Raw genomic sequence first — 144,179 nt, forward strand, 5'->3', positions numbered from 1 at the left:
CCTTGATGGGAGATTGGAGACAGATTCAGAGGCTGGTTTGATGCACTCTGCTTCACCTAGGGTCAGAATATCCTCCAGCAAGGCGATCCCAAGGAGTAAGATACAGGGTTGCCCCGCCTCCCAATGCTCTTCGCAATCTACTTGAAACCAGTGGTGCAAAAGATAAGAAAATAAGAGCGAATTAATAGGCTTATTTTCTGCCAAGAAATAATGAAAGTCTCAGCCTTTGAAAATTATATCTTACTGTTGCTCACTATACCAAGACAATCCCTAAGAGAATTGATCGACTTGCTAGAAGGACATCACTCATAGGCAGATCTCCAGATTAATTTTTGGAAATCTGAAGAGTAAATATTGACAGGGGGCATAAGCTGGCTTCATATTACAGGAAACGATACAATTCAGATGGACATTAATAGGGTTAAACGAATGTATGATGGAACAAGGTATGCAGGAACCACGTATGCCTGAACAACGCGGTCGGAACAACAACAGCATTGTTACCATGAATGCCTTTACCATGCATGCCTTTACAACGATTTTTCGTTGTAAAAGCATGCTTAGTAAAGGCATGTGTGAAAACGGCATGCGTGGTTCTAGCATACAACCCCCCACATGTCCTAAGGCCCTAAAGTACCCCATCCCTTATACTAAAACTACCCTGAGCCCTCACCCCTAAATCAAAACTACCCCGGATACCTCCCACCCACCCTGAGCCCTATACCCTTCCCCGACCTCATCCACCCTAAAAACAACCAACTCCCCACCCTACCCCTAAAAAACAAAAAATCCCGATCCCCCACCCCGAAAAACCAAACTACCTGACCCCCCACCTCCAAAAAACAAACTAGCCTGATCCCCCACCCCCAAAAGCCAAACTATCCCAACCCCCACCCCCAAAAGCAAAACTACCCCGATCACCCCAACCCCAAAAAACAAACCACCCGACCCCCACCCCCAAAATCTAACTACTCCGATCCCCCACCCCCAGGAAACAAACTACCCCAATTCCCCACTGCACCCCCAAAATCAAAAGGGCCCTGACCCCTCCCACCCACCAAAACTACCCTGACCCCCCCACCCCACCCCTAAAAACCGAACTTCCCCGATCCCCACCCCTAAAAAACAGAACTACCCTGATCCCCCCACCCTGCCCCGAAAAAAACAAACTACCCCGACCTCCCCCCCAAGCCTTAATCCACCCCACCCCTAAAAACTACCCCCAACCCTGCCCCAGCCCCACGTACCTGACCGCGTCCTCTCCGGATGCACTCTCCCTTTTTCTGTGCCTTAACCACGCATGTGCGTTGTTCAGCATATGCGTGGTTAAGGCAGAGAAAAAGGAAGTTGTTGTTAATGCAAGCGTGTGTGCTTTTTCCTCACAGACTAGTGGTGCAAGGGTAGGTGAATAAATACATGAACTAGCCAATGGTATAGCTTGAGATTGTGTTTTGTGTGTTATGAGCAGAGCAAACCAACAAATGGGTATCACATATGGGCCCTGTAGAAGGGTAAAATTAGGGTGGCGAATGGAGGGGAAGAGGGATGAATGAAATTTAGGGATACAGACAGAGAGGCAAGGATATTTATTTAATTTATTTATTTTGCTTTTTTTTATACAGTGTGAACATTACCCAAAAGTGCTATAGTGTTACATGGATAGTTACTAGGGGGTCATGAATTACTAAATGTTCCAAATATAGGCCCTCATTATGACCCTGGTGGTCTTGGAGGTCCCACTGCCGACGGGCTGGCGGTGAATACCGCCATCATTATGAGTGTGGCGGGTTGGCCTCTGCCTACCCGCCACATCCCCGCCTGTACTGCCAGGGCGGTTGGACAGCTGGGCCGGAGATTAGCATCTCCGACCCGGCAGTCCAATGAAGACCGCCGGCGGTATTAAGAGTTGGCTTCCCACCAGGGTTTCCTTGGCGATAGCACCGCCATGAAAACCCTGGCAGACAGGCTGCCGGTGACAGGAAATTTCTTTCCTGTCACTGGCAGAAGACTCCCCCAACCCCCTTCCCCCACCATACCAGAACCCTCACCCCCCCTTCCAGAACAGAACCCCTCCCCCACTCCCCTTCCAGTACATCACCTCCCTCCCCCACCCCCCTCTTTCAGCACAGCACCCCTCTCCTCCACCCCCTTTCAGTACAGCACCCCCCCCCTACCCTACCCCCTCTAGAACAGAAACCCCTAATCCCCCCTCCCCGCATACACGCACACACACACCCATACGCACCGGCATACACTCATTTACCAACACACATCCATACACGCATTCACTCACAAGCATTCATACACTCATTCACTCACACGCATCCATACACACATTCACACAAACATTCCAACATGCACTCACTTCAACAATCATACATGCATTCACACACCCATACACACACGCATTCAAACACCCATACACACACGCATTCAAACACCCATACACTCACGCATACACACACGCATTCAAACACCCATACACACATGCATTCAAACACCCATACACACACGCATACACACTTACATTCACACTTGCAGACAACACCCACTCACACACGCACTCACAACACCCCTCACCCTCCCACCCCCCCCCCTCCACTGTCAAACGATCGACTTACCTTGTCTGGAGACGAGGTCGTCCGGCAGAGTACAGGAACAGGCACTTTGACCGCCAGCAGCGCCCCACCGTCAGGACACCGCCAGGCCGTATTACAGGTCGTTATACAGCTGGCGGAGTCCTTTGGGCAGGGCCAGTGGTGGAACCACCTCTGCGCCTCCGACCGTGAGCACGTCTACTGGAGGATTTCTGCCCAAACTGTGGCAGAAATCCTTCAGTACTGGTAATATGGTTGTCCGAAGACTGTGGCTTCGGCGGTTTTGTGAAAAGACCACTGAATCATATTGAGGGCCATAGTTACATAACTTTTAAAATTACAAAATAGTACATCAGAAAAAAAGGAAACAAGTTATACAGTAGGTTTATACAGCAGTGAAGTACCTCATGAAGTGAAGACATTGTAGTTCTGTGCCAGAGGTGATTGAATTTGTCCTCAAAGGAGAAGCTTATTAGCGATGACTTCACTAAAGTATTGTTGAAAGAGGAGGGCTTTCAAAATTATGGCAGAGAAAAGAATAAAGAACAGGAAAAAGAAATAAGGCAAAGGGAGGGAAAGGAGAAGCGATTAAAAACAGATGGAGGGAATAAAAGAAAGAAAAATAAATGGTGATAGAATAAGTCGAAGTGGAAGAAGAAGGGCGAGTGATCTAGAGTGGGACTTTCGGAAGTGAGGAGACCAGGAATGCAAATGGAGTAAGGGGTAAGATAAAGAAATGGGGGTTAGAAAGGCAATTGATGGGAAGGGATTTAGCAGGCGGCAGTATAACAGTGATCAGTCAATGTGATGCAGTTCACTGCTTTATAAGTGTCAAAGCTGCCCAATGCTCAGAGTGCGCCGTGGGCGACCACCAAATTTAGTTTCCCCTTCCACTCACCCTTTTTAATAGTGTATGTAGTGAAAATTTTGGAGGAGTGGGAGAAAAGTGATGGGAGCAATATTAAGGAAGGCTGTGAAAAGAGAAATAAGGAGCACACAAGTGTCCGGCAGCCTTCTTAAAAACTGTTTAAATACACTTTTCTTTGGACCTAAGTCGTAGGGAGACTACTGCAGGGAGCTCCGAAGCCCCTCTGGAGGTCGGCGTCCTTGGGGTAGGCCCAGCTCGCATTAGTTAAGGGCCGGCCCTAGATGTAAATGTAGACGTTCAGGTACTCCATACCCAGAATACCAATTTGCTACTAAGAAGCGCTGGTACTCTCCATTAAACGTATTGCACAGGTGCTGAGAATGCTGATACTTGCCCATTCAAATGATAGAAGGGCATGGTCTAGTACGTGACCATTTACGTCGGTGATGTACCCAAGGAAGGGAAGGAGGTGAGAGGAGGCGAGTATGTCGAGTGAGTAAGCAGTTGGGCGCGGCTCCAATTGCCTGTATCTAATCTGCGCGCTTGCCTGTCACGCAGACAGCCACCCTCTCTCTCTCCTCCATGCTTTACATCCACATGTACTAACATGGATCCTCCGAGGCGAGGCCGGGCTCTCCTCGTCGTTGTGAGCGAGTTCCACACGAGGCCTGGGGCCCGGCGGGACCCGCTGCCCCCGAGGAGGGGCGCGAAGAGGGACGCGGACCTGCTTTTCCAGGTGCTCTCCGGCCTCAACTACCAGGTGCGGCTGCACTACGACCTCACGGCTGAGGAGACCTACGCGCTCTACGAGCAAGGTAAGGCCAAGTGGGAGGGGCTTCACTGCTGCAGGTTATCTAGGAAGAGTCCTCCAATGCTCTATTTACGTGGTATTTCGCGTGGTAATGCCACCTCCTGCAGCCAGGAGTGTGCGCTGTTTACCGGCTGAGGTATTCGCTCCACTTCCTTGAGTTCCGCACTTCAGAATGTGGGATAAAGTGGTAATACAACACAATATACCAGGATTAAGACATTCTCAGGATTATAACAAGGCAACGCTATGTTGACCAGCAACATCTCTCTAACTAACGAGATATTAATAGGTTTCACAGAAGCACCTCAATCCTGATTTGCATCATGCACTAGTGCAGTGGTTCCCAACCTTTAGTCTGGGGACCCCTGGGGGTCCATGACTGCTCAGAAAATGAAATAATATTAACAGATTAGGCCCCCAGCTTTCAGTAATGACTCAGTGGGGGGTCCCAGGATTCCAATAATGGTTTGGCGTGGGTCCCTGGGTTCCAGTAATGATAAAGTGGGGGTCCACAGAAGCCAAAAGGTTGGGAACCTCTGCAATAGTGTTTAAGTACTGAGACACCTACAGTGTCTTGCTGCACACTGTTCATTGTTGCACCAGGAACTCATCTTCAAGATCATAACTATCCAAACACTTCTTACAAATTACTCCTGTCGTGCTCTGGGGTATTATTATTTTTTTGTGTGTGTGTGTGTGTGTGTGTGTGTATATATATATATATATATATATATATATATATATATATATATATAATGGGACATAGACAGAGTTTTCATACTGCTCCTAGTCTGTGACTTGCAGTGCACCCTTATACAGTGTACTGCAGCATCCACAAAGCACTTGAATGCATCTCCAACACGAAGTGCCGCCATCCCAGTATTCGGTATGCTCTGTTATCCCACTCCCATAACTCCCATAATGCACTCCTTGCTCTATTTACACTATGCACTGTATATTGTGTCATCTTCTTTACCCCAGGGTTCAGTGCTTTCAGCCCTGTAGAGATCCAACTCAGATGTTCACCCTTTCAAAGTTTATAAAGTGAGCACCACCGAGTTAAGTTAATCTAGCACCTGGCATAAATTGTTTCAAAATAATTCTCATTGAATGAATAATTCAAAGTCTATACAGTCATCATAACTCAGGTTCTTATATAAACGACTGAGCAGCAGGTGATGCAGAGCTGCCCATCGCACCTAACCAAACACGGAGGTGGTGGTGTTTGTTATCAAACAAACACCCAAGCATACACTACTAATACCTCGGTGAATTTGTGTTGAATAGATTATTAGATTAATTCACCCACCATGGACATCTTTCTGCGGTGGCAAGCTTGTGCTTTCTAGTGCTAGTAGCATATCAAAAGTGGTTTATGCTCCTGCTGCTGGGGGTTATTTCTAGCTTGCAGGTAGCCAATTCAGTCTCAGTGAGGTAGTTCAGAGTTAATTTGCTTGCTGCAAGATATGCTTGGTTATAGATTGCAGGTTATACATTGTAATCCCGAAGGATAGGGCCCGAGTGTTTAATGTGCCGATTCCATGAATCAATATGGAACGTGACGATCTCCGATTCCATTAGGGAATTCAGTGGCTTACGCTGCTGCACAGATATGTGTGTAACCGACAGCTCACTTCTTTAAATTAAACTACGATCGACTCTGCCTGTCATCCTTCTAAATTTGACAAAAATGTGTACATTTAACTATGACAGTAACAGATAATAATAAGCGTTTACTGCATTACTTGGATAAGGCAGAGTTTTAACGCTTTCTAGATAAATAAATATTAATATTTGTTGCCCACAAATGTCCTCTTTTTCAGTTTTCTCAGATCGAAATCGCGGGGTTGAAATCAGGCACCTGCAAATATTTAATTTACATCAACCCTGGCAACAGAAAAACAAAACCCATTGGCATATAACCTATAGGCCTCGCCTTTGTGACCTTTGGGCTTTGCAACTGCATCATTTTGTAGATAAGCACATGTGCATATCTACATAATGACACGAACATCTTTTTTTCTTTTTAATTACAGATCTGACGTGGATTGATAAAAAAAACATAATTTGCGTGAAAGCATTTTTTTTTTGGGTGGGGGGGTCGGTTGGTGTTTAAGCGAGTGGACATCGTATCAACACAGAGGTTAGACATTGAAGCACTGCAGAGGGTGAGCGTGCGGAGAAGGAAGCGAGGGGGAACAAAATTGAGAACTGGGCAAAAGGAGAAGCACAAAGGCGAGTGAACAACAAAAGAGTGGGGGTAGTGATGAGCATGGGCAGGAGACAGCGACACTGATGAGAGAGAGGACGAGTGCGAAAGGAGAAAATAAACACACAGACAAGACAGAGCAACGTGGAGTACAGGGGAAAAGAGACACTTGAGCGTCAGAGCAATACAGAACCTTGGGGGGGATGAAGGAGAGAAGCACAAAAGGGAGCCATCTGCTAACCAGGTACAATCATATGAAGTGCGTAAGATAAAAGAAAGTAATCGTTTGCTAAAAGTGTGCAGTGAAAGGTATAAAAGCCAGTCAATCAGGGATGGTAAAGAGTCTATGCTCCAAGGGATAGACAAACACAAGAGTGACATGCTGCAACACTGAAAGCAATCCAATAAGTTGCAAGAAAATGAGACAATAAAGCCACCAAATGCTGAGCCATGGGTGCACTCTATGCTCAGGTAAGCTACCAGTAAGCCCATTATAGGTCTTTAGCAAACATACAACTGCACTGCCTGGTAGGTTCGACCTAAAAATGTGCTTTCCAACATACCTGAGTTATAAGACGGGATGTGTGGTAATAAAAAGTTATAAGGCAACTTGATCAAAACAATCATTTTCAAAAGATTTCAGTTGTACTGTGGTGTCTTCCTAAGGTAATGTTTAGGGACATTTAAAAAATATATATCTTTAACTTAAAAACAAATATTAAAAATATTGTATACTAAACAATAATATGCATTCATTGTATATATATATATTTTTAAATAGAACAGAGTAAACAAATGCTACAATGGTATTACCTTCATTTTGAATTAAATATTTTACATTAAATTAATATTTTTTTATTTGAAGTTGAAATTAAAAATGACATTTCCACCAAAAAATATATAATTTTACTCTGTATTAATAATTATTAAAAGTGATGAATATCATTAATTAATGTGAATTTAGTTGTGTTTAAATAAAATATTGTCACATTAATTTAAAATGTACAGTAGTGTATTAAATATTTGTAAATTAAATAATAAATTGTACCACTTGTATATGCTTTTAACTTTACATGGTATTTTATAATTTTTACAATTTTAAATAATTTAATTTCAATTAGCATTATTTAGATGGAGTTTTATTTTATTTCCCTACATCCATTACTTTCCATGGAAGGCTGCTGCCGTACCAGTGAACAGCCATCTGTGATGCTGGACTTATTACTTTTAGTAGTAACTTACACTCAGGTTTTGTGAATTAGCAAAAAAGTAGTAAACTTACTCAAAAGTGTAAATTACCTCTGTGAATTAGGCCCAAGGTGATCCCATTATGTTTTTTTTATGTTCTTGTGTTTTTATTGACATTTCAACTGACAAAATAGTAACAACCACACCACTTTGAGCTAAACCCCTAACAACTCACATATTTAAATTAAACTACAATCAACTCTGCCAGTCATCCTTCTAAATTTGCAAAAAACACAAAGGCCCTCATTATGAGTGTGGCAGTCTTAAGACCACCACACTTGTGGTGGCAATCGGACCGCTGCCAAAGTGGCGGTCCGACCTCCACATTACGACCATGGCAAAAGTGCCACGGTCAGACCGCTTGCACTGCCACTTTTAGGTCGTCTGACAGCCTGGCGGTGCAGATGGTCTTAATCTGCCAGGGCAGCACTGCAAGCAGCGCTGCCTAGTGGATTACGACTCCCGTGTCTGCCAGCTTTTGCATGGCGGTGCCACCACCATGCATAGACTGGCGGGGATGAGGTGCCGAGGGCCCGTGGGGGCCCCTGCACTTGGCATGAGCAGTGCTGGCCCCCCCATGGACAGCCCGTCACGTTTTCTGGGCCTGATTTACAGGCAGTGAAAAGTGTGATGGGTGCTGTTGCACCCGACGCACCGCAACATTGCCGCCAGGTCGATTATGAGTCAGTGTCAATGTTGTGGTGGGTTTCCTGCTAGGCCAGCGGGCGTAAATGCTGTTTCCGCCTGCTGGCCCAACGGGAAACTCGTAATAGGGCCAGTGGGAGGAAGACTGGAGTGGCTGTCTTCCGACCCAAAGAGTTTGGCGGGCGGCTGAACTCATAATGAGGCCCAAAATGTCTATATTTAAGTATGACAATCACAGATAATAACAGAACTTTTACTGCTTTACTTCAACAAGGCTGAGTTTCACTTTCTAGAAAAATAAATATTAATGCTGATAAAGAAAAGGTCATAGTAAGTTCACAGAGTATCCTTACTAGACGGTCATCTGTTCTTGGTCAGTGGAAGAAGGAGTCCATCGGCTACTTTAGCATCCCTCCCATATACCACCCATTCGCACCCCCAATTTAAGATACAGGGAAAAAAAGAAATTACAATGTAGGGGGTCCACATTATGTTAAATATGTATTGAGAAATCTAAATTCACAATGTGAAGAACTTCCAGCAGTATCTATTTGCCTTGGTCTTCCAGGTGAACCAAATTCAATGAACCTCAACATGGACAAAACTGAGATTCTGGTGGTCGGTAAAAAAAACCTTCCCACTGGACCTCTGATTTCCAGCCTTCACAGTGTAACTTAGCCCCCAACACCTGTGACCATTTTGCGCATCCTGTGCTTCGATTTTGATGATGATCTCTCTTTGGTGGTTCAGATTAATACATTTTGCTCCAGTTGTTTCCTGCAGATATGTCTTCTCTGGAGAATCGTGCCATTTATCGCTTGAGCCTCCTGTCACTCTGCAGTTTAGGATGCCTTCCTCAGCCAGACACACTATTGCAATTACTTGTTTCTCTGGTTGCTCCCTTGAATGCTACACAACTTTGAACACTTTCACCATGCTGCAGCAAAACACATTTTCAGGCTGCCATACCATTCCTATATTTCTGCTCATGTACACTCCTTGTGTTGGCTACCTGTGCCTAAAAGCTTCATTCTGAAATCAATGTTTGTTTTTACAACAAACCTTTCATATTATAGGTCAGATCAATCCTCGTTCTGAATTCACCATCTTCTAGCTTGTCCCTTCTTTGTGTTCTTCAGCTTCCAAGTTATTAAGAATTCCTCAGTTTCCCTGCTTGCATATGGGTGGTCATATCTTTTCTGCTCTGGCAGCCAAATACTGGAATTCTCTGCCCCATAATCTCTGTACACTAGATCAGATCTTTCTACTTTCCATACCAAAAGCCTTAAAAACCTGGCTTTTCAAAGTATCTTCCTATTTTTAAATGTATTAATGAATGTTTTTTTCCCCTCATGCTCACTTCCCAATACTAATGCCCTCACCTTTTTTGGGCCTGTTAAAACTATTTTAGACCCACAAACACATTACAACCAGCATTACGATCACCCGGGATGCTTACTCTATACTTGTCAAAGTGGTAAGAGACACAACTCAAACTTTCCATTAAAATGTATCAACTAGGCCTGTTGAACATAAGGTGCCTTATTATGAGATACACTGTAATAATGAGGGGATATAATGGGAGCAGGGTTAACATTTCCCACTGGTCTCTCTCTCTCTCTCTCTCTCACGCTCCCCCCGCCCCCACTAGGCATCACAACAGAGGAAAACATGCAGAATCCAGAATTATTGTGTCCTCTTTTCTTTGTCTTCCATGGCCCCAGGCCTGTTTACATGCAGATTTGGTTTTACCAGGTACAGTCCAGAAAAACCTGTAATCAGCTGTGCAGGATACCCCCAGAGGATTACTTCTTTACAAGACTTGTAATGGGGCCACTAGTAAGGAAGCTGGGATGTTTCTAACCTAACAAAAAACACAGCTAAATTAAGATTTAGAGATATGAAAGAATGTTGCACAAGTACTGCCGTGCTCTTTCCTAACATAGTCTCTCTGACACAGTCAAATGGACTATTAGTACACATTGCTGTGCCAGGGGTCTGTGTTACTCACACATCTAATCCCTCACTCTGGCTCCACCTCTAACTGGTTACTGGCATCAAACGGAGTCTTTAGGCTGGAGGAAGTCATACGCTGGGCAGACAAGCCTTCAAGAAGGGGAGCTGCTGTATTGAGGCGCAGATAGTTAAGAGAAGGCGATAGTAGAGCATGCAAGATGAAAGACAAAAGAAGAACAGGAGTATGAGTGAGAGAGTAAGATGCAACTAGATATGGACACATCCTTGATGTCATTTTTGCAAACCCAGAACTAGTTACCGTTCAGAGCATCACACCAGTCACATGGTGAGACCACCATTTAGTAACTTTCCAACATAAAACACCACAAACCAACACACCCAAGACCACCTTACATACATACATCTATCGACCATTGAACAAACTCAGTTTTGAAGACTTAGAAACACAACTAACTGCCAGCACAAATCTAGACACAATAAATTCTGTTCCAAAACTTTTATGAGTGGCTGCAGGAAGCTTTTGATATCCTATTGCTAAAAAACTAAACAGGACAAAAGAAAACCAACACCTTGGAGAAATACAGAACTAAAAATGATAAATACCAAATCAGAAGGCTGCACCAAACTAGTTGAAAACCTAAATCCATGGAAGAAACTCATCAAGAATTCACAGACAAACTGGCAAATCATTACACAACTAAGGCAGATACATTGGACTCCTATTTAACACAAAGGAAAACCACCAGCATCAACCTGTTTCCTAAAATCCCCTCCAAGAGTAAGACGACCCAGCATCTGCACTCCTTCAAACAAATATCACAGTGAATTTATGGATTTGATCAAAGCAAGCAGGCCTTCCAGCAGCCCTTCCGACCCTCGTCCATAACACATCTTCAAAAACATTCTATCTATTTCTGCTGCCACACCTGTAAGAAGAATCATTAATAATTCTTTAACTACGGGAACCTTTCCTCAAGACCTTAAAAAGGCATACATACGCCCATTATTAAAGAAACAAACCTGGACCCACAGGACCCCAACAACTACCGACCGATTACAAATGAGCCTTTCCTGGACAAACTGATAGAAAGAGCAGTAGTCAGCCAGATACAGTTCATTAAAGATAACTCCATACTTTCAGACTACCAAACTGGATTCCACCCAGGAAGAGGCATTGAATCTGCACTCATCGCAATCTGGGATGATCTTAAAAACACATTCGACCCCAATGGAGTTGGTGACATACTTCTCTTGGACCTCTCAGCTTCCTTTGACACTGTTGACCATGATACCCCAAGTCAAAAACTCCACAAAGCCAGCATAGAGGGAACTGCTCTTGACTGGATCACATCCTACTTTCAAAACAGAACAAATGTAATCTATTTTCCCCCTTTCTCATCCAAACCCTACTTCACAAAAGCAGGGGCCCCTCAAGGATCAATCATCTCACTTAGGCTTTTTAAGATCTACATGATATCGTTAGCAGAATTGATCTATGAATTTCAACTCACATGCTACAACTATGCAGATGACACACAAATACTCCTTAAATTGGAATTCCATGAAGACTTTGGAAACTCACAAATCTCCAGTTGCCTCAGAGTTGTTGGTCAGTGGATGACTTGGAGCCATCTCAAACTGAATGCTTCCAAAACCGAAATACATGTGGCGACTGGAAAATTTTTGACCCACTGTGCGCCTGGCCTGACGAGATGGGACCACCTCCTCAGGTATCTAAGAAAGTTAAAAACCTTGGAATTACCATGGACTCCAAGTTAACAATGAATGTGCAAATGGAAAAATTAGCACAATCAAGTTTCATCATCTTGAAAACTCTGCAACGCATTTTCCCCACCTCGGATTTCCACACAATGTCCGGGCTACTATCTCTCTTGTTCTATCTAAGCTAGATAACACCAATGGCCTCTTCCATGGATCATCTCAATCTACTATCTCAATCTACTATGAAAAAACTACAACACATTCAGAACTCGGCTGCCAGACTACTACTACATGTAAAGCCACAAGCCCACATCTCCCCTGCCTTGAAGGCACTACATTGGTTACAGGTTGCCAAAAGGTCCACCTTCAAGCTGCTTTTTATCACCTACAAAGCAATACATGGAACAGGACCGGTTTTCATCAGGAATAAAATCACCAAATATATTCAACAAAGAAACCTCCACTCAAGATTGGCACCCCACTTAAAGCACCACCATATAAGAAAAAGACTATAGGTGGTACATCCTTCTCTGTTCAAGTGGCTAAACTATGGAGTTCATTACCTCCACATATGAGATCCACGGATAACTATCTTGTCCTCAGGAGACTACTCAAGAGTTGGCTCTTTTCTTCATAACCACCATATTCAAACAGCAATGGACTGCATATGCCTGTGTTGGTAAACATTTATAATCTGACTATGTGTATATATCTAGATATGTGTATTTCCTTTAAGAAATATGGATAATTACTAGTTGATAATAATAAAATATGTACATACTCTTTAAGCCTGTTTTAACAAATGTATATTTACTCATGGTTACATGTATATACAAGTATGTATACAATGTATGTGTATATGTGTGTGTGTATACATGTATATGTGTATATTATCCTATGCTTAACATGTTCATAGGTCATTGCATAGTTCCTAGATAAATTGTTTCATTTTAGGTATCACAATGAGCAAATGTTAGCTTAACTATTTTGTCAGCAAGCATTTCGCTATTGAAAATTGAGGAAAGATAAAATAATGTTATAAAAGTACACTCATAAATTAACCTCAAATATTGCTAATCTTGGAGGTCTGTGTTTATACAACACAACTTTAAATCTCAAAATATTATATCCATTATTATATTCCTTACACATATATTCCCTTACATGTATTTACGTATCCATTTATTATGTTAGTCCTACTGTAGAAGAGGAAGAAAAGAAAATCTCTCTCATGAGCTTTACTCTGTCTCCCCATGACCCATTACCACTGTCAATCACCCTGCCTAAGCTTTTCACTCCTCTACCGCTCCTAGCTCACCCCAAACCCCAGTTTACTTCTATGATCTCCCAAACAACCCTGCTAAATTCTCCCTCACTTATCTCACCTTTGACTCATCCAAAACCCCTTCTACTACTATGATCTCCCTAACCCTTTGCTCCTCCATCTCTCTGTTACTCACCCCAAGCTTCATCCTATCACTATAAACTCCCAATTAACACTTCTGGATTCTTCCTTCCTCTAGGAGCGCAAACTGGTGGGTCATATGAGAAGCTATCTTGGCATTAGCTGGATGCGTGAATAGATGACACTGTTGGGCAGTGTGAGAAGCTGGCATTTCATCTCTTACTTTAATCACACTTTGAATTTCAACAAAAATAGAAAAATGCGTGAAATGCCATTTTTAATTCCCAACTATTTCCCAATTTGATGCCACTCAACCGTAACGCTATAAGACGCATTCCTCTTCTGCTGAGCGCAATAGTCCTCATGAAGACTTTGTTAAACATAAGGGGTTGAAACAGTCATCACCATTGATTGCTGTATCTTCAGTCACTTATTTAATTACTGGGACTGCTTCCTGTTCACACAGTGTGAAATCCCTTTTACTTGAGTTATTTCATAATTTTTCGTCTTTTTCAGCTCAGCTCATCTATGTCTTTCATGTGAAAATTGTGTTTGCGAGTTGTATCAAGATTCACTGTCAGTGAGTCATCGAATTACACCATTGCTTGAACTGTACTCAACTATGTATTTCTAAATGTGATCACCACTTGTAAATATCCTGTGACTTCCTTTATGTGTGTGTGGTATTCTTTGGGCTTTCGAATATCATGTCATCTGGACTGCATTTCAGCTAAAGAAGTAGATATGAAATATAGTTAACTGTCGGTAGCACCATCTGTTATGTATAATTGTACCTATTCCCAAAACAGTGCATGAATTTTCTGGGCCCTCAGTTTTAATGACATGCGTCTCTGGCCTGCTGCCAGTCTATGGGCCCTCGGTATTAATGACACGCGGCTTCGGCCTGCTGCCAGTCTGTGGAACCTATGTATTAATAAATGCGGGTAGGCCCTCGGATTTATGACCTGCGGCTCTGACGTGCTGCCAGTCTTTGGGCCCTCAGTACTAGTGGCACGGGGCTCTGAACCGCTGCTAGTGTCTGGATCCCTCCGTTTCAAATACAGTGGGGATTGAACCCGCGGTTGTTGTCTGGCACCCTCAGTTTTGACAGGTGAGGTTCTGTCAGTTACCATTGTGGGCGGGGAGGGCAGGGGGCACTTGGAATGGGCTCCACAGAGGGGAACAGTCTAAGGCTTGGGTTCCTCTTAAACACCGGTGAGGCAGGGGTGTGTGGTACTCTGCTCCCGTAAAGAAAACCAGAGGATGTCTTGATAGGCCTGAGTCAATGAAGGTTGGTAGAGTTGTGACCTGATCTAACATGAAACATTGTCTCATAGATTCCCCACTAAGGGCCAGATGTAGCAACTTCCCAAATTGTGACTTGCAATTTGCGAGTCCCTGCGACTCGCAAATTGCAAGTCGCAATTTGGGATGCAGAAAGGTGTCTCAGACACCTTCTGGGAGTCGCTATGGGGTCGCAAAGACCCACCTCATTAAAATTAATGAGGTGGGTCGCAATTTGCGACCCCATAGCAACTCAGGGCACTCACGGGGATGGAGGCCTGCTGTAGTTTAAATAAAGCAGTTTTTTTTTTCAAAGTGCAACCCGTTTTCCTTAAAGGAAAACGAGCTGCACTTTGAAAAATAAACCGAAACCTTTTGTTTCGGAATTTTTCAGGGCAGGTAGTGGTCCGTTGGACCACTGCCTGCTCTGAAAAATTATTGTTTGGTCCAGACACAAAGGGGAAGGGGTCCCATGTGGACCCCTTCCCGTTTGCGACTGGGTTACCATCCACTTCAAGTGGATGGTAACTGCGAGTCCATAGGAAGGGAACACCCCATCCTATTTGCGACTCGGAAATGCATTTTGCGAGTCTGTTCCGACTCGCAAAATGCATTTCTACATACCAGATGGGCTTTAGCGACTCGCAAACGGCGTTTTTCGCCTTTTGCGAGTCGCTAAAGCTTTCCTACATCTGGCCCTAAGAATCGGCCCAGTACTTCTATCAATGAGACAAAGGTTGAAGCTGTCTCGTCGTGTAATGTACTATGGTATGCTATCGTTCTCCTTTGTCGGACGTCTGCACACAGAGGGCAAGGGCGTAGGCAGCGGCGGGGTCCCCAGTGAGAGGAGGGGGCTACAGTGCCTGTGACTCAGCAGCCAGCTGGACGACGTGGTAACTTCTGTCATCCGCCAGCAGCATTCTTGTGCATCCAGTGATGGCCAAAGGGTGACAGTTTGACAATGGGAACAAGGCCACCCAGCTAGAAGCAATCTGAAAAGTGGCTGCTGTCTGCTCTCGCTAGTGCTCACACATCAGAAAACAAGTGTTAAGTGAGCAGGTGCCACACACGGTAAACTCTCTCTGCGCGTCCACCCTGAAAAGCTCTGCAGCTCAGAAAACCTTGTGCGTGCACACAAGAGCAGTGAAAGACATGCAGGAAAGCCGGAGGCGTTGACTGTGTTTACGTAGCGCCCAGTTCGACCCACCAGTTCTTTGCGCCGTGCCAGTTGCAGCAATCCGTAAGCACCCACTGAAATCATGTCGCATAAAAACGGAATATATCGTAATATTGTGTACAATATATCGAGGCACCAAGACATCGACTCAACAATTTCGACTACCAACAGGTTGCCAAACGTATAAATACATCAAAGTATGTATACTGTTTCAACTCCACCTCCACTTAACTGGTACCCTGCACTGGTATTCAGTATTGTGGCAGGCCTTTATTTCGACCACGATTTTGTGACTCGCTAATACTCATCTTGCAAAAGTCCTTCTATGAATCCGAGCGACCGACGGCAGACCTCGCTGCAGAACTCTTCCCTGGTAGCGCTGGTTACGCTTTTTCAATTGTCAAATAACATTGCCCATTGCATAAAGACACCAGCTGGCATGTAGTGCCCGACTTCAGTGGTTTCCTATTACCGCAGCGGTCATTTACACAGTGGACTCTATTCCTCACCGACAGGTCCCACTTTCTGATGGTTATTGTTATTTGGCATATGTTATAGCACACAGACTTTTATTGCAGTGCTTTTCGGCAGTCTGAGGAGGTTTCTATCCCAGAAAGAAGTTTGGTTTGCGGGGATGTGCAGTCATTAGATTGATTGAGAATGGAAACGTCTCCTTGGCTCCCCCTTTGCACAACAATTTGCAAGGGCATAGAATGCTGTCCTTTCAATGCGTGATGATAGTTCCATCTCCGGTGCAGTTCGGTGCATTGAAGTTGTGTTTCTTTCCGCAGAAAGTCTATCGCTTTCATAAGGACAGGCATTGCAAAGGGAAAAAAACTTTGATGCACCAATGTGGTTTGCAGAAGGAGTGGTTGATCCCTTCAGGCAGCGGATGAAACACTTTCTATGTGCTTAGTAAACTGTTGAAGCCTAAAATACTGTTGGTAAAAGGCGTGTGTGGCTATTAATTGCTGCACATCAGCAATCAGATCCAAGGAGTCAAGGAATGAATGTCTACCTGTGCACCTCAGACATCTAGAAGGATTCTGCAAGTTAGAAATTGATACTTGGGCCTTCTTGGCAGGGTATCACTGCCCTAGGCTCTTTCTCCGCTCTCAAGTGCCCATCCTCAGTGTCCTGCTTGTGCTACATATCATCACTCTCGGTTCCCTTCTCAGGAGTGTCCAATTTTTGTTTTTATCTCCTCTCTTCCCCACCCCCTGCCATTCCAAGGTCTTGGTGAAATATTATCTAGTAGCTCACAGTACACCCTCCAGAGAACTATATATATATATATATATATATATATATATATATATCGATAATCAAGGCACCGCACTCCCAGGAATTGAATTTCCAATTTTATTATCGCAATCAAATACCAACATTTATTCTCTAACCACTGACGCGTTTCAGCATCAGCCTTCTTCAGAGTGGATAGATCATGAGTCTCTTCTCTACCCAGGGTGACTCTACTCAGGCCTCTTTTATTTATTTTTTTAACTTTGTTTACTGGGACTCAGCAGAAGCCGAGTCCTAAGATGGCTGCCAACACTTCCTGGTTTGAAGTGTTGGCAGTCAATCAGAGCTGTGCATGTTCCTGCACAAGCTCGTATTTGTTTGTGAGTACTTCATGACTAGAGATATACAAATTTGAATTTCCCTAAATTGCTCAAAAAGTACTGAACAGATTTACAGCAATTAAGCAAAAGTGTAATCTGCATACTGGGAGCTAGCTTTCTGCCACATTTGGTGTTATTCCATCCAATGGTTCAGCCTGCAGTCATGTCTAAAGGATCTTATGGAAATTAACATGCGAAACGCAGCACTTTTGAGCCCCTTTTTTATCAGCCCCCACATGATGTATCACCCTGAAACTTTCTGGGCGCAACAAGAATCACCGCAACACTTTTTTTTTTAAATTTTGTGAAGATTTGTCAAATGATGCCAAAGATATAGGCAAGTAAAAAAACGCTTTTTCTATGGAAACATTGTCCTAACTATAACTACCTAGTGGCAACTGCCACAAGGTAATATATATATATATATATATACATATATATATATATATATATTTTTTTTTAACTGAAAAAAACAAAGGTTACAGGTTCGTTATAGTTAGGTTTATTCATATAAAACCATAGAAATTCAGCCATTATAGTTAGATTTATTTCAAGTGACTGTAACTCACCCCTAAGGTAACTATAACTCGTGCCCTCACCATGCACAGTTGTCTCATCAATCATTTTATTGCAAATGTTGCAGTAAGAATATGAAAGATGTCATCAGTGATATAACATGTGGAGTAATTAGCTGTGCATGGTGAAGGCGAGAGTTATAGTTACCTTAGGGCGCAAGTTATAGTTACTTGAAAGAAATCTGACTATAACAGCTGAATTTCTATGGTTTTGTACGAGTAAATGCAGAACCTACCTATAATGTCCCTGTAACCTTTGATTTTCTTCAGTGAATCTCTATGGTTCTTTTAACGTATAGTCATTTTCATAACTACACGTTAATCCAACCACCGCCACACACATCCTTTGGCCAGGCACACCGACCAGGCCCTGAGGCCAACACCCTATAAGCACCCAACCTTCCACAATGCACTGCCTCTGCCTATGCCCAGTAGGGGTTGCCTGCAATAGCTGGCCTACAGCCAGTCCCTGCGGCCAACCCCGCTAGTCACCCAACCCCATGCTGTGCACACCTCTTTCACCGTGCACAGCGGAAGTTGGCCACAGCCTCTCTGGGTGTGAGAATAAGTGTGAGAAAGTGTATCTTGGGGTGAGAGTGGCTGACTGAGTGTGTGTCTGGGTGTGAGAGGGCATACATTATTGCTTTAGTGGGTACGTCATTATGTGTGCGGTTCTGTAAGTGGGTGCATGAGGGTGTCAGTGGGTCTGTGAGTGGGTGTGTGACAGTCTGAGTGGTTGTGTGAGTGGGTGCATAACTGAGTGGATCTGTGAGTGGGTGTGTGAGGATCTGACTGGGCTGTGAGTGAGTGCATGAGAGTCTGAGTGGGTCTGTGAGTGGATGCGTGAGTGTCTGGGTGGGTGTATGAGTGGGTAATAGATTGAAAGACAGAGAGAAGGTGAGTGAGAGGGAGAGAGATAGTTGTTTAGGCTTTGACATATGACATACTCAGAATGAGATATTTCTGGACAAATAAAAAAGAAACACATAAATGTTATTTAAAAAAGAGTAAGATTACCTTTCGGTATGAGCCTTAAAGACTTGTACTTAAAAAAAGAGGGAAACAAGTCTAGCTGGACTTGAACCCTCAATGCGAAGGTCTGTGACCTTCACACCTAGCCATTGCCTTTTTTCAATTTATTTTTAGTAGCGCAGGAGCCAACACTTGTTTTTTAAAAATATTTTTTGCTGCAAATTCACAGCAAAATAATAATAAAAATGCTTTTTTTACTCTGGGGGGTCCCTCTGGGCCCCCACCCCCACCAGAGCTAAGGGGTCAAGGTGACTCTACCCTGGTCCCTTTTATTTTTTTTCTACTTTTTTACTGGGACTCGGCTGAAGCCATGTCCCAAGATGGCTGCCAACACTTCCTGGTTTAGTGTTGGCAGCCAATCAGAGCTGTGCATTTCCCTGCACAAGCGTGTCTTTGTTCGTGAGTACTTCATGGCTAGAGATATACAAATTTGAATTTTCCTAAATGTCTCAAAAAGTACTGTACAGATTTACACCAAATAAGCGAAAGCGTAATCTGCGTACAGAGAGTTAGTTTTCTGCCAAATCTGGTGTAATTTCGTCCAATGGTTCAGCCTGTTGTCATGTCTAAAGGATTTTATGGGAATTAACATGGGAAACACAATGTCTTTTGAGCCCCCTTTTTCTCAGCCCCCGCTTGAAGGACCACCCCAAAACTTTCCATGCACAACAAGAATCACAGCAACAGTTCTTTTTGGAAAATTTAGTGAGGATTCGTCAAACGGTGCCAGAGATATAGGCATGTCAAAAAATGCTTTTTCTATGGAAACATGGTCCTAACTATAACTACTTAGTGGCGACTGCCACTAGGTTATATATATATATATACACACACACACACACATACATACTCACAGTGGGTGCTGCAGAATGCCGGCGGTGCTGGATTTCTTCCACCACCCTATATTTCCCATTTTACCTTACACTTGATGGTTCCTTTTCAACCCTGTGTTTCCCTCCATTCTTTGTTTCCTTATTTTTGTCTTTCTCCCTTTTTTTGAATTCCTCCCCTCTTGCTGAGGGTCAAAGTGTGATGATGAAAAATAAATCCAAAATTAGTTCTGGTGCCAAACCCCTGCACAGAGGGACAGTTTTATCTGTCTGCTAAGCTTTTAAAACAAGTACATTCCTTAAAAAATGGGCATGTATACCTTCATCAAGGACCTTGAGTAGTGCTTCATTTGTAAAAAAAAAAATAATAATAATAATAATTAAAAATATAAGTACTGGGGGCTAAAGTGTTCTTAGGAGCACAGTACTGCCGAAGCTGGGTATGCTAATTACCTAGGCTGCCTATTCTTGATAACATCTCTTGCCTATTTTTTCTCACTCCTGCAGGTTTGTTTTCATCCCTGATGTTTTCACTGTTTTTTAATCTTTTTCTTTTATCTTCCTTTTTCTCGCTCTTGCTCAAAGTCTGATGATGAAAAACAAGGGCCAATCCCCAAAAACGAGTGCCAGTGTCCACCACCTTAACCCACCTCTACTAATAAAGCACTTTCCTTTAGATCAGCCCTTTTCTGCCATTGATCTGTTTGAGGGTCATTCAAATCATACTTCTACAAATAACAGCAAACAAGTGATGGTGTGGGTCATATCACTTCAGGCATTGGCTCTATTACCCGGTGAGTGACGGTAGTTTGCCTGGTCACATGTGCACATTCATCTCAAAATGACTGTGCTTCTGGGCAGGGATTGTCTATTTTCTTATGTCATAGTTCCATTCACTCACTTTCAACATCCTTTTTTTATTACACTTTTTTAGACCACTCCCCAGACAGTGCCACTCATTTTCTCTGCAGTGCACTACATCTTAAGTTGTTAATGCTTATAAAGTGGGTAGTGAATCTGGAAGGATATTGTCCTTGGTGAATCATTGTTTTATTGTTTCAGGATGGCCACCATAAGCTATGTTTACTGACTGTCAATCTTGGAATGATATTGTGCATAGTATTACATTTTTTTTACTGATTCAAGGTGTCGCAAGCATTGCTTCTAAAGGTGGCTGCTATTTTTGAATGTTATAAAACGATATACTATACAAAATGCCAACTATGTATAATTTTATTTTTTATTGCAAACTTGTGCCTGCACCTCAAAATCATTTTTTTCTTTTTTCCTCTTTATGCTTTTAATTTATTTTGCATATACATATTGAGTTTGTGTGAATGTAAGTAGGTGAATGAAAGAAGGAGTCAATGGGTGACTGAGTGGATATATGAGTACCAGGATAAATTACATAGTGCATCTATGATGACTTAGGTTGCCTACATTCATCTCTGACTGAAGAGTCGAGCCACTTTCATCTTTATAACCCAAACTTTTTGGCAAGGCCGATGTTTGCCTCAATGTGGAAATGTTAATTACATTCCCCCTGTTAGAAATATTAAAATAACTACCGCAATTTTCTTCAACTACATGCTTCCGGTTAAATTAATTAAATCTTTAAATAAAACATATTCTAATTAAATAAAATGAAAGGCATTTTATCTGAAATGTTGATATCATGTGTATGTTTCAACATAAAAAATAGTTGCATTTCAACCTCCTGTAGACCTGTGATGCATTCTGGGAAGAAGAGTATATATTATACTTCAAAATATTTAGATTTTTTTCCAAATGTTCAGAGAACTTGTTACAATTAATGTGCAGAATTGTTTAAAACATTGTCAGGTTACACTTTGATGTTAGTTAAAGTAGGCTTATATTCTGCTTTATTATTAAGCTACCCTATCAAAAAATAGGCTGGGCGACGAGCAGTCACTGTAGAAAATTGTGTGTAATCCACATGTTACAAGATGAAATGCAGAAAGAAAGGAAAGTGGGTAAAGTATCTACTGCAGAGAACTGTGTGTTGTATCCTAGTGATAGGTTCCATAACTCAATGGGCTACTGTTCAATCTATTGAGGCCTCTAAGTAATCCGCAGGGCAGTGAGTCTAATTCTGGCATGATCGAGTCCTCTTTTCATCCTAATAATGCTGATAAAGCAAGACACGTTTTATGGAGTAACAGCATTAACAGCATAACCTATTGACAGCACTTTGAGCCTTTGGTGTGTAATCGATATATAAACATCATTTATCATTAACATCTTTCCAGAAAGTTGCGAGAAGCAGGGTGAATTTTTCCTGAGCGTTATTTCCAGCCATGGTGAGGAAGGTGCTATTTATGACTTCTATGGTAGCCCAGTCAAGTTGGCCAACATCTTTAAAATATTATCACCAGAGAGGTGCCCGGCACTGGCTGCTGTCCCAAAAATCATCTTTGTACAGGTGAGTATTACTGGTCATTGCGGAGAATAACTGAGGCAAGGAATTTGAGGTGAAAACTATAGGACTTCTGCTAAAAAGTTTATGGTCATTGTTTAGGTAGCAGGCCAAGTGTTGTAATTTTGCTAGGAACGTCATGATTTTTGTGCCTCACAATGTCCGGAAAAATAAATATTCATTACTTTTTGATGATGTTAATCATTGATAATGGACATATTCACTGAACACTGATAGGTCTTATGTTGCGTAAATAACAGCTATTATCAATACTGTTTGTCTATTTGACCTCGGAAGAACGATAGACTGTAACTTGCAGCTAACTGTAAGCAATCTCTAAACTAGCTGACATAATAATTTTGATTGTGCTTAAAAAGTCCCATCTTAAATCCAAGTGAAATATTTGCATCAAATCATATTGGACAGAATTCATCCCTCACAATGCAGGACAGATGTTTAGTTCTAATAATGTCAACTTTGCTGAAGCATCATCTGTGAAGAGAGCCTATAAGAGAGTCTATTCTGAATTAGAGATGCCTATATTTGTGTGTCTAAAAATCCGCAAATATACATTTTAGCAAGTCGAATGTTTGTTTTAATTCGAGAACAAACGTTTTTCTATTTTAGTTGAAACTGACAAAAAATGCAAAGTTTATTTAGAGGATTTTTATACGTTTAACCAGTTTGTTAGAATTGTTTATATTTCTTTAATAATTTAACACGTACAATTGTAGAAATCCCTTCCAAGGAATCACATTTAAATAGTTGTTTGTCATTTTCAAACTAAAATAGTCACACCTTTGTTAAACAACAAACTATGTTTAAAAAAAAAAAAAAAAACTACATTTTATGAGTGAAACATTCTTTTCTTTCAAATAGCAGCAAAAATAACCAAAAATTTTTTATTTTCATATGAACACATGCAAATACTGCTAATGGTTTAAACAGAAGCTATTTGTGGAACAACACGATGCAACTATACAATGTACACAAGGGAGCACTGTGATGGATGTTTTTGTAATGTATTGATGCTTGTTTTTGGACTTTATGTTGCTTTTTTCGGCATAAAATCATACCAAACTCTTGTTCTATGGGGAAATCTGGGTAATTTTGATCAACATTGTGTTTATTTTGTGGGCAATGGAGTTACCCATGGTAGTGGCTTTCTAATGCAAACATCTCGCCTACTTTTGGGGACAATTTACGTTTATCCTGGAAGCCATTGTGAACATTTTAGGTGAATGTGATGCTTATTTCTTGACAATTTGAGGCTTTTAAGGGAATTTTTAATGCATATTTAGAGACAACTCTATACTTGTTTTGAGGAGAAGCTCGTGCACAATTCGGAAAGCAATCTGAGTCATATTATGTTTATTTAGATAACATCTGTGTGACCCGTCTGTAGAAGATGTATTTGGACTATCAATTTTAGCGTTTGTGGGAAATTGGATCTAATCATTAGTAAAAGTATATTTTTTATCTAGCATCAATAGAGTTCCTAAGAACTAATCAATCAATATCAATTTCAAAAACAGCATTTCTAAAGTGCAGCACTATCACATCTAAGGCTATCTGGGCACTGAGGGTGCTGTGTTTCAGTAAAAAAAGCCACGTCTTGAGACTCCTTCTGCAGTCCACCAGGGAGGAAGCTGTTTGGAGGTTGAGGGGCAGGATGTTACAGGACTTAGCTGCTGTGTCGGAGGAGCGGCCTCCACTGGGGCTGCGATGGATGCGGGGTGTGTGAGGTTTCATAGTTGTCTTGCTGGGACGTAGAAGCTCAGTCATTGGTTGATGTAGGACAGCCCTAGGTTGTGGTGAGCCTTGTATGTGAGTGTGAGGATTTTGAATTGGCATCTCTTCTGGATGGGGAGCCAGTGGAGGTTCCTGAGGTGTGGGGTGATGCTTGACCACTTGGGGAGATTGAGGATGAGTCTGGCTGCGGTATTCTGTAGAGTCTAGAGTCTTTTAAGTAGCTGGGGGACATTCAGTCATAGAGAGAGTTGCCATAGTCAAGGGGGCTGGTGGCCAGGGCATGCATGACTGTCTTTCTGGTGTCGGTAGGGATCCAGTTGAAGATTCAGTGGAGCATACAGAGGATGTAGAAGCAGGAGGCGACTTAGTTTACTTGTCGATCCATAGATAGCAGTCAAGGATGATGCTGGGGTTTCGTGTGTGGTCAGATGGAGAGGACGTTCTTCCGAGTTCTGCTGCCCACCTTCTGTGGTCTCAGATGGAGGTGCACTCCCCAATGATCAAGACTTCCATTTGTCAGTGTTTCGTTTAAGGCAGCTGTTTTTTATCCATGTTGTGATGCGTTGGTCATGTCGTTGCAGAAGTTGGCTTTGGCGTTGTAGGGGTCTTCGGTTAGTGAGAGGATCAGCTGAGTGTCGTTGGTGTAGGAGACTATATTGAGTCCATAGTATCCGACAATGTCTGTGAGAGGGGGTCATGTAGATGCTGAAAATGGTTGGGCTTAGGGAGGATCCTGGAGGTATGCCGCAGGTGATGTTCCTGGGGGTAGAAGTGAAGGGAGGAAGGCGGATGCTCTGTGTGCGGCCTGAGAGGAAAGAGGCAACCCACTTGAGGGTGTTTTGTTGAATGCCTATATTGTAGAGTCAGTAGATGAGAGTGTGGTGGGAGGCTGTATTGAACCCTGGGGAGAGGTCCAGAAGGATTAGAGCTGCTGACTCTGCTCGGTCAAGGAGGGCCCTGATATCAACCGTGGTGGCAATAGTCCTGATTGTGAGGTGAAGTGGTTTCATTCAAGGTAGTTGGTGAGCTGTTGGTTGATGACTTTCTCAAGCACTTTGGCTAGGAAGTGCAGCAGGGAGATTGGTCTGTAGTTTTTGAGGTTGCAGGTGTCGGCAGAGGGTTTCTTTAGGAGTGGTCTGACCTCTGCATGTTTCCATTTGTCCAGGAAGGTTGCTGTGGAAATGGAGGTGTTGAAGATGCGGGTTAGGTCTGTGCTAATAGTGTTGCTCTGAGGTTAAAAAGATGGTGGAGCAGGGGTTGGTGGGTGCCCCAGAATGGATGGATGACAGGATGGCTGTGGTGGTCTGTGTGGTAATCGGGGACCAGGAGGTTATGATGTGGCTGATGTTCGCTGCTTGAGAGATGATGGCTAGGCTGAAGGTGGAGGGTTGGGGGTCGAAGTTATTGTATATGGTGGTGATCATGCTGTGGAAGTAGTGTGAGAGGGTGTTGCAGAGTTCCTGGAATGGTGACACCTATTTGCAAAAAGATCATAATAGTAACTCAATGTATGCAGTTGCTTTCTCCTCTTGAAAGCTCACATAAACTGAACAGAATTATTCAATTTATGATAGAGAATTATTAGCCATCAAAGCTGCTGTTTCTCATTAAATACACTATTTAGACTGTCCCAGACGTGAAATAGTTGTTTGAACAGACCATAAGAATTTAAGCTTTTTAAAGACCAATGCAGTGCATTGCGCAAACCATCATCATGCACACTGGATGCTCACTTTCTCCATGTTTCACTTTGTGTGGACTATGGGCACAGAAATTGACATGTAAAAGAAGGTGCTTTATGTTTTATAACAAGAAACAAGGCATTGTTTTACCATGCACTTTGGAGTGAATTCCAAGAAGATGGTGGGCCATCAAAAGTTATACAGTCTTAACAAACCATTGTCAAAGAAGCTTGGATTGCCCATGATCCAGAAACAGCAAAAAGACGGATTATTATATCGAAATGTTCAAATCTTTGTATCTACATTTCTCTTACGTAGAATACGTTATACTGGCATGACACTCTGCTGAATGGACACCAAGGTTCTTAATTAACTCTATGACTCATAACATGTATAGTTTGGTGGACTAAGAACAAGAAGTAAAACTATACAACAAATCTTGTACCACATGCATTCTAGCTAAAACAAATCACGCTAAACCTATGTGGCTACTTATGCCTTTTTCAGCTCCAGAGAGTCCTTGGTCTAGAATATGTGTGAACTTTATAGTACAACCACCTCCACCGGACTCTTGCACAATAAGTTTAGGAGTGTTGATTTACTTCCCCAAAATGTCACACTACATCCTGCTTCAGACTCTACTGTCTGCAGGATTTACAAAAAACTCTGGAGTGAGCGTAGACATCCATCTATGAAAATAATAGCTTCATATGTATACCCCTCCTTTCCTGTAGTTACCCCTCTGAATTTTCTGCATAGTAGACCATTTGCATAATTAAGCATTGCACACCATATTATGCTTACAGTAAGAGAAGTCTGTTGATATGCTTGAAATCAAACTGCAAGGGTCCATTGTTTTATTTTCAGGTTACAATCTAAGGCACATGTTGTGCTCAATCTCAAGCCTGTGGTAAACATACAATGAAAAATGTACTTTAATGTGCAACATCAGTTCACCTCAGATGATGATCTAACACAGTGGACACACTAAAGTAGCAACTTATGAACATAAGTCTAGGAAACTCTATGGTACACAAGAGAGGGCTTTGAACTCTCTTTAAATTCATGTCACAATAACCAACAAATAACTCAATTGTGAAAAAGGTGAATGTAGTTAGAATTCATTATTTAAAATATTCACTACTTCCACTTTACTCCCAGAGTACCTACATAAAAGAGCAAAGTTCCCCAGTCATTCACTCATCAATAGCTAAAGACCACTCTCACCCTGTCTATTGGGCGTAGGCATGGCCAGTCTATAACTTTATATAGAATAACCTTCAATAACTTTCTCAATAACAGTTTTTAAATATCTCTACATCTCTTTAACTACTCTGTAAGTGATCATTCTACATAAATTACGCTGTAAGTGATCATTCTACACCTGAGGGATATCAGAGCTGCTGGAATGTGAGGCCCCATGGTACAGAATGGCTTTTACATTTAAGGCATGTGCCGGTAATACTTGTTTTGAGTTTAAGATTTTCTTTTGGCACGCAACCTTTGCCACATAGCAACCCGTTTATGCAATTTATTTTTTCCACAAGTTCCTCTATCACATGTATTATACACTTCACAAAGACTTCAAATACTAGTTGCAAAAACATTTTATTTGTAGGGAATATTCTCACATTCTATCCTCATGTTGGGGGAGATATAGGTATAATATGAATGCTCTGTCACCATGGAAAAAGCATTTGCAAAACGCACTTCCCTGACAAAAGCAGTCCTATAACTCTGCCGACCCAATCTCAAATGAATGGTTAATTTTCGCGGACGTGTTCCAGTGGCGGCTTGTGAAGCTCAAAAACGGTGGGGCATAAAATGAAACCACCATTTTTCCATGAGTGGCCGAGTAGGTATAGGCTAGAGATGCATGCAGTGTGTAGCGTTTGGTTGAGATTTCAACCTGCGTCCCTGGCTCCCTAATGCACCTCTTCCGGTGGGTAATCGGAGCAGCAGGCTGCGTGCTTCAGGTGTTTGCTACTGGTGCACCGGTTTTTAATTATCTAAACCATTTTTGCACATTCTCTCCTATAAATAATTAAACAGACTGAAAAGGCCAAGGAGACATGCATGCACATGAGCAGTCTTGTTGAGCCCGCTACTGGACTCACTCTTCTAATGCTGAACATTACTTCTGGCTCTACTTTGCGACTCCCGCAGGCTGGGCCGCACCAAAGCTGGTTGAAGGCTCCAGTGAGTGGAAAAAGGCATTCTATACATCGGTCAGGCGCTGCCTGCCCGCCTCAATGCACGCCGCAGTCCGACTCCTGCAGAGGTGAATACTAATATTGCCCATCAACTAAACCAATCCTGATGCTGCTTTCATGTTGTTTGTATTAGTGAAAAGCATGACAGCAGCTCCAGGATTGGATGGGGCAGGCAGACACAGCGCTCACATAGAGACCAGGAGACTGCGTCTGTTCTCTCCCGGCACATAGCACACTACAGATTGCAGAAGTACGCATGTCGGTTCGGCCGTGGCAAACAAAATGGCCAGACTGACGTGATCTTCGTATCACTGAGAGCTGCAGGGTGGCTGCCTATCATTATGCTTGGACCAGCGCACTATGCATTATCATCATGGCCAGGTCATTATTAAATTCACTTAAAACTGCAAATATTTATATATTTGGTATGGAACGTCTGGCACGCTGGGGGGCAGTTCCCCTGGGGCTCCTATGGATGATCCGCCCCTGACCTGCTCACAACTCACCAGAGATGTACTCCTGAACTGCCCAAATTGCCCTTGAACCACTACACATATTCCATCAGATGTGCATCTATTCTCGCCTGATGATGATCCACAGATTTATCTCTCAACGCTGAAGCTTTTATATACATACAAGTGGATGTAGTTGCCGCAGAATACCATTGATTGGCTTTCTACTTGATTACATTTTTATCAGATCAATTTTATACAAGTATATATATATATATATATATATCGTTTTTTGCACCTTGTATATAGAATCCCATGCTATTTCACCTCATTTTAGGCCTCTTGTAAAAAATATGCATTCAGTAAAAGTGGCTGAAATGTCTACACCAACTTTTACCAAATACATTTTTGAGAACCGACCTACACATTAATAGGATTTGCAAATTGCATACAAGCAAAGGCATAGTGACTAGCTTTTAAATAAACAATAAAAAAAATAAAAAAAAGCCACCTATTTTTCTAAATAGAAAACAGGATTTATTTGAAAAGAAAAATGAAACGTTTTACAAACTTGTTTGATTAATAAGCAGTGGTCCAATGGACCACTGCCTACTCCAAAAAATGGTTTTTAAATATTCAGAAAGGGGAAAGGTGCCCCACAAAACATTTATGCATACCATAAGGAATCTGTATTTGGAGCCTTTAGCATGTACCGACCGATAATGGTTTCTTACATCCTTTTAATGATTTGGGCCTTGACATTTTAAAAAGGGTTTTAGCATTCACAAACCCTCTGATTCAGTAAATAGGAGAGTTTATGAATGCTAAAACCTTCAATACAAGAGGTCCTCTATTCCTTTACATCAGTACATTTTACGAGCACTAAGGCACAAACTCACATGAAACTTTTAAGTGTACTTAAATATGTAACACAATTGTGGATATATCAATCTGTCTAGAATATTTTTTAATTGTTTGACCAGAGTGAAGTGTTGTCTTGGATTTCTATAAAATCCAGATTCAAATGAGATGTTTTTCTTGAATTTCGTTGAGAGAAGACTCGTCCAAGATATTCACAATTAATTTGAATTAGATACAGAAAATTCAATTGCTGTTTCTGACTTTGGATAAAACACTGTTTTGTGAATTAAAAAATAAAGGTATGGTAATCATGTCAGAGAGCTATGTATTGGAAGGCCCACTAATTGCCTGAATGAGGTGTTTCACCTTGTTTGTGAGCCATCGTCTTTCACTTCAAGCTTCCTGAGCCCTCCTGATCAGAATGGTTGCATAAAATATACTATGAGGTGGGGTTACCCAGTTTTCCGGTCACACTGGCAGTGATTATGACCGTGCCAGATTAAATTCTGGCAGCTTGTCGGTGTCAGAAATGTGAGTAACTATGCAGATCTTGAAGCTTATCCAGATTCAAATAGGCTGTTGTTCAAGCTCCAGTACTGTGTGTTGTAGTGGAGTTGCAATATTAGTTTAGGGTAATCCAGGGATACTAATAAAGTATCCAAACACTAGGCTGCCAGCACCAAGATGACGAGTGTGTAACTCTCTGCACGCAAATCAAGATTTCTGGGTATCTTTAGGGGTATGGATAGTGAACTGGTAAAACCCCGGGACTGTTTGAATAATGACAGCACAGTTCTATGTTAAGACTGTGAAGCTGGGCTACATAATAACACATGAAGTTCAATAGAAGAAAGAAGAACATCATTTCTTAATGGCCTTTTCACACAATTAGCAAGTCTGGAAGGGAATTGAGTGTCCATGGGGCTAACAAGAAAGATCATCCGCTCCTTTATTTCGTTAAAAATAGAGCAACTAACGATGAGAGCTATCAGTCAGGGGTGTATGAACAGAGTGAAAAGTATGGATACTTTTCTAGCATGGTAGGCAAGACGAAAGGGGTTAAAAATAAAGCAGCTGATGTTTACAGAGCCAGGTACCAGTCGAAAACTGAACGTAGGGCATAGATTACTGCATTGTTTAATTAAATTTACAAGGCTTTATATAGACAGGACTCCCGAATGGCTATAAGCTAATGCTCTTGTTTCTAGGTAGGTTATCCCAGCTTGAAACTAAGGAGTGCTCAACCTTGGCTGCTACCATAAAGGGGATACAATTCAGGAGTCTACCATGTCACTTCGGAGGGGGAACTGACCTGTTCCTGTACAGTTCTATCTGGCTGTTAAGTAATCCCTGTAATCCCTTCCACCAGAAGACTTGGTTTGTTTTCCCCTATGTAAACAAAGACTACACACATTGTGAATCTGATCATCTAGTTACACATACTTGTAGAAGTATGAGGTTGCCCTGTGCTCCACAGGAGCTAGGTCAGTACAATATATAAATCAAATAATGGCTCCATCAAAAATGCTTGCGGTTAATAGCACACTTGGAGGGAATAAGTATAAAACGAATAATTTTCTTTTGTAGAAGTTAAAAGGCCTCATTACGAGTTAAACCATCCGCCGAACTTCCGACGGGGATGTTGCAGCCATAGTGGCTACCTCCCCGCCGGGCCCATTAAGAGTTTCCCGCTAAGTCAGAGGGTTGGAAACCTCGGTTTTCACCCACTGGCCTAGCGAGAAACAGCCTACAGCATTGTCTCCGGCTCGTAATTGAGCCAGCAGCAATGCTGTAGGATGCAGGGTGCACTAGCGCCCCTGCAGTGTTCACTCTCTGCAAAGCAGAGAGTGAACATTGCGAGGGGCATGCCAAGTCCATGGGTAGTGCAGGGGCCCTCCTGGAGCTCCTTGCACCCGTTCTCCGCCAGCCTTTTCATGGTGGTGCTACTGCCATGAAAAGGCTGGTGGAGAACGAGGTCATATGGCGGATTAGGACCGATGCAACTGCAAGACCTCTGAGATTTCTGATTCTGGCAGTGCTGGCAGTCCCACTGTGGCAAGACCGCCATTGTTAAAATATGGCACTCAGACCGCCGCATGGGTGGCGGTCCGACCACAATCCGTGAGTCTGGTGGTCTAGTGACCCTTTGGGTCCTGGAAGACCACTTGAGGATGAAAATGTTATGTTATAGTATTTGTGGGGCGCATGGCTGCCCAAGGGCTTCCCAGTGTTAGGTAAGGGAAGCTGACTGAGGAGGTAGTAAAAGCTGCTGTGGAAAAAGCAGAGTTTTGAACCTTTTCCTAAAATTAGGTTCTTCTTCCAGATGCCTCAACTGATGGGAAATGGAATTCCAAAGATTGGGGACTAGATATGTGACTGATCTGCCTCCCCATCTCTCCCTTCTGATTCTTGGAATTTTCAATAAATGATCGTAGGTTGATCTTAGGGATCTAGTTTGGAGATAAGGGGCGAGGAGGCCTCTGATCTCAACTAGGCCCTTGCTATTGATAGCCTTGTGTGCGAAGCATAGTGATTTAAACTTAATCCTTGCATCAATAGGCATCCAGTGGAGTTTTTTAGAGCCTCCTTCACCAGTTTGCGGCTAGGAATTTTGAGAAGTAGTCTAGCTGCCGCATTTTGAACTATCTGCAGCTTTTTTGGTGACAAATTTCGGCGAGCCTCAAAACAGTGAATTCCCGTAATCAAGTCGGGAGACCACCAAATATTGTATCATGGTTCATTAATTTTCCAGAATGAGCTCCAAGATCTTCCGGATCGTTCTAAGTAGCCCAAAGCAGGTGGCAGCAAGTCTTTTTGCTTGGACGTCTATCACTAAGGTTTGGTCCAACCACATCCCCAAATTCTTTATGGTGAACTGTGGAAAGGACAATTTCCCATGTAGCTAGGCCAGTTGATCACAGGCCTGGAAAGACGATTGTTCCCCCAAATCATTAACTCCATCTTATCACATTTCATTTTAGGCAGCAGCTTGCCATCCATTTAGCCACTTTTTCCAGACAGGGCACTAATAGATAGTGTCCCAGATTAGAGCTATTGGCAAAGGGAACCACTAGCTGTGTGTCATCCATGCAGGAAACTAGGAACAAACCAAACTCTTGTGCAATGTTCGCTAGAGGATGCATAGAGATGTTAAACATAGTTGGGCTAAGTGACAAGCCTTTTGGAACCCCGCACTTGGATGGATAATGTCTGAGAAACGTGGTATCCATAATTTGGAAGGTTCTATCTTTTACAAAGGGCGTCAACCAGTCCAGAGATTTATTTTGGCTCCCCACTTCTCTGAACCTTTCAAACAAGATTGTGTGATCTACGGTGTCGAACACCGCACCTGAATTGCGGCAGGGCCTCCCGGGTCATGTATGTTTTTTTACGATCCTCCGTAACTACTAGGAGAGCTGATTTCATGCTATGCTGTGAACGAAATACCATTTGTGTGGACTGTAAGACATGGTTATCTTCCAGGAAGCGTGTCAGCATATGGTTGACATGTTTCTCTAGTGAGTTTACTATAGCTGGTAACAAGGAAATAGGTCGATAATTGCTTGTTATAGCGGGGTCTAAGTGGGATTTCTTAAAAAATTGTGTAATTATTGCATGTTTCCTTTTTTTGGGACTATCCCTGACATTAATGAGAGATTTCAGTTGGAAGTAGCACTTGCATGCCCTTAGGTAACATATGCGGTGGAGCTGGATCTAGAGGTGATCCTGATTTAATTTTGCCTATAAATGCAGGTGTGCGCTCATCATTCACCTCTGGAAAGTATGTTAATACTGTGGAATTTAGAATAAATGGGGTGCACTCTCTTTGATCTAAAGATAGAAATGCATTACCTGACAGTGAGGCATAGGTATCCATGACTTTATTTTGAAAAAAAGCTGCTAACTCTTTACATCATGCCGGCGATGATGGGGGGAGTGTGTTACCCTGCTCCTTTGAGGAATTGGAGGCCTGGTCGATCTTCTCCTCGTAAAATAAGCCCTGAGCCTTTTTTCATTTCAGTATGATACAGTCAGATAGCCTGTTTAAATTCATTTGTTAACTTTAGATCATAATCTTTCCTCCTTCGCCTCTCAAGTTTCTTTCAGTGTTTCCTTAGCGAGGCAAGATGGCTATTAAACCAAGGAGCTCTTTTGGTGTTACAATTATCTTCTATTCTAGACCTTGGGACACACTCGTATAGAGTTTGCCCAATCCAGTGTTCCCACTGCGGTATCCTAATGGTATGCCAGTGTTGATGCCGGCCCCTGATAAGGACATTAAAGACTGATTCTAAACTTTTGTACTCCATAGAGGCCTAAACCATCCAACTAAAGGCTACATTTGACCATCTGGAGACATAGGGCACTTACTGGAGACTAACGAACAGCAGCTGGCTGTTCTCTTGCCAAGACCTGGAAACACTATCTGGGATGGCCCGCCAGACTCCTCTTTTTCCTGCGGGTCCCTCTGCCTTGCAACCCCATTCGGGGCTTCAAAACCGGACTTGTTGCATTGGCAAGGGGGGATAACACCACTAGCCCCCCTCACCCATCCCCTGGAACATTGGCCCATATATGAATAAGCACAGGGGGGGCTGTGGAGTGAAGCAAGATTAATGCCATTACATGCCCACATAGCCATAACTGGCACCTTCCTGAACTACTGCAGAAGTGAAGGTGGGGCATCCCAACAGAAGAGAGAAGCCTGTTTTTAAGGGCACAGAAACCACTTGCGAAGCACTACCTAGAGATTACTTTGGACCCTGAAAGCTGAGCTGGCAATCCTTGCTACACCTGGCTGGGCTAAACTATAGCTGACTCTGTGTTGCCAGAAATACACTTGAGGACCTGTGCAACACCTGTTGGGGAGCTGGCTGCCAAGTAACTGGGGAGCCAAGGCACTGGCAGAGCGCTTGAGTCTTCCCTGTACCCGTGCCTACAGGTAGTGGACTGCCACCAGTGAACTTGTGCCTCCCTGAAGAGACCTGGTAAACACACATCCTGCGTGCCAAGAAAAAAGCAACACGATGGGAAAATACAATTAAAAAAGAGATACTAGTGATCCTTCCCAGCCAGATCACCCTGTCATGCAGGCACTAGTGCACGCAGCGGGGGTATTCTGCAAGGGGAGCATAGCAGAACAATGCTGGGTACCATCCTTCAGGCGATGAATGCATCCGAGAAGTGCTTGAACTAAAGATCAATACTGGGTACCATCCTTCAGGCGATGAATGCGTCCAGAGAAGCACATGAACTAAATATCAATACACTGGTCACCAACTTGGAACTGCTTCAAGATGACCATCGACAGCTCACAGAAAGGCTCCCCACTACTGAATGGAGATTAGATGAGATTTCTCCCCGAGTGCGGACGTAAAGATACTACTCTTAATTTACCTTTGTGACTACTGAAAAGTAGTAAAGTTAGATTTTTGTTCTAAACTTAGACCAAAAGTCTAAGTTTACCTTTGTGAATCGGGCCCAGAATAATTTGTAGAAGGAAAACAATTGGCTCATTGCAAAAGTCTAACCAAGTTGGAATCTTATTAATAGAACTTTCTTTGTGATCACACATAAAGCTTCAATAAATGTCAGTGGTAAGAGAATGCTATCCTGCTTCTTGGCTTTCCCTTAGCTGTTATTGGCCTTCATTACAAATTGTCAGTTAAATTCCATATGTGCATAACTTCAGCTGATCTATTAACTAAGGTGGTGAAAAATGTGCAAGCCTTTATTGCACCTCAGCTGCAAAATGTGAGTCATGAGCAATAAATCATACCAATGGATAAGACTTTGCTAAGATAACATACATAGGTAGATGCACAGACAAGCATTATATCATAGTTCTGCTGATTAGTGATTAGTATAAAACCCAATTGCCATCAGCAGTTTGATCTATAAGCCTAATGGCATTTTATTTTTACTTATAGTTGAAGTGTACCTTTGTGCATGCATATCTCTGTACAAAGCTCACCCATTATCCCCCATGTGTCTTAAACAAATATGTGTTCTGATAATGACATTGGCTTGTATTGTGCTGTCTCAGTAAATACTAAGCTTGGCATTCCCTGTTAATTTGTTGGTCACACACCTCTACTCTGGAATGATACAGGTAGACAGCGTTTGATCCAATTTATAATCACATGAGGATATCTAAAAATAAATGTGGTAATTATTAAAGTATGATGACAGAACAGGTGTGTGTTCTCTCATGATTTGCCTCAGCATAACTTACTAGCCCAGACTTCTCAGAACTAGGCCGGGGCGGAACTCACCGAATTTCACTCTTCAGAATTCAGCAAAGTTATAAAAACACTCCGCTGGAGTCCGCAGAGTTCCACAAATGGGCGGAGAATGCATGTTGCGCTGCTCGTGCTGCGATTTAGTGCCAGTAGCATGTTCTGCACTGAAAAATCAGCGTCGAACTGCACCATGCAGTGTGCAAGTGCACTGCCATTGTGTTTTACTTGCTCCTGTCTGCCTTTCTCCTTGCTGTAATTTCATCCCACTCAAATCCAACCCAATCCACCCCATCTGGTCACCCACTTCCCAAACCCACCTTTTCCTTATTACCATCTGACTTAGCCTGAGTGTATTTAGAAATTTTGTATGTTTTTCATGTGATGTTTTTGTACTTTGTTTTTTGTTTTCCTTTCCTGGCCTTTCCTCACTGTCTCTCCTCCTGTTTCTTTCCCTCCTGTTCCCAGTCCAACCCCTTCCAAGTTCCAGTGGCAGAAACAGGCAGTGCCAGCGTCACCTGCACCCTCTGTAGGTGAGGTGGTCCCTTTCTAACATTTGGTGTACAAATGTGCCTTTGGTTGTTTTAATAGGACCCCTCCTGCCCAAACATGCCTGTAATAATAATTTGGATTTGTTTCTTTTGGGGTGCCAATGGCACAAGCAACTTCTAAAGAGAACCAGAAGGTTATAGGCTCAAAGTGTATCTTGGCAGCATCACAGTATGTGGCAGAGGTGTCTGCATCTGAGTCTTGTGCCATTTGGAGGTTGCTGATGCAGGTTGTGCTGCCACACTTCAGGGGACAGGGCTGTTTTATGTAATGCCGTTATCCTCTTCTTCCTCATGACCACCTTCTTCTTGTGTCACTGTGCACTCAGCTTCTTCCCCTTGCTCATCGCCTCCACCACCATCTATCTTCTTTTTTTAAAAAAGATTTCTTTTAATAATATTGTTAACAACGAAAAAAAAAGCCCGGCATGTCAGGATACATGAAAGGGTCGAATAGAAATAAAATACAAACAACGGCATGTCAGCATACATGAGAAGGGTCAGATAAAGATCAAATACACATAGCACCTCGCTTAGCAGTGACAACACCAGGGCGATAATTGACAAATAAATAGGTCTGGAGGTGGTAGCCTTCCAGTATAGCCACCTAGGGTGGTGGACATGTATTAAAGACACCTTCATGTATTGTGTTGTGCTTAATAATAGTCCAGCCAAAGTTGCAGGGGTAAATAACAGTTGATGGTGTCTCGGTTGTGAGCATCCTCTAAGTGTACATCAATGTTGTGTCACATGAGGTAACCCGTGTAGGTGGTGGAACCTAGTTTGTATGAAGTGGGTGGTGTCAGTGGTTTGGGGGGCATCTAGGCAGACGGTGAGGGTTGTAGGGGTCCCAGTGGGTGGATCCCTCTTTGGCACAGTCTGGTGATGAAGAGGTAGTGAAAAACATTCACTGGTAATGGTGGATCCCTTACTTCAGTAGCCAGGGGTGGGTTACCTGCAACCGCACCTCCCCCTGGTGCGGGAGTTCAGTTTATCCAATAGCATCTGGAGGTACATGTCCCATAGTGTGGCTGACCCTTTCCCACCCGGAGCTTACATTCGTGCGCCAGAGAGCTAGCCTCTGCCAGAGCCCAGCGCGAGGTCACACACAGCCAGCTATCAATCATGAATGGTTGGGGCACCTTCCAGTACATGGCTACTAGATATTTAAACAATATTGATGCAAGGTCTACACATTTTAAATAGTGCTTGGTCTGTTTAGTTCTCTTTGTGACCCCCATAAGTCAGAGGAGTGGTTCCTGAGGGAGTGGGTGGTTCGGAGTGGAGGGCACTCCGATGTTGTATGGATAAAGGTGGCGTCATTATGGTCACATCTAGGGCAAATGGGGGGTGTACCTGGAAATATTCTGTGTAAGCGATGTGGCGTGAGGTACGTTTTATGTGTATAATTAAACTGCGTGAATTGAAATTGTGCATTACGTGAGATACGTTTGACCCATTCCATGGCCTTCTACTATTGCTTATCCATTAAGATGAATCCCGGGCACTCATCCCACGTAGTTTTACTGCCCGGGGGTGGGGTAATGTAAAATATTGAAACCGCTCTCCTGTTTAGGTTAGGCCATGAGTCAGTATGCAGTGTAGCTCTCCGTGGGGCAGTGGCTCAGAAGGGCCAGTTTTCCAGATTTTCCTAATCACTGTTTTGATGGCGTTGGTTGTGAGAAAATGTCCTGTTCCTAGGCCATACATGTCTGTTAGGTCTTAAATGGACAGTAGTGAGCCATCTCTGTATAGGTCTCCCATGATGGTAAGCCCTCCCTCTCTCCACGGGGTGTAATTGCGTATGTGTTGATGCAACTGGGGAGCACTCTATAGAGGAAGCTGTGGGGAATAAGGGGTCGGTGTCCTTCTAGGTTGAATAAAACTGTTCCAAACCAGTTTTATGGTGCACGTAAGCAGTCCAAGGGTGTTGGAGGGTGAGTCCGAGGAAAGTAGCCGGTCCAGTATATCCCTGCCGCCAAGGTCTAATCGAACCGTGGCACCCGCCATCGTTTTATCCCCAGCTATCCAGCTCATTGGCTACTGCAGCTGAGCCACTGTAAGGTAGCGCTCCATATCTGGGACTACTAGGCCTCGTTTTAGTAGGGGGCACAGAAGAGCAGAGATATGTACTCTCTTGCATCCCTTTCCCCATATGAGCTCAGTCCCCAGGCCCGCAGAGTCCGAAAGAAAGTTTTTGTGGGCATCATAGGCAGCACCACAAAGATGTACAGGAGTTTCGGAAGGACCAGCATCTCAGCTGTGGACGCCCTGCCCATGGGTGAGAGGGTAATGACTTCCAGATTGAGGCCAGGGCTTTGCCATGGTTGCCATCTAATAAGTCAGTTTCTGTATGATATATATTGTCACCAAGGTAAAAAGAGGTCTCAAAAGACCACAGGCGACCCGCCGTCAAGACCCACCCAGTGCTTCGAGTCCAGTGCTCGCAAAGGAAAGACACAGTACTTGCCCCAGTTCACCTTGAGGCCAGCCACCTTTCTGGAGTGGTCCAACAGGTCGTAGAGGGCTGGGATAGTTTTGCCGTTTCCCACAGGTAAACCAACACATCATCCACATATAGCGACGGTATGTGCCAGATCGGTCCTACCTGGACACCTCAATAAGGGCTCCTGCTGTGTAGCTGGGCTGCCAGGGATTCCATAGCCAGTGCAAAGAGCACCGGTGAGAGGGTGCATCTCTGGTGCATTCCCCACTGTATGATGAAGTAGCGAGAGATTTGGGTGCCAGTGCGGACTCGCGCCTGTGGGGTACTGTATAGGAGCTTTATCCAATGTAAAAAATTAGGGCCAATCCCAAATCGCTCCAGTACCTATAACAAGTATGACCAACTTAATGTGTCCAATGCTTTTTTGAAATCCAGGGAGACAGCCACGGGATGGGCAGCCTCCCCAGATAAAGCATATATCATATGGCACAGTTGTAGTGCATTGCTCTCTGCAGTACAAAACCGCAGTCGTCGGGGTATGCAAGCTGACTGAGCATCAGGAGTAATGTATTCGCAAGGATCTTGCTCAGTAGCTTGTAATCATTGTTCAATATTGATAACGGGCGTATGAGCTCACCTTGAGGGGGTCTCTACCAGGTTTGGGTAGCACCACTATGAGTGCTTCGTGCAAAGAGCTTGGTAATTCGCCTGTTTGATGCGCCGCCTTATACATGCTCAGTAGGCAAGGCACAAGGGTTGCCCGGAAAGTAGTGCAGTACCAACTGGGAATCCGTCTGTGCCCGGTGTCTTCCTGTGGTCCATCTTGCATATTGCCATATGGATTTCATCTATATGTAGAGGTTGCTCCAGATCTTGCAGTAGGAGAGGGGTCAATCTGGGAAGTGTAAGATCCCATAGGAAAGCTTATGTGCATGAGGGAGGGGGCTCGTCTGAGGAGGACTACAGTCGTTCGTAGTAGCAAGTGAAGATGTCATCAATTGCTTCCTGGGTATTTACCACCTGGGCCGTGTCATCTCGTATTGCCCCTATGAAAGTTCTGGGTGTTTCTGAGAGTAATAACCACCCTAACGAATGTCCTGGTTTGTCTCCATCCATTTGTTGGCAGGCCAGGTATGTCTTGTAGTCCCAGTTGCAAAAGCGCTGTAGCTCCTCATGGTACTGGCACCGCTGGGTAATCAGGAGTGGACCACTTCCTTCTCTAGTGTACGAATACTGTTTTCAAAAGCTGAGACACTGCGTATGAAAAAGGACTTCATTCCCCAGGTTCTGGCTATACAGTGGCCTCTCATGACCACTTTCACTGTATACCATTCCACTCCAGGATCACCCACAGACCCTGTATTGTCAGTGAAGTATGTAGAGATGTGTGAGCCTACAGTATCTTTGTATGCTGTGGCATGTAGGACCTCTGCTCTAAGTCTCCATGATGCGATTGGTGATCTCATCCTTCCCCAATGAATTTGTAATCTTGAGGTGGTTATTGTCAAACATGGTCCTGCCCAGGTATTTAGACCCTCTAATAAGGGGCCAGTACTCTGTGGTGCAGAAGAAGTAATCTAGCCGCGTGTGTACTTGGTGTCCCGGTGCGTAATAGGAAAATTCCTTATCCCCTGTGTGGCCCAGGGACCAGACATCATGCAGGGCTAAGTATGCAGTACAAAGTTAGAAGTTTTAAGTGGCTTGCAGGCCAGGGGTGTTCTGGAGTGGAGGAATCTCAGCAGTCTAATCCCATGCTCTGTACGCAGTTAAAGTCCCCTCGACAAAGTCTGGGCGCCTGAGGGTCCTACAATAAAGTCGGGGAAAGCGTGTTCAGAAATGCACCTTGAGCCGTGTTAGGGGCATAGATCGACGTGATTGTGATGGGGTGCCCATCCAGAGTGCCTTCTAGGAGAACACACAGACCCTCTGTGTCCATGTAGACCTTCTGTTTAACAAAAGGTACTTCCAGGGCAAACCTAATAAGAACTGCCCTAGCATAGACAGAGTATCCCATCCTGTATACCTGACCACTCCACCGCCAGTTGAGTTTAATCATTTCCCCATTTGTCAGGAGTGTCTCCTGGAGACATGCAAATTGTATCTCTCTGCGCCGAAGAAAGGCATATACCTTGTGTCTGTTAGTGGGGGTACCCATACCACGGATATTCCAGGTTAGGGCGGCGGAGCCAGCAACCATGACAAGGCCATTCAATATCTAAGATGTTCCCCATCCCCCTCTCCAGTCTTGGGGTTGTATTGTTGCCAGCCAGACACATCAAAACAATAGAATGAACATGTGTAACATCTCAGGCCTACAAGTGTCATGCCACAACTCCCCAAACAATTCAACTGGTGCGCAAAGGGTGCATAGTGTTCAAACAAGTCCATGCGGTGGAGGTAGGCATGTCTATCTCGGGGGTTGGTAAGCAGGTCAGTTTATTAAAGAGTTCTGTATTGTGGACCCAAGTTTAGAAATCGGGGTAATGAACCGGAGCATATGATGGATGCATATGAGGTACAGGGGTGGCCGCCAGCGGCGCAAGCATCAGGTGCCCTCAAGAGGCCGTGCAGGCAGGCAAGGCCAGGGTGAGTATCTATGTGTTCATAAGTTGTCGGCCAAGCATGGGGTGAGTGTTGGGCACCCCGAATGCGAGGCCTGGGAGGACACTGCTATCTCCGTGTCTGAGCAAGAGTCAGTGTAAGGGCATTTTTGGAGGGCGGAGAAGGGATTAAGAGTCAACTGTGAGGTCTCAAGCACTGCCTTAGCCTGCTCCTCTGCAGCCTGAGATGGCTTGGCCCTAGGCAGTTTATGTGCATGTCACCACACGCGGGGTGTCAACCGGGTCTCATTATCCTGAGCCTCCTGTGAAGATTGCAGTAAGCCTTTCGCATGCAGCCAAACCCACACTTGTGCTGGTGTCGCGAACATCCGGGTCGCCTCGCCATCTATTACTCAAAGTTTTGCCGGGAATAAAAGCGCATATTTATAGTTCAACTCTCTGAGACGTTGCTTGACCTTGCTGTATGAGCTGCGCTGCTTCTGTACCTTGACAGTGAAGTCAGGGTAGGCTGTAATCTCCTTGTCCTCATAGCACCATGGGCCTTACGTGCCGAACAATTGAAGAATTAAGTTGGGGGGTCGCTGAAAAAAAGAAATCGGGCATCAATTGGACAAGGTGGAGTGCCTGGTTTGGACTGTTTCCCAGGAACCCTGTGGGCCCGCTCCACGGAAAATAACTTAGTTGGTTTGCCCGACAACACAGTGTCTATCAGCCAGTTTTTGACGAACAGTTCCACACAGGGACCCTCTGCCTGCTCAGGAAAGCCCTGTAGCCTAATGTTATTGCCTCAAGAACTCTCTTTGATGTCTTCCGCCCGTCTGTGTAGGGAAGCCACTTCCATTCGGAGCTGCACCATGTGTGTCTGCAGCTCCTGGACCGTAGGGCGAAGGGAGGTGAGCGACGATTCTGTCACGTTGACTCGCTGCATCAGGTTGCGGGGATCCGCTCAGAGTAAATTCACGTCTATGGATATTGTGTCAATCCTGGATTCCAATGAAGTCTTAGTTTCCAGGATGATTTGAAGGACCATGTCGAACTGGGCAGAGTGCGTTTGGAGTGTGGTTTATAGATGGGCTAATGCCTCAGCAGTCCGATCTAATGAGTCAAGGGGCACTGGACCCTGTGACAGAGGTTTATTAACTTCAGGGTTTCCCATCATCGCGAGTCAGTGAAAGATGGAAGGCTCTCTTAGTGGACCCCTGCACGTGCCAGTCCATCGTCGAGGCACCAGTTGATTCCTAAGCAAATGCTAGGGGAAAGCAGTCGTCTTCAGGGAGCTCCTGTACTGCTCCAGTGTCCCCTTACAGCTCTAGAGGCAGCACAGCAGTCTCTTCCAAGCCACATGCTGCACACACGGCAGGCCTCATGGCTCCCCGCCAGGCACCCCTAAGTCCCCACACTGCATCATCTGCACCAGCAGGCAATCTGACTGGGTCTGGGCACCCCATTGCAGTGTGGGCTGCAGCAGGGAAGGATAGACACTCCAATCCCGGAGCATTAACACAGGATAAGTACTTGGGCCCTCACAGAGCTCTCGATTATGCATCTGATCCGGTCGCCATCTTGGTTCTGCCCCCCACTAGCATTTATCTTCTTAAGGTGCTCCTCCCACCGGATTGTGTAATGCTTTCTCAGACAGGACGCTTGGCATCCAGTACTGTAGTGCGAGCCGGCTTACCTCAACAAATACTCAATGGCAATTGAAGCATATTGCAATGTTATCTTCCTATTCGTAAAGAAGTCCCTTAACTGGGCAGAACTTTTTGGGTGTGTCACTACCAATGTCTGAAGAATTGTAGGTAGGTGGCTGTGTTGTTTGTCTCTCTGTAAGGTGCACTTCAACTGTGGTAGTGATAGATGCAGGTCTTGACGAGGGTCTTAAAAATATGGAAGCCGGTATTGGTGGAACCACATCCCTCTGAACAGTTTGAATGGGAGAGGTCATGTCAGTGTCCTCTGAGCCCTACTCCATACTGGCTGTCACTCACTTGCCATCATCACTGTCACTTTCAATAATTCTAAGGGTATCAAGAACTTTCCTTTTCCCTTGTCATTTGGGCAGGGTGTCCTACTCGGCCAGGGTTCAATCAATGTCCAGATCATCAGAAAGGGGGCTTGGTGAAGATGATGGAGTACCCTTTAGTACCCTTTCTTTTTCTTGCTGGAGACTGTGAAGTCAATGATTGAAGTGCAACATCTTGCTCAGCAGGAAGCTCAACCTCCTGTTTTGCACCTACTTCAGGAAGGACCGTTGCTGGCTGCATGTCCTGTTGTCCACTTTCTTGTAATGATTGGGTACTAGTTTGAATCACTGCTTGTCACCATGACTAGAGTTACTGCATCGCAGAGAGACACGGGCTTAACCTTAGGTTGCGGTGGTGCTGTTGATGATGCATGTCTGCTGCTTCTAGCTTTTTGTGGCCCAGAAGATGGCATGGTTTCAATATCTTTTTTCTCCTTCCCAGTGGCCACTTTCTTGTCACAAACACCCTTCTTTGGGGCCATCTTCAAGTTCTTTCTTAGCTTTGGAAGTTGCCACGTACCTGCAGAAGCAGAGGATGACTCAGCTGGTGTGCATTGTTGCTGGCCTTCTATCTGGATGTACTATGTTTGATTATGCTGCTTGTGCACCTAAAAGCAAACAAGCAAGAAAACAAACCTGTGAAGCTTGCATTTGCGGTTTGAATCTATAGACAATATCATTTAGTGAAATCACATCACAAATAATTAACAATGGTGTATCCATTCCAAACCATAATAACAAATTATTTAAATAATGTACATATTGAAAAGTTTACCTTATGCACCTCTACGCCCTAAGAGATGCCTTTGGGCGTCAGGGGATGCAGGGGTAAAATGAAATAATCCTTAAAAAAAATATTGCTGGTATGCTCCTATAGCCTATGGCAGGCAGTAGGTGCAGACCAGGAGAAATTGCCTACTCTTAAAAAATGAAACAAAAACGTTTCATTTTTCTTTTTTAAATGCATCCTCCTTTAAGGAAAACGGGCTGCATTTAAAAAAAAAAAGATTGCTTTATTTAAAAGCAGGCCACTATCCATGTGATTGTAGCCATTTGCAATGGGTCGCAAATTGCGACCTACCTCATGAATATTAATGAGGCAGGTCCATTTGCTGGCCCTTGCAAATCGTTATATGAAACTCCTGGAGTTTCATACATTCCAATAGCGATTACTTAATTGCGATTTGCAAAAAATCGCAATTTGGTAATCGCTATTGGAATTAATTATACATCTGGCCCTATATTACATTGATATTATCAATGATGTTATCAAAGATGTCATAAGTGCTGTAATTTATGGGGTAATTAGCAGTGCATGGTGAGGGATAGAGTAACCTGTGGTTTTATTAAGTGAATTTCTAAGTTTTTTTCAAATTCTATATCCTAACTATAACATCCCTGTAACCTTTGGTTTGTTCAATAAGTTTCTATGTTTTTTGTAATGTAAAGTAATTTTCTATACTATACGGTAATCTAACCATGCTGTGCACAGCCAAAGCGCCTGGCCTGTGGTCAGTCCCTGCAGCCTACTCCCCAACCACCCAAGCCCATGCTGCCCACAGCCTTTGGCCATGAGCAGCAGGAGTTGGCTGCAGGGCCTTGCGGCCTCCCCTCCCCAGGCTGATTTTGGCCCCTACTACAATTCCATTAGGGGGCACGTGGTCCCCCTCTCTGGGCCCATCTCAGCTCCAGGGACCCCCATCACCCAGGGCCTGGCCTTCAATAAATGGAGGAGGGGGCACGTGTCCCCACTCCCTGGCAGATTTTGGCCCCAGGGACCCCTGTCCCTGGGGCCCAGCCTACCATAATAATTTTACTTTTGAGCAGGGGGCCGCATCCCCGGGCCGATCTCAGCACCTCGGACCCTATCCTCAAGGGCCCGGCCTTCCAAATATTTTTTTTGGGGGGTAGTTAGGCCACATGGCCCCCTCCTCTGCCCGATCTCAGCCCCAGGGACCCCATACCCCGGGCCCGGCCATATGCTCTGGGTGCCTCACAGGGCACCCACTGGGTAAAATGGGACCGCTGGGAGAGCCTGAATGCCCCTGTGGTCCCAATCAACCCCCCGCCTTCTGCGGGAGTCGGCATTGCTGTCACAGACAGGCAGCTGCTAAAGATGCAGCTCCTCTCTGTGAGAGCAATAGTTTCCCCCCTCCAACGTTAAGTAGCCCCTGGGAGGTGGTGGTCCTGGGGTCCGTGACAGACCCCCTTCATTATTTAAAGACAGCCCTGGGGAGGTGACGGTCCTTGGGGCTGTGGGGGGGGGCAGGCACCCCCGCATTCTATATCACATAAGCCCTGGGAAGGTGGCAGTCCCCTCGGCTGTGGGGGGCTGTGTGGTCCCCCCGCATTCATTATAGCTTAAGCCCCAGGGAAATGGTGGTCCCCGGGGCATAAAAATCCAAAGAGGGGGCTCCTACATTTTAACATGCTCTGGGACCTGGTCCACCTAGCCTCTTCATGAAAACAAGCGCAGGAGCCCGTGCTTTTTGTTTTCTTTTTGACAGATCTGCTGCGATTCTCAACCAAAACATATTTTTATTGCTTTCTTGCCCTGTGGGGGCATCCCTCTGGGACCTCAGCACCAGAGCTAAGGGATCAGAGTGTCTCTACCCAAGCCTCTTTTCTTATTTTTCTTTTTTTTCGGACTCTGCTGAAGCCGAGTCCCAAGATGGCTGCCAACACTTCCCTATTGGAGTGTTGTCAGCCAATCAGAGCTCTGCAGATATTATTCAGGAAGCCTTCATGCCTCTAGATGTCTGTATTTCTGTTTCTTTTCATTTCTCAAAAACTACAGAGCAGATTTACACCAAACAATAAAAAGGCTTATTTCTGGTCCATAAGGTACCTTTCTGCCAAATATGGGCCCTCATTATGAGGGGTCATGAGACCATCAGCCTCGCCATGGAGGTCCTTCCGCCGCGGAGCCGGCGGTAAGGACCGCCACATTAATAGTTGTGGGGCTTGGTAGATGCCAAGCCTCCACAACCCCGTCTGGCTGGTCGGTGCGATCACACCGCGGCAGCCGGCGGTGAGCACCTCCAACCAGACAGAGGACTTCAGCCTGCCGGCTGGATTACGAGGCTGCATACTGCCAGGCTTTCCGTGGTGGCCACCCCGCCACTAAAATCCTAGCGGTCACGCACCCGGTGACAGGAATCTCCATTCATGTTGCCAGCACACACATGCACACAAGTCCCCACATATGCACATATCCCCCAAACCTGTCCACACACTCACAAACACCCACCACTCCTTAACGCATGCATGCATTTACATACACACTCATACAGCATAAGCATACATGCACTCAGACACCCCCACACACTTGCAAACATGCACTCAGACACCACCACTCACTCGCATTCATCCACAGACACCCCATACAGACACCCCATACATGTGCACATACACGCACACTCACACTCACATTCACATTCACTCGCATACACCCACACATTCATCCCCCCTCCGCAGACATGCACACACGCACCCACACACAGGCACCCTCCCCCCCCACCTCCAGGAAAATTGACCGCCAAAGTCAAAATAAGGGCCTCTGTGTAATTCTGTCTATCTGTTTGGGCTGTAGTCATGTTCAAAATCTCTATGGGAATTATAATGGGAAATTCACTTTTGTGAACCCCCTTTTCCTCAGCCTGCGCTTGACAGATCACCCCAAAACTTCCCATGCACAGCAATACCTTACTGGGCACTTTTTGGGGAAATTTCATGAAGATTCATCAAACGGCGCCAAAGATATGTGCTAGGCAAAAAATACTTTTTCTATGGATATATATATATATATAATAATATACATACATATATATATATATACATATATATACATATATATATATACATACATATATATATATATATTACTATTTTTTTAAATCACCCAATGCCTAGTAATAATAGCTGGCCCCGCAGTAAAATGCGCAAAATAAAAGTGCAACACTCTCAAACAACACACAAAAAAAAGGAGAAAAAAATATTTAAAAAGTTTTAAAACTAGGCCCCCAGCCTGCCCAAACCAGTGCAATTTTTTTGCCATGGAAAATCTAAAAGGTTTAATGCAAAATAGGCCCCTACTGCAATCCCAAGCCCCCCACAATCAAATTTAACAATGGAAGAAAACCCATAAAGGTAAAAAAAAACACTTGTTCATGACCTCCATCAATCAACAAATGTATTGAAAAATTGCTCAGCTTACTTGATTCCTCAAAAACAATCCTTGAAAATCTAATGGTGCATGCAGACAAAGAAGAGAGTGATCTTTTACTCTCAAAATTAAAATCAAAAGATGCCAAGGGATGCACAAAGCACTAGAAGGAGTCTTCTGGACAGGAAGAAGAAGTTGGAGACTCTGGGGAATTTCCTTCCCATTGGAACAAAAGGTTTAAAAAATGTGTTTTGCGATTATAAAAACTACCTGAATGGGCCGTTTGGGTAGAAATTATTTGAAAATCCAATTTTGAGCTAATTTTGCTACTTCTCAAGTAAAAAAATCTAATTGGGAAGCAGCCCTCTGAATGCAACCACTTGCAACCACACGCAAGGCTCCCTGGCAACCAGAAATCACTATAGAGACACCAATCCTCGCTTGTGCTCACCGGCTCGCTTGCTGGAGCCTCATGTTGTTCCTGTTGTCATTTCATTGCCTAAAGTAGAACAAAATTCTACCACAAGGAGAGTGGCAGAATTTGGTGGGAACTCTGTTTTAAAGAGTGACACGGAGTGAACAAAATTCCGCCAATTCCACAGCCACAATGAATTTTTCCACCCACCCCTACTCAGAACACACAGTATCCCAGGGATGACAATAACAACTAGAATTACAGGTAAGAGTGTTAAAAAACAGGAGCAAGAAAGGTAAAAAACAACACCTTTGAGAGAATAACAAAGTGAAAAGATTCAGGGACAGGTAGTAATAAAGTAACAGAATAAAGAAGATGGTGTTAACCACATGATAATATGCTACACATTAAAATAATGATATTGTATAATACAACCTTTAAACTGTAAGAATAACATTCAAAATTATAACTCAATCAGGTAAGGTTTTCAAGACATATCATGTCCATTAACCACAGTGACAATTTGGGCATTCTTTTTGACTTTCTAGGGACATTTCATGCCTGAGCTGTTTAAAATTGTAGAAATGTCTTTTTCTGTGGACTAAACACAACTTACTTCTTGCTCTATACTTGTTCACTGTATACTTTTACTATATTTTTACCAGATGGGACTAAGCAGATATCTTATTACCATGCGTATCAGGTTTTTTGACATATTCTATATCTTCAGCCACCCATTTCATACGATTTACTCCGTGACTCTTATTTTATCTGGTTAGATATTGACCTTGTTTCTTTTTTTTTGGTGTTGTAATTATTTTATTAGCAATAAAGGTTCGATACAGAAAGGAGATAAAAACAAATCGCCAACTGCGGGATATACAGTATTGTTTACAGAAGGATAGGGGTATATGCATATCCATGTCTCCAATATCTGTGCATTAAAAGGATAGCTCAACTTGTATTGGATATAGCCTTGATTAAACATCATCAATTGTAATCTCGTAGGTGCTAGACCTGAACAAAATCGAGGAAACAGTGGTCGGGTGGGGTAAGGTGAGAACGGATTGGGGAACGTGCAGGCCAGGCCATGGGCTATTGGGGAACGTAATTGCGGGCGAGCCGGGCGGTTCGGTGTTAGTACGACTGTGCGAGAAGTACAGAGGGGTGTACAATATAGAACGTGTCACCCAGGCAATTGCACGGTTATACAGTAGATCATGGAGAGAAAGTGGGTGAGTGTTGAAGAGTATGGGGGAGGGAAGGGGGGGAGGGAGAAGAGGGGAACATGTCCGTGAGAGGTCCAGAGTGAGTGGTCACGGAATAGCGATAAGAAAGAAAGGGGGAGAGATGAGAAGAGAAGAAACAAAAGGAAAGAGAGAAGAAAGAAGAAGCGGAAAGAGAAGAGAGAGGAGAGAAGGAGGGAAGAAGAGAGAGAGAGAAAGAAAAATAAATGGTCATCAAAAGAACATGAAGGCGCATACAGGAGATTAAATATAATATATGGAATATGAAATATGAAATGGGGGATAAGGGGGGATGGGGGAGAAATAATGGAAAACAGGGAGGAAGGGTAGGAGGGGGGACGGGTCCTGGTATGTAGGGAAGAGAGATAGAGAACGACTGCAGGAGGAAGCACAATGAATAGGGACACGAGGGTGTATGCAACACATCAAGATAACGATGGTGATGATAGTGATAGTGATGATAGTGCTAGTGAAGGGAAGCGAGGGAGGTGGAGTGGGTGAGTGTGGGTTCTAAGCCATGGGCAGTACCATTTAGAGGTCAAACGAGAAAGAACCACAGATGGGGGATTATTATTTACAGAGCAGTGTGTACGGTGTTTATAATGTTTACGGTGACGGAGGGTCAGGAAGGAACGGAGCCCATATTCTGTGGAACAGGGCAGCCTGATCTTGGAATTTATAAATGATCTTCTCACATGCTGCTATCCAGGTCATCGCCGTTATCCATTCTCCCGGTGTGGGGGGTCTGTCGAGCGCCAGTGGCGAAGGATACATATCTTCGCCGTGGCGAGTGCGGTATTTAGCAGTCGCTGGGAGGGGCGCAATAATACCGGGAGGGTAGCCATGTCATGTAAGATGATGAGAGAGGAAGGTAGCCATGCTGGGAGCGGAATTGAGGTGGAGAGGGTAAGGCTAACGGCCTCCCACAGAGGGTGGACCGAAGGGCAGTCGACCAAGATGTGAAGTAAATCACAATGTAACTCTGGGCAACGGCAGCATATCGCGTGCGGGAGAAGTCCTGCTCTATGTAGCCGCAGCAGGTCCAGTACCAGTTATGGATAATCTTAAAGAGGCAGAATTTCAAGCGAGCCTCGCAAACGCCTCTGTCCAACGCCTCCATAAGTCCACCCAGTCTTCTGCGTCAAAGGTTCTCTGCAGGCGAGTTTGCCATTCTAAACGGAGAGTTTCTAAAAGGGGTTGTGAGAACTTATGTCGCGTGAGGACCTCATATAGACCTGCCATAACACCCTTGTGTTTTCCCCATGTTCGGAGGTACAGCATCACAGGTGATGATTTTGTTGCGCAATGCCTGTGTTATGTTGCAGGCAGTGTTGGAGTTGCAGGTACCGCAATTCTTGTCGCGGATGGAGACCAAAACTCTCCCGTAGCTTGGTAAAAGTCCTGATCGCTCCGTCCTGCAGGATCTGGCCCAGGTGGACTATACCAGCCTCTCTCCAGGATACCATGTAAAGGCCCTCCCTCCTATCCGCAGGCCATCGTTGTTCCACAAGGGTGCCTGGGTATGCAGAGAGGAGTGAACTCCAACCAGGGAGTGGGCCCTTCTCCACGCTGCTCGTGTCAACCTTAGTATCGGATTCGTAAGTGTAGAGGAGGATGAGTTAGTACAATAGAGACTCTCTATGCCGCCTCCGGGGTAGAGCAGAGGTTTCTCGATTGCTACCCACTGAGGCAGTTCCATTATGTCCGATGCTAGTGTAGCCAACGGCGACAGGTGTAAAACTAGGGCATAGTATTCCACCGAAGGGAGGCCCAGACCCCCGTAGGAACGACGCACCATAAGTTTGGCCGGGGCCAGGCGTGGTCGCATAGAGCCCCTTACAAAGCTTCTAATTGCTGCATCCACAGACCGGAGTAACGGGAGGAGTATCTGGAGAGGCAGGAGGCCGAGGGCATAGGTAAAGCGCGGTACTGTAACCATTCTCACCGCTTGTACTCTGCCCCACATGGAGAGGTCCAGATTGGACCACTTGTCAAAGTCTAGCCTCATTCGTGTAATCAGAGGGGTAAGATTATCCATCACCATGTGGTCCAATCCTCTGTTGACCAGTATTCCCAGATATTTAAGATGTTTTGGCGTCCATCGAAATGGGTATCCGTGTATGTCGGCTTTCGTCGTCATCTGTGAGAGGGGGAGGGCCTCACTCTTTTCCCAGTTCACTCGATAACCAGATATGGGAGCAAAAGTCTCTATGTTCTCCAGTAGCGCAGGGAGGGAGCGCCCGAGGTCCGCTACTGTGAGTAGGATCTCGTCGGCATAGAGGTAAGCTTTTGATATACCGCTGGGCAAAGTGAGTCCTGTTATCGAGGGGGAAGTACAGATAGTGGCTGGGAGTGGTTCCATAGCCAGCAAGAATAAAAGAGGTGAAAGGAGGCAACCCTGGCGGCTTCCTCTTCAAATGGGGAAGGGTCCTGAGAGAAAGCCCCCACAATTAACCCGCGCTGTTGGGTTATCGTATAGGAGGCGGACTTTGGAGATTAACTGTTCCCCGAGGCTGAACCTTTTCAAGGTCGCAAATAAGTATGGCCATTCGATGCGGTTGAACGCCTTCTCTGCATCTAGGGATAAGGCTAGGGCAGCTTCCGACATATTTCTAGATGTCCAGAGGGTGTGGCAAAGGGTACGCAAATGATTTTTGGAGGTGCGGCCCGGCACAAATCCCACCTGGGATTGGTGTGTAAGTGATGGTATAACTTTACGTAGGCGGTTTGCTAAAATGCTGGCTAGGATCTTAATGCCCCCGTTTAAGAGGGAGATTGGCCGATAGTTACTGCAAAGTAAAGGATCGCGTCCAGGTTTTGGTAGGACCGCTATCATGGCAGTGTTAGAGATCATGCCTAGGGAACCTGTCCGCCAGGCTTCATCCAGTGCTCCATGTAGGACATCAAGAGCTTTGTCCCCTGCCCATTTGTAAAATTCCTCTGGGAAGCCGTCTTCACCAGGCGATTTGTGATAGGGAAGGTCAGAGATGACCTGTGATATCTCTAGTCGGCTAATTTCTCCCTCTAGTAGGGCACGCCCTTCCGCAGTGAGGGAGGGCAGCTCTATACCATTTAAGAAGGTCTCTATGTGTTTAGGTGTAGTTGTCGACTCGGGGTATAGAGATGACTGCAGTAGGATGCAAACTCATTAACTATGTCTTGCGGGCGTGTATGCGCTGACCCGGAGCCGGCTGTCAGCAGTGGTATGGCCATGGCTGCTCTTCTCTGACAGAGTTGAGCCGCAAGCAGTCTCCCCACTTTCTCCCCCTGCTCATAGTGCCTACCCTGTATATGTTGAAGAGCGTACTCAGCCCGCGTGGTGTGCAAGTCGTTGAGCACCATGCGGGCGGATTCCAAATGTCTGCGCACGGGGAGAGAAGGGTGGTCTGTTTATTGCCTCGTCAGCTGACATACCGATTCCTCCCTGCTCGCTTGTTGTGCTTTCCTCTCCCGGTTCGCCAGTGCAGCGTCTCTCATCATCTGCCCTCTCACAGTTGCCTTAGCCGCTGCCCACATGACTCTCTGAGAGTCAGTATAGCCTTGATTGTTCTGAACATATGTTCTCTTAATCGTTCCTTGCCCTGTGGGGAGCGATATTGGGGGACTGCCAATCTCCAGGGTTTACGACCGGGAGATGACAGACCCAACTGGACCGCAATTTGCACCAGGGAATGGTCCGATAGACCACCCACCAATATCCGGGCATCCGTAACCTGCGCCGCTAGGCCGTGTGAGATGAGGAAATAATCCAGGCGGGACTGGGTACCATGGACCGGTGACAAGAAAGTGTATTCTTTATCAGCCGGGTATGCCATTCTCCAGTAATCCACTAAACCATTGTCTTGCATCACATCAGACTGCAGGGCCTTGTCCCCGTTGTTGGGCACATCTAAGGGGGCCATCCTGTCTAACACTGCATCTCTGGCCAAATTCCAGTCCCCTCCTATTACGTTTCTGGTAGCCCCTATTTCCGACAGTAGACGATTAATTTGCAGGAAGAATAGACGCTTGGAGCCCGTGGATGCATAGACGGATCCCACACAGAGGGAGGAATCTCCAAACTTGAGTTTAACCAACACATAACGACCCTCCGTATCTATCCGTGTTCTGGAAACCGAACAGGAGATATTTTTCCGTACTAGTATGGCGATGCCACATTTTCGTGGGGTAACCTCGTCTCTCTCTCTGGGAGAAGGCCTACAGCTGTATAACGCCGTCCCTACCCAATCCCGGTGCAATTTAGCAGATTCCGCCTTGTCTAGGTGGGTCTCTTGTAGTATAGCAATATCTGCTCATTTCGATTGGAAGTATGAGACTATCTTTTTACGCTTAATGAAATGGGTCAGGCCGTTGACGTTCCAGGAAATGATCCGTATGGGGGTAGAAGCATTTGGGGGAGAGTCCGCCATAGGAGGGCTACCGTGTGGGGCTCTTGTGAGTATTGGTAGAAAATAACAGATGTATACGAAAAAGAGAAGGGGAGGTACAGGGGTACTTAGGGGTTTAGGAGCGAGAGTAAGTGAACTATGGAGGGGAAGCAATGGTGAATACCGGCACTAGTGTAAGAAAGCAGATGGGACAAAAGACAAGGACAAGGATCAGGAGGGGGGTGGGAAGGGTGGAGGATGGGGGGCTGGGGAAAAGTCGCAGTAGGTGAAAAGTGTAAGGCGAGGACGATACCAAGATAGGACAATCAAAGGGCAAAATCAAGAGAGGGCGACCAAAGAAGAGGGAAAGAAGAGAAAGAGAGAGAAATAGAAAAGATGAGCGGGGAAATAGGAACGAAGAGCTATTAGGAAAGGGGTATTTTGCAAATGGGTACACGAGCTAGTGGTAACTAGAAGGAAGTAGGGAAAGGGAGAAAAGGAAAAGGGTAGAGGGAGGGGGGAGAAGGGATAAAAGGAGCTGTGGCAGAGCACTATAGCTCCGCTCTTCGGAGTCTGTAGTCTGCGGGTCTAGACCCATACCGAAAAACCCAGTCGCGACCAGCGGGCCCCACAACCAGGAAGGGCAGGCGCCCTTGGGATAGCAAAGATATCAGAGCCCCCCGTTCCATTTTCCCACCTTCAACAACAGTATCCTACAGCAGGAGCCCTCACAACCCTCTTGCAGTGCGCAACATCTTCTCTACAGTACGGGAAAGGTGGGAGATGGGGCATGGAGAGGAAAGTCGTGTCTTGTGCAGCAACATGGTGTGCAGGCATGGGAGGGGCGAGGATGGGGGGAGAAGTTTTATAGGCTCTGAAAAATAGAAGAAACACTGGTGGGGGGCACCCAACAGCCGCTGAGGGTGCAGAACTATTGACCGTTCTCTTTATGGGAGGAGCCGCGAGGAAAAAGAACGCAGAGCTGGCCTGAATGCAGTGTGGGATGGCTAGGGGGAAGGCAGAGAGCAGGATATCAAAGTGGGACCAGGGGCTAGTGTGTAACCCGGTAGAGACACAACCCAGGCTCAGAGCAAAATAAACAAGGAAAACAGGTCACAATGGAAGAACAGTATGCAACACTCTTCTGCCATTCGTCGTGGCTGTAAGTTCAGACCAGGTTTGTTCGGGGCTTGAGGAATGATGGCGTCGCCTTCCGCTTTCTGCAAGTTGTACATCCTGTTCTGTTCTTTCCCTCTTGGGTAGGGGCTGGGGAGGGCTTTAAAGGAGAGCAAGACTTGTCCCTGTCTGTTGCCTGAGTGTGCTTTGCCACTGCGTGCAATATTTGACCCCTGTCGTAATAGTTCTTAGAGTCTTTCAAGGTCTCTGCCTCTGTTGGAAGTCTCTGAGGGGTCATGGTCCTCTCGTTCAAGAGCAGTTTCCATTGGTAGTGGGTTCCGGGCCGTCGTGGTCTGGGCCTGAGGTAGGAGCCGGGTGGCCGCGTCCATAGGACGGTCTGAAATGTTGTCGAGGTAAAGGCTCAGGTCCGTCGGGTCGTAGAAGTCCTTAGATACATTATTCTTTGTGATCCACATCCTTGCCGGTTCGAAGAGACTGAACTTGATCTCCAGCTGTCGCAGGTGGGGACGTAGGGCTAGAAATGCTTTTCTACGCTCACTAGTCTCTTTGGAGAAGTCAGCCGTCATCCGTATCTGGAGGTCGTTCATACGAAAAGGGCCCTGAATGCGCGCTTTTTGCAAAAGCTGACGTGCCTTCGTGTGTCGCAAGAAGCAAGCAATGATAGGTCGAGGGTGGTTGGTCCACTCTCTGTGTTTGGGGCCCAATCTATGTGCTCTTTGAAACTCTAAGGGAGGGTCGAAGGTGAGGCCAGTGAGTTGAGGTAAAGTATTCTTTAGAAAGGACTGCACGTCCGCTCCCTTTATCTCTTTCGGGAAGCCAAGGAAATGGACATTGTCTCTACGACTTCTGTCTTTGAGATCGATGACCTTGCTGCGGAGATACAAGAGCTCCTGGTCCCTGTCCGAGGCGAGTGCCGCCTGCGTCTCCACCGTCATCACCCGCTGCTCCAGTGTGGTCACTGTGGACTGGAAGCGTGCCATGTCCAGACGCATTGACTTTGTATCGTCTGTTAGGGAGATCATCATGCTATCCATTCCCTCGAGCCTGCAGCCCACTGCTGATATCTCCTGCAGGATACGGTCCATTGTTGCGCCCTGTGAGGCATCCACCATGGCACAAGACTGGTTGATTGGGTGCTCTTTGGATGCCGGGGTAGAGCTCTGGTCTGCCTCAGAGCTTCCGAGAAGAGCGGCTGTCTCGCTGGTTTACCCAGGTGTTTGTTTGATGATCTGCTCCCTGGCATCACCAGATTATGGGCACCAGGGGTGGGGAGGGTGCAGTCGAGGTGTGGTCTCCTCAGTGATAGGCTGTGGAGTTGAAGGATGGGCACACCCCACGGTGTCAGGGGAGTCACTACTGTGGTTGTCAAAGGCTCCTGCAAGTCTCGGTCTGCGTTTCTGCAGAAGTGGTGACGGACGTGTCCAGGCCCTGGGTAACGAGGCAGGATGAGGAGGGCAGCGGGGGAGGGACAGTGCCCAGAGTGCTGAGGATCTTCTCTCCACGGGATAGAAACGTGGCGACAGCTGTCTTGCTATGTCCACCACTCTTCCCTCCTGTAGCACTTGTGACCAGGTGGAGTCATACAGAGTCCAGATAGGGTCCCCTCCTGATGCAGTATGAGAGAGTTATCCTTGGTAGGGAGAAGGGGAGGGGGGGCACGAGGGGGGGGCAGAAGTATGTTGTCCGGGCAGGGGAAGTTGTGGGTCCCTGCAGCATGCAGCACATGAAGTTGTAAATGCCCTCTCCCCTTGTTGATGTTCTGTAGTCCTGTAACCAGCAGTGCACTCAGTCTAGGCCCCTTATAGGAGGGGATGTGCCGTGGGGGTCTCTGCGATGATGTGGCTAAATGGAAGTGTCCTTTGTTAACTGCTCCTCAGTTGGGACCGAATAGCTTTGCCTTCCCCCCTCATCCCCTTGGTTTCATTCCGTGCCTCTCATGTCGTGGACGGGTGGGCTCCTTCCCCATCAGTGCATCCTCTCAGGATAGTAATGGCCCGGTGGGAGAGGGTGAGGAGCGTCCCAGGCTCGATGAGAATTTTTAAAATGTGGCCTCAAGTCCGTCCCACTTCTGCGGTGACCGCTCGGCGTGGTCGTGACCGCCTCGCCCCCACTCTCTCACCGTGTTTCCGCCCGTGGCCCGCCAGCCCGGGAAGTTCACTTGAGGCCGCAGCTTTTCCAGGACTGTCGAAGCTACTGCAGCCAACAGACCGCATGTGCTGGCAGTCTGATGGATGTCATATTAGGAGCTCTTGGAGGACTTCCACCCATTTCTGAGGAGAAGTCTGACTCCAAAGAGGCGGTTCCACTTCCGTCACCACCATGGCAGCAGGACTCCGCCCACCATATTACAAGCCGTAATACGGCTTGGCTGAGTCCTGCTGACATGGTGGTGATGGCGGTGCAAGACCGCCAGGACACATTCCCTCCCAGACATCCCTCTCAACAAAGAAGATAAGTGGGTGTCTGAAAGAAGGGGGGAGGGGTGCCTGTGTATATGGGTGCATGTATGCGGAGGGAGGGAGGTGTAGTGTGAGTGTGTGTATGCGAGTGAATGTAAATGTGTGTGTGCATGTATGTGCATGTGTATGGGGGTGTCTGTGAGAATGAATGCGAGTGAGTGGGAGTGTCTGTGAGGTTGAATGCGAGTGAGTGGGGGTGTCTGTGTGGATGAATGTTAGTGAGTGGGAGTGTCTGAGTGCATGTATGCGTATGCTGAATGATATGTATGTGAATGCATGCGTGAGTGAAGGGGTGGGGTGTTTGTATGTGGACGGGTGGGGGGATGTGTGCATGTGTGGGGACATGTGTGTATGTGTGTGTCGACGACAGGAATAAAGATTCCTGTCCCCAGGTGTGTGACAGCCAGGGTTTTCGTGGCGGGGTGACCGCCACAGAAAGCCTGGCGGTTTGCAGCCTCATAATCCGGATGGCAAGCTGGGGCCTGCCGCCAGATTAGAGGTGCTCACCGCCGGCCGCAGCAGTGCGACCGCACCGGCGGCCCAAGCGGAGTTGTGTAGGCTTGGCATCTGCCAAGCCTCACAACTCGTAATGTGGTGGTCCTTATCGCCAGCTCCTCTCCGTGGCGGTCCTGGCGGTCTTATGACCACCAGCCTCTTAATGAGGGCCTCTGTCAACAACACTTCTAACTCTACACTTCCTCATTTAGCAACCCCTATTTCCACTCAAGACTTAATACTTCCTCACATTTCATTATCATTTTAAATCAATTAGGTGTAATTCTGTTTTCACCTCCACAATGAGCCCTTTTTGTCCTTCTCATTGCAGGCCTGCAGAGGTGATCTGCTTGATGCAGGTGTGGAATTGGAGACAGACAGCATTGAGCCTCCGGAGGACAGCTTCTCCCACTACCTGTCAATTCCCAGTGACACCACTGTCATGTTTGCCAGCAGCGCAGGTAAGAAGGCGTGTGGGTCCCAGCCAATGAATCATGGCGCATAATCACCCGAAAGACCACCCTTTTTTTACAATTTTATTTTTCAATTTTCAAATGCACATTTAAGGACAGGCTACTGAAGTAGCAAGTATATACATAAACTGAATTCTTATTTAATAGGTTAAAATCATTTTTAAAGGACCATGAATAACTTTGTTACTCAATACTAGATGGGGCTCTTGAACAGACTATTTGTACTGAATTTGTTATCTCACATAATAGTAGAGTATGTGGGTGCTGAGGTGAACATCTTTGCTGGTCACACATTTTCGTAGTGGCTCCCAAATATATTTTGGTCTAGAAGCAACAGATTGTAAATTGGCATACAATTCAGTATTTTTGTTGCAGTATATTAATGTTCTGTGCCATTTGGCAGTCTTAGAGGGGTGGGTCCTCCACCCCATCTACATACCAACCTCCATTTGACTAATAAAAGATTATGGAAGTACATCTGCAGTTGGGTTAGCATATTTCCTGCATACACCTCACGCCCTCGCCCCTCGCCTCCCACCCCTCCCATTCACTGGGTTTGCTGCGTTGCCTGTTACTAACATGTTTGAGAAGTCATGGAACACGTGTCCAGTATAATGGGCTTGTTGGGTAGTTCACAGCAAGTAGATGAAGTCGGCCTCGGTGCAGTTACAATATGTGCACATAGCGTTCGTCATAGTCCTTGATTTTTAAGGCTCATGGGTGTTTGGTACACTCTAGGAATTTATAGTGTATGGTCCTGTGTTTGCCATTTAAAACGATCTCCCTAGCCTGCATCAGTGAGAGCTGTTGTTTTTAGCTGCATAATTAAAATACCATGAAGGTTGTACAGTTCAGGTGACGGATGAATAAATACGAGTAGCTCATTGCAACGTGCGTCGGGAGCTGTAGATCCTGGTTGCTTGGTCACAGCATCCGGAAGGGTTAAAAGAGTGGATTCTGGTCCCTGGATTTCTTGTAGACTGGAACAGTGCATTGTGGTGGTTGTAGTGTCCTTATGAATACAAATTAACGCAAGTAACTGACGAGCAATTCCCTTGGCTTCCCAGCAATGGGCACTGGCACCCACACTTGGCTACCGCTATGCATTTATGTTAGCTGTAGCACAGCACGGCACACGTTTTATTTCAAAATGCGAGGCATTTTCACTCCAATCTGAAGGGCATTATGGCTTTGAGCGTCTCGAAGGAATGGGCCCGTGTTGCTCGTCATAATAGCAGCCTTGGGCTATATTCTCCCATCATAAACCGTCGATAGACCTGGAACCCAAAAGCAGCTTCGTGTATTCAACTTGATTACAAAAAATACGAAAGCTGCAATTATTCTCATGCAATAAGATGAAGGATAAAAGAGGCGGTCTGTCTCTTTTATGAACTAATTGATAAATCATTTATTATCACTGTGGATTTAAGCAAACAGCCATCTCTGTTTAATCTGTTCTCGCTCCTGTGGACTGCAAAGGTCAAATATATTCCCTTAAACATGCTCAAGGACAATACAGAGGCTTTTTTTTCCAGGTACTTTACTATCATATCCTACAAGCCTCCACATTAATTATTTCAAGGTTATTTTACCTTCAAAGATGGAGTCAAGGCATTTAATACATTTCATCATCATAGAAAAAACACATCTGTTAATGGCCAAATGAGGAAGTGGCCGCCCTACTCTAAAAATGGGATTGCCAGTTTACCACTTCAGAGAAAATGAAGCAGAAATGGCTACCCTCCCCTGTATTCAAAGACCAAACCACTCCAGTGTGTGGAAGGAGGAAGGGGTGAAAACGAACACATGATACTTTTGTGGACAGGAGGGATATCATTAGGGAGCCATGGGCTCTTTCTATGGTAAGGCAAGAACTGAGATAAATTATTTCACTTTCCTCTCCTGCTTACAAAGTGCTTCTAGTGTCCGCACAATCGGTGCTAGAAGTTGAGATGCTGTTGGCATTGGGACCAGGAGCTTGGAACCCATCAGAAGAATGTGACCAAGGATTCTCCTCCTAGTTCTTTGTGGTGGACAAAGGAAACCAGGGCCTATGCATCGCCCTCTATATTCACCTCTTCGGAAATTACTTAATTCGAAATAGCCATTCTCAAATTCATTTGGCCATGCAGAAAGAAGAATGGGTGTATGCTATCAATCAAAGACATGCTCGTTCGCATCATCTCTTTTAGAAGCATCACATGAACCTTGGCATACAGCTAAAATCAGAGAATAGCATGTTACCCAGACAAAAAGTCTAATTAAAAATAAGGAAACGGCTGGCCATCCTTGAATTGTGAATCTTTTATCAGGCAAGTACATATTTCAATTCTCAAGCTTTCTTGTTACCCTTAGATAACTGGGGCCACAACCTGTAGATTTCTTAAATTCCAAAAGGAAGCTGCCAGTTTTTCAGAGAAAATGAAAACTGCCAAGTGTCTCTTTCCGCCTCCTCCTTCCCCCGATCAGTTATGATTGTAGGATCAGCGGTATATTAGAAGCCAAACAACCTATCAGAGGCTCTCTTATCTGCTGGTGATATAATAGAGCCTTGCCCAGACCCCTAAAATCAGTACATACACACAAATATTAGCCTATTATGTTATACAATTATTTTTTAAACACTATCATGCAAACAATGTGAATAAGAATGGTTGTAAATATTACAAATAGCTCAGCAAATAGTCTGTACAGAAGGCAGAGGTTAGATATGCCTCATTCTTAGCTTATCACACACCTCTAATCACTTAGTCTAATCCCTACCTAAATTATAACTAGCTAACTAACAGCACAGCTGTATTAGATGTTTGCTGAGTCATGCAACTTACTTCCTCCTCCCCCATACCTTTGTTATTCCTGAAGGTGAAACTCCATATTCAAGCATTCTTCAAGCAACCGGCCCACAGTAAGTACAAGTGGTTAAATAACCACAAAGGAGCAAAGGGGGAGGGTTGTAGAAAGAATCAGGGACACAGAGGCACCCCCATTGAAAATAAAACAGTAGATTTGGAGGGGACCCCAAGTCCTCATATTAATAAAAATCCAAAACAACAAAAGGACCACCTGTTGAAGCCAAAACGGTTTCACGTCCTCTTGCAGCCAGTTACCTTCAACCTGAAAAACATTAAAGCCACTCTAGCACAAAAAAAACATAAGTATGGGGGAAGACATGCACAAATAATTAAAAAAGGGGTGGGGAGAAGGAGATTAAAAAAAGCAGATTCACCCTGGGACTTACAGTTGCGTAGAGTGTGCAGCAGTGACTTCTTGTGTATGGTGATGTGTGAAGTGAGAAAGTGTCAGCTCGCACTTGGCTTCTGTATTGCTACAGAGGACAGTGAACAACACCTCTGTTGAGAAGTACATGGAAGCCTACAGCAACAATACCTTGTGCCCGTCCTTCAACACTTGAACCTGCTAGGTCATTCCTCCTCCTTGCCACATTTCAGCTGCTGTGTTTATTAAAGAGCTTAGCACAAATTGAGTGGCTTTTGCTAGAAAATAAGCAGGCTTGTTTTATTTGCCTTATATTACCATCACACACTGCAGTGCATTCAAAGCGTGTACAATGAACATGATAACATACAATAAGGTCTATGTTGTATGTAACATTATAAAACTACATAAAAGCCATGTCACACATGTCAAAGCTTAGGTGACCAGTAGGCCGACTCCCTTCTTCAGACATTTCCCATACGTTTGTGGCAAAGATGGCCTCTATGAAGAAAATAATTAATTTCACATTGTGAACAAATGATATTTTCCAATTTGTGAAAAAGAAGTGTGGCAGATTAGATTCCCTTTACAATAGAGGGGATGTGTCCTTTTTTAAGGGAACCCTGAACAACTATTTAGAGCAATTACCTCTGGGAGGGATGAGAGAAGTGGTCCTGTTGTGCAGAATTGTATGTTAAATACCGTGATATATATACTCAGCCATTTCAAATGCTACTTGCCACTGAACTTTATCTTTGTATTTCAGCCCAGCCTCATCTCTATGCTTCCGTCCCCTAGGTTATGCAGCCTTCCTGAACCCTAGCGGCTCGGTGTTTCTCCAGACCCTCTGCGAGTTGCTCAGGGGGGGAGAGCGGGATCTGGAGCTACTGCAATTGATGACGCGACTCAACCACACAGTTGCCCACCGATTCCAGGCACGTGGCCTGTACCGGGGAAGCAAAGCCATGCCTTGTCTCATCAGCACTATGACCCGAGAGGTCTACCCGTTCTCCACGCTCACCAAGGAGGAGTGTGAGGAAAGGCAACGGAAATGGAGAGTCCCCGCAGGAGAGCTATGACCAGCCGATGACGTCACAGGAAGCACTGGCTGTACCAACGGCTTCTGCATTCTAAGGCGTAATGGACGCATCCTCAGGAAAACTTTATGACAATCCGTCGTGCTGGCGCAGTAGCATGCTCTGATGTTCACACAAAACATTCACCTAACGTGTAAAATTATTGTAGCGAAAGCACAAGCTCTTACAGTACAGAACCCAAGTAACACAACTCTAAATCCTAAGCCTGTTAAGCCAAAACCCCTAGAGCCCATCTGCATGGAGCTGCCTGGTCTGGACTCAGTTTACCTTGATTAGGTGTTCAGTTCATTATCCACGGCACAGACCCATAGCAGTGCACAAGGCGTACCCCCACTACATAAGGTACACTACATCAGATCAGAACATCTCAAACACTACACAGAGAGTCATTATAACACGTAATAACATAGAAACAAAGTTGTGGTTAGGTTACAAAATATTTGAAAAAAGGTATTGTATTTTTTAAACAATACATTTTAAAAACATTGAGTATATAACGAAATAATGTAAAACAATTTGATATAGGGTAACAAGTTAAAGAGGTTGAAGCGCTTATGAAGATGGATTGCATGTTACACCAAATGGGTGTGTAGTTAGAAGTGTGATATCTTTGCTTTGATCCTATGTGGGAAGTGTTTCCATGATGTGCGTGACAGCCCAGTGTTTGGTGTTTTTTGGGATGCCTCGCTCGACGGTGTGATGGACGAGGAGACGTGAACCATAGAAGCACATTTTAATAGTTAGTGCTATGCTGGCAGCACTGAGATATATTTTATTTTTCACTCCGATTCCCAATGCTGGCTTTGGCAGGGGGATATTAAAAGAGAATGTTTACAGGGTACGAGCCTTGATAAAGAAAAAAATACATTACACAAAATAATAAATATTGATAAAAGGGGAGTTTAGGGAAAGCTTTAACGCTCCCAAAAAGAGACACAAACAGTACATATCTTAATTAAAAAAAAAGCCTATGTATACATAATTATGAAAATATTTAAAATGTACCTGTGTTATATTGACTTTCGAAGTAATGGTTCTGTCAATGTAGCGGTCCCGATGTAATCATTTACGATACTGCGAGTCCCGATGTAGTCAAATGCAACAATGCAGGAGGTCAGCTTTGCAACCCAGGGCAAACGTTCATCGATGCAAAGGGCCTCATATCGTTATGTATTACACCACTGCCATGATTTCCAGCACACTAAAGTACTACCCACCAACCCTGCATCAACACTACAACACAGAATCAGTGAGACCTCCCATAACCCAAACACAGTTTTAATATGAGTGGACTTAGTGCCACATTTGTGAGCCTACACAGAGGTGGACTCGCCTATAGGGAAATCGAAGATTCTGCTATGAAAGGCCAATAAGGCTGAGGAACAATCTTTCACTTGTTCGTCTTTCGCAGATGACCCTATGGGCAACATTAAATGTAGATTGGAAAAGAGGGTCAGAACCAATTTTATAGGGATTAGCTACACATCTGACCATTTGTCTGAAAAGTACATGAATGTAGTCTCACCTATCTGTATTTCTATCAGCATGCTGGGAATTCTGTCAGCCAGTGGGCTATTTTGCAGCGAGCTAACAGAAAAAATATCCTCATTGGACACCTGTGGAAATGTAGAGAATTGGATTTGCAAACTTCCTTCCCTTAACACAACTGGTATGAACTGTACCTCTACCTGGGAAGTCCTCAGTAAAATAATGTTATTACAATTCTCTGCTTTTGATGTGCTTCCCAGAAAAAGAAAGACATTTAGATATGAAAAAGAAGTCACGTTTGCACAATTGAATCAGTCACCAAGAACTGTACAATTAATAACTATGCAAAGGAGCAAATTAACATATTTATACATTAACCATGTTAGAGTTTTATTAAAACAGTCTTCTCTATAATTTTTTGTTACATTGATGTGAAAGTTATTTTATGTTTTCTTTAAAGGAAAAGCTATCTGAGAAGATTTGGGTGAAGCATTATGTCTTGGTATGCTGTATGCATAATGTCACCAGTTACATGTCCTTTTGGCGCTGATGGCCATACTTTCTGCTGGCTCGAGGTTTTCTACAGTGGAAGTGCTATAAGGAGTTTCGGTCCTGTAACGTTCCCCAACACAAAGTAGGTCTTCGAAGTGAGTCAGGATCCCTAAGATAAGAGTCCACATAATTGTCATATTAGGGATTTATAGAGCTCTGGACAAGACATATTTTGTGGCTCCATTTCAGAAAAACTTTGAATTTATTACCAGCTATGACCAAATGTGAGGACTTGTGATGCAAACTAATACTATTAACTATATGTTGTACTTTCAGAAAAATGGTGCACAAAATCAGCTGAGAGCAAAACTAAGCTGGAAGGCGAGCATGCCCAGTTTTCAAATTACCCAAGAATCCCTCTGTTTTTTGCATCTATTACAGATGCAGTTATGCATTTCCTGGTCACCCTAGCATGGCACCCCTTAAAGGTGGTGGCCCTGCGCAATTTCCACTTTGCCAATGCTGCAGGGGGTAGATTTGCCAACTGCCACCTCAAGCCAGAAGGTCAAGCAGTATGTAGTTGAGGGTTTCTCTAAGGTAGTAACTTGAATCTAGCATGATTCCTGAACAACGTGCTGTGTAAATGATTGTCCATGTAGCTAGCTGGTCATTTGGTTATGGGACTCCATAGATAAGTTCCCAAGTGAAGCCAGGTGTGGAAACCTTTCCCCACTTGATGTGTTTTAGTGAATCATGTGTAGACACTGGATTATCGGCTGGGTTTGATGGTTTCTGTAAGGTAGAAGCCTTAAGCAGAGGGTCTATGAACCTCCCCAACCCGTGTGTGCGTGTGTATTTGTTGTGAGTCTGGATTTTCCAGTGGAAGAACCCCTAGAGCAGAGGTCTTCAAACTGGGGGGTGGGCCCCCCTACAGGGGCCTCAAGTTATCCTAGGGGGGGCGCCAAACTCTGGCCAAAAGAAATATTATACAGATAACATGCCTTTGTTTTAAGCAGAAGCATGTTATTGCAGTTTTTAAAAGGTAACAGTACTTAACTGTAATGTTTAAATAGGTTTAGACATATTTAAACATTGCCATCTTTCTAAAATAATTGTGAAAAATTCTGAGGGGGGCCTAATGGTTTTTATTTTTCAATTTGGGGGGCGCGGCATTAAAAAGTTTGAAGACCACCGCGCCTAGAGTGTAGTGTCTTGAAACCTTGCCACACACCAGTTTGTCTCCCTGGACAGTCAGTCATGAGTTGTAAAGTGCCATGGACGTTTGGAGGTGTAAGCCTGACCGCAATATGCGCGTGCACGGTGGATTGGGTATTGTTTACATGTCGATTTCCCTGAGTTAGAATCGTGGCAAGTCAAGCTTGATATAGGGTTGGCCCACAGAGTTTGTCCTTTGCAAAGGCTGCTTCTTCCAATCTTCCCTAACAGTAATGTGTTGGTAGCCACTGTGTACTGTGCTATGAAGATCTGGAATGCCATGCACCAAAGTCAGGGGGAGAGGCTCTATCCCTCCCCGTCATCATAGCAGCCTTGCAGGCAGTGCAGACTTGTGCCCTCTGACCCAGGTGTTCCCCCGATCTATGCTTTCCTGTGCCTCCCTATACCATCGGTCTTGTCTTCCTGTCTGCCTGTCTCGTTATCTGTGTCCCGCTTTTGGTGTCTCCCAGTTTCACTACCCATGGTTCCCTGACCATGCTCTGAGTATGTTCTATCAGACCCGGGCTTGTGTGAGCGCGTGACCAGCAGCACTTCTGCCAAAATGATCCTTTAATGTGGACGAACCTCGTGCCTTTACAGAGAGGGGAACAAAAGGAAGATTCGAAGTTAGGTGAAGGAAAAGACATTGGGCCTCATTATGACCCTGGCGGGCGGCGGAGGCCGCCCGCCAGGATGCCGCCCTCCATAATACCGCTCCGCGGTCAGAAGACCGCGGATGGTATTATGAGTTTTTCCCTGGGCTGGCGGGCGGTCTCCAAAAGACCGCCCGCCAGCCCAGGGAAAAACTCCCTTCCCACGAGGATGCCGGCTCGTAATCGAGCCGGCGGAGTGGGAAGGTGCGACGGGTGCTACTGCACCCGTCGCGTATTTCACTGTCTGCTACGCAGACAGTGAAATACTAGCGGGGCCCTCTTACGGGGGCCCCTGCAATGCCCATGCCATTGGCATGGGCACTGCAGGGGCCCCCAGGGGCCCCACGACAATCCTTACCGCCATCCTGTTCCTGGCGGGCGAGCCGCCAGAAACAGGATGGCGGTAAGGATTGTCAGAATCCCCTCGGCGGCGCAGCAAGCTGCGCCGCCTTGGAGGATTCTTAGGGGCAGTGGAAAACCGGCGGGAGACCGCCGGTTTTCCCTTTCTGACCGCGGCCAAAGCGCCGCGGTCAGAATGCCCAAGGGAGCACCGCCGGCCTGTCGGCGGTGCTCCCGCCCCCGTTGGCCCTGGCGGTTCTCTACCGCCAGGGTCATAATGAGGCCCATTGACATTGTATGTAAATTGTGTGGGATTAAGTGGAAGAAGAGATGCACTATGACTGTGTGCGTGAAAGAGAAGGAAGAACAAGACAACCAGAAAGATCAGATGTTAACCTGTTGGACGACAAAACACTGTTGTGTGTGTTAGCGCGTCAAACCTTAATAAGTAAACTTACAAGGGGACACGAATAGATAGATGAACCATTTGACTCACAATTAGGAAGTTCTTACCATAGCTCCAGTACATAATCAACAATCAATACACTATAATCAACAATCAGTAGCAATCAATAAAATCAATAATCAAGGAAGTCAGTAAATATCACGCACCATGACCTTTCAGCCATGAATAACCACACATTTAATACAAGTTTTGCAAGTTTATTTCCCTATATTAACAATGAGAAAGTCATGTAGATTAATATCAAAATCAAACAGCACACATATAAAAACAACACTGGTTGTCCAAAGCGGCGGAAGAAACGCAATCTAATCAAAGCTTGAAACACAAAGCATTCTACAGCTACAGTGCAAATCAATAGGAGAGTCAGCTGCGACAAAGATATAGCATACATGGAATTCAGCAAGGTAATTCCTCAATCATTAATCCCTGTAATCGTCAGTCATTTATGAGGACACTTAACTAACATCAGTTTAGCATCAGCATGTTGGGTTCATGCAAAACAATTTTGAGACCAGAATTTAGAAAAACATCTAACTATGGATCTGTCAAAACAGTGCAGTTGGTACCTAGAAGGAAAATACATAGAATGAATAACAGTCATGTTTTAATATATCTACCTATCCTCGGTATGGGTCAGCAAAGCAGACTCAGACTTCGTCTTCAGGTCAGCAGTCAATACAAAGCATCAGGCTCTCAGTCAGATATGAGCCCAATGACAGACTTAATCTTGAATCTCTCCAAATCTGGTTACTCAAGACCTCAAATCGTAATAGGTCTGAAATATTTCCACCCTGCGGCGCTGTTATATCAAAGTCACCTAAACTATTCCCTAATTCCCTATTGGTCAGTTAATCGTACGTTTATACCTTATCCAATAATATTTCTACACCAAATCTATGAATTCTAATATTTCACTCTTCACATGCAGTTGATTGGTCTACTTTACGATGTACTCATCATCCGGCTCGTCAGGTAACAATATTGTTGTATCTTCAGCTCCTTCATTATTCTCGTCCTGGGAAAGTACATCTAACACACATTTCACATAAGATGTAACACTAGCGGGAACATCATCTCCTTGCAGTCAGTTCTCACGAAAAGCTTCTGTAAAGCACTTTTAACAAGACAATGGACATTTCACATTTTAATTCACTCTGTCAGCATGGTTATTAAACGCTAAGAAACAGCTTCTGCATGAGGCCTGGCAAGACTAGACCAAGACAATTGCTAAGTTAAGGCCTACAATTAATAAAGCTAGAGCATACATCATAACCCCGTAATATGACATATTACTACATTAGTCTAGTAAATTTTCAATATTTCATAAGCATTAATCATTAATTAGTGCATTTCGTGAACACTGATGGCCATTCTTCGAGGTCACATTTTCAAATGCGTGCATTATTTTCCTACGTTATCCATTTTCTACCCAACTCATTATTCCATATACATAAACACTCGTTAATAATTTCTAATTAAAACACCTGCACTAGCAATCCCTCCTCTGATGACTAAATGTGTCATCACACGAATTACCACCCACAAATTTTTACAATTCAATTTCTTCATAATTTTGTCTACCCCTTGAATTTTCCCTGTAAATCTTTTCCCTTTTCTTTTCTTCCCTCCTCTGATTATTCTTAGACCTTTTCAATTTAACCCTTTGGCGTAATTTACATAATCCCCATATCCCCAATAGACAAACCACAACAATTAATATTCCCTGTAATAATTTCAATAGAACCCCATTCCAAATGTTGCTGAGCCAATTTCCCACTGAAGCAAACCCTTTGCCAACCTTTTCCGACACACCTGGTTCTTTCAATTCTTTCAAAACAGCACTTGCGTTAGTCAGATTAGTAAGTAAGTCTCTTATCTCTTTACTATTGTCAGGTATATATGAACAACAATGCCTAGAGTTAATCATTCTACAGACTCCGCCATCCTTCACTAAAAGAATGTCTAAAGCAAGACGATTTTGAAGAGTTATAGCTCTATCCGCAGCTAATTCAGTATCTATCAGGAGTATCGCCCCTGAAAAATTTGTCAGCATGCTATCCATAAGAGTAGACAACTTTTGAATCTTAATCGAATTCAGGATGACTCCCACTGAAGGAATCACCGCTCCAAATATATCTCCCACTATAGCAGAAGAGGACTCCCTCCTCTGTCTCTTATGATGTAATTCAGTCACTTTCGGAAATGTTTTCAAATCCTCCATCTGATAAATCTTTGGGAAAACTATCCCCAAATAACATGTCCCATACCATCCTCTTGTAAGATGGTAATAAGCATGAAGTCCACAAATATAATAAATCCCTGGAATTGCAGGGTCCTGCCCATTCAACATAAATGTCCATTTACTGTGAAACAAAAACACATGCCTGCATTCACTCGTACCCACAAATAAAGTGTCAGTGCACAATTTAGGCCTATGTATACAAAGCTTCCCTACATGTTGTGCATCTAAAGCTATTTTCCCTTGCGTTTTAATTGCACTGTAAGCATAATCATTCTTGTAAGTCTTTTTCTCTAAGGCTTTTTCTAATTTCTCCTTTAATCCCTTTCTTCTGTCATCAGTGTGATCTAAGAAGCTCTTCTCTAAAGGTGTAAGCAAGCATGTCAGGTTGTTGCAAGGTACATAAGCTGTGCCAAATGTCAATGTATGTTCAAAGAATCCTCTAACTAGTACTATGTTATTACCCTTAGCTACCTTACTAAAATATCTAATTATAGGAACAAACAAAAACACAACATCCTGATTCGAATAGAAGTACTGAATATATTCATGGTTATAAAATCTTGTTAGTAACAGACTACAACTTATCCTGTAGGTTAGAGGCACACTATGATAGGTGACTCCTTCCTCAACTGATGAAGGAATCTGCATACACACAAAACAATTCTTCGCATCCATTGTTTCAACATACTCACTCAATAAGCATTAGAAAACGTTAGAAGAAAGTCCTCCCTGCGCATTAGTATAATCATGCAAATAGTTCTCATCCAACTTAAACCTCTGTAATGCTGTTAGTGCAGTAGTCATCTCAAAGGCAGAAGTATGGTTGGCTCCTTTGACATCAAGAACAGACATACCCACAATCAACACCACAAACAATATCCCACATTTAATTGCCAAGCCAATGCTCATATATTTACAGCGCCTAGCATCTCTATCCTGTTTATTAAAGTCAGCCATGATCTGTAAAGAATCAGAAAGCAGAAGGAATTTTAGGAAAACTTGCAACAAAATCAAAAATAAACAACTCTTCTTTCAGCAGTTAAGTTTCACTTCCAGGAACCCTTCTTCCTTGTCAAAATCGGTTAGCAGCTTTGTCAAAATCAGGTTTCAAAAGTCAAATCAGGTTATCAACATCTTTTCCGGTTACTTCCAATAGTCTCTTTCTCAAAAATGTTCTCTCAAATTGTTTCAACAGTTCAGTTCATTCTTCTTCTTCACGTCACTTCAAAATATTGACTCGGAACTTCTCTATAAAAACAAAAAGACCTAAACTCTTGCTGCCATTCGTTTGTAGTTGCATACGCCCATTCAGGACCTGCATATCTTCGACTTACTATTCTCTTTCTCTTCAATTTTTGATCACCATTCAGTTCTCCTGCACCTAGATCTTCTTTCCTTGTGGTATCTACTTCTTCCTCTATTGTTGGTTTGAAAACCTCCTCTTTCCTTTTCTCCACTTGTGATTCTGGCCACTATCTCCTTTCAGTGGACCTTCTGTCAGTATTCTTTTCAATATTGAACTTTAACCCTTTTCTTGCTCTGTGGTGATTTCTCTTGACAGTCCTGCAACCAGTTCAGGAGGAGTCAGATCACTTTGACTTTGATCCACCTCAACTCCTTCCCCTTCTGGGTCTGGCAAGTGCTCTGCTTGTCTCTCAGGATCGTCTGCTTCTGGGGAAGCCCTCCTCTGACCAGGCTCTCCTGCTGCTTCAGTTGAGATAGGTTCTGCGATATTCCACTGGAGGTCTCCACCCTCGTCTCTCACAGTGATCCAGTGGACATGCCACTTTCTTCGTGTGGCTTGTGTGAATCCAGTTCGGGATTCACAGCTGTAGTAGTCATTTGGACCACTTGGTATGGTCCCTTCCAACGAGGCTCCAAACACGTCTTTTTCACGTGCTTTTGGACGCCAACCCAATCTCCAGCTCTTAGGTTGTGTCCTGGGTCATGGATCAGTGGCAGTGTGGTGGCCTCCACCTGCTGAGTAAAAGAGCGGACTACATCAGCCAGACCCTTGCAGTAATCCAACACCATATCATCTGTACTGTTGACAAGTGCATTTGCTGGCACCGCTGGTAACCTCATTGCTCTGGCCATGAGGATCTCATGAGGCGACAGTCCTGTCTTCCTGTCAGGTGTGTTTCTCATTGACATCTACACTAAAGGCAATGCATCGGGCCATTCCAAATTCGTAGCTGCACACATCTTTGCAACTGTTGGCTTCTAGGTACCATTCATCTCCTCCCCTAGTCCTGATGCTTCAGGGCGGTAACTACAATGCAACTTCTGCTCAATGTTCAATGCTGCACATAGTAATTTAATCACTTCGGTATTGAAGTGACTTCCTCTATCTGATTCTAAAGAGATTGAATACCCAAAATGCAGTATCAGTTCCCTAAGAAGGCTACTGTGAGGCTATCATTTCTTCATGTAGGGTACGCTTCAATCCAGTGACTAAAGATGCAAACAATCACCAACACATATCTCACACACAGGCATCTCAATAAAATCCATTTGCATTCCGCTGAATAGACCTCCTGCTCTTCCAATATGGCTCAAGTTAACCACTGTCCCTTTCCCTGCATTTAACTGCTGACAAATGACACAATGATGGCAAACTGCCTCAGTAACTTATCTAAACTTTGGGTTGAACCAGTCAATTTTGAACAGACGAACCATTGCATCCCTCCAAATATGTGCCTGACCATGATAGTACCTTGCCATTTGAGACAGCAGACTATTTGGCAAAACAATTGACCATCCTCAGAAACCCACAATTCATCTTGTCTTTGAACACATTTCAATTTACTCCATGAATGTTTTTCCTCTTTGTCAACATTATTCTGCAAAGATTTTAATTCTTCCAAGATGTCAATTACTTTCAATGCATAACTCATACATGTTGCGTCTTCTTCAGGTAACAGTTCCCACTTGTCCTTGAACGATATACAATTCAATGTGCAAAACCTCGCGACTTGATCCGCATATTCATTTCCCAATGACACATACTCCTGTGACTTCAGATGTGCACTGCATTTTACCACAGCAATCTTTTCAGGCAATTGAATTGCATGTAACAGCTCTTTTATTCTCTCACCATTTCTCACTGGTGAACCAGAAGAGGTCAGGAAACCTCTCTGTGACCACAATTGACCAAAATCATGAACTATTCCAAATCCGTACTGGCTATCCATCTAGATAGTAACTCTCAACTGTGCAGGAACATGAAAAGAGAAATTGGCTATCCTCATGAAGAGGCACAGAAATGAATGCTTGTGACAAATCAATGACCGTAAACCGCTCTGAATCACATGGAATCTGAAATAGTATCACAGCTGGATTTGGCACTACAGGACAACACTTGACCACAATCTCATTTATTTTTCTCAAGTCCTGAACAATCCGAACCTTCCCACAGGGCTTCTTCAAACCCATTATCTGTGAATTACATGGACTGCTCAACACTTCCTTCAGAACTCCCTGCTTCACAAAATCTGCAATTATCTGAGCCACTTTCATAAGGACATCTTGTGTCATGTTGTACTGTGGGAGTTGGGGAAAAACTGCATTCGGCTTTATGGTAATCTTGACTGGCTCCACCCTTTTAATCAGACCTATTTCCTTTCCTGTCAAATCCCACACGTTCTCTTGTACTGTTCCATGCAAATCAGGATGAAGCTCATTCACTGTGAACAAAGGGAAAAACTCAATTAATGGGTATTCCTCATTTGTATTTTCACACTCTATTTCTGGGGCTTGGTCTTCCTCATCATCACTATTCGTCTGAATCTCAATTCCGTCATTTGAGCAAGTAATCGAACATTTTGTTTCACACAGCAAGTCTCTTCCCAGTAGGGATTTGAATCACAGACTACTAATTTATGCAATCCCTGGAAATTGCCAATCTAAATTTGAACTGGATCTGTAATCGGGTTTGTCAAGTACTGGTTCACTACCCCCACAACCAGCACTATTCAACCTGAAAGGGGCAAATTCAGAACTTCTGCACTTCTCACTGTAGAGTGTGTAGCTCCTGTGTCCACCTAGAATGAAACTCTGTGACCTATTACTTTTCCCCTCACATAGGGTCCTCTCTGATCTACTTCTAAAGAAGTCGCAAGCACACATGACTCCTCATCTGAACTATCACTCGTCCATTCACCATTTATTCCATCCTCACTGTGTAGCGGGAATTGGTGCACTGTGTTACTACTTCTGTCTTGTCTCTGACCTGTGACCTGTTGAGAAAGCATCATCTGTTGCTGCTTCATCGGGGCTTGAGGTATTTGCATTTGCTATCTAGGCACCATGGGAATCTGCTGCTGCATCGGCTGCAACTGTGACACTTGTGCACGGGGCATTTGCACCTGTTGCATGGGCTGAAAATTCTGCACTTGATTCACAATATTCTGAAAATTTGGATTAGGAACCTTTAGTCTCGGTCCTCTCACATTCTGAAATGAATTGATGTCATTACTCTGCTGAACAACACCTTCCTGCACCATCATCGGACAATCCAATTTCCAATGTCCCACGGCTCCACAAATGTGACACAGCAATAGCTTCTTTATTCCCTGCACATCATTCTGAACCACCACAGTATTCAAATCTGGACCACGATTCATATTACCTCCACGACCTCTACCTCTAATCTGGGGCTGAAACAGGACATTTCCCTGCTGCTGCTGCATCTGCTGCACAAAATTTCCTTGATCTCCTGACTGAGCTGCTTTAATTTGCATCACCATCGCCTTCTCTTTCAACTTTTTCTGCTTCAACTCAATCTCGTCACCACAGTATTTCGCATACTGCAACACCTCATCAATCGGCTTCGCTTACCAGCAGATTAAATGACTCTTAATCATTTGACCAATTTCAGACTTCAATCCTTCCACAAATCTGAACACAAAATGTAGCATGTCTTTCGGATCAGTTGTTTCTGTGCCAATATATTGCTTGAATGCCTGCAACTATCTCTCATAGTACACATGTATCGACTCGTTTGCTTCTTGCACTTACTTGTCAATCCTCTGCCAATCAATATTTTTGGGTGAATTCCTCAATTTCAGGAATTCAATCACCTTATAGTAATATTTCATTACCTCGACACTCGACCCATAAGTCAGCTGGAACCACTATCTCCAGTAATGTGTTCAAGTCCTCCCACAAACACTTCACAAGTTTCACAAACCTGTCTGTCTGCTGATACCACTCCACTGGCTTCTCTCTCAATTTTGGATAATCATTCGTAAATTATAGAATGTCACCTCTGCCCTAAGGGACATGAACAAAATTTCCCTCTGGAATCTCCCTCATTGGTAAAATCTTTGCTGGATCTTTATCCGGCTGCACATTCTCAGTCAGCTCCTAAGAATCTCTTTTTTCTTATCTCTTTTCTTTACCCATCTGCCTTCCCATTTGTCTAATGATCCCCATATCTGAGCACTCTGCAGTAACTCTCTAAGGTGTACCTTCATTCCGGCCGACCTCATATGTTCAACATCTTTTGCTTCAAAATCTAATCTGTAACTCCCCTTCAAATGTTTTGTTTTCTCAATTTCTATGCTGTGTTTCTCTGCCAAATATGCTAATCTCTGATGTACTCTGCTCACCTCTCTCATAATCTTTGGGCACAAGTATCTCAACTCTGCCCCTGTGTAAGACTCTAACCTATTCACCCCCATTGTACCCTCAATGAGTTCACCCGCTTTCATGCCTAGTCTGACACAATTCAAATACTCCTCTCCTTTAGGGGCATTCGGTGGGGTATTCACCTTGTCTAACCATTCAGTTAACTGCTGAGCTGTCAGTCCCTGTATCAAAATGTTACTCACTTGGACCGGGGGCACCTGCTGTGCCACTGCATTTCAAGTCTGCAGTGTCAATAATTTCAGGCTCTGACCTACATTTGGTCCAGTCACGGCATCTGGAAGTGCAACAAGTGGACTAAGATCTAACAATGATTTTGATCCGTCAAAAGTCTGACCCACGGAAGAGACTACCTGAACTTGTTCATTATGTCCTCCCCTCATTAGATACTGGGCCATTGCTCCCTGTTCACTCACAGTCGGGTTCTTTTGTGCAAATAATGGTACCACTGGACCAATAGTAATCAGCAGCGATATTGCATCCGGGGCTGCCCTGGCACCTACACTCTGTGGGAGAGTAACTCCCATATTCTGATTCATCATCGGAGTCAAGTCTGTGTCCCTGTCATTGGCGTAAATCTCTGCATTACCTGCGGCTGCACTTGGGGAAAGAAAATCGGAGTCAGCTCAGTCTGGACCAGTATTGGTCTCGGAACCATCTACTCTGTGGGCACCAATAAGTTTGTAGTCGTTTCTCAAATTGGCACATCAGGAAAAATTCTCTGTATCTGTGGCGGCTGCATCTGTGTCTACACCACAGCAGTAGTCGATACATTAGAATAACTTTGCATCGCATGCTGTGTCAGGTTAGCATTAACCTGCACCGGACTCACTGTCCCAGTTACCTGTGTCGGGGCTGCCGGATCAGCACTAGTAGTCAGACCACTCTTGTGTACGATATATGGTGGTGGTCGGTCTCTCAATATTTGTGGAAGGAACTCTTCATTATCTGATTCCTCCTCTAATGTTGAAGACTTTCTAGCTCCCTTACTTTCGGACGGACTTCTATTAGTCTTCCTAGTTGCTTTCTTTCCTTCCTTCTCGTTCTCCTATGTAATCGCTGGAAACAACTTAACTCCATGCTAAGTCTCTGATCTCCATCTCTTCTGCTCCCAATCCCATTTAGCCTCCGCTAAAGTTTTTTCTGCCATTCTCATCCTTCTCTTGAATTTCAACTGCTGTTGCTGTCTAGCTACCAGCTCTCAAACTGCTAATGCCTCAAACTGTGCTGATCTCGGAAGGGGCTTCGATTCATATAGCGCCATCCGCAATTGCTCCAGAATCCTCGAATTGAACATCCTATTTTCAGGAAACGCTAAGTTCCCATTTTTCTCTGGCAACTTACACCATTGCTTTAAACAAAGACATGGTGCAACACCTCTTTCTTCCATTACAATGTAAGCTGGTGTATTCTCTGGCGGTGTAGGCTCCCCTACACTCGCTGTAATGTACATATCTTCCCTTAGGGCACTTCTCAATGCTTTGAAAAATGTAATCTTTTCTACTTTTGTTTATTCAAAATCAAATTAGGAAATGACTTTGAATCCCAAGATTCCTTTCACCCACGTTCTCAACCAATTGCCTCTCACGGATGGCTGCCAATCCGTACGCAACCCTTTTCACTAACCGACCTATCCCAGCACGGCTCCAATGATGTCACACTCACACGTACTACGGCTGACAAAGTCGTCCTCCTAAACTTCGATTCACGCAAAACCAATGCAAAATATTGCAAGCACTAATCATAAACCAAAACTCAAAAACAAATCTGCTGGTTTACTACAGGAAAGGTAACACAATCGCTTCAGAAACCTTAAGGATTTTCACAGATTTTCAGTATACTCCGGAGTCTTAGAACACGCAGGGTCAACAACCACATGGACAATTTTTTAGCACAAAGCACCATACACATATGAAGTTCGACGACTTCCCTACTCTTACACTGCGGAGTACGCACACTCCTACTAAAACTTCATTTGGAGTACGCAAACTCCCTAAGAATCCTCACAAACCTCACAATTCACCTGTGATTTGCAGAAGCTGTGCAAGCGCAACCTATTTCACTCACTCTATCACTAGAACGCCGGGAACATCCTCAAACAACCATTAGCAGGATCCAGAATCTGGGAAAGTCATTTCTAGACTTAAGGGGACATCATTTTCTCTCCAATTATCATCACTGAAAAACAAAATCCAAATCTCACTAATGAACTCACAAAAGGGCCAGCTTCAAACCGCTACCATCCCCGGGAACACCTGTCACTGTACACTGCATGTCTATGGTAGGCTCCTAAGGAGACGAATCATTGGTCTCTTACTGTCTCTGTTATCACTCTTTACCGAACACCTATGGCAAGCTCTTAATGAGACTAACCATCTATCTCTTACCATAACTGTTAACACCTGTCACGCTGTACCGGAGGTCTATGGCAAGCTCTTACAGAGACAAACCATCAGTCTGCTACCACAACTGTTAGCGTGTCAGACCTTAATAAGTAAACTTACCAGGGGACGCGAAAAGGTTGCTAAATCTTTTGACTCACAATTAAGAACTTCTTACCATAGCTCCAGTGCATAATCAATAATCAATACACGATAATCAACAATCATTAGTAATCAATAAAATCAATAATCAATGGAGTCAGTAAATATCATGCACCATGACCTTTCAGCCATGAATAACCACACATTTATTAAAAGTTTTGTAAGTTTATTTCCCTATATTAACAATGCTAAAGTCATGTAGATGAATCTCAAAATCAGATGGAACACATAAAAACAACACTGGTCGTCCAAAGCGGCGGAAGAAACGTAATCTAATCAAAGCTTGAACCACGACACATTCTAGAGCTACAGTGGAAATCAATAGCAGAGTCAGCTGCAATAAAGATATAGCATACATGTGTAGGAAAGTACCATCTTGCCTGGCATGTTACCCCCATTTTTCACTGTATATATGTTGTTTTAGTTGTATGTGTCACTGGGACCCTGGTAACCCAGGGCCCCAGTGCTCATAAGTGTGCCTGAATGTGTTACCTGTGTAGTGACTAACTGTCTCACTGAGGCTCTGCTAATCAGAACCTCAGTGGTTATGCTCTCTCATTTCTTTCCAAATTGTCACTAACAGGCTAGTGACCATTTTTACCAATTTACATTGGCTTACTGGAACACCCTTATAATTCCCTAGTATATGGTACTGAGGTACCCAGGGTATTGGGGTTCCAGGAGATCCCTATGGGCTGCAGCATTTCTTTTGCCACCCATAGGGAGCTCTGACAAATCTTACACAGGCCTGCCACTGCAGCCTGAGTGAAATAACGTCCACGTTATTTCACAGCCATTTTACACTGCACTTAAGTAACTTATAAGTCACCTATATGTCTAACCCTTACCTGGTAAAGGTTAGGTGCAAAGTTACTTAGTGTGAGGGCAGCCTGGCACTAGCCAAGGTGCCCCCACATTGTTCAGAGCCAATTCCCTGAACTTTGTGAGTGCGGGGACACCATTACACGCGTGCACTACATATAGGTCACTACCTATATGTAGCTTCACAATGGTAACTCCGAATATGGCCATGTAACATGTCTATGATCATGGAATTGCCCCCTCTATGCCATCCTGGCATAGTTGGCACAATCCCATGATCCCAGTGGTCTGTAGCACAGACCCTGGCACTGCCAAACTGCCCTTCCTGGGGTTTCACTGCAGCTGCTGCTGCTGCCAACCCCTCAGACAGGCAGCTGCCCTCCTGGGGTCCAGCCAGGCCTGGCCCAGGATGGCAGAACAAAGAACTTCCTCTGAGAGAGGGTGTGACACCCTCTCCCTTTGGAAAATGGTGTGAAGGCAGGGGAGGAGTAGCCTCCCCCAGCCTCTGGAAATGCTTTGTTGGGCACAGATGTGCCCAATTCTGCATAAGCCAGTCTACACCGGTTCAGGGACCCCTTAGCCCCTGCTCTGGCGCGAAACTGGACAAAGGAAAGGGGAGTGACCACTCCCCTGACCTGCACCTCCCCTGGGAGGTGTCCAGAGCTCCTCCAGTGTGCTCCAGACCTCTGCCATCTTGGAAACAGAGGTGCTGCTGGCACACTGGACTGCTCTGAGTGGCCAGTGCCACCAGGTGACGTCAGAGACTCCTTGTGATAGGCTCCTTCAGGTGTTGCTAGCCTATCCTCTCTCCTAGGTAGCCAAACCCTCTTTTCTGGCTATTTAGGGTCTCTGTCTCTGGGGAAACTTTAGATAACGAATGCAAGAGCTCATCCGAGTTCCTCTGCATCTCCCTCTTCACCTTCTGATAAGGAATCGACTGCTGACCGCGCTGGAAGCCTGCAAACCTGCAACATAGTAGCAAAGACGACTACTGCAACTCTGTAACGCTGATCCTGCCGCCTTCTCGACTGTTTTCCTGCTTGTGCATGCTGTGGGGGTAGTCTGCCTCCTCTCTGCACCAGAAGCTCCGAAGAAATCTCCCGTGGGTCGACGGAATCTTCCCCCTGCAACCGCAGGCACCAAAAAGCTGCATTACCGGTCCCTTGGGTCTCCTCTCAGCACGACGAGCGAGGTCCCTCGAATCCAGCGACTCTGTCCAAGTGACCACCACAGTCCAGTGACTCTTCAGCCCAAGTTTGGTGGAGGTAAGTGCTTGCCTCACCTCGCTGGGCTGCATTGCTGGGAACCGCGACTTTGCAGCTACTCCAGCCCCTGTGCACTTCCGGCGGAAATCCTTTGTGCACAGCCAAGCCTGGGTCCACGGCACTCTAACCTGCATTGCACGACTTTCTAAGTTGGTCTCCGGCGACGTGGGACTCCTTTGTGCAACTTCGGCGAGCACCGTTTCACGCATCCTCGTAGTGCCTGTTTCTGGCACTTCTCCGGGTGCTACCTGCTTCAGTGAGGGCTCTTTGTCTTGCTCGACGTCCCTTCTCTCTTCAGGTCCAATTTGCGACCTCCTGGTCCCTCCTGGGCCCCAGCAGCGTCCAAAAACGCCAAACGCATGATTTGCGACTAGCAAGGCTTGTTGGCGTCCTTCCGGCGGGAAAACACTTCTGCACGACTCTCCAAGGCGAGAGGGATCCGTCCACCAAAGGGGAAGTCTCTAGCCCTTTTCGTTCCTGCAGAAACCTCAGCTTCTTCTGTCCAGTAGAAGCTTCTTTGCACCCGCAGCTGGCATTTCCTGGGCATCTGCCCATCTCCGACTTGCTTGTGACTTTTGGACTTGGTCCCCTTGTTCCACAGGTACCCTAGATTGGAAATCCACAGTTGTTGCATTGCTGGTTTGTGTCTTTCCTGCATTATTCCCCTAACACAACTTCTTTGTCCTTAGGGGAACTTTAGTGCACTTTGCACTCACTTTTCAGGGTCTTGGGGAGGGTTGTTTTTCTAACTCTCACTATTTTCTAATAGTCCCAGCGACCCTCAACAAGGTCACATAGGTTTGGGGTCCATTCGTGGTTCGCCTTCCACTTTTGGAGTATATGGTTTGTGTTGCCCCTATCCCTATGTTTCCCCATTGCATCCTATTGTAACTATACATTGTTTGCACTGTTTTCTAAGACTATACTGCATATTTTTGCTATTGTGTATATATATCTTGTGTATATTTCCTATCCTCTCACTGAGGGTACACTCTAAGATACTTTGGCATATTGTCATAAAAATAAAGTACCTTTATTTTTAGTATAACTGTGTATTGTGTTTTCTTATGATATTGTGCATATGACACTAAGAGGTACTGTAGTAGCTTCACACGTCTCCTAGTTCAGCCTAAGCTGCTCTGCTAAGCTACCATTATCTATCAGCCTAAGCTGCTAGACACCCTATACACTAATAAGGGATAACTGGGCCTGGTGCAAGGTGCAAGTACCCCTTGGTACTCACTACAAGCCAGTCCAGCCTCCTACATTGGTTGTGCAGTGGTGGGATAAGTGCTTGAGACTACTTACCACTCTTGTCATTGTACTTTTCATAAGAGAAAAATATAGAAAACAAGGTCAGTGTATATACACATAGCCAAAAAGTTTTGCATTTCCTCTTTTCACTCTTTTCTAAGTGCTGAAAAGTACCTCTAAACTTTCAAAAAGTTCTTAAAAGTTTAAAAAGTTTTTTTTCTGTCTTTCCAAAAAGTTCTGAAAACTTTTTTCTCTTTTTCTATCACTTTAACTCTCTCTAAAAAATGTCTGGCACAGGCCAAAGTGTTGATCTGTCCAAACTTGCATATGACAACCTTAGCTGGAAAAGAGCAAGGAGTCTCTATATAGAGAGAGGTTTGAGTGTAGGGAAGAATCCTTCCTTGGAACTGTTACTTAACATGCTTAGAGAACAGGATAAGGCCATAGGTGCCCCATCTGTTGAAAAAGTACCTAATAGTTCCCAATCTGATTCAGGGACTCCCCCAGGAAAAGATTCAGGAAAGAAACTTCCTAGCCTGCCCATTACTAGACAATCTAGCATAGATGGTAATGATGATGAGCCACACCAAATAAATAGTGTTGTCTCACATCATAGCAAAAGCATTTATTCTCACCATACTGGTAGTAATGTTTCTGTAAACCAAGCTGTTAGGGTGGCTTCTGTAAGGGACAGGTCTCCTTCTGTTCATTCCCATCATAGCTCTGTTTCTAGAAATGTTCCTCCCACCAACCCTGATGACAGAATGTTAGAGAGGGAACTCAATAAGTTGAGGGTGGAACAAACCAGACTGAAGCTTAAAAAGCAACAGCTGGATTTGGATAGACAGTCTTTTGAATTAGAGAAGGAAAGACAGAAGTTGGGTTTAGATACCCATGGTGGCAGCAGCAGTATTCCCCATAGTCATCCTGCAAAAGAGCATGATTCCAGGAATCTGCACAAGATAGTTCCCCCTTATAAGGAGGGGGATGACATTAACAAGTGGTTTGCTGCACTTGAGAGGGCCTGTGTTGTACAGGATGTCCCTCAAAGGCAGTGGGCTGCTATCCTATGGCTATCATTTAGTGGAAAAGGTAGGGATAGGCTCCTTACTGTGAAAGAAAATGATGCTAATAATTTCCAAGTTCTTAAGAATGCACTCCTGGATGGTTATGGCTTAACCACTGAACAGTACAGGATAAAGTTCAGAGAGACCAAAAAGGAGTCTTCACAAGACTGGGTTGATTTCATTGACCAGGCAGTGAAGGCCCTGGAGGCATGGTTACATGGCAGTAAAGTTACTGATTATGACAGCCTGTATAACTTGATCCTGAGAGAGCATATTCTTAATAATTGTGTGTCTGATTTGTTGCACCAGTACTTGGTGGACTCTGATCTGACCTCTCCCCAAGAATTGGGAAAGAAGGCAGACAAATGGGTCAGAACAAGAGTGAACAGAAAAGTTCATACAGGGGGTGACAAAGATGGCAACAAAAAGAAGGATGGTAAGTCTTCTGACAAGGGTGGGGACAAATCTAAAAATGAGTCTTCATCAGGCCCACAAAAACACTCTGGTGGGGGTGGTGGGTCCAAATCCTCCTTTAATCAGAACAAGGAAAAGAAACCATGGTGCTATTTATGTAAAATAAAAGGCCATTGGACAACAGATCCCAGTTGTCCAAAGAAAGGCACCACAGCTCCTAAAACTACAGCCCCTACTGCTACACCTAGTGTCCCTACTAATAGCAGTGGTGGTGGGAGCAAACCTACTAATAGCCAATCCAAGGGAGTAGCTGGGCTCACTTTTGGTAATTTAGTTGGGGTTGGTCTGATTAGGGAGACCACAGAGGCTACTTTAGTCTCTGAAGGGGCTATTGATTTAGCCACTTTGGTTGCTTGCCCCCATAACTTGGAGAAGTACAAGCAACTAACCCTAATAAATGGTGTTGAGGTCCAGGCCTACAGGGACACAGGTGCCAGTGTCACAATGGTGATTGAGAAACTGGTGCACCCTGAACAACACATACTTGGACACCAGTACCAAGTAACCGATGCTCACAACATAACACAAAGCCACCCCATGGCTGTTGTAAATCTCAACTGGGGGGGGGGGTAACTGGTCCAAAGAAAGTTGTGGTAGCTTCAGATTTACCTGTAGACTGTCTATTAGGGAATGATTTGGAGACATCAGCTTGGTCAGATGTGGAGTTGGAGGCCCATGCAGCAATGCTGGGCATCCCAGGGCATATTTTTGCTTTGACAAGGGCTCAGGCCAAAAAGCAAAAAGGACAGGGAAGCTTGGATCCTGGAACAATGGACCAAGTGCTCCCTAAAGCTAGGGCTAGTAGAAGCAAACCACTTCCTACTATCCCTCCCTCTACAGTGGATTCTACTTCTGAGGAAGAAGAATTCCCTCCCTGTGCAGAACCTACACCAGAGGAGCTGGAAGCAGACACTGCTGAGCTTTTGGGTGAAGGGGGGCCTGCCAGAGAGGAGCTGAGTGTGGCACAGCAAACCTGTCCCACATTAGAGGGTCTCAGACAGCAAGCTGTCAAACAGGCTAATGGGGATGTCAGTGACTCTCACAGAGTTTACTGGGAGGACAACCTCTTGTACACTGAGCATAGGGATCCTAAACCTGGAGCTGCCAGGAGATTAGTGATTCCTCAGGAGTACAGAAAGTTCCTCCTAACACTGGCACATGACATTCCCCTAGCTGGGCACCTGGGTCAAATGAAAACTTGGGACAGATTGGTTCCATTGTTTCATTGGCCTAGGATGTCTGAGGACACAAAGGAATTTTGTAAGTCCTGTGAAACCTGTCAAGCCAGTGGCAAGACAGGTGGCACTCCAAAGGCACCCCTTATCCCACTGCCTGTGGTTGGGGTTCCCTTTGAAAGGGTAGGGGTTGACATAGTTGGCCCCCTTGACCCTCCTACTGCTTCAGGCAATAGGTTTATCTTAGTGGTAGTGGACCATGCCACAAGATATCCTGAAGCTATTCCTTTAAGGACCACTACAGCACCTGCAGTGGCAAAGGCCCTCCTGGGAATATTTTCCAGGGTGGGCTTCCCAAAGGAAGTAGTATCAGACAGAGGAAGCAATTTCATGTCTGCATACTTAAAGGCCATGTGGAAGGAGTGTGGTGTAACGTACAAGTTCACAACACCCTATCATCCACAAACAAATGGACTGGTGGAGAGATTTAATAAAACTCTCAAAGGCATGATTATGGGTCTCCCTGAAAAACTCCGCAGGAGTTGGGATATCCTTCTACCATGCCTCCTTTTTGCCTACAGGGAGGTACCCCAGAAAGGAGTGGGCTTCAGCCCCTTTGAACTTCTTTTTGGACACCCTGTTAGGGGTCCACTCACACTTGTAAAGGAGGGTTGGGAACAACCTTTAAAAGCTCCTAAGCAGGATATTGTGGACTATGTACTTGGCCTCAGATCAAGGATGGCTGAGTACATGAAAAAGGCCAGTAAAAACCTTCAGGCCAGCCAAGAGCTCCAGAAGCAATGGCATGATCAGAAGGCTGTTTTGGTTCAGTACCAACCAGGGCAGAAAGTGTGGGTCTTGGAGCCTGTGTCCCCAAGAGCACTCCAAGATAAATGGAGTGGTCCCCACACAATTGTTGAAAAGAAGGGTGAAGTCACCTACTTGGTTGACTTAGGCACTGCCAGGAGTCCCCTTAGGGTGCTCCATGTCAACCGCCTGAAACCCTACTATGACAGGGCTGATCTCACCCTGCTCATGGCAACTGATGAGGGACAGGAAGAAGACAGTGATCCTCTACCTGATCTCTTCTCTTCCACAGAACAAGATGCTCTTGTGGAAGGTGTAGTTTTGGCAGATTGTCTTACTGCTGAGCAGAAAGACCATTGCATAAATCTCCTAGGACAATTTTCAGAACTCTTCTCTACTGTGCCAGGCACCACTTCTTGGTGTGAGCACACTATAGATACTGGAGACAGTTTACCTGTCAAAAGTAAGATCTATAGGCAGCCTGACCATGTCAGGGACTGCATAAAGCAAGAAGTTCAGAAAATGTTGGAACTAGGAGTGGTTGAGCACTCTGACAGTCCATGGGCTTCTCCTGTGGTACTGGTACCAAAACCCAATTCTAAAGATGGAAAGAAGGAAATGCGGTTTTGTGTAGACTATAGAGGTCTCAACTTGGTAACCAAAACTGATGCTCACCCTATACCCAGGGCAGATGAGCTTATAGATACACTGGCATCTGCCAAGTATCTAAGCACTTTTGATTTGACTGCAGGGTATTGGCAGATCAAATTATCAGAAGATGCTAAATCTAAGACTGCATTTTCTACCATTGGAGGACATTACCAGTTTACTGTAATGCCTTTTGGTTTGAAAAATGCACCTGCCACTTTTCAGAGGTTGGTGAACACAGTCCTGCAAGGGCTGGAAGCTTTCAGTGCAGCATATTTGGACGATATAGCTGTCTTTAGCTCCAGCTGGGATGATCACCTGGTCCACCTATGGAAAGTTTTGGAGGCTCTGCAAAAGGCAGGCCTCACTATCAAGGCTTCAAAGTGCCAGATAGGGCAGGGTAAGGTGGTTTATCTGGGACACCTTGTTGGTGGGGAACAGATTGCACCACTTCAGGGGAAAATCCAAACAATTATTGATTGGGTTCCCCCTACCACTCAGACTCAGGTGAGAGCCTTCCTAGGCCTCACTGGGTACTACAGGAGGTTCATTAAGAACTATGGCTCCATTGCAGCCCCTCTTAATGACCTCACATCCAAGAAAATGCCTAAAAAGGTATTATGGACAGCAAACTGTCAGAAAGCTTTTGAGGAGCTGAAGCAGGCCATGTGCTCTGCACCTGTCCTGAAAAGCCCTTGTTACTCTAAAAAATTCTATGTCCAAACTGATGCATCTGAATTAGGAGTAGGGGCAGTCCTATCACAACTTAATTCTGAGGGCAGGATCAACCTGTTGCTTTTATTAGTAGGAGGTTGACCCCTAGAGAAAAGCGTTGGTCTGCCATTGAGAGGGAGGCCTTTGCTGTGGTCTGGGCTCTGAAGAAGTTGAGGCCATACCTGTTTGGCACTCACTTCATTGTTCAGACAGACCACAAACCTCTACTTTGGCTAAAACAAATGAAAGGTGAAAATCCTAAATTGTTGAGGTGGTCCATATCCCTACAGGGAATGGACTATACAGTGGAACATAGACCTGGGAGTAGCCACTCCAATGCAGATGGACTCTCCAGATATTTCCACTTAGACAATGAAGACTCATCAGGTCATGGCTAGTCTTATTGTCCTTCATTTCGGGGGGGGTTGTGTAGGAAAGTACCATCTTGCCTGGCATGTTACCCCCATTTTTCACTGTATATATGTTGTTTTAGTTGTATGTGTCACTGGGACCCTGGTAACCCAGGGCCCCAGTGCTCATAAGTGTGCCTGAATGTGTTACCTGTGTAGTGACTAACTGTCTCACTGATGCTCTGCTAATCAGAACCTCAGTGGTTATGCTCTCTCATTTCTTTCCAAATTGTCACTAACAGGCTAGTGACCATTTTTACCAATTTACATTGGCTTACTGGAACACCCTTATAATTCCCTAGTATATGGTACTGAGGTACCCAGGGTATTGGGGTTCCAGGAGATCCCTATGGGCTGCAGCATTTCTTTTGCCACCCATAGGGAGCTCTGACAAATCTTACACAGGCCTGCCACTGCAGCCTGAGTGAAATAACGTCCACGTTATTTCACAGCCATTTTACACTGCACTTAAGTAACTTATAAGTCACCTATATGTCTAACCTTTACCTGGTAAAGGTTAGGTGCAAAGTTACTTAGTGTGAGGGCACCCTGGCACTAGCCAAGGTGCCCCCACATTGTTCAGAGCCAATTCCCTGAACTTTGTGAGTGCGGGGACACCATTACATGTGTGCACTACATATAGGTCACTACCTATATGTAGCTTCACAATGGTAACTCCGAATATGGCCATGTAACATGTCTATGATCATGGAATTGCCCCCTCTATGCCATCCTGGCATAGTTGGCACAATCCCATGATCCCAGTGGTCTGTAGCACAGACCCTGGCACTGCCAAACTGCCCTTCCTGGGGTTTCACTGCAGCTGCTGCTGCTGCCAACCTCTCAGACAGGCAGCTGCCCTCCTGGGGTCCAGCCAGGCCTGGCCCAGGATGGCAGAACAAAGAACTTCCTCTGAGAGAGGGTGTGACACCCTCTCCCTTTGGAAAATGGTGTGAAGGCAGGGGAGGAGTAGCCTCCCCCAGCCTCTGGAAATGCTTTGTTGGGCACAGATGTGCCCAATTCTGCATAAGCCAGTCTACACCGGTTCAGGGACCCCTTAGCCCCTGCTCTGGCGCGAAACTGGACAAAGGAAAGGGGAGTGACCACTCCCCTGACCTGCACCTCCCCTGGGAGGTGTCCAGAGCTCCTCCAGTGTGCTCCAGACCTCTGCCATCTTGGAAACAGAGGTGCTGCTGGCACACTGGACTGCTCTGAGTGGCCAGTGCCACCAGGTGACGTCAGAGACTCCTTGTGATAGGCTCCTTCAGGTGTTGCTAGCCTATCCTCTCTCCTAGGTAGCCAAACCCTCTTTTCTGGCTATTTAGGGTCTCTGTCTCTGGGGAAACTTTAGATAACGAATGCAAGAGCTCATCCGAGTTCCTCTGCATCTCCCTCTTCACCTTCTGATAAGGAATCGACTGCTGACCGCGCTGGAAGCCTGCAAACCTGCAACATAGTAGCAAAGACGACTACTGCAACTCTGTAACGCTGATCCTGCCGCCTTCTCGACTGTTTTCCTGCTTGTGCATGCTGTGGGGGTAGTCTGCCTCCTCTCTGCACCAGAAGCTCCGAAGAAATCACCCGTGGGTCGACGGAATCTTCCCCCTGCAACCGCAGGCACCAAAAAGCTGCATTACCGGTCCCTTGGGTCTCCTCTCAGCACGACGAGCGAGGTCCCTCGAATCCAGCGACTCTGTCCAAGTGACCCCCACAGTCCAGTGACTCTTCAGCCCAAGTTTGGTGGAGGTAAGTGCTTGCCTCACCTCGCTGGGCTGCATTGCTGGGAACCGCGACTTTGCAGCTACTCCGGCCCCTGTGCACTTCCGGCGGAAATCCTTTGTGCACAGCCAAGCCTGGGTCCACGGCACTCTAACCTGCATTGCACGACTTTCTAAGTTGGTCTCCGGCGACGTGGGACTCCTTTGTGCAACTTCGGCGAGCACTGTTTCACGCATCCTCGTAGTGCCTGTTTCTGGCACTTCTCCGGGTGCTACCTGCTTCAGTGAGGGCTCTTTGTCTTGCTCGACGTCTCTTCTCTCTTCAGGTCCAATTTGCGACCTCCTGGGCCCCAGCAGCGTCCAAAAACGCCAAACGCACGATTTGCGACTAGCAAGGCTTGTTGGCGTCCTTCCGGCGGGAAAACACTTCTGCACGACTCTCCAAGGCGAGAGGGATCCGTCCACCAAAGGGGAAGTCTCTAGCCCTTTTCGTTCCTGCAGAAACCTCAGCTTCTTCTCTCCAGTAGAAGCTTCTTTGCACCCGCAGCTGGCATTTCCTGGGCATCTGCCCATCTCCGACTTGCTTGTGACTTTTGGACTTGGTCCCCTTGTTCCACAGGTACCCTAGATTGGAAATCCACAGTTGTTGCATTGCTGGTTTGTGTCTTTCCTGCATTATTCCCCTAACACGACTTCTTTGTCCTTAGGGGAACTTTAGTGCACTTTGCACTCACTTTTCAGGGTCTTGGGGAGGGTTGTTTTTCTAACTCTCACTATTTTCTAATAGTCCCAGCGACCCTCTACAAGGTCACATAGGTTTGGGGTCCATTCGTGGTTCGCATTCCACTTTTGGAGTATATGGTTTGTGTTGCCCCTATCCCTATGTTTCCCCATTGCATCCTATTGTAACTATACATTGTTTGCACTGTTTTCTAAGACTATACTGCATATTTTTGCTATTGTGTATATATATCTTGTGTATATTTCCTATCCTCTCACTGAGGGTACACTCTAAGATACTTTGGCATATTGTCATAAAAATAAAGTACCTTTATTTTTAGTATAACTGTGTATTGTGTTTTCTTATGATATTGTGCATATGACACTAAGTGGTACTGTAGTAGCTTCACACGTCTCCTAGTTCAGCCTAAGCTGCTCTGCTAAGCTACCATTATCTATCAGCCTAAGCTGCTAGACACCCTATGCACTAATAAGGGATAACTGGGCCTGGTGCAAGGTGCAAGTACCCCTTGGTACTCACTACAAGCCAGTCCAGCCTCCTACAACATGGAATTCAGCAAGGGGATTCATGAATCATTAATCCCTGTAATCGTCAGTCATTTATGAGGGCACTTAACTAACATCAGGTTAGCATCAGCATGTTGGGCTTCATGCAAAACAATTTTGAGACACGACTTTAGAAAAACATCTAACTATGGATCTGTCAAAACAGTGCAGTTGGTACCTAGAAAGAAAAGACATAGAATAAATAACAGTCATGTTTCATTATATCTACCTATCCTCGGTATGGGTCAGTAAAGCAGAATCAGTCTTCGTTCTCAGGTCATCAGTCGATCAGCAAAGCATCAGGCTCTCAGTCAGATATGAGCCCAATGACAGAATGAATCTTGAATCTCTCAAAATCAGGTATCTCGAGATCTCAAATCATAATAGGTCTGAAGTATTTCCCCCCTGCTTGTTATATCAAAGTCATCAAAACTATCCCCTAGCTCCCTATTAGTCAGTTAATTGTACTTTTATACCTTATCCAATAATCTTTCTGCACCAAATCTATGAATTCTAATATTTTACTCTTCACATACAGATGACTGCTCTACTTTACGATGTTCACATCATCCGGCTCGTCAGGTAACAATATTGTTGCATCTTCAGCTCCAGTCAGTATCTTCATTGTTCTTGTCCTGGGAAAGTACATCTCACACACATTACACATAAGTTGTTACACGAGCGGGAACATCATCTCCTTGCAGTTGGTTCGCACAAAAAGCTTCTGTTAAGCACTTTTAACAAGAGCACTTTGGACATTTCAGAGTTTAATTCACTCTGTCAGCATGTTTATTAAATGCTAAGAAATACAGCTCCTGCCTGAGGCCTGGCAAGACTAGACCAAGACACTCGCTAAGTTAAGGCCTACAATTAATAAAGCTAGATCACACTTCATAACCCTTACTATGACATATTACTACATTAGTCTAATACATTTTCAATATTTCATAAGTATTAATCATTAATTAGTACATTTCGTGAACACTGGTGGCCATTCTTCGAGGTCACATTTTCAAATGCATGCATTATTTTTCTATGTTATCAATCTTCTACATAACTCATTATTCAAAATACATAAACACTCAATAATTTCTAAGTAAAACACCTGCGCTAGCATGTGTGGGTGAGAAACCGATCGTGAGGACTAGAATTAAGTTCTGGTTTCTGTTGGCTGGGCACAGTTCTGGTTTCTGTTCGCTGGGGAGAGGTTCGGTGTGGTTTCTGTTCGCAGGGGAGAGGTAAGAGGGTTCCACAACTGATCGTGTGAGGAAAATGCGGTACGCCTTTCTCGTGTTTTTCAGACTCCTGTACAAAGGACACTTTCCCGCTATCTTGCTCTTCTTCATCTGATTGCTTACTCGTACAGCTGTTATCGGCCACGGGCCATCGAGCACACCTGCAGGCAGTGCTTGGCACGGTAGCTGTGGGCATTCTGTATCCCTCGTTACAGCCAGGGCGCACGTCTTAAGGGAAATAGTGTGTTGTGTGGGTCTGTGGCTAATTATTAAGTTGCATTCACCATGACCCCACGATAAGTAAAGCCATGCCCTCACAGTCATCCTCACTTAAAAGGTAAAGGGCTATTTTACAAAAAAAACTCACAACAAATTAACGTAATCACAAAGAACATTTTTTTTTAACTTTTTATAAATCACGTAGTTTTCCACATAGTAATGTGTAACTAAGCACAAAAATGCCTTAAAGGGATAATAGTTTTAAAGAGACATGGCTACATTTCAAAACGGCTTTTAGCAAGTAAGCAAAATGTGCAGGGTGTAGTTTTATTATATAAAGATTACACTTGGTGCCACGGCATATCCTGTCTCCTGCTTGCGTTCTTTAGCCAGCTTCAAAGAGCAATTGTGTTTCACATTTGCAGTTCATTGAGCAGTAGAAGGGTTAATGGTGTTAAATTCTTTATTCCGCTGACATGAGAATAAAATATAATTCCTCTTGGGCCATTCCCACCAATAAAGGGATGCTGCCACAGGGAGGGAGGTTTATAAACACCCTGAGGCTAGGTAACACGCATACAGTGTTTGGAATCACACGCAGCTACAGTGCTAGGCCACAAGGTGACACTTCCGAGCGTCAAGGTAGGGGGAATGGAGTCCCCTTTCTTAAAAGAGTGGGGGCCTTGTCCACCCCCGACTTGTACCTTGCCTAGAGCTATCATCCTAGTTCTAAAATTAAATACATTGTCATTGCCCTAGCCTCCCTTTTCCTGTTCGGAGCTACTGATGTGAAAACATCAGAACCACTGAGGTCAATGTTTCCTCCACCCAACCCACAACTGGTATTCTCTAATAAATGTGGTATTCCACACTGCAGCTCTATCCCATGGTCCATTCTCACACACCCTCTTCTCCTACAAAGCCACTACAATGAGGTATTACTACCAGCAGCCAGAGTAAGGCATCCCACAGGCACCTTGGCTATAGCCATCTATAAAGTTACAGTGGTCCCACAGTGAACTCACTTAAAACGAAAGGTACGTAGAGTGCTTGTTAAAGTTCAACCCCATCATGGGGAAGGTGAGATGCTTATTTCAAATAAAGTCTGGAGAAAGCATATAGGAGAAGGTGCTTCAAAGGCGGGGTGAGGTGTGAAAGGAGAGAGGAGTCCAGAGATGGTGTGTGGAGTATTCCTCACAATGTAGGCCGTGCTTACCTACCACAAGAAGAGTGCTGAGACGAGGCTATGCGTTAGAGGTACAGCCGAGGTGGTCATGAAAACCTGACACTACAGGTGTTTCTTCACAGGCATTGTAAGACAGGTTCGCAGGATAGCTATGATGGTATACCAACATAAGGAGAACGAGCATCCCACCACTAGGTGTCATCCTTATGTTTCTTAAAATTACCCCTCACCCACCAACCTAGTAGGTGGAATGCTTCATCATAGGGATGCCACTTGGGATGCCTAGAACATCAAGGGTGTTCTACCATGCCTGATTACAGTGGATAGTTTTTAGTGGTCAGTGTTAAAAAAAGAAGATAACTAAAATTGTCTGTGGGGTACCCACTCATTGGTGTAGTTTAATAATGGTGCCCTTGGACAAGATTAAAAATAATGAAGGACATATTAGGAGATGTGATGTACTTCTACATCCAAACCTTGGGTCGACATGCTTCAGCCAATGTTTGTAGACTGCCCCCTCCCCCCCCCCCCACCACCACCACTGAGACTTCATGAAGCAGTGAACTAGCTAAAGCAGAGTACTCAAAAGGAGAGTTCACACAGACAAAAACCTTAAGTGACGGATAGTGGTAAGATGCATGTCATAGTGGGCAAGCAAGAAAGAGTTCAGAAGAAAGCCGCTAGGTTGGTGGATGAGGAGTCTTTTTAAGAACCATAAGGGTGGTTATTGTACACAGGGACAGGTCTTTTAGTGACACCTAGTGGTGGGATGCTCGCTCTCCTTATGTTGTAATATGTATACACCCGGCAAAGTGAGAGGGTATATTCATTTTTTCTCACTCTCTGTTGTGTTTTTTTCTGTAGCTGTGAAGGTAACCATACACGCAAGCTATGTTGATTATTTTGTAAAGCGCTTGACGCCACCTAAAGATTACCTCCGAGCACTAATGGGGTCACTTAGACCAATGAGATAATAAGAGATGTGAAAACACCCTGTACAATTAACAGTAACTCCACTGATTAGGTGTGTTATGCACATTATTATTATGCCAGTGTTGTTTGCTGCCATTTGCCCTCACCTGGGAGTAATAAATGCACCTGACAATTGTTGCAAGTTGAAGCGCATAAATACTGCCCCACCATGGGCTCTCCTCTCTTACTGTTACACTGCGAGATGTTGTGGAGTTATACATCGCCTACTATTATGATGTGTTGTGAGTGTGTCTATGTTTAGGAAATGCAGCGCTTTATGATGTGTTTGTGTGAGTAGAGTAGTGCTAGCTTTGAGATGTCACAGGGTTTTGTAATTCATTATCAAGTTTTATATGTGCAATTTTTAAGTGTGCATCTGTTATGTGTACATTTTATAAAGTAATTTTCTTGTTATCTGCAATAATCTTAATGTTATGCCTTCTATGTTTTTTAACATTTGTTTTGTTTTAGCTTTTACACAATTTAATTTGAATGAGCGTCTGCCATGGTTTTTTCCTTTAATTTATTTCATTTAATATATTTAGGTATTTGTGGTGATATTGTTATTTCCTGCCTTGGACAGTTTAAGTGCGAGTCCTGTTACAGTGCCTTGCAATGGGCATTTGTGGTATGTGACTTGAAGCCACACACCAGTGGCTGGACTAGAGTTGAGCTTGGTTAGGCTCTAGTAATTCTAGAGTTGATATGGGTGTAACTAGTGATTTGTAGCTGACTTAAACCTATCTTTTATAAATCAGTTTTTGGATTTGCATGTCCTATACCCCCCCCCCCACATATTTCCTTTAATCTTCCCACCATTTAGTCGATATTTGCCATTTTCCAGCCACTTCCTCTTGACCAATCTGTACATAAAAGAAATGACCTGAGTAGTCATAGATCTATGATAGTACCTTTGAGAATTACATTTATGAGTATGTGAAGTAATACTACAGGAGTACTACAGCTCATACTCGTAGCTCCAGTATGCAGTGCCTGGTGGTAACTAGCAGTGCAACATATGGGACGAGCAATATTTACGCTAATATTGTTATGTGTGCAAGTGCAAATACAGGCTCGATAACTATGTCCCCTGACTTTGGACGTATACCCACCTCAGAAGGATCCTTTAAATGTTATAGATAATTAAGAATGCAGTGGAAGTTCAAAATCTGGAAAATGTCCAATCTACAACAAATTAAAGATGCACAGTAGTCTTCAGAGTTTAGATTAAGGAACTTTTTCACAGTTATATGCAATATAAACACTTTTGGACTAAATAACGTGTCACTAGGTGTAAATTAGTTAACTGGGCACTGGAGCATGCAGTATAAATGTAAAATATTTTTGCTTTACTTCCTATTCTATATAAAAAGGGGCTTTAGTTGCATTGTATCAGACCTCCTGAGCTCCACATGACAGCTGGCAGAACCCCCCTGCTTTTACCCTTATACCACCACTCCCCTGTGAACACACCTTTCGCAGTCAGCCTCCAAGGATCACTGCTGCACAGAGATCTCCCCAGGAGTGTGCGGCTAACACTCAAACACTCAGAATAGTTCTTCCCCACCCTGGGATTCTATTGTGTACCTTCTCCCATCTTCGGCTCCCTAAATCCATACTCTCTCCTTATTCCAGCTCTCCCTCTTGTCCTACTCTCTACACTTGTCTGTCCCGTCCTGGTACCTCCTTCTCTTGTGCATTCCTCTCCTATAATCAGTTGCTATAATCTAGCTTCTGTTCCATGCTACATCCACCCTGCCTCTCTCATGCTATGCTTGGAGTGCGCTTCTGCTGTGCACATAATGGACCATGAACTCTCCACCTTGTGTACTGCCATCCTATGCTCTCCAGTCTTGTGCTCCACACCCTTACTCTGGGCCGCACTTTCCCATCCCGTTCTTCAACATTATGCACTCTCTCATACAGCCTACTATCTTATGCCGCCCCTGTGATTTCTATTCCACACTGTCCTAGTTTGTTCTCTCTTCCTTTCTGAGCTTTCCTATCTTATATTCTCCCACAATGCTGCTGAGCCTTGACCCTACACTGCCAACCCTAATCTCATCCAGCATTCAGTGGAGTCACTCAATGCATCTCTGTTAAAGGAATGTGTCAGCAGTGAGTTGTGATGGGCGAGACTAGTGGGCTATGCCACCCCTTTACCACTTAATTTCAGTACACATGTCCAATGCCCAGCAGATCGAGGTGTGAGCGAGGTATCTGGTGGAATTCAGTACTGTTGAGTTCATTTGAAGACAGTTGATTGCATTGTTGTCCATTGCTAGGTGCATGCTCAGATATCTGTCTTAATATATTCTGGTGTATGATATATTGTATGTATGTATGATAGATTGCTGGATGCATGCTCGGATATCTGTCTTAATATATTCTGATGTATGATAGATTGAGGATGGTATGTGGCGTGACAGACAATGCTGTTTATTGAGAAAGGTGATACCCAACTGCTTGTCATATCTGTGCATGAAGGTGCAGTATTCTGTTTAAAGAATCCTGTTGAGATCAGTGCAAACAATAAACTTTACATTGCTTCAATGGGAGATCATATGATTTAGTTAAAAGATTACTTGAAGGTGAACCGTATACTACACACCCTTTAACATGAGGTAAAGACAGATGGGTGTGGTGAAAGGAGCTGATGCTCACTCAAGAACCACTGCTGCCACTGTGCTGACAGCGGGTTAACATTTTCTGTAGTATTGTATGTTGACCAAATTGTGCTTGCAGATTCAAGTGTTGACACAAGCTGCAGTGAGGCGAGTGTGAGGCTGATGAATTCAAAGGATGGCTGTTAGAAATGGAGTCTCTAGTTAGCACTGGTCTGCACCCTGTCCAAGTAGGGACCCTCACTCAAGTCAGGGTAAGGGAGCCACACATCTAAGATAACACCTGCTCACTCCCTTGGTAGCTTGCACGAGCAGTCAGGCTTATCTCAGAGGCAATGTGTAAAGTATTTTTACACACACACAGTAACACAGTGAAAACACCACAAAAGTACTCAGCACCAGTTTAGAAAAATAGGCAATATGTGTCTGAATAATACAAGACCAAAATGACAAAAATCCAACATACACTAGTAAAGTTTACACTTTTCAAATGTTTAAAAGAGTCTTAACCCTTAGGAATCAATGGTTGTGTCCTTTTAACACACAGTACCTGGGATGCACTAAAGACAATGCGGACTACAAAGGAGGTGATGCCTCAGTTCCTTACTGCGTTGGGGAGGTGATGTGTTGGTTCCTTACTGGCAGGGGAGGTGATGCATCAATGCCTCCCTCGCAGGAGAGGCAATATGTAGATTTTTCAACATCGGTGCATGGATTTTCTCTTATATCACCAGTTTCCAATTGCAAGGGCCAAGGAAGTGGAGTTGGCACCACTTGGCAAGTCAGGACTCTCAGCAGAAGAGCCCAGGCACTGGTAGATAAAGTCTTTGATGTCCCTGAGACTTCTAACAGGAGGCAAACTCAGTCCAAGCCCTGGGATCACCTTTGGTAGCAGGATGTAAAAAGCAAAGTTAAGAACTTTCACTCCCAGGACAGAAGCAGCAGGCCAGCACAGCAAGCAGCAGGCAGAGTGGCAGTCCCTCCTACAGCATCTAGCTCTTCTTCCTGGCAGAATGCCCTCAGTTCAGAAGGATTCTAAAGATGTGGTCTCAGAGGGCCAATACTTATACTCATTTCTGCCTTTGAAGTAGGCAAACTACAAAGTAAAGTTTTTGTAGTGCACAAGACCCTGCATTTCCTGCATTGCCCCCAGACACATTCCAGGGGGGTTGGAGACTGCTTTGTGTGAGAACAGACAAGGCCCTATTAAAGTGTGTCAGCTCCTCCCACCACTCTAGCCCAGGAAGACCCATCAGGATATACAAGGCACACCTCAGCTCCCTTTGTGTGACTGTCTAGAGTAAATTTGCAAACACCCCAACTGTCACCCTGACTCAGACGTGTAGTGCACAGACAGGCAGAGGCACAGTATGACTGAGCAAAAAAATGCCCACTTTCTAAAAGTGGCATTTTCAAACTTACAATTTAAAAACCAACTTCACCAAAATATGTATATCTAAATTGTGAGTTCAGAGGCCTCAAACTCCATATCTCTATCTGCTCCCAATGGGAAATTACACTTAAAAGATATTTCAAGGCACTCCCCATGTTACTCTATGGGAGATATAGCCATCGCAATAGTGAAAAACGAATTTAGCAGTATTTCACTATCAGGACATGTAAAACATACCAGTACATGTCACACCAGTACATGTCCTACCTTTTAGATACAGTGCACCCTGCCCATGGGGCTACCTTGGGCCTAACCTAGGGGTGACTTACATGTAGTAAAAAGGAAGGTTTGGGACTGGCAAGTGGGTGCACTTGCCAGATCGAAATGGCAGTTTTAAAGTGGACATACAGATACTTCAATGACAGGTCTGAGACATGTCGACAGGGCTACTCATGTGGGTGGCACAATCACTGCTGCAGGCCCACTAGTTGCAGTTGATTTACAGGCCCTGGGCACACATGGTGCACTATACTAGGGACTTACTAGTAAGTCAAATATGCCAATGATGGATACACCAATTGCCAATACAATTTATACAGACAGCACTTGTACTTTAGCACTGGTCATCAGTGGTAAAGTGCCCAGAGTCCTAAAGCAAGCAAAAACTAACTTTAGCACATGATCAAAAACAGGAGATCAAAAGCCAAAAAGATAGGGGAGACCCTGCAGAAAGGGCCATTTCAAACAACGGCCAAGAGAGTCAGTGAGAGTGATGGGTGTGTTAGGGTTGGGGGTGGGGGAGGACTGACAGTCGCTTCCTGCCCTTTCACAGACGAAAGGGCAAGTGAGGAGAGGTACCTGGTGTCACACATCAGTCAGGTCCCCAGCTATTGTGAATCTGCCATTTGTTGCAATGCTGAGATGCGTCTGTGATGTTTCAGGTCAGGTCATGCAGTCACAGGCAGGAAGTATGATTGGCTTTGATGTTTGCTTCTACAAGAGAGGAAGGTGGAAGATGATTATTAGGAATACTTGGGATGTGGGCTATGAGGAGTTCATGAAATGATAGGCAAGTTGTCGGATTATGGCAAGAAACAGTGTTGGTGTTCCTGGTCACTAGATACTCTCCTTTCATAGAATTTTCTTTAGGGTTCCTCCTTAGTTGTGGACTTGGTGTGAACCCTTAAATAAGGGTAGCAGTAGCATGTTCCTATTTCTGGTCCCTGTACCTCTGTGAACTGGTACCTAGAGCCTATTGGGGTGCACACAAATTAAAAGTTAATGTCTCAAGTGGGCAGAAGCAGCATCTATCCTAATATGGGGAACTGACAGGTAGGTGGTGCCAACAAAGTTCAAGCTTTCCTTAAAATTTAAAAATGTCACCTATCGGAATGGAGTGCAATTCTTGGGCTCTTGTAGGGCTTTTGGGTAGGCATTAGAGAAAGTGCTCCTTCAAGCCAGTTAATGTCTTTTGTAGATTGGGTCTAGACATCCTCATTCGAGGTAGTTTGGTTGCTTGACAGGTGGTTCTCAACCTTTTGACTTCTGTGGACCCTTACTTTATCATTACTAGAACCTAGAAACCCCCACTGAATCATTATTGGAATTTGGGGACTACCCACTGAGTCATTAATGGAAGGTGGGGACCCTGGCCTAAAGATTGTTGATGATTTCAACGACAAAACAACATACATAAAATACATAAACATTCATCAAACACACACACAAATGATCAAACATTTTATTTAATTTGCAAACAAATAAAAATCAAAAAATAAAAATTGTAATTTTAATAGGAAGGTTGGAGCGTTTCTAAATTCAATTGATCATCGTCCATACTGGACTCTGATGCACCTGCACTGCTTCCACAAATCAATCTGAGGATACTAATTTAATTTTTAGCCTGCAGTTTCAAATCGCTTGACTTTAACAGTGCATTTTAAACTTTTCAATTGTACATTTGGCCACTTTATTTATATACACTTGATTAATCTGTTATTATTATATAATTTTCTAAACAGTCACAGACCCCTTGAGGAGGGTTCACAGACCCCCAGCGGCCCCCCGGACCACAGGATGGGAACCATTGTGCTAGAAAAATTGTGTCAACCAATTACTGTCCTCAGGATCCCTGAAGGCTGTTAATGTAATATGGGGCCTTTGGGAGGATGTATCAGGTGATTCTCCTCAAGTTCTTCTCTTTCCTCATAGATTTCAATAAGACTATTCATTGCAGGCCAAGACGATCAGATTATTAAAGCTGTTGTTTTTCCTCCATGCCTGATTATAGAGACAAAATAAATTACTATACTTTTGCAATAGCAGCTCCATTGGTTGCAATAGTTTAAGTCAAATAAAAAAAAAATCTATCCTCCTCAGTGAAATGGAATTTTACTTGCAGCTCACACTTTTAATCAGGACCATGATAGATTTTTCTTCTGTACAGACATTCTTTGGTTACCTGGATCATCACAGCAACAGCTAAACACGTACAGTGGTGACCTAATACACCAGACATCATGGTATCATATGCAGAAGAGTTGGTGCAGAAGTAAGCATGGTGAAATGGAAGAAATCTGAATATGGCAGACTACATTTGTGGATCTGAAATTTGTAACAAGAGTAAAGCAAATCAGAGGCTCAGGGCGGATGCCCTCTTCCATTGCCCCTTCCAGCCAGTACATGATTTGCCTCCATTTTTAGGGCACCCAATGGTCTAGGTTATAGTTGATTTGTTGAAGATGGTGCCCCTTTTCCTATTCCAAACAATGCCTACACCAACCTTGTTCGAACGGTTTGTGAGTAACATAGTAATTTAACTTCTGTTATCAACTCAGAGAGGGCTCTCAGTTTCAGTTATGTCTTGGAAGGTGTTCCAGGCTACGTCAAATGTAGTTTTTCATTTTTGATGACTTACCATCCTCAAAGCGATGTTGAAACAGAGCGTAGTAATCACTGTATTGAGCAATACCTTTGATTTGGGTGTTTGTCTTATGAACCCAATAGGTATGTTACTCTACTTTTATCTACACTTTGACCACAGAGGTTGTCATCTGTGGATTTCTGCCATCGTGATGACACCTTTCATTACCATTCTGTGGCCATGTTGCACATCCAAATTTATACAGACTCTCTTGCCATCTATGCTCTAATCTGCTCAAACAAAAAACACATAAATATAGAAGACCCCCACCTTCAGTGGTGAGGCCCCGCACTTGTGGGTATATTTCTAAACAATATGATACCTGTAGGTGCACAAGGAAGGGCTTCACTTACAAAATGCACTTTACTGCTTAACCAATTTACATTGATGAATCAAATTAATCCCAAATAGTCAGTGACCCAAAAACACTTCTTCAAATTTTGATGCTATGTTAAGTTATTGCTAAATTATTTTCATTTACAGGTCTTTCAGTTTTATATGAACTTTTTCTTACTTTCATTTACATATCTTTAATTTTTTACACACTATTTTTTTCTTCATATTTTTCTTACAAACTTCAAAGCAATACGCATGTATCCTGCCAAAAGTACAAGTTATAAGTAACAACAATAACTAAATCGATACAATATATGTCATAAACCACCCCACTAGCAGTTCACGGTCTCTAATTCATATCTAAAAAACACACTCATACACACCCTAAGCACACATTTCGCATGAACCGCAAGAGACCTTCAAAACCCAACAGAGAGACCACTCCTCTTACAGTCTTTTATTGTTACGTCTTGGCCTAGAGATCTCCAAACAATATTGGTCAACGTACATTTCAGTGGCTATTGTGTTCACCTAATCACCTTCTTCAGGACCTACGTCCAATGATTTTTTCTTTTTTTCACTCAGCACAACACAACAAGTGGGGTGTTTTCTAATAAAATAAGAAACATCTACATAAAACAGCCAGGATAAACAATAAAATCAGCAGTAGCTTCACAAGTACTTCATCACCAAAATAACTCCATTATAAGCTCCACTGAATCACCAATCACCAAAACGTGTCAAAACGCCAAAACTGAAATAAAAATAGTAAAAATAGAACACCATGTCCCCTAATATTCCACCAGTCCATCAAATATTCATCAAAAAAGTGCCTGGAAACATTAAATGTGAAAAAAGGAATAGCTAAAAGGAAAGTGTAAGACATGAGTACTCACAAACATTTTCCCAGGGGACACAAAGTTTAATCTGTTATGTGACCGAGGGCCGCATTAATGTCAGCAGGGTGGCAGTTGGGGGGTGGTGGAAATTGGCAGTAACGGTGGGTGTAGGGGAATTTTACAATGTAAAACCTCAATCATGGGATTAGTCCAAGCTTCTCCACTTAACTAAATTGTGTGATCCTAAGCAATTGTTTTACTTTTCTTCATTATCACATATGAGGCTCTCTAAATACATGACATTAGGATGTGTGCTGCACAAAACTGTCTCCTGTGTCTGATTTAACAAACTAAAATGTTCATGTATAATAGAAACCCATGCCACCCACAGCATGCACATAACAGCTGACTTGCCTCTTAGTTCACTATTTCCACTGTTGTCAGGATGGGGGGAATTAAAGTTTCTAAACATATGTTTGAAAACTATCACTTAAAAATATTGATCAATGCACTGATATAATCTGATATACTAAGGTGAAATGGTTCTGCATGTTAATGAAATACATTTTCTGAATTTTAAACATACATTATCATACTTTTACACTTTTGTATACAAGATGTCTTTAAAAATGAAGGGGTTTCTAAATTTAAGCTGTGCTAGACACACAGGTTACTTACTTTTTTTAACTTAAATTATCCTTTAAATAAACCCTTGCCTGTTTGTTTGACATCTTTTTGATGGTTTTGATGTTCACGCTGAGTCCAGTTAATAGCTGTTGCAGCTGTTGTTGACAAGGAGGTCGCATTTAAAGGTCAGGCCGGACGCATGCGGCCCCAGGTACGTACTTTGCGTATCTCTTGTGTAAGACAATACACACAGGTTCCTAGTGATTAGGTAGGGCCAGTAGCAAACTCTCACATATAGCTAAACAACCCTATGGCTAAAAAAGCAGTTGCATAAACTTTCTACAAAAAAGGGACCCCCAAGTATTCTTTTTTTTTTAGGTTTGGGTAAAGGGGGAAACAGAACAACAATTATAAATAAACATAATTGTTTAACCTATCTAGATTGATAAATGTTTTAAATCCATCATAGTCACAGACCCAAAGAAATTTGTCAAATATTAATTTTGTTATTCATAAATTACTTTAATTTACATGTCTTCATTTTTATATACAATCTTTTCTTACTTTCATCTACGTTTCGTTTTTTATACACCACTTTTTTCTTCATGTTTTTCTTTAAAAAAAACGTCATTCTCATTTATCTCACCAAAAGTACAACATATAAATAACTACAATGAGTAAATCAATAAAATATGTGTCACAAACCACTCCACTTGTATTTCACTTTCTCTTATTCATAGCTGAACCACACACTCATACACACTTCATATACTCATTTCCCATGACCTCCAAGACCACCCTACGGCTAAAAACTGTTGCATAAACCTCCTACAAAAAAGGGCAACCCCAAGTATGCTATTTTATGTTCAGAAATAATGGCAGGCAGAACATCAATTATAAATTAACATTCCCGCTTAACCTAACTACATTGATAAATGGAATTAATCTAACACAGTCAGTGACCCAAAACATTTCTTCAAATATTAGTTTGTCATTTATACATTTCTTTCATTGCATATCTTTAATGTGTCTTATACACACTTATCCTTACTTTCATTTGCATATCTTTCATTTTTAAACACCTTTTTTTTCTTAAAACCCCCCAAGTATCACACTCATTTATTCCGCCAAAAGTACAACATACAAAAACCAACGACTAAATCAGCACAATATATGTCACAAACCACCCACTCATAGTTCACTGTCTCTCATTCATACCTAGAAATCACAGTCATACACACTTTGTACACACATTTCCTATGACCCCCAAGAGTCCTTCAAAAACCCAACAAGGAGATGACTCCTATTTCACTCCTCTATCATTGTCTCTTAGACTCGAATCTCCAAACAATATTTGTCAACATACGTTTCCATGAATATCAAGTTCTCTTAACCACCTTCTTCAGGACCTATGTCCAATATTTTTTGTCTTTAACCAAGCACAACATGTGGCTTATTTTCTAATAAAATACGGAACATCTAGATATAAGAACCAGGACAAACTTAATCAAATGAGCAGAAGCTTCATAAGTACTTAATTACCAAAATAACTCAATTATCAGCTCGACCGAATTGCCAGTCACCAAACACCAAACAGTGTCAAAACACTAGAATTGTGCAAAAAATGAAAATAGAACACCCCCACCACTAATAGTCCCACAGTCCATCAAATATTCATCAAAAAATACTTAGAAAAGTGAAAAGGAATTGCCAAAAGTAAAGTGAAAGAAAATAGACACTGGTCATAGTGATTAAGTGGACCAGGACCAGAATACCACATGTAGCTAATTCACTAGTTCCCTGTCTCTCATTCATACATAAACAACACACTGTCTCTCATTCATACCTAAACAACACACTCATACACACTCAATACCGTAATTTCCAATGGCCCACAAGAGTGAAGGACTCTTGAGGTTCATGGGAAATGTGTTTGTTTCAATGACCTAAGCCCCAAACAGTGGGTATTAAAATATTACCATGCTAATACAATATAGACCCTAAAACATAATGTTTAAGAAAACATAGAAAGTCACATTTCACTTTAAACAGTTAAAACTCGCACAGTAATAATTTTATACAATCAGTTAAGATACTATGTCCAATATAACGGAAAATTGACCAAAGCCTACTTCAAGGCAAACCCTTCATCTAGTAATAATAAAATGTGGGCATGCTGTGCTAACATTTGCAATAAAGTGCATCTGTTAAACTTTAAAATATTCTAAGAAAAGTACTATTTTCCTGCCAAGAAAGTCTAAGGATTTTAGAGGAAATACTGTTTTAATATATACACTACAATCCCTGACCTAGTCATGTAGGTCACCTAATAGATGTAAAGTACTGACCGGGCCACCAGATGCAGATACTGTGTGCCTACTACCTCCGGGGAGAGCCATTGAACTAGTCTTGAGTGTAAACATAAATCAGGAAGATAGATAATATATTTCTCCAGCTCCTTAGCAGCTAAGTTAGAAAATGAACTGTCTTACATGCCAGTTGCACTGAAGCTCCCCTCAATAAAGAGATAACAGCTGATTAACATGACCTAATTTGCAGACCTCTTAGAGTGGGACGTAAGAGTCTTTGGCTATGTATTAACAAGGCAGGGAAAATGCACAGCAGATGAAGCAAGGATTCATTATTTTGGCCGCAAAGCCTGCTCTCTGCGGTTGTCCAATGTTGTTTCCTGGGGGGCGTAAAATCCTTTGATGTAAACACGCCAAGGCGAATTAGCAGGAGTTCATCTTTCTTAGCCTCCGAGAAGTGAGCAGATAGATATGGCTGAGGACCCCAAGTTGCATATGATGGCATGACTGCTCATACATGTCCTTTACTTGCTACAATAGCCTGATTCATGACAAAAGATGAAAGTTTAGCAGCTTTGTTTGTGATGTGGCATAATCCATAGGGGTGTGCCAGGCATCAGCTAATCGAGTGCAGCAATTGAGTGCTGTAATACTGAAAACACAGAGTTCGTTATGTGGGCCTGTCTTTCCATTTCCACCCAACATTGATGCGCAAGCAAATTAGCTTTGGCTGCCCTTGTCCTGGAGCACAATTTTACCAGGGAAACCCTGCCTGGGTGGACACTAGTGGAGTAAACCAAATTCAAGTCTAATTTGGGCTTGGGAAACATATTGTGGAATCGCAAACAGTGTTTTTTAAAAGGCTTGATTGTACAATGCTTAAAGTTGCACTGTCTTTCCCTTTAAACAATTCAGAGCAGTAAGATATTGAAGGTATGAATCTGGCTTCCACAACCTGGAGGAGATGACGAGTTGAGGTGTTCAAAGTCTTACGTTTCAAGGTTTTGAAATGAACAGACTCTGTGTATGATAATGGAGAGGGGGCATCCTGGTCCGCTAAATTGTAGTCTGTGGCGATATGTATTGACCACGCAGCCTCTGTGATGCCAGCATTATAGTACAGATTCCTAGAGTTTGATTGCTTACTTGCATGTAATAAGTTGATCCACAAGCCTGTATTAAAATTATGTTTTGCTGCCCAATCCTCTTTTTTATATTTATGTTTCATTTTAGATATTTTTGACAGTAAATCCTAGGTTGGACGGCCATCCATCAAACGGACCCTCCTAAACTCTCTGAGTTGCTTCTTCATAGTGCGTAATCTGGTGTGAACTATTTGTTCCCACTGTGGATACCTTGATGCCTTGACAGAGTTGTTGGGAAATTTGTAATAAGCGTTTCAACAAAATATATTTCCTTGCCTGGACAGGCGACAAACCTGAAGTAAAACTTGCCATTTTCTGTAGGAGGTAGTTGGAGACAAAGTCCATGATATTCCGCATTGTCATATATTTCCATATAAAACACCTCAAATTGTATGTTTGAGGAGATACTGACAGGGATTGCACTTCTGGGGACATGGGAGGAGTGAGTTCCATATTATACATTTGAACAAAGTGATCGCTATTTGATCTTACTTTAATAGCGAAATTGGTAAACCTTTTAAATAGATCAGGGTCAGCCATGTTGTAATCCAAAGTGGAACCTGACTTGTCTGTAACTCTAGTAAAGGACGCTGGATTGTCCAATGGATTTCATCCATTGAGGGTATAGAAACCCAGATCTTCTAGGGCTGTTATGCATAACTTGCCTTTTAAATTCCTTCTTGTTTTATTTCCAACCATTTGTGGGATATCATTTGTAGGTTTACCATGTGAGCCTTGCAATAAATTCATTTTGAAATCACCTGACAGTAATATAAAAGTTTGTGCGTATATGGCATTAAAGGCTTTTAGTAGATCAACAAAGGGTCTGAATTTTGTCAAATTTATGCTTATGGGTGGGATGGATGTACAGATTTAAAAGTAATAGTGTGATATGGGGATCCACTACAATCTTAGCACACTGAGGGCCAGATTTAAGAAAAGTGGTGCTGCACCCAATGCAGCACCACTTTTCTTGTGCCCCTTAGCGCCTCCTTAACGCCACCATGTGTGCGCCGTATCTAAGATACAGTGCACCATGGTGGTAGTTAGGGAACTAGCGTCATAAATTCTGACCTTAGTTCAGAGAGGATTAACATCAAAAATGTTGACGCTAATCCTGCAAAGCCCATTGAGTCCCATTGTAAACAATGGTGTGTCTCCTTTTAATGCCTGCTATGAGCAGGCGTTAAAAGTGCTGAAAAAATGTCGCAAAGAAATCTCTTGGATTTCATTGTGCCATTTTTTGGTACCCCTAGGGGCGTAACGCCCCCTTTGCATACATTATGAGTGGCGTAGGCATAAGGTAGCGCAAAGGGTTACAAAGTTTCGCAATGCATGCATTGCACCACTTTGTAAAGTTGGCGCTGCAATTTTGGCCTCGTTGGGCCACATTACCGTAAACAAATTACTCTAATGTTGCACAAGGAGGTGCTAGGGGCTCTTAAATCAGTCCATGAGCGACCAATGTCCACTTCCTTATGAACCCACAAGATGTCAGTCGAAATATAAATTGCCATATTCCTTTTCGCCCATCCTAATTTCTCTTCTTCTGTTGTTGCATTAAAATAATCCTTGAATCCCACCATTGGAGTTGACAACTGCAGCCAGGTTTCTTGCAAGAGTACTGTATGATGTATGGGTGGGCATATGTATGAGGAGGCTAGATTTTCTTTGTAATGTTGATTTTATTCGTCTTTAAGGGTTGTTAGAGAAAAATTATATGTATGTATGTCCATGGTCTGGCACAATCTGCTACAGATATTGAATAAGGATGGATGTTTCTTCGGTCTCCTTTCGACAGATGCCTTCTCCTGGATTATGCTGACCCGGAGTCTCCGCGACAGAGATAGCAGTAAGTATCCAGATGAACAGTCAATTTCAGTATACCATCACCATCTTGTGGTGTGGCCTTCTCCTTGTGACGGGTTTCTTTCTTAGAGTGAGGGAAACATGCACCCAATGTACCCCGGGACTTTGCCCTTGCTTTATGTACTCCTTAAGAGTCAGGAGTTGGGTATATTTAGAGACTATTACAATGTAACATGCAGGCCCTGCCGAACAGGTTAAACATCACCTTGTTTGGTTTGGTGACCTTCAGATCAGTGGTTTTTACTTTAGGGGATTCTAAAGTATTTAGCATCTGTATATCATTACACAGCTAAACAGGGAAAAATGCTCCAATGTCGGGAGGTGGCTTGGGCAGTATGAGCCCATGCAGAAAACAAACAAGAACGGTGCGCTAAAAATGCGATATAATAGAAAAGGTCAGACACGGTATCACAGATATGCCCAATCATAGTGTTACAAAAAATCAAAACACCCTTACACATCCTGTTCCCTCCCCTACATAAAACAAACCTCCTCCCTCGCCCTTCCTCTGTCCTCACCCGCTATGTTGCAACTCTCCTGATTTGCTGCGGCTCATCAGCTTCTTCCAGGGGCATCCACCACTCCTCGCTCTACGTCTCTGGATCTCTCTCCATGTCTGTGGCATCCTTGACTGAGTCAATGCAGTTGGGTGATTCTCCCTTGGTTTGGCGACTTCCTCCTTCTTTCAGACTTCCAGTCTCTCCCTCACTCTCTTTCCATCTGGTGACAGCTTCCTTTTCTCCTCCTCTGGGCTCCCACATTTGGCTCTCCCCTCTCATAGTCCCGCCTCCCTGTTCAAAAATACAGTGGTCCATTTTTAATGTTGATGTTCGGGGAAACTCTTCTGGTTTAACCCTTTTTTCTCCTTTTTCACAAGTGTTCTGGATGGTATGATGCTCGGCGCGGCAATTGCGGGTACGTTCGTGAGGTAAGTAGGGGACCTCATGGCCTGATTTCTCACAAGTATGATATTATAGTCATGGAGAAATGAGATAAACTTATCCTCCCCCACCTTTGCACCAAAGGCTGTTAGCATTCCATGCACAAATTCTACAAAAATGATCTTTGGGGGGATGACCCTGCGGCAAACCTCATACAATACAAAGAGGATTGCTGTTACTAATCCTGTTTCCTAGGAATCCTCAGGATTGACATGCTGCTGAACTATTTGAAATGGAATTGTTGACTTTGTTATTTGTGGCCTTCCCTGGTTACTATGGGGCACTCTGGGCCGGTCGCCTCCGTTAACATACCTATCGATGGCAGAGACGGAAGCAAGGGGCTGGGGTAAAGAGCTGTCACAACTTTCCTTATGTTAATTCCACAAGCTGCAAATTGTACCCTGTTCTGCCAAACTTGTGGTGCAATAATTACATCTGACCAAGTAATAGCAGTAATATAATCCCCTGGATGCTCAGGGTTGGGACGGAATTCGACCGCCTCTATGTTATTTGACCTTATATGTTGCAGATCTTGTATTGCTTCGAGCAATCTTAACACTGCTCCGGTTTAAGATGCCATAGAAGCCCCTCAAATTATATTGGGGGATTAACTCAATCTTTGCGCATTTTTGTTGTGAAGTACCCCTGACTCTGTACCTAAATTTTGGAAATTGCCTCAAATTCAACTGACGTTTGCCCCTGGGGTTGAAAAACAAGTGTAGCAAAATGGTATATCTGTTGTGCTTTTCGATGTTTGATGTAAGAATCCTCTATGGTAACCCTTCTTTGTACATTGTTACCCCGTACTGAAGAGAGCTAATTATTGTGTGCCTCGTGTTTATCCTAAATACTGATCTGTGTTTCGGTTATTAAAGGTTTATCTCGGGAGCCTTCAAGATCCCGATGTAACTCAGGTAATCCTATGTTATCTACAGCAGGGACCTGTATGTGAATTTGTGAATATGATGTTTGGGAGGCTTGTAACCCAGAGTATCAGCTTGGTACAGTGGCTGCAGCTTGGTTCAGAGCTTCTGAGCATTCAGACATTATTGGTGCTGACGTCCCAGAGCGGTCACTTGATGCAAGAGCAGTATTGGAATCCAAGACTTCCGGGCGCTCCCCCGGTCTCTGAAATTTCAGATATGGGTTGACAATAAGATCTGAATTTTGTTTCGACATTGAACCTGACCTCCTACCTGGAGGGCAGTGGTCTGTTCGTTTTTTAATAGAAATAGCACTGTTATTAATTTTTTCACTTTTCTTTTTTCTGGGGTAGGATCTCTTACATGTTGCTTTGTGTGGCAGGGTTGGTTGAAAGGATTATGACCGATTCCTTCATTTGCTGCCCCTCTGGTTCCAAACTCTGTTTCATCTTGCTCCTCCTGCATGAGAGTTGGAGTGATGCTCCTACTCTTATAGGGCTTTCAAGATGCCTGTGCACCAATTGCCTGAGGAGAGTCTTGTTTGAGACACCTTTACTTCTCCCAGTAATGCTGAGAGTATTCGAGGGACCGTGACAAGGGACTCCATAGCAGCAGAGCATTGACTAGTGTGATAAGCAGTAGTTGCATCACGTTGTATTCTTTAAATTATGTTGTTTAACTAAATCAACTGCAATGTAAGATCAATACCCTGGACTTGCACTGCAAGTGCATAGAGTAGATCAACTTGAGTATCAAACTTATCAGTGTGCTATGTTATTTCTGTTAAAATCACCTCCATAGTGCTCATTAGTAGATGCCAAATAGATGGGTTTGATAGCTGATTTATAGTGCCTGTAGGTATACCTTCCAGTAAGTCAGATACTAATTCTTTTTTAATCCTTTTATCTCCAGAGGCGAATACAGATGGATCAGATCAACCCGTGGTCTGCCCCTCAACAGTTCTTCTACCATAGAAGCCTTCCTTCTCTGATATTTTGGCCCCTAATTATAGTTTGATTGGAGAGAGCGAAAAGAATTATAGTTTTGTTTTCGGGCAAGAGAGGGGGAAGAACAAAGCTGATCTGTAAGTGATACGTGTGACTACTTAAATTGACTTAAGAGCATTATTTTTTTTTTAATAGTTTTATTGTTTTTTATAATAGTGCAATGATATACACTTAATAATAATATACTGTACTGAAATCCCCAACTTAACTTGACCCCTCCTCCCCCCTTTTTGACACAAGATTGTTCATGACGGATTTTTGATTAGCAATTCACATGCGTAAACGGTTGATTCCAGTGCATGTGACGTTTAAGCTATGGGTATAGAAGACTGTTCAGTTTCAGATTCTGAGGTGTTATTTTCTTCTTCCGTTATGGATGCGTCTATATTTCTTAAGTTTTCTAGGATCGTATTCCATTGTGAAATATCGTCTCCGGGTCTTTGCCCATTTACGGCTTCTTTTAACAACGCTGTTCCCTCGGCTTCTGCCCATTTCACCATTGCATTTTGCCATCTAGTCACTTGAGGGCCCACTGAGTCCTTCCAATGTGAGGTTATCTCTCTTCTGGCAAAATTAAAGCGAGGTCCATGAATTTGCTGGTTATTTTATGAGCTGGTGGTCGGGTGAAGTCCTCCAGCATTGCCACGATTGGGGAGGGGGATAAATGTCTCCCAGTAGAAGAGGTAATTTTCTTAAAAATCTCCATCATTAATTTCTGATTGAGGGACAACCCCATAGCATGTGTAGTAGGTCTGCTGTTGGTTCAGTACATCTAGGGCAGTTGGCATTGGTTGTACTATACATTTTCAATATCATATGAGGGGTTAAGTATGCTCTATGATATATATATAAATGTATCAGCTTAAATCTTGCGTTTCGCGACACAGTGTATATGTGGGAGGTTATCCTGGTCCATTGCTCATCCTCTATGGTAGTTCCTAACTCCATCTGCCATTTGTTTTTAAGTTTGTCTAGGGGTAAGCATGCATTGTTCGATAGGGATTTATATGTTCCTGAAATCACTCCTTTCTGTTCCCCTATTGAGCAGAGAAGGTTACAGCTCTCATGAGTAGGTGGCTCGAGTATACCTGTTCGCCATCTCTTATTAATGGCTCTGGTGATGGTGTTATGTATTAGGAACATTCCAGGTGGGAGTGCAAATTGTTCTTGAAGTTCGGCATATGTTCGAAGTTTCCCATTTTCATACATGTCCCCAGTTTTGTAATATTATATGTCATTAGTTTAGCGATGCCTGTTATCGTATGATCTCCAGTAATGTTTGTCAGGCTCGTTATGGGGGCTTCAGGTGTATATGGTGTCATGTTGCGGGTGCGTTTTAAATGTTGCTCCCAGCAATATCTGGATGGCTTCCATTCCATAGGAAGGGGTCTTTTCTGTTTTTTCGGATTCAGTAATATCACCAGGATTTGCGCTGATGGGCAGTTCAACGGGATCTGTAAGTCCCCGGGTATTGAAGGTTTAACAATTGTTTTTGCTAGCCTTTGTAGTTGCCCTGCCCAGTAGTAAGTTTCCAGGTTCGGGACCGCCGGGCCTCCTTCAGCCGTGGGCCTCTGGAGGGTACGTAGTGCGATTCTGTGTCTGCTTGAGCCCCATATGAAACTTGTGACCATAGATTCTATATTTTTAAACACCGATTTTGGTATTATTAGTGGAATGGTGGAGAAGTAGTAGAGCAGTCTGGGTAACACTATCATTTTGATTAGAGCGACTCTACCGGAGACTGTCAGAGGGAGTGTCCTCCAAAACTGCATGTTCGCTCTGATCTTCCCGAGTGCACTATGTATGTTCCCGTCTAATAAGTCAATTGTGTTATGGTATATATTTACTCCCAGATATTTAAACGTGTTCGGGGTCCAGGGTAGACCTTTGGTGTCTGTGGGTTCTACAGTGCCTTTAATTGGTGGGAAGATGGAAGACTTCCTCCAGTTGATGCGGAGGCCGGATGCTGCTCCGTATGCCTCTAACATGCTCATTGCTCCCGAAAGATCCGCCTCCAGATTCTTAAGGAAAAGCAGCATGTCATCCGCGTAGAGAACAATATGATATGTCCAGCGATTTACTAGGATACCCGCATAGTATCCTCTGGTTCTGGTCATTTGGGCCAGTGGTTCTACCGCTATTGCAAATAGAAGGGGTGATAGTGGGCAACCCTGTCTGGTACCTCTACCTATGGGGAAGGAATCGGATACTGTTCGACCCGTTCGTACTCGCGCCGTGGGGTTGGTGTACAATAGTTTAGTCCAACGGATGAAGACGTCTCCTAGTCCCATTCGCAACATGACCTGTTCCAGGCAGTCCCATCTCAAGCTATCAAAGGCTTTGTCGATATCTACCTATATGATCGCTGCCTGTGGTGTAGTTGGTGAAATGTTATTAAGGACAGATAGAAGGCGCCTAATGTTTTGTGCCGTGCTGCGTGATGGTATAAAGCCTGACTGATCTTGATGGATCAGTGAGGTCATGTGCTGTAATAACCTATCTGCTAATATTCTACTGAGAATCTTATAATCAAGGTTTAGCATGGATAGCGGGTGGTATGATCGGACATCCACTGGGGGTCTATCGGGTTTCAATAATGGGATCATTATGGCTTCGGAGGTTGATTGGGGTAAGTTATTATTATTCCATGCTTCTGTATATAGAATGCAAAGTTGTGGTGCTAGTAAATCTTGGAATCGTAGATAGAACTCCATTGGAAGTCCATCTGCCCCTGGTACTTTCCCTCTTGCCATATTTTGGATTGCTGATTTGACTTCTGCGATCGAAATGGGAGCCGCCAGAGTCTGACAGTCCTCAGCCCCTAGTTTTGGGAGATTGAGGGTCTCCAGTTCCCTCATTTGGATCTCGGTTATCCCATCTTTAGGGGGTGCGTATAATGCTGAGTAATAATTAGCAAAGCTTTTTTTATTTCCTTCTGTCCAAATACTCTATGACCAGGGGTGTCTTCAATTTCTAATATAATCGTTTGTTGCGAGGGGGGTCTGGCTAACCAAGCCAGTAGAGCTCCTGACTTGTCCCCCTCTGTGTGTTGTCTGCTTAAATAGAGTTTGTAATCAAATCGGGACAGTTTAATATTCGCTTCATCTATCTTATTTTTAGTTTTGAGTATTAGAGAGGTCAGGTCAGGTTGCGTAGGGTATTTACATTCAAGTTCTCTGAGGGATTCTTCTAGTCGCTGGAGTTCCCCTTCTACTACTTTTCTAACACCCAGATTTTCGCTAATACATTGGCTCCTGGTGACTACTTTGAACATTTCCCATTCTATACTTCTAGAGGTGGCAGTTCCAGCGTTTTGTTTAAAAAAGTCTTTAATGTTCTTGTGTAGGACTTGTCTAAATGATTCATCTTCTAAGGAGCCTGCCCTCAAACGCCAAGTTGGTATTAAGGGTCTCTCTCCAGTCCATGCCAAGGAGATCATCAGTGGGTTGTGTTCTGATATGGTGCGGCTAAGATATTCAGCTGTTTCCACTCTACTATACACTTTCGTTGACACCAGTATGGTGTCAAGCCTTACATGTAGGGCGTGTGCTGCCGAATAATATGAATAATCCCTAGTTTGTGGGTTGAGGTGTCTCCAGCAGTCTGTGAGGTGCCAGTGTAGCTGCCATTTTTTTGAATATTTGGGCCATTTTACATATCGGGGACTGTGGGAGGGGTGGATGTGATCTATCTAGGTCAATGTTGGTTATGCAGTTAAAATCACCTCCGATTAACTTTGGGCCTGTCATGAGTGGGCCTATGTTACATGATATCCTGTCAAAGAATTTCCCTTGGTCTTGGTTTGGGGCATATATCCCACTGACAGTTATCTCTTTCCCTTCCAGTCTCCCTGTGATCGTCACATACCTCCCCTCGTTGTCTATGATCTTGTGTAATACTTGGAAGGATACCCCTGGCCGGATCCATAATAATACTCCCCTCGCGAATGCTGAGCACGTAGTTGCGAAGATTTGACCTCTCCACCTTTTTTTTCAGGGCATTAACTTCTTGTTCTATTAAGTGTGTCTCCTGTAAGATAGCTATATGGATACCCCTCCGTTTAAGGTAATTGTGAACTTTGTATCATTTAGACATATTATTTAGGCCTCTAACATTCCAGGTTAGAATTTTATATAGTGTAGTCAAGATCTATTTTAGTGGTGTAATGTAGATAGATTCCTTGTTCCTGTCGCCGTGTTTGGAACCGTAATAATAGTTTCAATGTTTTGGATCGTGAATTGCTCATGCTGTTACTTACTTGTGTTTTTAGTACCCCTAGAACTAACTTAATTAACTTGTTTCCCAACTTCCATTCTCCAGGACCGGCACTTACAACTCCTCCCGTCCAAACCATATTAACTGTCTTACTTAGCGTCCTATTGCTGGGTGGCGTGGCAATGGCCGAGAGCCGGCCCCCCCGGGCCGCTCCCCGGGCCCTTTCGTGTTATCCCCATTGCCCAGGCTAGTGTGTTTAAATAGTTTCATTAGGGTCTGCGTTGTGTGCTTTTTTACTTATTACTTGTTTTGGTGTTTTGTGAGGTAGGTCGGTATTCACAGAGTGGTTCTTCCTTTCAAGAGAGAGGTCAGATAATCTCATCTGCTGTTCTCGGCGTCACCGGAGGCAGGCTAACAAGGGTGTCCTGTGAGCACCTCGAGGAATCCTCACTGCACGAGTCTATATCTGAGACATTACCAGAAGTAGGAGATAAAGGTGGGATCCCCCACTCAGTGTCGCCGCTGTGTTTATGGCTTCTCTCATTTCCTGCAGGGATTTGTGCTGTGGAGGCGCTATCTCTGTGATCCGTCTTCTGGATCTGCTGTGTTTTCCTTTGTGTGCACAGGAGAATCGAGGGCCGGTTGTCAGTTTGGTTACGTTCCGGGACTCTAGCCAGTCCTCTACTGATTGTGGAGATAGAAAGAAGTGTGTTGTATTGTCGTATTCTACTCTAAGCTTGGCCGGGAAGAGCATCGCGTATTTTATACCGTTCTCCCGCAAGACCCGCTTGGGCCCGTTGAAGGAAGCCCTTTGTGCTTGTGTTCCCTTGGTAAAGTCAGGGAAGATCATGATTCTTTGGTTCTCATATAGGATTTCACCACGTAGGCGGGACTGGGCTAGAATATGGTCTCTGTCTTTATAATGTAGTAGTTTTGCCATTATTATCCTCGGTCGGGCTCCGGGAGGAGGTAGTTTGTTGGGTAGTCTGTGGGCTCTCTCCACTGCAAAGAACGCCGTGAGGCCCTCTGGAGCCACTGTTCTAAGAAGGCTTCCATGCTAATTGCTGATGATTCCGCTCCTTCTGGGATGCCAATTATTCTGAGGTTGTTCCGGTGTAGGAGGCTGGACTGGCTTGTAGTGAGTACCAAGGGGTACTTGCACCTTGCACCAGGCCCAGTTATCCCTTATTAGTGTATAGGGTGTCTAGCAGCATAGGCTGATAGATAATGGTATCTTAGCAGAGCAGCTTAGGCTGAACTAGGAGACGAGTGAAGCTCCTACAGTACCACTTAGTGTCATATGCACAATATCATAAGAAAACACAATACACAGTTATACTAAAAATAAAGGTACTTTATTTTTATGACAATATGCCAAAGTATCTCAGAGTGTACCCTCAGTGAGAGGATAGGAAATATACACAAGATATAAATACACAATACCAAAAATATGCAGTATAGTCTTAGAAAACAGTGCAAACAATGTATAGTTACAATAGGATGCAATGGGGACACATAGGGATAGGGGCAACACAAACCATATACTCCAAAAGTGGAATGCGAACCACGAATGGACCCCAAACCTATGTGACCTTGTAGAGGGTCGCTGGGACTATTAGAAAATAGTAAGGGTTAGAAAAATAGCCCACCCCAAGACCCTGAAAAGTGAGTGCAAAGTGCACTAAAGTTCCCCAAAGGGCATAGAAGTCGTGATAGGGGAATTCTGCAGGAAAGACACAAACCAGCAATGCAACAACAATGGATTTCCAGTCGAGGGTACCTGTGGAACAAGGGGACCAAGTCCAAAAGTCACAAGCAAGTCGGAGATGGGCAGATGCCCAGGAAATGCCAGCTGTGGGTGCAAAGAAGCTTCCACTGGACAGAAGAAGCTTAGGTTTCTGCAAGACCGACAAGGGCTAGAGACTTCCCCTTTAGAGGACGGATCCCTCACGCCGTGGAGAGTCGTGCAGAAGTGTTTTCCTGCCGAAAGACCGCCAACAAGCCTTGCTAGCTGCAAATTGTGCGATAAGCATTTTTGGATGCTGCTGTGGCCCAGGAGGGACCAGGATGTCGCAAATTGCGTCAGGAGACAGAGGGGACGTCGAGCAAGACAAGGAGCCCTCTCAGCAGCAGGTAGCACCCGGAGAAGTGCCAGAAACAGGCACTACGAGGATGTGTGAAACGGTGCTCACCTGAAGTCGCACAAAGGAGTCCCACGTCGCCGGAGAACAACTTAGGAGGTCGTGCATTGCAGGTTAGAGTGCCGTGGACCCAGGCTGGACTGTGCACAAAGGATTTCCACCGGAAGTGCACGGAGGCCGGAGTAGCTGCAAAAGTCGCGGTTCCCAGCAATGCAGTCTGGCGTGGGGAGGCAAGGACTTACCTCCACCAAACTTGGACTGAAGAGTCACTGGACTGTGGGAGTCACTTGGACAGAGTTGCTGGATTCAAGGGACCTCGCTCGTCGTGCTGAGAGGAGACCCAGGGGACCGGTGATGCAGTTCTTTGGTGCCTGCGGTTGCAGGGGGACGATTCCGTCGACCCACGGGAGATTTCTTCGGAGCTTCTAGTGCAGAGAGGAGGCAGACTACCCCCACAGCATGCACCACCAGGAAAACAGTCGAGAAGGCGGCAGGATCAGCGTTACAGAGTTGCAGTAGTCATCTTTGCTACTATGTTGCAGTTTTGCAGGCTTCCAGCGCGGTCAGCAGTCGATTCCTTGGCAGAAGGTGAAGAGAGAGATGCAGAGGAACTCGGATGAGCTCTTGCATTCGTTATCTAAAGTTTCCCCAGAGACAGAGACCCTAAATAGCCAGAAAAGAGGGTTTGGCTACCTAGGAGAGAGGATAGGCTAGCAACACCTGAAGGAGCCTATCAGAAGGAGTCTCTGACGTCACCTGGTGGCACTGGCCACTCAGAACAGTCCAGTGTGCCAGCAGCACCTCTGTTTCCAAGATGGCAGAGGTCTGGAGCACACTGGAGGAGCTCTGGGCACCTCCCAGGGGAGGTACAGGTCAGGGGAGTGGTCACTCCCCTTTCCTTTGTCCAGTTTCGCGCCAGAGCAGGGCTAAGGGGTCCCTGAACCGGTGTAGACTGGCTTATGCAGAAATGGGCACCAAATGTGCCCATGAAAGCATTTCCAGAGGCTGGGGGAGGCTACTCCTCCCCTGCCTTCACACCATTTTCCAAAGGGAGAGGGTGTAACACCCTCTCTCAGAGGAAGTCCTTTGTTCTGCCATCCTGGGCCAGGCCTGGCTGGACCCCAGGAGGGCAGAAGCCTGTCTGAGGGGTTGGCAGCACCAGCAGCTGCAGTGAAACCCCAGGAAAGGCAGTTTGGCAGTACCAGGGTCTGTGCTACAGACCACTGGGATCATGGGATTGTGCCAACTATGCCAGGATGGTATAGAGGGGGCAATTCCATGATCATAGACATGTTACATGGCCATATTCAGAGTTACCATTGTGAAGCTACATATAGGTAGTGACCTATATGTAGTGCACGCGTGTAATGGTGTCCCCGCACTCACAAAGTCCGGGGAATTGGCCCTGAACAATGTGGGGGCACCTTGGCTAGTGCCAGGGTGCCCTCACACTAAGTAACTTTGCACCTAACCTTTACCAGGTAAAGGTTAGACATATAGGTGACTTATAAGTTACTTAAGTGCAGTGTAAAATGGCTGTGAAATAACGTGGACGTTATTTCACTCAGGCTGCAGTGGCAGGCCTGTGTAAGAATTGTCAGAGCTCCCTATGGGTGGTAAAAGAAATGCTGCAGCCCATAGGGATCTCCTGGAACCCCAATACCCTGGGTACCTCAGTACCATATACTAGGGAATTATAAGGGTGTTCCAGTAAGCCAATGTAAATTGGTAAAATTGGTCACCAGCCTGTTAGTGACAATTTGGAAAGAAATGAGAGAGCATAACCACTGAGGTTCTGATTAGCAGAGCCTCAGTGAGACAGTTAGGCACCACACAGGGAACACATACATATAGGCCACAAACTTATGAGCACTGGGGTCCTGACTAGCAGGGTCCCAGTGACACATAACAAACATACTGAAAACATAGGGTTTTCACTATGAGCACTGGGCCCTGGCAAGCGGGATACCAGTGAGACAGTGAAAACACCCTGACATACACTCACAAACAGGCCCAAAGTGGGGGTAACAAGGCTAGAAAGAGGCTACTTTCTCACACAACCCCCCCCAAACGAAGGACAATAAGGCTAACCTTGGCCAGTTGAGACTTTATTGTCTAAGTGGTGATAAGTAGAGAGTAGCACTGCAATAGACTGGTTACTCCCTTTATCATCCACTATATGGTTACTTCCCTGTGGGGATGTAAACCACCCTGTTTGAAGTTTTTTAGCTAAGCAACAATGTGAAGATATATTTTCAGAGTTTCTATCAGTAAGTTTTAGTTTAGAGCAGTGGGAATTGTCCACTGAACCTATTTGTAGTGATGGAAATGCCAGACAGGGATGCTGTCTCAGAAAAGCCATAGCTGGGCAAAAACTTTGTCCATATGGCTGGAAGAGAGAACAGATGATGTTTCTCTTGGGTTGGAGCAGGGCAGGGATGCTGTCCTATCAGCTCCACACTAGGGCAGGGATGCTGTCCTAAGTGTTGTGAGGCAGTGCAGCGTTTCTGCACTAAAGTTTCTCTGGGAGGGTTGGAGGGATGCTCCATGTTAACTAAAATGGTGCTCTTTTTCTCACCAATGTTAGTTATCCCACAGAGAGGTACTTCTACCTCAGGGAGTACAGCTTTGCCAGCTGATGCTTCCCTTGGAACAGGTGTCACCCCAGGAGAGGTTTCTCCCACCACAGGAATGGTATCCTGAATGGCAGGGTGGTTAGGGGATACTGTGATACCCTTTTTACCTGTTGATGGAGAGGGATCCTGAGTTTTCAGGCCTTCTCTCCTTTGCTTTTTCATTTCAGTAGAAATGAGAGGGAACAATTCCTCTGGGATGCCCAGCATGGCTGCATGGGCATAAAACTCTACCTCAGCCCAACCTGAGGCCTCTAGGTCATTACCTAAGAGACAGTCTACAGGTAAGCTAGGTGATACCACCACCTGCTTAGGGCCAGTAACTCCACCCCAACTAAACTGAATTATAGCTAGGGGAAGAAACTTAGTGGAGTTATGGACATCAATAATCTTATACTGTTGTCCAATGATGTGTTGTTCAGGAGGCACTAGGTTTTCAGTCACCAAAGTGATACTGGCACCTGTGTCCCTGTAGGCCAAGGCCTCAACACCATTTATTGAAAATGTCTGCCTGTACTTATCCATTGTAAGGGGACAAGCAGCCAGTGTGGCAAGGCCAATGCCACTAGGTGTGACAGAAACTGTCTTGGGACTGACTACCCCAGTTTCTATGATGGACCCATAAGTGAACCCAACTACACCCTTTGCTTGACTGTTGCCAGCAGTCCCACCACTAGTACCACTACTGCTAGGGGCACTAGAGCTTGATGTATTAGTGGTGGTAGGCTCAGGGGGTTTACCTGGACAGGACTTATCCCCTGGCCTATGGCCTCTGTTTTTACACACAAAGCACCAAGGCTTTTTAATGTGTGCAGGTTGAGAAGAAGAGGAAGAATTAGTTTTATCCCCACCCTCTGAAGAGTGTTTAAGATTTGAAGTGGGATCTTTGGTTTTACCCTTATCCCCATGCTTATCTTGAGATTTTTCACCATCTTTCTTCTTATTGCCATCTTTGTCACCCCCTGTATGAACTTTTCTGTTCACCCTTGTTCTGACCCATTTGTCTGCCTTCTTTCACAATTCTTGGGGAGAGGTCAGATCAGAGTCCACCAAGTACTGGTGCAACAAATCAGACACACAATTATTAAGAATATGCTCTCTCAGGATCAAGTTATACAGGCTGTCATAATCAGTAACTTTACTGCCATGTAACCACCCCTCCAAGGCCTTCACTGAATGGTCAATGAAATCAACCCAGTCTTGTGAAGACTCCTTTTTGGTCTCTCTGAACTTTATCCTGTATTGTTCAGTGGATAAGCCATAACCATCCAGGAGTGCATTCTTAAGAACTGTAAAATTATTGGCATCACTTTCTTTCACAGTAAGGAGCCTATCCCTACCTTTTCCACTAAATGATAGCCATAGGATAGCGGCCCACTGCCTTTGAGGGACATCCTGTACAACACAGGCCCTCTCAAGTGCAGCAAACCACTTGTTAATGTCATCCCCCTCCTTATAAGGGGGAACTATCTTATGCAGATTTCTGGAATCATGCTCTTTTGCAGGATGACTATGGGGAATACTGCTGCTGCCACCATGGGTTTCAAAACCCAACTTCTGTCTTTCCTTCTCTAGTTCTAAAGACTGTCTATCCAAATCCAGCTGTTGCTTTTTAAGCTTCAGTCTGGTTTGTTCCACCCTCAACTTATTGAGTTCCCTTTCTAACATTCTGTCATCAGGGTTGGTGGGAGGGACATTTCTAGATACAGAAGTATGATGAGAATGGACAGAAGGAGACCTGTCCCTTACAGAGGGCACCCTAACAGCTTGGCTGACAGTGTAATGTGAGAGCACACCATCTGTATGATGTGACTCCACCTCAGTACCAACTATGCTAGACTGTCTAGTAATGGGCAGGCTAGAAAGTTTCTTTCCTGAATCTTTTCCTGGGGGAGTCCCTGGATCAGATTGGGAACCATTAGCTACTTTTTCAACAGATGGGGCACTTTTAGCCTTATCTTGTTCTCTAAGCATGTTAAGTAACAATTCCAAGGAAGGATTCTTCCCTACACTCAAACCTCTCTCTATGCAGAGACTCCTTGCTCCTTTCCAGCTAAGGTGATCATATGCAAGTTTGGACAGATCAACATTTTGGCCTGTGCCAGACATTTTTAGAGAGAGTTAAAGTGATAGAAAAAGAGAAAAAAGTTTTCAGAACTTTTAGAAAGACAGAAAAAAAAACTTTTAAAACTTTTTTGAACTTTTTAGAAAGTTAGAAGTACTTTTCAGCACTTAGAAAAGAGTGAAAAAGAGGAAATGCAAAACTTTTTGGGTATGTGTATATACACTGAACTTGTTTTGTATATTTTTCTCTTATGAAAAGTACAATGACAAGAGTGGTAAGTAGTCTCAAAGCACTTATCCCACCGCTGCACAACCAATGTAGGAGGCTGGACTGGCTTGTAGTGAGTACCAAGGGGTACTTGCACCTTGCACAAGGCCCAGTTATCCCTTATTAGTGTATAGGGTGTCTAGCAGCATAGGCTGATAGATAATGGTAGCTTAGCAGAGCAGCTTAGGCTGAACTAGGAGACGAGTGAAGCTCCTACAGTACCACTTAGTGTCATATGCACAATATCATAAGAAAACACAATACACAGTTATACTAAAAATAAAGGTACTTTATTTTTATGACAATATTCCAAAGTATCTCAGAGTGTACCCTCAGTGAGAGGATAGGAAATATACACAAGATATATATACACAATACCAAAAATATGCAGTATAGTCTTAGAAAACAGTGCAAACAATGTATAGTTACAATAGGATGCAATGGGGACACATAGGGATAGGGGCAACACAAACCATATACTCCAAAAGTGGAATGCGAACCACGAATGGACCCCAAACCTATGTGACCTTGTAGAGGGTCGCTGGGACTATTAGAAAATAGTAAGGGTTAGAAAAATAGCCCACCCCAAGACCCTGAAAAGTGAGTGCAAAGTGCACTAAAGTTCCCCAAAGGACATAGAAGTCGTGATAGGGGAATTCTGCAGGAAAGACACAAACCAGCAATGCAACAACAATGGATTTCCAGTCGAGGGTACCTGTGGAACAAGGGGACCAAGTCCAAAAGTCACAAGCAAGTCGGAGATGGGCAGATGCCCAGGAAATGCCAGCTGTGGGTGCAAAGAAGCTTCCACTGGACAGAAGAAGCTTAGGTTTCTGCAAGACCGACAAGGGCTAGAGACTTCCCCTTTGGAGGACGGATCCCTCACGCCGTGGAGAGTCGTGCAGAAGTGTTTTCCCGCCGAAAGACCGCCAACAAGCCTTGCTAGCTACAAATCGCGCGGTGAGCGTTTTTGGATGCTGCTGTGGCCCAGGAGGGACCAGGATGTCGCAAATTGCGTCAGGAGACAGAGGGGACATCGAGCAAGACAAGGAGCCCTCTCAGCAGCAGGTAGCACCCGGAGAAGTGCCAGAAACAGGCACTACGAGGATGCGTGAAACGGTGCTCACCAGAAGTCGCACAAAGGAGTCCCACGTCGACGGAGAACAACTAAGGAGGTCGTGCAATGCAGGTTAGAGTGCCGTGGACCCAGGCTGGACTGTGCACAAAGGATTTCCACCGGAAGTGCACGGAGGCCGGAGTAGCTGCAAAAGTCGCGGTTCCCAGCAATGCAGTCTGGCGTGGGGAGGCAAGGACTTACCTCCACCAAACTTGGACTGAAGAGTCACTGGACTGTGGGAGTTACTTGGACAGAGTTGCTGGATTCAAGGGACCTCGCTCGTCGTGCTGAGAGGAGACCCAGGGGACCGGTGATGCAGTTCTTTGGTGCCTGCGGTTGCAGGGGGACGATTCCGTCGACCCACGGGAGATTTCTTCGGAGCTTCTAGTGCAGAGAGGAGGCAGACTACCCCCACAGCATGCACCACCAGGAAAACAGTCGAGAAGGCGGCAGGATCAGCGTTACAGAGTTGCAGTAGTCGTCTTTGCTACTATGTTGCAGTTTTGCAGGCTTCCAGCGCGGTCAGCAGTCGATTCCTTGGCAGAAGGTGAAGAGAGAGATGCAGAGGAACTCGGATGAGCTCTTGCATTCGTTATCTAAAGTTTCCCCAGAGACAGAGACCCTAAATAGCCAGAAAAGAGGGTTTGGCTACCTAGGAGAGAGGATAGGCTAGCAACACCTGAAGGAGCCTATCAGAAGGAGTCTCTGACGTCACCTGGTGGCACTGGCCACTCAGAGCATCCAGTGTGCCAGCAGCACCTCTGTTTCCAAGATGGCAGAGGTCTGGAGCACACTGGAGGAGCTCTGGGCACCTCCCAGGGGAGGTACAGGTCAGGGGAGTGGTCACTCCCCTTTCCTTTGCCCAGTTTCGCGCCAGAGCAGGGCTAAGGGGTCCCTGAACCGGTGTAGACTGGCTTATGCAGAAATGGGCACCAAATGTGCCCATGAAAGCATTTCCAGAGGCTGGGGGAGGCTACTCCTCCCCTGCCTTCACACCATTTTCCAAAGGGAGAGGGTGTAACACCCTCTCTCAGAGGAAGTCCTTTGTTCTGCCATCCTGGGCCAGGCCTGGCTGGACCCCAGGAGGGCAGAAGCCTGTCTGAGGGCTTGGCAGCACCAGCAGCTGCAGTGAAACCCCAGGAAAGGCAGTTTGGCAATACCTGGGTCTGTGCTACAGACCACTGGGATCATGGGATTGTGCCAACTATGCCAGTATGGTATAGAGGGGGCAATTCCATGATCATAGACATGTTACATGGCCATATTCGGAGTTACCATTGTGAAGCTACATATAGTTAGTGACCTATATGTAGTGCACGCGTGTAATGGTGTCCCCGCACTCACAAAGTCCGGGGAATTGGCCCTGAACAATGTGGGGGCACCTTGGCTAGTGCCAGGGTGCCCTCACACTAAGTAACTTTGCACCTAACCTTTACCAGGTAAAGGTTAGACATATAGGTGACTTATAAGTTACTTAAGTGCAGTTTAAAATGGCTGTGAAATAACGTGGACGTTATTTCACTCAGGCTGCAGTGGCAGGCCTGTGTAAGAATTGTCAGAGCTCCCTATGGGTGGTAAAAGAAATGCTGCAGCCCATAGGGATCTCCTGGAACCCCAATACCCTGGGTACCTCAGTACCATATACTAGGGAATTATAAGGGTGTTCCAGTAAGCCAATGTAAATTGGTAAAATTGGTCACCAGCCTGTTAGTGACAATTTGGAAAGAAATGAGAGAGCATAACCACTGAGGTTCTGATTAGCAGAGCCTCAGTGAGACAGTTAGGCACCACACAGGGAACACATACATATAGGCCACAAACTTATGAGCACTGGGGTCCTGACTAGCAGGGTCCCAGTGACACATAACAAACATACTGAAAACATAGGGTTTTCACTATGAGCACTGGGCCCTGGCAAGCGGGATACCAGTGAGACAGTGAAAACACCCTGACATACACTCACAAACAGGCCCAAAGTGGGGGTAACAAGGCTAGAAAGAGGCTACTTTCTCACATCCGGCGGGCTCGGTTTTCAGCATCTTCAGCCCTGGTTTCCAGTGTTTTTACCCTTGATGTGAGGTCCATAAACTCTGATGATGCGCTTTTTTGCGTTGTGGCCATGCTGGCAATAGTTTTTTCATTCGCTCCTACTCTTTCTGCTAATTTCTTATGGTCGTCTCGCAGTAGAGAGAGGTCTATTGTTAAGTTGTCTATTTTGCGTTCCAGCGCTTCCCGTGACTCCTTAATGGCTAGGAGTACAGTGTCTAGGGTTGTTACTTGTGCTTCCTGGTTTTCTTGTGGGCTTGTGTGCTGTGACTGTCCCTGCTGTTCGGTAGTTGAGGTTCCATCTTGTTGATGCTCTTATCGCTTTTTAGGCTTTCCCATTGTTAGAGCTGGGAGATCTGTTGTTCTAGAGCGGGTTTATTCATACAATTTCAATGGGGTCACTTCTTGAACAAAGTGCTCAAACACCCAGGAGATCGACTCTCCCCTATCTCCTGCAGGTCTATCTGTGTAGAGCAATCCCTCTTCCCTCTGGAGATGCCAAGATTTTCCTGACCGCTTTTTCCGTCGCGAACAAGCTCAGCACTAGTGTTTAAATGCCTGATCTCTGATGTACTCCGTTCGTACTGCCGGGGTCGCGCTCATCCCCGAGTGGCTCAGCCCAGTGTTGGTGTTTAAGTGCCGGTTCCCAATGTGCTCAGTCTGCGCTGCCGGAGTTACGCGCTTCATTGAGTGGGCCTTCCCCTCCGTCTACAAACTTCTGTGACTCTAATGGTACTCCTCTGAGGGTGGGCCGCTTTCTTCCAGTGCGGCTTGATGCTGGGTTCTCTCCGATCTCTGCTCGTCCTCCGCCGCCACTCGGTCTGTGTTCTCACCGCCAGTCACTATCACTGTTCGTGTCAAGTAAACAGTACAATATCTGCGGGGGCGCCTCTTTCCAGCAGGTCTGTCTGTGTAGGGTAATCCCTCTTCCCACTAGGGGTGCCAAGTTTTTCCCGACCGTTCCTCTCGTCGCAGCCTAGCTCCACGCTGGTGTTTAAGCACCGGAGTTACATTGCTTCATCGAGTGGGCCTTCCCCTCCGTCTACAAGCTTCTGTGACTCTCATGGTACTCCTCCGAGGGCGGGCCGCTTTCATCCAGTGCGGCTTGATGCTGGGTTCTCTCCGCTCTCTGCTCGTCCTCCGCCGCCACTCGGTTTATGTTCTCACCGCCAATCACTATCACTGTGCGTGTCAAGTAAGCGGTACTATATCTTCGGGGGGCACCTCTTTCCAGCAGGTCTGTCTGTGTAGGGTAATCCCTCTTCCCACTAGGGGTGCCAAGTTTTTCCCTACCGTTCCTCTCATTGCGGCCTAGCTCAGCGCTGGTGTTTAAGTGCTGGTTCCCCAATGCGCTTCGTTCGCCTTACTGGAGTCGCGCACATCAGCGCGTGGGCCTCTCCCCCTGTCTGTGATCTTCAGCGAACCTTATGGTACTCATCAGTGGTCGGGCTGCTTTTATCCAGTGCGGCTTGATGTCGGATTCTCTCCGCTCTCCTCCCGCTCTCTGCCGCCACTCGGTCCGCACTCTTTCCGTCGATCACTGCCACTGTGCGTGGTAGGTAAGTGTTCGATGTCTGCCGGAGGCGCCTCTTTGAGTCAGGGGTGTTTCTCCTCCTTTGTGTCGCACCTGGTCCCTTCTTGCCTTTGCAGCTCCTCAGCTGGGTTATCACTCGGTCGCGTCCGCCATCTTGTGCCTCAGCAGCCGCGGGGAGAGCAGAGCATATCTCTCCGATTTCTCCTGTGTTCCGGACTGATGGCAGGTCCACTATGTGCTACAGGTCTTCCGATCGCTATGCCTGTTATTTTCGGCAGCAATAGGGGTCTAATTATTGCTAGTATGATGTTCTGGCCCAGTTCGCGGCCCGGGAGCTCCACACTAGGCATGTTGCTCCATCGGCTGCAGGCCACGCCCCCCACTTAAGAGCATCTTACGCCAAACTGAGGAGTCTTCATATACCCCCTCCATAACGGCGTTGTTCAAACCATTATGAGCCTGATTTAAGCATGGCTTCCCCGGAGTATGCTGGTTCATCTGCTGGGGGTCACTATGGGTTAAATCTTCAACTTGTTGGTGATCCTGATCCCATGACAACTGAGAAGCCAAACAGGCCATCAGGGAGCTTGAACTGAGAGGCTGTTGGTTTGTCCAGTGTACTAAGACCTCCACCAGAAGCTGGTTGCATCGTTGTGGGTACAATATGAAGTAATGAAGAAGATGGCTCTTGGATCTTTCCCGGAGATCCTGAATCCCCTATTGAGCATGTCACTAGCTGTTCCTCCTGATTGTCTTTGGATGAAAGGGATGATTGCTCCTTCGCTAGAGGTAATTCCCTGTTACAGTCTGAATTTTTGTCTGCATGTACTATGGGACTGGGCATTTTACATGTACTGGTTAAAAAGTATGTTATTTTGTCTTTTCTTGGGCCCAGTAGCTTAGAGTAGGGAACTGATATTGTGGGTGTACAGTTCTCCTTGCAGATTGCCTCTAAATCAGATGTAGCTGGGGCAAAGGATTGGGATTAGGCATTAGCTTCTACTTAGTCCCTTGTTTTTATTAGCCTGAGGCTTAGGTGCCCCACATAAATTTCCTTATCTCATTCTAACTTGCAGCGAGTTGTACTTGTAGATTGCGGTTTAAGGCCCTGATATTGTTAAAGAACGGATGGGTGTGGGAGGTCACCTTTTAAAATGAGTGGAGTCGAGGTGGGGAGCTTTTCGGGAGGTGCATGCCTCACCTAAACTTAGTCAGACCGCTTCTGCACCAATCCCGGCTCCACTCTCAACAACATCATCTAAAAGCTGCGTCACACCACTCCAAACTAGACTGAATAAATTGAGTAGAATATCCTTCCTGTTGATAGCTCACTTTGTCGCACCTTCTGGTGCAATCTGCTCTTCCCACTGTGCCTTATTCTATGCAGCCGTTTGCTGTCTTAGCCTCTTATGGCCACCTACTAGTTCCTGCTAGCCCCCCCACCACCCTGGCTTCTGTGGATGGACTGGATCTGGCAGCTAGCAACTGGAGACTGTAAGCTACAAGCTGAAGGTTCAGTATTGGGCTGGGATCTATGAACAGGGGGTTTGGGCCCAGGCGCAAGTATCAACTGGAGGGACCCCCCACCCCCACCCCCCTCCGCACTCTCCACTTGCTCATGCCCAGTGCCCAGTGCCTGGGTTCACAGGCTAGAAGTCTCTCAGGCCAGTCTTCAGGTAAGTCTGTGGATTGATGGGTTTTTATAGCCTCTGAGGGCAGTGCTGGTGCAGTTTGGGGCAACTATTTCCTGCAATCTCTTTATTCTCTTTCCTTTAATCTCCACCTTACACTGAAACACCTAACATCTGAACAGCTCCAGTGGAACTCTGCCAGCATCCCCTTACCTCCCCTGGGAGGTTATCTTCAATAAAATAAGGCACAAGCATGCTATATTGAGAGGTGGGTAGAGTGGTTTGAGTGTCTGGAGGGCAGAAATGTGGAGTAAATCTTCACCTCTCTGTGGGGAGCCAACTGTGAGGATCGACTGCCTTTCAAGGAGAAGGTAAATGACTACACGACCACCACAACACTACAACAGCCAGTAGGGGGCTAACCAACAGCCAAGCAGGCCCCTTCCCAGTTCCCCTGAGATCTGATGCCTCACTGATGCCTCACCAGCCGAACTGGACCAAGCAGCAGCTGCAAAGCCGGCTCCGACCCCCTCGGATAGATAAGACCAGTGGCCAGGATGTCTAAATGCAGCAGAAACCCCCCAGTGGAGCCTGGAGCCGAGAACCACATCCACGTCCTGGATGTGGCAAAATCCCCATGGCCTGAAGCGTCCTGAGGGACCGGGAGCAGAGAGCCAAGAACCGCGTCCTCCTGTGGCCTCCTCCTGTGGTGGCTGCACGTAGCATCAGCATCAGTAAGTGCTACCAGACTAGCAAAATACCTCAAATCTTCTATATTTCCAGCTCTATTTACATATGCAACCTGTTACTTTTCTAATCCTTCACCCACCAGTTTTTGCTGACCTCTTCTGAATATAAAATTGGTGTCATGTTTTACTTGTATCAAGTCCATAGAATTCTTTGAAAACGAAGCCTCCATGTACATGGTCTTTCGGGTTCTCCATGTCGACCGCAGTATTTTGGTTGCACGGTTGTTATGTTGGATTGACTAAGACTGAAGCTCAGTGCCAGCCGCTCCATTAGGGCAGAGAAGTGTCCCCCCACTGCTGCCAGCGCCATCAAAAAAGTGAAAAATAAAATGGTAATAAAATACCTTTATTACCATTTTATTTTTCTCTTTCTCCAGCTGAGCCATGTTCGGGGGTGGAACCACTGCTGCTGATTGGCAGCAGGGGAGTAATGCTCACTCCACAGTTTACGGTGCGCATGTCATTTTGGCCAGCTATCTTGTGATGGCCAGCCTAATATGCACAGTGTAAACAACTCCACTCAGCTGTCTAAGACTGCTGAGTGGAGAGGAGGCACAGGCCCCTAGTGTCTGCTGGAGCATCGAGGCAGCCCGCTCCAGACAATCCTGGTGCTGCTGTTATGCTTTCAACATTATCAGCAGCATAACAGCAGCATCTAGTTTGGTGCAATTACTGCACTCAGAGCGCCGCGGGACTGCACGAGGACCGGAGGAGGAGAGTCAGCGGAGTTAATTATATTTTTATTATTCATTAAAACTTATGACTGTATTTGGTATGGTCTACTTTGATTGTACAGTGAATCTGACGGTGAAAGACAGTGGGCGTGCTCCAATAATTATGGAAGTGGGAGAGGTGGCAGGTGTGGTTTGGTTCAGTTAGTAATAACTTTTCTTTCCTGGATGCAGTTAAATAATTTTTCTGTTGATTTTACCTGTTATATTTGTTCTGATGTGAAAGAATCTGTGCTTATCTGGTCTCTGACATACTATGTTTAAGTTTTTCAATAACCATGTTTCTTGCAGCCTAAGGTAGGTGGTTTCTATTTACTGCAGCGTTGCTTGTTCCCCGGTTTCAGTTTCCACCGTTTTCATTAACACTGCATAACAATGACCACATATCTGCATTGGGTGATTATAACAAACAGAGTACACACTACATGCCTGCCCCACACTGAGTGTGAAACAAGTGATGTGAATCAAGTACCCTTCATGGCTACCTAGCAGCACTGCACTGCACATATGCTTTAAGTTCAGCTGAATATATGATGGAACAATGAATGTTGGAACCACGCATGCCTCAACAACGTGGTCTGAACAACGACCGTTATGTTACCACGAATGCCTTTACCACGCATGCCTTTAGGATTTTTCATTGTAAAAGCATGTATGGGAAAGGCATGTGTGGATCTAGCATGCGACCCCCCACATGTCCTAAGGCCCAGAAGTACCCCACCCCTAATACTAAAACTACCCGACCACCCACCCCTAAATAAAAGTTACCCCAGACACCTCCCACCCACCCTGAGCCCTAAACCCTTCCCGACCTCACCCACCTGCCCTAAAAACAACCAACCCCCTCACCACACCCCTAAAAACAAGACTACCCCAGTCCCCCACCCCCAAAAACCAAACTACCCCGATCCCCCACCCCAAAAACACTAACAACCCCGATCCCTCCACCCCACACCTCCAAAAAACAAACTACTCTGATCCCCCCCCGAAAAACCAAACTACCCCGATCCCCAACCACATTAACTACCAGACCCCACCCCCAAAAACCAAACTACCCAGATCCCCCATCCCAAAAACCAATCTACCCCGACCCCCCACCCCCAGAAACCAGACTACCCGATCCCCCACCCCCAAAAACACTAAAGACCCCAACCCTCACTCCCAAAAACCAAACTACCCCGATTCCCCCATCCCCCACCCCCAAGAACCAAACTATCCTGACCCCACCACCACCAAAAACCAATCTACCCCGTCCCCCACCCCCGAAATCACTAATTACCCCAACCCCCAAAAATGAAATTACCCCGACCCCCCACCCCCAAATCCTAACTACCCCGATTACCCCCACCCCACCAGCCAAAAACCAAACTACCCCGATCCCCTAGCCCCAAAAAACAAACTACCATGATCCCTCCACCCCAAAACAAAACTGCCCCTAAAAACAGAACTGGCCTGACCCCCTGCCCCTAAAAAACAGAACTATCCTGATCCCCCGCCCCTAAAAAACAAACTACCCCGACCTCTCCCCACTCCCCACCCCCCAAAAAAAACTACTCCGATCCCCCAACCCCAAGCCCTTAATCCACCCCCACCCAGTGCTTAATTTGTAACTAAAAAGGTGCCGGTGCCCAAAGCACTCCTCGTAAACATGCAGCTGCTGCAATTAAATGTGTGAACATGGAATACTGAGGCAGTGTAATCCTGAAGCCATCTCGGGCCTCTTCAATCCATATAAAGCCACTCCCTGCCCCTTCAGCTCACTCCTGCAGCTATCTATTTTCTCCCTTTGTGACGCTTTTTCGTTTTTCGCTTCATCCGTCTTTCCCATATGCATCTTTTGCTCGCAGCAAATGCTTGAGGCAGAAGAATTAGCCCCGACCCTCAAAAATATCGGTGCTCAGCACCGGAAGCAACAAGCACAAATTAAGCACTGCCCCTAACCCTAAAAACTAGCCCCCAACCCTGCCCCAGCCCCACTTACCTGACCGCGTCCTCTCCCGATGCACTCTCCCTTTTTCTCTGCCTTAACCACGCATATGCGTTGTTCAGCACATGCGTGGTTAAGGGAGAGAAAAAGGGAATCATTGTTAACACAAGCGTGGTTCTGCTTGAGTTAACAATGTAGGTCGTTGTTCTGGATGTTCCCCATTTCAGCCATCTGTCTGATAGGCAATCCTTCTATGCAAGCATCAAAAAAAGCTTCACTTAATAAGCAGATGGGGTAAAACATCTTGAACTTTCTGTGTGCCGCCTCTCGAAGCAGGTACAAGTCTGATTCCCAGATGTGATAAAATAATCGGATGCTAGACCTTGCCTGCCTGCTCAGGCCAAAGGGTATTTCTTTCGGTGTCAGAACCTTTGGCAGGCGAGGATCACCCTCTGTTCTTTTCCCTTTTTGTAACAAAAGTATAATTTTTTCTTTCTTCTTGGTCTTGTGTATCGATACACTGCTGTTTCGTTGAGCACTCGGGCTTTTTATTACAGCTTGTATGAAACATTTTCATCACATGTGGCTGGTACCCTAAAGGTTTGGTTGGGTACCCCACCAAATGTTTAGGGTACCAGCCGCTACAGGCGAAGCTGCGCGCAATGTTTTGTCTCCAGTCTCAACATCTCGAGCCGCTGCAGAGGACATTCCGTACCTTGTAATAGTATAGGCATGGAAGTCAAGGGAGGTCAAATGGGTAAAGGCAGCTACAAAATGGGCCAGGTTTCAAAGCAGTGTACTGAAAGGGAAGAGATGGTCATCTGGATGCGCTGACTCTCAGATTTGTGGAAAAAAGTATTGAATGCTTTTGAGACCTTCCTCAATCCATACAAAGGGAGCGGTTTGTATATAGAGATTTGACGAGACTCAGCGGTATTCTGGAAAGAACTTAATAATTTGGTCCTAAGGGCTGATATTTGACAGGAATACTGGAGCCTGACAAGATCAATCTATAACATGAGCCACACACAGGAGTTACATTAGATGCAGTCTAGATGAGCCAGTTTACAAGCCAAGTGTTTTGTATATTTTTCTGTTAAAAGTCTAAAGGATAGAGGTTAACAGATACAGAAATAGCGGCTTGAATAATTGATATACCGAACTGGCTAGATCTGGTTGAAAATTTGAAACGAGTGACAAGAGTATAAACCTCTGTGTAAACCCAATAAAGGTTTGATGCCTTCTGATGATCCCACAGCTCAGTAGCACACAGTAATCCGACAATAGATATAATTACTGGAAGATATGATGCGATGGAAACACGTTTTGAGATTATCTAATGATTGATATGCACATTATTACTCCCACTCTAGTATGTGATTGAAAATTGATAGATAATTAATCAGTGTGTACCACTGGTGAATAACTGTTACAATTGGAGAAATAACCAAATATTTGTTTTCGCTTGTCTGACTGAAGAGCTGGTGTGCCAACCTAAAGCAGGCCAATATGTTCGAAGGGGCGGCTGGCACTTTTTCTCTGCTATCTGGTTTTCCATCTATCCATTTTATGTCTCTCACCTTCTCTCTGAGTTCTCTCCATCTCCTTTCTTTCCCTTTTGCTTATGCCCTCTCTGTGCCTGCTGTAATAAAGTGACAGAGGTGCCAGCAGTTGTCCTGCCACTTAAACAAGCATAGGCAAAGCCAATCGGTTTAGCCTATGTGATAGCGGTAGGCTTTGTACGTTTTAGCCATGTTGTCCAGCGGCGTGGCTGCTATGCAGCATGGCCGAAAGATAGGAAAAAAACACTATGCTTTTTTTCTGGTGGGAGGGGCAGGCTAACCAACAAAATGTAGGAGGGTTGCTGGAGGGGCAAGGATAGCAACAGTGCGGGAGTAGCACAGGGCAAGCAACCCAACACGGGTGTGGGATGAGGCAACCTACACAACGTGGGAGAGTCCGTGGCAAGCAATACAAAGTGGAAGGGGGCACTGAGAAAGCAACACAGCACATGAGAGGGCAAGCCAACACAGACAGTGGGAGGAGGACAGGAGAAGGCAAACAACACGACGGACACGAGGGGGGTGGTGGGAGGGGGTAAACAATACAACAGACAGCAGAATGGAGAGTTAGAGAGGGCAAGCAACACAAAGGACAGCATGAGGAGGGCGGGAGAAAATGAGTAACATGATGGACAGAGCAAAAACATGTGCTCTTATGGAGTGCTTCCAAAAAGTAGCTCCAAAAGCAGCAGCAAAAAAGCAGTAATTGAGTCATGCTCCAGGTGAGAGCCAAACACAAGAAACAGAAGTCAAGACAGCACACGCTGACCAAAGAACAGCAAGTAAATAGAAGGGACAATTAGGCCAACCAATGGTAAGCAATGGGTGGGCTCTAAGCCCCCTGAAAGTAAAAAAAAATCCTTGCACGCAACTGCATAAGCGCTGTCTCAGGCGAGACCTTAGAACTGGCCTCCAAAGGCCTCAGCCTACAGGGGAAAGGTCCGATGAGAAAAAAGGCCAGTCTGGACCTTGTCTGACAAAATACAATAAAAAGATTTTTTTTAAATAATAGAAGACCTCTTCTTCCACCTTCTCACTGTCCTTGTGTTTTGGTGTGTCTGTCTGTGAAATGTAATTTAGTACGTACATGACAACCCAACACAATAGTCTCATTGGTCCTTTTTCTTTTTTAAGTTGTTTAGTTTGTTTATGAGCAACAATGTGAAAGATCATTCAGATTTTTATGGCGAAACGTTTTCTGAGAAACATACTTGCCTTAAAGCCAGGCCTGCTCCATTTCAATTGTATAGCACAGATGCACCGGAATTTTCTAGAACGTTTGGATATTTGTGTTCAAAGTCTGCTGAAAACCAGATGCCACTGTTCGTATTCCCTGGATCATAAGGGCATTTCGGCTTTAGTACCTAATGACACCTGGTTAATGCATTGATATTTTGCTCCTGATTACAGTGTCGGTGCCAGGCTGGAGTGGCTCAAGGTCCACTTTACTGAGGGCTTATTTGCTATTTGTATTTTGTTTGCCTTTACAGAAGGGTGTGCTTTTAATGGCCAGTATAGTCATACAGTCTCTTTCTTTTCTTCCAGGTGCATTTTCCGGAAGCGGTGTAGTTCTTTATGTGATTTCTGGGAAGCTTACATCAGTCTAAGCTCAACAGGCGGCCCACCTTTGGCAAGCAAGCATTGTAATAGTCTTGTGCTGCCTGGTCAGTTTGCTTTATTTTAAATGTTTAAACGCAGGGCCGGCTCTAGGGCGTCACGATCGGTGCCACCGCACCGGATGCTGACTTCGGTGGGGCGCCATGTTTGCAGGTTTATTATGGTTAAAAGAACCTGCTACAGCATTCATCGCCTCCAGCAATTTTCGGGAAACAATAAATATGTAAAGATAACTCTGATGATTAATGTTCTGCCTGGAGAGAGATTTGAGTTTTCTCTAGAGAACGTTTTAAAGTAGCACAGATTGTTAATAGGCCTCCTGCAAAGAAGGTGCACCATGCAGATCACAAAGTGCAAATAATGCAAATAGGTCAGCGGGTTACTACTTTTGGCAGAGAGGTCCTTCTGTTAGCTGCAGTTTATAAGTTAAAATCCTAATAAGGAACAGTTAAGTGTCATCAAAAAAACTGCATGCATACTGTAAGGTATATAGATTAGAGTGTTATGATTTTCCACAGTCTTTAACTATCCTAATTTTGCAAAAAAGGGTTAATTTAGGTAAAAATCAATTCTTATTATTAAAGAGAACCCCCAATAATGGTTTTACCTTTAAAATATTGAGTTTGTGGTTCTCCAGACCAAGCACTTGTAAACAGCCTACCAGTATGTACACCTTGTAGTCCTCTGTCTTATGTAACATTTTTTATATAATGATTTACACGCTTATGATTGTATCTTTGTAATGTGTGTGTGGGATGTAAAGTGCTCTGACACCTACACTGGTATGAGTGGTGCTATTAAACTAATTAAATGCATCTGAGAGAGGGAGTCTATGGAGAATTGAGGGGCTCTCTTAAATGGTGACAGTGAGGGAATCCGTGGCGGGGGTGGTCTTTGGGGGACGCCAACAAACAATATCACACAGGGCACCTCCAGGGCTAAGGTGAGCCTCGTTTACACGTTCTATGGAGTTTAGCGCTAGTGTGGATGCATGTCAGTGCAGTGAGGAGGAAAGCAGCTTCAAGGGGCTCTTAGCACCATGGTGTGCTTCAGTGGACATGTTGTTGGACATTTTTTTCAAGTCTAGATATAGCAGAAACAAAAAACCTCCAAACATATAAGTCTTGAAGTTAAAAACGTGTATAGATTGTTTTATTGTGTTCAAACGTTTACCTTCACATTTAGGAAGGTTGACATTTTCCGAAAATAGCAAGCCTCCTGTTTTTGTTCCTTCGGGTTTACATCAGTTCTTCCATCGGATCTCTCAGCCCAGATTGGAACCTTTGTAGACTCTATTGCATGCTTTGTCTTTAATTTTCCTTCAAGAATTCATACATGGAAATCAAGAGGAATGGACTGCCGTCCCATTTAATTATTGTTGTATATTTTTTGTTGTAAAAGTTATTTAGTAAGAAAATGTTAGGCATAGAAGATTTTATATTTTCAAAAAAGACGATTGACTTCGAAAATTTCATGAATGGAACTTAATTACTTACATTCCATAAAATGTATCAATCTCTGATGGCATGTTTCCTGGGTATAATTTTGAAAGCAGTCAATTTGGGCTATTCTGTATAAATTATATAAACATTGTGAGATGAGTGTAAAATCAAGATCACATGCCTAGGATAGTCAGACCTTCTTTAAAGTAAATTCCAGTTCCAAGTGTTTTCAATTGACTCCAGTTTTAGAGATAATAGTTTTTGAACAACTAATAATCTGTTATGATGAAATTATCAATTGTTTTGAGATGCCAATGGAAACGGTTCATTTCTGTAGTAGAAACCTGATTATTATTTGAGGTGGATGACTACCCACCTCAAGGAATAATCACAACCCTTGTGAGAATGAACTCTCAGAATCACTAAATGAATCTGAACTCAAACCCCTGATAGCAATGGCATGGACAAACAGGCTTAACGTAGAGCATGAGCACTCATTGCTGCCACAGATGACATTTGCATGATTCTTGACAGAGGAGATACAGCAGTGTCCATTCTCCTGGACCTCTGTTCTGCTTTTGATACGGTCTTACACCGGTCCTCATCAGGCAAATGCATGAGATTGACATCCAAGGACGAGCTATCCACTGGATCTGCTCCCTCTTAACAGATAGAGGACAAGCTGGCAGCCTGGTACCTTATTTCCCATAAGCGTGCAGACTCTGTGGAGTGCCTCAAGGTTCATCGCTGAGCCCCTATCTTTCATTGTATATGTGATGCCTGTGGCCACTGTCATCTGCACACACATTAACATCTTCTCTTACACCAATTACATGCAACTCATACTCTCCCTCTCAGAAAAGAACCCCAACACAAGAAGCAAGTTCACACCCTGCATGATATAAGTCGGTAACAGGGTGAAAGCCAACTTTCACAAACTCAACACCGACAGAACAGAACTAGTAATCTTTGGCAAGAACACCTCACTAAGGGAGTCTGACTGGTGGCCGGTCAAATTCAGACCCACACTCAGAATCAGAGCCAGGAACCTCAGAATAATCATCAACAGCAAACTGGACATGACTGCACAAGTCACCGCTGTAACTGCATCCTGCTTCCACACCCTGAAGATGCTCAGGAAGATCTTCAAATGGCTCCAAAGTAACACTAGAAAAAGGGTCACCCATGCCCTAGTCACCAGAAAGTTTGACTATAGGAATACCCTTTATGCTGGGATCACCAAGCAACTCACTACAAGAAGACAAACCATCCAGAACTCAGCCAGCCAGACTCATACTCAAACTTCCACACAGACTTCACATCACACGACACCACAAGGAACTCCACTGGCTCCCAATGAGAAAACACGGTCAATTCAAACTGCTCACACACATATTCCAGGCACTATATAACTCAGGCTCCACCTACCTGAACAGTACATCTCCTTCCACCAACCACCCAGACACCTCAGCTCCGCAAGACTCTTAATCACACACATTGCAGACTTGCACAGAACCAGATCAGGAGGACAAGCATTCTCTTGCATCATTCCTAAAGCATGGGGCGGTGTCCCACTCCACAGCAGAGCCTCTTTCTCTATTCTTGGATTCCAGAAGAAGCTGAAGACCTGGCTTTTCAATGAACCGGCCTAACATAGGCAGGGCTAGGCACACACACCTGTTCAGTGGCTGGATACCCTTCTGGGAGATAGTGTGCTTTGCAAATACTCATGACATAATAATGTGTAAAGTATTAATGGATTACAAAACAGTAATGAGGTCAAAATGCAACGCATTAAAAGTCCCAAACCAAATTAGAAAAATGGAGTACAATTTAATAAACAAAATGACATCAAAATGGCAAACTCGATAAATGAATATTTAAAGTTTAAGTAGGATTAGTTCCCAAATGAACAAAGAGCCAATGATAGTTAATGGTCGCTATAGCCTGGGACATAGGTGCAATTTGAGCCTGACTATGCTGGAGCGTGGGCTGGATACATGAAACAGGTTTGTCCTTGTCAAATATTTTACTTTCTGACTTAGGGCCTGATTTAAAGTATGGTGGAGGGGTTACTCCGTCACAAATATAATGGTTATCCAGTCTGCCGTATTACAATTAGCATTAGATATAACACACTTGTAATATGGTAGATGGGTTATCCTTCATGTGGGTGATGGAGTAACATGTTCTTCTAATTCAAAATCAAACCCACAGGCTTTTAAGCCCAATCCACCATTGGAGTACACTTCTCCAGGATCTCAAGGGAGACACTTAAAGACTCACAGGATATACCACAGAGACCAACATCAGGGTCTAGTCCAGTTGCCACATGTCAGCTATGTACTTCCAGGAAAAGGCCTCTTGTAGCTTCATGCATTCCTGTAGATTAAACAGGAGGTCAGCCTTATGACCCTTGGAGTCCACTTCTTCATCCTAGGTACAAGAGGGAGCAAGTGCAGTCTTTCAGAGCTCCTCTCATGTCAAAGACAGCAGGTCCAGTCTTCTTCTCATCGTCCACAGGTCCAGCAGTGTTCTGACATGGGTGCTTGGTGAATGCACATATATGCCTGGCATGACCTAGTAGATGGAAATGACTCCTGGAACCACCCTAACCAATTGGGTAAAAGTTCCCGGGGCCAACCCTACCCACATTGGGCATTTTCATGATGATGAAATTCTTGAGCTCTGATGGCTAGCTGTGGGTGTGCGGTGTACTGTGGTAATCCTAGTGTCCTCCCACATATTGCACTCAAATTTAGTTTTGGGGATCCACTGTACTCAACGTATACCCAGAGACAGATGTCTTTTAGGTCAAAAGCATGATTCTTCTGCAACCGGATAGTGGATACACAAGTATTGTCTTGGCAGTATTTTCTCTACCTTTTAAGTGTGCGCCAAAGTGTTCCCTTCCTTTCAAGTTCACCCAAATGTTATATGTACAACCTAGAGACAGGTACTGGTAGGACAAAATAGGGTCCTCTAGCAACTAGATAGTAGATACACAAGAATTGCTTTGGCATCCTCTTCTCTACGTTTCAAGTTCAAACCAAGTGTTATATGTAAACCCATCAGAACTGTCAAGCAAATTGTGGCACTATGCTGTCAAAAGAACACTCACATGCCCTCCCTGCATATTTATTGAGCTTTAGAGGAGTCATTTCTGCCCATTCAGTTTAGCCTATTGTTTGCTCCTGGGAGGCATTTCATACCTCTTCACACCTATTCAAAGGCTAATCACTGGCTGGGGCCGGCAGAGTATTATGCCAATTACCATTCTGATGGTTTAAGCAGGTAACAGTAATTTTCTAAAAGTTATTTTTCCTTAATATTTATTTTAAAAAAAGACTTCACAATAGATTGGATTTGTAATAACTATTACAAAATAGTTGTTTATTTTTCTATCTAGTCCCATTTCTGGGATATAGTATTAGGATTTTAGTTTGTACTCTGGTTTTCTACATAAAACAGCTAGGCCGGCCACAGTGAAAATTTGTTTTTCAGTGCTAACCAATGTAATGACTTGTTAACATTAAGGGGCATATTCATGAGCCCGCTTGAATCACTCATGCACCATGCAAAATGGTGTTACGGAGTGCAAGAGCGATGCAAGCCCAAAGTTAGATTTACAAAGCCGCTCAAGGCCACTTTGCATGGCTCTGCTTCAGATATCTGGAGTAACGCAACACAGTACAAATCACTGTATTGCGTTACTCTGCCCAGGAAAGACATTCCATGGGCGTGGCTTGGGTGTTTTCACCCAACTCCCATGGTTTTTGATGCATTTCCAGATTTACCAAACCTGGGCAGCCCATTGTGCACTAGCGCAAGGGAAAGGAATGCGCCGTACATGTTAAAAAAGGCACATTCCTGCCCTTTCCCAGGGACACAGTGCAGCACAGCAAGGTGAATTGCTGTGCTGCACTGTGGCACTTCCTCATAAATATGGGCCTAAATTTCTACATGTACATGTTTATGTTTTAAATACCATGTACTCTGCCTTGTGGGCTACAAGGCCTACATGGGGGGGGACTTATTAAAAGGTGGAGTTTGACTTTTTAAAAGGATTTATTTTGACAGGTCGAATTTTAGTATTTACCCTGCTACAATCAGACTACAGTGGCAGGCCAGAAGCATGCACGACCATTGTAGTGTATGGCACAATATTTACAAGTTGTAGCATTTAGTAGGGATCTATAGGCAAGTAAAATGTTCAAATTAAGAATATGCCAATATTTAAATGGGAAGCACAGGCACCTTACCACTGGTTAGCACGGTTCAAGGTCACAGAGTTTTAAAGACAGCAAAAATATAGGGTTTAACAAAAGACGAAGAATCTAGGGTGACCTCAAAGAAAATGCGCATTTCCTACATGCATTTACTGTTGCATATTTCTTTCAGTTGGTGTTTTTATTTAACCCATTTGTTCCACTACTTATGTATTCTGCAACTGAATCAATTAGAAACACCTATTTTCTGGCCTTCCAGAGGCATGAGACACATTTTAGCAGTTCCACTTTGAGGTCTGGGACAAATCAGACGTGACGTGGCATCACTGAGTTCATTTGAAATTATTTTATGACGCCAATTGTATGAGCCCAGGGGCGTAGATTGGTCATAACGATTAGGGGGTGTGAGCTTCAGATTTTCCAACAAATATGACTAGCAGGGCACAGGAGAGGTGTTGAAGGGGCAGTGGAAAAGGAGATGAATGGGGATGGATAGGGGTAATATGTTAGAGAAAATACCTTATTTTGTAAAATAACCAACTTTTTGACGACTTTTAAAGCAGAGAGTGTGTGTGTGTGTTTGTGTCTGTATTTATGTAAAAACTCCTGATGAAATGAAATCCGACAGACACCTCACCAAACCGCCCCCCAACCTAAGCTACGCCCTGTATGAGCCCACAAGCTGCAGATAGCAAGACTCTGAAGCCGCCTGCCCTGCGTGGGCCTGGCTGCCTGTCACAAGACCAGCCTATGGCTACGTGCACAGCACAGCGATAAGGTACACGCACGCGGCTAGGGTTAAAATATGCAAAATGCTAGCGAGGCAAAGGTCAAAGATTTTCTTTGACTAAGTGGCTGCTACAATAGCTGAGCCGTGAGGGAAATTCTGTGGTTTTGCAACGAGCTAAAGTTTATCCTTTCTTAATGTGTGGGGAGTTTCACCAGGCTGAGGCATGGTGCAGCAAGCCTGGAAATAGATTCCGCCTTTAGCTAGAGTATAAGTTACAAAATGAGTTATCTACAGAAACACCATATATTTTCACCATAAGTGGGGCTCCATTGGAGACTCGTGACAGGTAAATTACCTTGCAGTGGCAGTGGCAGTGGTAGTTCCTATGACAGAGGACCCCAGAATGGTTCATGTACCGTTTAAATGAGCATGCACTGAGAAAGCCAATAGGTCTCGCTTATGCGAGAGCTATTGGCTTTGGCAATGTGTTTTAGCCATTATGTACACCAGTGTGGCTGATGTTCAGCATTGCTAAAAGTTAGTAGTGTGGAGTGGAATGGGGTAGGTTGGGTTAGAGTGGAGCGTGGTAGGTTGGGTTAGAGTGGAGCGTGGTAGACTGACATAGAGTAGAGTGGCGTAGAGTGGGGTAGATGGAATGGGGCAGATTGGCTTGGAGGAATTGGGTAGATTAGCATGGTGGACTGGAGTGGGTTAGATTGAAATGGGGTAGATGGGGTGTAGTAGAGTGGATTGATGTGTAGTTGGGGAGATTGGAGTGAATAGATTGGGTTAAATTAGTATGAGGTAGATTGGAACGGCGTAGATTTGGGAAGAGTGGGGTGTATTGGGATAGATTGGAGTGGGGTAGACCGCAATGGAGTTGGGTACATTGGACATGAGTGGAGTAGAATGTAGTGGAGCAGAGTAGAGTAGAGTGGAGTGGATTGAGATAGATTGGAGTAGGGTAGATTGGATGGATTATAGAAGGGTAGAATCGAATGGAGTGGGGGTAGATTGGGATAGTTTGGAGTGGGTTAGGTTGGGGTGGAGCAGGGTAGACTGGGGGACTGTGGTAGATTGGATTGGTTTGGGGTAGACTGGGATGGGGTGAGGTAGATTATAGTAGAGCCGTGAAGGGTAGTTTTGAGTGGAGTGGAGTAGGTTAGAATGGAGTAGAATCCTTCCCCTACTGACATTTATTCCCCCTGGAAAGCCTTCACAATACCTATGGGAGGTAGATATCATTCTTACTTTCGCATTTAAAAAATGCTGATATTGCAGCTCCTGTACCTTGAAGGAAGTAGGGCTACAATTGAGAAACAAATTAGCATGATATGATGGAGCTTTGGGTTAACCTGTAGGAGGCTCCTAGACTGCTGTCTACTCCCATAATGCCCACAACCCACATTTACGAATTGGTAGCTGTTCCTCAAAAACAGATTCCAATTTGCAAATAGATGCCATCCACTTTTGGATGTCAGTATCCTATCAGTGGTGTGCAAATGTGATTGCAAGAAGAAACCATTGGAACATATCCTAGCGAATCGAAAGGAAATTGAGAACTATTCAATGAGTGGTATGCAAATGGGATTGCAGGATGATATCATTGGGACATAGCCTAGCAAGTCAAAAGGTAATCAAGAACAATCCAATCAGTGGTGTGCAAATGTGATTGCAGGACGAAACCTTTGGTACATGTCCTAGCAAGTCAAAAGGAAACCGAGAACACCGGTTTCACACGTCATCATCTTTGTGAGTCACAGTGTCGTCTGTGATCTCACCTTCTGTTTGCAGTGAAGTGCTCTTGCATCAAGCCTGTTCCCCTCCAAGATGGTGATTCATTGGGTTTTTTGATCAGTTTGGACAGTGGACCAAATTGAAAAATCTATTTTACTTGTACAGAGAGGTGGTTGGTGATCATACTAGTGTTTCACCTCTTCTCTACAGTGACCTAGCATTGTATAATCTTGCCATCTTGACACTTCGAATCTTTTTTCCTCCTAGTCAGTTTGATGTATCTTCTCCTTTAGTTAAAGGGAATGACTTTTAACATGACATCTTTTGGAGTTCTGCCTCTTTATGAAGCCTCCAACTTGTATACTATCTCTGACAAATTGCCCAGCTCTTCTAGGATTCATGGAAACTGGTTCTAGAGGAATACTTCAAGGCCCTGAGTTTTGTCCTCTTCTGATGTTTCTCACCTCGTATTGCACGGACATGTGCTGTTTTCAAGATATTAATCTGTTTCTTCTGTCATCTAGGTAAGTTACTCCAAAGCTTTAATTATGGTATTCTGATCTGTTATGCTCTGAAAAATGCCCTTGATTGGTTCCTGTTTATCCCAGTTCTTTTGCCAATGTCCTCTTTATGGGACAGCCTGGAAGCCAAAATCTGTCCCTGCATTAATGTTCAAATCAGCCGCACACCAAAGAAGGCCATGATTAGAATGGGTCATTGAGGTTTTTATGATTGGTTGTGATAGTCCTTCGAGCTCTAAAAGCAGCACCCAGAAACAAAATGCAGAATAGTAAAATTGTCAGTCTGGCCCTAGCAGTTCGATCATTTCTGTCTTCTAACGCATGACGTCCTTTCCAATGCTCCGCTTCAAGTTATTAGACTTCTCTTCTACATTTTTATACATGACCTGAAGTCTACCGCAGTGAGAGGACTGTGGCCATCCTTGGTAGATGCAATGGCCAAACTGAATATCCTCCATTTCTCATCCATCAGTAATCCTAATGCCCAAAAAATGAGAAGCGGGAAGTGAGATATAATACAGGTCAGATCATACAATTACAATAAAATTTGAATTCCAGCAAAATAACAACAATGTCCTAAAATCATGACAATAAGTAGTAAAATCAAAAACACTGTTCAAAATCACACAACACAATAAATGCAAAAGATTAACAATGAACACCTTAGTTACCCTTAGACGTTACTGTATCACTATCTCCGTGCTGTGTGTAACTTACAGTTCACAAAATGTTCGGATTATCATGCTATCTCATATGAAACAATGGGCAATGACCTCCTGTGGGAGGGTTCAAACTCCTCGTACTCCCAGCAAAGCTAGTGAGGCTCACTGTGCTTTTTGCGATCACTCTGCTGACCATAAAGCACTATTCACAAAGTACAAATAGCAAGCCTTTCTCCTAGGAAAGTATGGACTAAAGTTATCCCTTGGGAGGTGATCTAAATATCAGTCTATTCACAAAAACTGATGGTTTTCACTGTACTCTTCATGATCATAAACTAATTATGACCACCATTAAATACCCAATCGCACAATTGGGACAACGTCGTGGAACGCATGACTAATCCTTTGATATTGCAAGTTCCCATATCTGTTTTTAACATTTAATAGTATTTTATTGACATGGTCCTGATCTGTCTTCCCGTTAAATGTTTTGGCCTTCGAAATATAGTGAAGTTGTATATCTAATGAATCTAGGTGTTAGCAACACCAGGTCTATGGCTCTGAGCACTAGAGAGGCAGATTTTGCTGATGGATGGGCTTTGACACTTGGACGCAAATGGGCTTTAACCTTATATGGAAAAAGGGGCACACAGCGGATCCTGCATGCCCTTCTTTGACCTCTAGGTCCAGTTAGCAAGCAAAACCAGCCACATTCTGGCCTTCTGTACATCCAGCCAGAGTGGCTCATGGACACTTCTGCCATCACATAGGCCAAGAGGCTGCAGACAACCTCTGCTCACACCAAGCTGATGGAAGTGAAGGGTTACTTTAGATGGAAAAAATTGATTGGGAACCTATAAAAGTTAACAAAGAGTTTGGTGGTGCAGGGGAGAGTCCTCACTAGCCAGCGTCACCACTCTAGGAAGCGCAGTAATGCATGTATGTGCTTGTTCAACACATCTTGTATTCTGGTGAGAAGCACAGAGGACTCTCATTCACTGTCAAAGTTGTCACCAAGCATGTCCGAAGACATCACTAGAGATACAGCTTGTGTAGTCCA

General features: G+C 44.6%; 1 protein-coding gene across 1 annotated transcript; it reads left to right on the forward strand.

The window, feature by feature from the left end:
* The first annotated feature begins 4,019 nt into the window (after positions 1 to 4,019).
* On the forward strand, positions 4,020 to 64,183 carry LOC138265984 (caspase-3-like). The gene is made up of 4 exons (XM_069214232.1): positions 4,020 to 4,280; positions 22,273 to 22,445; positions 57,833 to 57,962; positions 61,989 to 64,183. The coding sequence occupies exons 1-4, from the start codon at positions 4,073 to 4,075 to the stop codon at positions 62,267 to 62,269; spliced, it is 792 nt and encodes a 263-aa protein (XP_069070333.1). The 5' UTR covers positions 4,020 to 4,072; the 3' UTR covers positions 62,270 to 64,183.
* Positions 64,184 to 144,179: the final 79,996 nt, after the last annotated feature.

This window comes from Pleurodeles waltl, chromosome 11 (genome assembly GCF_031143425.1).
Source record: "Pleurodeles waltl isolate 20211129_DDA chromosome 11, aPleWal1.hap1.20221129, whole genome shotgun sequence".
Lineage (NCBI taxonomy): Eukaryota > Metazoa > Chordata > Amphibia > Caudata > Salamandridae > Pleurodeles > Pleurodeles waltl.

Coding starts and splice junctions, on each gene's coding strand:
- LOC138265984 (XM_069214232.1), top strand. CDS start 4,073: ATGGATCCTCCGAGGCGAGGCCGGGCTCTCCTCGTCGTTGTGAGCGAG. Junction 4,281..22,272: donor CTACGCGCTCTACGAGCAAG/GTAAGGCCAAGT, acceptor ACATCTTTCCAG/AAAGTTGCGAGAAGCAGGGT. Junction 22,446..57,832: donor CAAAAATCATCTTTGTACAG/GTGAGTATTACT, acceptor TTCTCATTGCAG/GCCTGCAGAGGTGATCTGCT.